This window comes from Leptosomus discolor, chromosome 15, assembly GCF_034619465.1.
Source record: "Leptosomus discolor isolate bLepDis1 chromosome 15, bLepDis1.hap2, whole genome shotgun sequence".
Lineage (NCBI taxonomy): Eukaryota > Metazoa > Chordata > Aves > Leptosomiformes > Leptosomidae > Leptosomus > Leptosomus discolor.
The window spans coordinates 14,005,149-14,144,771 of record NC_141405.1 but is presented as its reverse complement, the minus strand read 5'-3'; the positions used below and the strand labels follow the sequence as shown (position 1 = coordinate 14,144,771).

The 139,623-nt window shown below is 53.7% G+C and overlaps 5 protein-coding genes across 10 annotated transcripts; 2 read left to right on the top strand and 3 right to left on the bottom strand.

The window, feature by feature from the left end:
• The first annotated feature begins 3,231 nt into the window (after positions 1-3,231).
• UBALD2 (UBA like domain containing 2) lies at positions 3,232-7,855 on the top strand. Its single transcript, XM_086473687.1, has 3 exons — positions 3,232-3,354; positions 4,035-4,097; positions 7,532-7,855. Exons 1-3 carry the CDS (start codon positions 3,235-3,237, stop codon positions 7,853-7,855), a joined length of 507 nt encoding a protein of 168 aa, XP_086329813.1. The 5' UTR covers positions 3,232-3,234.
• Positions 7,856-10,951: 3,096 nt separating this feature from the next.
• QRICH2 (glutamine rich 2) lies at positions 10,952-21,414 on the bottom strand. The gene is made up of 22 exons (XM_086473533.1): positions 21,109-21,414; positions 19,971-20,075; positions 19,405-19,473; positions 19,208-19,252; positions 17,875-18,218; positions 17,105-17,748; positions 16,880-16,974; positions 16,652-16,740; positions 16,400-16,514; positions 16,035-16,229; positions 15,639-15,764; positions 15,338-15,412; positions 14,869-15,033; positions 14,587-14,708; positions 13,485-13,550; positions 13,079-13,180; positions 12,379-12,523; positions 12,113-12,200; positions 11,873-11,980; positions 11,632-11,687; positions 11,247-11,487; positions 10,952-11,139 (listed from the first exon to the last, which is right to left on the bottom strand). Exons 1-22 carry the CDS (start codon positions 21,412-21,414, stop codon positions 10,952-10,954), a joined length of 3,489 nt encoding a protein of 1,162 aa, XP_086329659.1.
• Positions 21,415-24,089: 2,675 nt separating this feature from the next.
• Positions 24,090-50,891, bottom strand: PRPSAP1 (phosphoribosyl pyrophosphate synthetase associated protein 1). Of its 5 annotated transcripts, none has more exons than XM_086473483.1 (11): positions 50,829-50,891; positions 49,965-50,076; positions 41,317-41,369; positions 39,583-39,649; positions 35,166-35,338; positions 34,612-34,727; positions 33,736-33,791; positions 33,056-33,201; positions 26,713-26,783; positions 25,859-26,005; positions 24,090-25,200 (listed from the first exon to the last, which is right to left on the bottom strand). In XM_086473483.1, the coding sequence occupies exons 2-11, from the start codon at positions 50,045-50,047 to the stop codon at positions 25,042-25,044; spliced, it is 1,071 nt and encodes a 356-aa protein (XP_086329609.1). In that variant the 5' UTR covers positions 50,048-50,076; positions 50,829-50,891; the 3' UTR covers positions 24,090-25,041. The 5 variants fall into 5 exon arrangements, with proteins under 5 accessions (XP_086329609.1, XP_086329608.1, XP_086329607.1 ...); XM_086473482.1 differs by lacking the exon at positions 50,829-50,891 and adding an exon at positions 50,619-50,691; XM_086473481.1 differs by lacking the exon at positions 50,829-50,891 and having other exon boundaries at positions 49,965-50,128.
• An 8,132-nt stretch (positions 50,892-59,023) lies between these two features.
• SPHK1 (sphingosine kinase 1) lies at positions 59,024-66,983 on the top strand. Its single transcript, XM_086473573.1, has 5 exons — positions 59,024-59,456; positions 64,194-64,343; positions 64,684-64,778; positions 65,042-65,157; positions 65,708-66,983. Exons 1-5 carry the CDS (start codon positions 59,039-59,041, stop codon positions 66,489-66,491), a joined length of 1,563 nt encoding a protein of 520 aa, XP_086329699.1. The 5' UTR covers positions 59,024-59,038; the 3' UTR covers positions 66,492-66,983.
• Positions 66,984-71,638: 4,655 nt separating this feature from the next.
• Positions 71,639-135,619, bottom strand: UBE2O (ubiquitin conjugating enzyme E2 O). Of its 2 annotated transcripts, XM_086473569.1 has the most exons (19): positions 135,254-135,619; positions 100,506-100,565; positions 95,248-95,358; positions 94,205-94,302; positions 92,283-92,346; positions 90,358-90,501; positions 89,611-89,720; positions 88,610-88,760; positions 87,309-87,811; positions 84,341-84,495; positions 82,755-82,867; positions 81,537-81,662; positions 80,253-80,342; positions 77,211-77,868; positions 76,134-76,270; positions 75,390-75,593; positions 74,600-74,657; positions 72,658-72,951; positions 71,639-72,585 (listed from the first exon to the last, which is right to left on the bottom strand). In XM_086473569.1, the coding sequence occupies exons 1-19, from the start codon at positions 135,617-135,619 to the stop codon at positions 72,188-72,190; spliced, it is 3,840 nt and encodes a 1,279-aa protein (XP_086329695.1). In that variant the 3' UTR covers positions 71,639-72,187. The 2 variants fall into 2 exon arrangements, with proteins under 2 accessions (XP_086329695.1, XP_086329694.1); XM_086473568.1 differs by having other exon boundaries at positions 71,639-72,951.
• Positions 135,620-139,623: the final 4,004 nt, after the last annotated feature.

The window sequence follows — 139,623 nt, the reverse complement described above, 5'->3', positions numbered from 1 at the left end:
CCGATGTCCTCGACTGCTCAGCGGTGACAAGCAAAGGCCGTCCAGAGGGCTCCCCCCTTCCTTCTCTCCCTGCAGAGGGACACACGCCTCTCCCTCCGGTTTGCTTTCTGCCCGCGCAGCCCCAAGGGCGGCTGCGAAAAGCCAAACCAAAGGGCAGCCACCACCACGGCAAGCCCAGGGGTGGCTTTGCCCCCCGTTTGTCAGCCTGACGCCATCGCAGCCCCAGCGGTGACACCATGTCCGCACCGCTGGATGTCACAGCCGGGCCGGGTGCCAACGGGAGCATGGGCCGAAGAGGAGCTGAGGGCGACACCAACGCCGGGTGCTCCAGCTCTCGGTGCTGGCACCCAGCTGGGGACCTCAGGGGCTGACCCTCGCTCACCCCAACGCACGTTTTGGGAGCCTGTCTGCACACGGATCATTTAAAAACCTAGCACAGCCCGGCACTGCCGAGCTGCCAGCGCGGCCCCCGCTCCTGCCTCGCTCCAGCCAGCGACGACAAGGAGAAACACGAGCCTGGGAGCGGGAGCCAGCGCATTTCATTACCGGCACACAACAGACTGCAGGGTTTTAGTGCAGACAATAATTCAAAGTTATCCCGTGCAGATCCATAACCCAGCCGTCATTACACGCAGAGCTGCTGCGTGCATGCACGGCTTGTGGGTTTTGGTTGGGTTTTTTTTTTTTTTTTTTTCCCAGTGACTGCTGCAGCAGAGGATTTTGTAGGACAGTGCCGCAGTGGAGCGCGGGGAACGCGGGCAGGAGCTGGGTGGCAATAGGGCTTCGAGGGCAGGTTCCCTCCAAGCCTGCCTGGCCGCATCCGTGCCAAGCCCCAACCTGCGTAAAGTCAGGACAAACCTCAGTGGGGCTGAGCCAGCAGGCCATGGGGAGGAGGAATCCCATGCACACAGAAAAAGCAACGTTTAACCCCAAAATGCACCTGCTACTGGGCAAGGTACAAGTCTGAAGCGCTCATGCTGCCCAGCCATCGGATTTGATGTGTGCGTTTGGCAGGGAAAGGGGATCCTGCCTCTCCCTCCTCGTGCCAAGAGGGAAACTGAGGCACAGGAGGGTGCAGTGGTTTGCTTGAAAGTTAAACGCGCGGCTCTCCCGCAGCAGCAAACATTTGTCATCTACCCAGTATTCCCAGTACACTCCCAGTTCCCCCAGCAGTCACCGGCACACGCTGCAGAGCCAACAATGCACCCCTGGGCTGGCTCTGATCCCAGCTCTGTGCAGCCCCGCAGGGTGGCAATGGCTGAGGAGAGGATGGCCCCTTCGTTAGCGGGTGCTGAGCCCTAACGAGGGCTGCAGCATCGTTAGACCCCGAGGCTGGTTCCCAGAGCAGCTCCTGGTTGGGAAGGTGGAGCAGGGGGCTGGAACCCACACCCTGCCCGGAAGGGTCACCCCCCCACGGGTGCCAGCAGGGTGGCAGGGCAGCACGCCTGCCAGGGAGGATGGGAGAGCATCTCGGGCAGGATCAGGCCAAGGAGGGTCGACAGCAAATCCTGCCCTCGCTGCAAATCCTGCCCCAAAAATGGGCTTTTCCACCAGCTGGTTGGGGAAGAGCCGAGGTGTTTTAAGAGCCTTGCGGCTCCACAGCCAGCCTAGGCACAGAGTTTCACGTTGAAGGACGGAAGGTCCGTCCTGCTCTTCCAAACGTCACCAACGCTGTGTTTGATCGCACCCTCGGAAGCCCGTTGCCTGCGTGAGCCCCGCTGGTTTGCGAGCAAGAGCTCACAAGCGGCATTTCCCCGGGTTTTACAAGCAGGCACTACCCGAGGCCGGTTGCTGGCAGCTTTGCTCAGCTGGAAGCCGCGCCGGGCACACCAGTGGGTGTTTCTGGCAAGCAGGAGGTCCCGAGTCGCTCTCTGGGGCTCCGTGTACAGCAGGCAGGAAGGTTTGCGGTCCTGGCTTCTGGAATTGCTCCTCTCACACCTCCACCCACCTTAGGACCAGTTTTGCCCCGGGAGGATGAAGCTGTCAAAAGCTCGGCTGGGCAGGTGGAACCTTCCGTACCCATCGCTGCGTCCTGGTGAGTGGGATCCCCCTGAACATCCCGGGGGTGACGTCCAGCCCAGGGAAGCCACGCGCTGGCACCGCTTCTCCGTTGGACCGGGTGGAGGAGCTGGCTGGGCTGGGGGAGCACCGTGTGGTGCTGCCGGCTGAACCCCCTCCTCTACGGGACCACGGGGACTTTGCAGAAGTCCACGCGGGCCCTCGCACAGCGGCTGCTGGGGCAACCGGCCACAGACGCTGCTTCAAGCCTCCATCCCTCCACCTCTTCATTCCCTCTCCTTTGGCCAGCTCGCCACCACCGCCACCTCCAAACTTCCAAGGCTCTTTCAGCTGAATCGATTCTCATGCCGTCCATTTGCGAGGTCCCGGTTTATTCGTTTGGGGTTTAAACGCCACTTTTCCCTTTTTAATCAAAACGCTTCCAGGTCCCCACACCCGGCGGGGGCAGCTCACCCTTGCAGGCTGCGGCTGAAGCACGGAGTCATCAGGATTTTAAACGTTATATTACAAAAAAAAAACCACCCCAAAACCCCAAACCGGGGGTTTTGCCTGAGCCCCTTCTGCCGAGGCCTTCCTAAGGAGGGGGGATGGGTGAGCTCAGGCCGGGTGTCCCCCCCCTTTGCCCCCGGCCTCAGGCTGGGGTCCCTGCCTCCGGGGGCAGCGGGGCTCCCAGGAAGGGGCGGGGGGAAGCCAAGGAGGGGGGTAAGGGGGGACCCCCCGCCTGGAGCGGCGCCCCCAGCCCCGCCCCCCGCCGCTCAATGAACCTCCTCAATGAACGCGACGTCACCAACGTCTTGCGGAGGGGGGGGGGGGGGAACCCACACACACCCAATCAGCGGCCTGGCCGCTCCTTCTGCCGGCCGCCCCGCCCTCCCCGTGCTTCTCCGACCAATAGCGGCGCCGCCTACAGCCAAAACACAAGCGTCGCCCAATAGGAAGGCGGCGGGGCGGGGCGCTGCGCCGGGGCAGCTGGAAGATTCGAACCGAACGCCCGTCGGGGCGGGCGGTGCGGCGGCGGCCAATCAGCGCGCGGGGGCGGGGCCTCCCCGTGTGTGCGCGCCCCCCCCCCCCCCGCGCTCCCTGCCGTTCCCCCCACCCCCCCACACCCCCCCCCCCCCCACCCTCCCGCTCCGCCGCCCCCCGGTGTCGGCGCGGCGCGGGGCGGCGGGCGCGCTCCGGGCAGCCAGGGCGGCGCTCGGCGGGGCCGCCCCCGCCATGTCGGTGAACATGGAGGAGCTGCGGCACCAGGTGATGATCAACCAGTTCGTGCTGGCGGCCGGGTGCGCCGCCGACCAGGCCAAGCAGCTGCTGCAGGCGGCCCACTGGCAGTTTGAGGTACGGGACGGGACCCCCACCCCCCACCATCCCAACCGGGACACCCCCCCCCCCCCCCCCCCCCCCCCACACACATACCTTCCTCCCCCCGCGCTAAAACCGGAGCCCCCGCCACCCCGCTGAACTACGGCGGGGGGGGGGGGGGAAGGCCGGCCCAGCCGCGGCCCACCGACACGCGTGGCCGGGCCGCTGGTGTCCCCCCCCCCCCCCCCGCAGCACCCCCGCGGGGTTTGGGGGACACACACCCCGGCTCCCAGCTCCTCCGGGTCTATTTATACCCGGGCCGTAACCCGAGCTGCGGCCCAGCGCCCACCGCCGGCTCCGGGGGGCGCCCCCACCCCCACTGCGAGCTGGGGGCCGGGGGGGGGGGCCCGTGGGTGGACCCCCGTGTAAACAAGGGGGGTGGGCTTTACCCCCCCACGTGGGGAGCCCCTACATAAGGGGGGGGGACACGATCCCGAGTGGATCGAGTGAAGGGCAGCACCAGGCTCCCCCTGCCTGAGGCCTGGCGGGGGTGGGGGGGGGGGCCCACGGCTGCCCCCCCCCCCCCCCCCGGGGTGGTCACACGGGGGTGGGGGCGAGTGGGGGGCTGCGGGGGTGGGTGGAAGGGGGGGGGGAGGGGCGTGTTTTCCTTCCCCCTTTGTCTCGGGTGGGCCGGGGCTGATGGCTTGTCCCCACAGACCGCCCTGAGCGCCTTCTTCCAGGAGACCAACATTCCCAGCAGCCACCACCCCCCCCAGATGGTAAGTGGGACCCTCAGCCCACCCCCCAACACCCCCACACCCCTCCCTCCCCTCCCCAAACCCCCCCCCCCCCCATCCCCAAAGCCATCTTTAAACCCACCCCAGCACCTACCAACCACCCCCAAACCCCCCACCTACCAACACCACCCAGCTCAGGACACCGCCCCCCCCCCCCAAACCCCCCACTGCCCCCCGTGGGGTCCCCAGCCCCCCCCGGGCGGTGGGGCTGTCAGCTCCCCTGCCAGCCATATTGCTCTGCGCCGGGAGGAACACGCAGCCGGCGAATGTAAACACGAGCTAAAATGTCTGCCAGGAAATAGTTTGTCTCTGCGAGCATCGCGCTGGAAGTTGGGCTCCCCAGGCCGGGGGCTGCTCCTTGTGTCGTCCCCCCGCCTTTCCCCAAACACCACTTGACCTTGGCCGAGGGCACGTCCTCTTGGCCAAGGGAAGTTATTCCCCTCCGGGTAGTTTTTGTTGGGTTTTTCTGGGGGTTTTGGGGTTTTTTTCCATCTTTATTTTCTCATTGAGGGAACCCAACGGTGCGGCGCACGGGGGAAGGAGCGGATCGGACTAAGCCGATTTCCCCCCCCCCCCCGCCACCCCCCCCACCCCGTTTTCTCACGCCGCCTGGCCTGGCATCACCCGCTCGCTCGCCTGGAGAAAGTCATTTTGCCGGCTGGCTCCCGCTTAACCCCCTTCTCTTTTCATCCCTCTTCCTCCCCTTGCGCCTTTTCTCGCCCCCTCGGGCACTTTGCGAAGGGTCCTCTGGTGGAAAACCCTCTTTCCCGGTGGGAGCGGGGACGGGAGAGCAGGCGGGAGCTGCCGGCGGACCCAGGCCTCGCCGTGTTTTCACGCCGAAAGCCTCGCCGGGCGGCTGCCGGAAGCGGGATGCAAAGCAGCGCTGATGAAACCCCGTCCCGCTCCCCGTCCCTGCGCTCCCCGGGGCCGAGCGGGACCCACCTCCCACCCCGACAGCCCCCCCATCATCCCCCCACCCAGCGCAGAGGGTCCGGAGCTGGACGGCTTTCCCCCTCCCCACGGTGTTTTCCTGACACCATGTGCTCTACGTGGTGACAAAATACCTTTCGCCCTCTCCCCAAATACTCCCAACCTCACGTTTTTGGCTTTTTTTGTTGGTTTTTTTTTTTTTTTTTGATGCTGTGACCCCCCCCTAAACCGCAGCATCCTGATTTCTGCAGCTGAAAACACCCCGCACGGCTCGGGCAGGGGGTGAGGCGAGGGGGCTCCACGGTTGCAGTTTCTATTTCTTCTTTTCGAGCGGTGGCGGACAAAGCTGGGAGCGCAGCGGTGTTACGGCGTGGGGCAGCACGTCACCTTCGCCCCCGCAGACTGGGGGGGCTCCCTGCACCCAGCGAAACCCCCGCGGGTCCGGGCTGCGGGCAAGGGACTCGCCGGAGCTGTTTGGTGTGTCCGCCCGACCCTCTGACAGCCGAGCGGCTCCTTAACAAACAAAAAAAAAGGCGTTGGAGGGGGAAGGCAATAATTACCTGGCAATTCTTGTTGTTTGGTTTGGGGTTTTTTAAATTAATCTGGCAAACGCCACCCCAGAAGCTCAGAGCTGTGCCCCCCCCTCAAGCATCGTGTCCAGCCTCAGTCCAGGGGGGGTGTGTGGGGCTGTGGTGCTGCTTGTTTTTTTTCAAAACACAGCCACTTGGAAGTTTTTGGCTTTATTTTTTTTTTTTTCTTGCAACAAGTAGCTTTTAGGTACTGCCAAATTTATACAGTCATTTTTTTTTTTAAAAAAAAACCCAAACCAACCCAAAAGCTGACTTACCACCGCTCTGAGGTGAGCTCAGAAATGAGTTCTCCTAAAGCCTGCGTGCAGCGAGGCAGGAACATCCCTGGCTCACCACGAACCCCTTCGGTGCCAGCCCTGGCCTGGGTTGTGTTTTTGGGGTGCAGCAGCTCCGCAGGCTGATGGGAGCTCATCAGTCCCGCTGCCGGCACGGGTCTGCCGGCCGCCGGAGGGACTGGGGGAGCACCCTGCCTTCCAACAGCTCTGGCTGGGACCCCCCCCCCGCCCCGGCTGGGGTTTGGCCGCAGCAGAGGGGAGCGGGGAGCACCTGCGGTGCATCCAGCTGCTCCTCTGATCCCGGCGATCGCTAAGGGGGGCCGGGATGGGGATGAGGAGGAAGCTGTAAGAAGGATTCGGGCGTTGGCTGGGGAGCAGCTGGGGCTGCCGAGCAGCAGCCAGGGGCAAACCCTGGGATAAGCCCCAGAAGGGGGGAGACGCAGCAGCTCCTCCTCCTCGTCAGAAGCGTCTCCCCAATTCCCCGTTGCTAAAGGCAGCAAAACCTGGCGGCAGGAGATGCCGCCCCGGCCCCTCGGCGCTGCTCGGCAGCCCCGCGAGCAGCACAGCGGCGGGATGCGCTGCTCAGCCCCACGAGGGCAACAGGGGGTTGGGATGGATTTAACCCAGAGGGGTGAAGCCCCCTCCCCGTGCACCCACCACCTCCATGTCCATGCATCCCCCCCCCGCCCCATCCACGTACCCCTTGCAACCCCAGGGGAATTTTGCTCTGTGGCTCTGATGGGGTGGGGGGGGGGAGAAGTGCCCCCCAAGACAGTTTTTCCCCCCTCGCCCAGGGACGGGGCTGGACAAAGCGTCGCTATTTCTGACACCCCCCACCCCCGGGTGTGCTCAGAGCAGCCCCCGGCACAGCGCTGCTCCCTGCCAGATAAAAAAGGGGGCAGGGGCCTTAGGGCGGGTGCCCACCCTGTTTTGGGCTAGGTGGTTGTCGTCCCCACTGGGATTTTCCTCTGCTGGTGAGACTGGTTGCAGAAGGGGCCCGATCCGTCTCTGGCCAGGCGGGGGGGGGGGGGGGGGGGGGGGGGGGAGGGTGCTAAATTTAGCTGGGTACCAGGAACCGTGTGGGGCCCCGCTGCCGCCTCGTGTCTCGGAGGGGGGGGCCCTGCCTGCCTTCTGCTCTCTCTGTCCTAACAGGGTGCGAAGGGGAAGGGGGGGGGGGGGGTCCTGTGGGGTCAGGTGGGACCCCAGCACCCTCCCCACCCGTCATGCTGGACCCCATTGCATCAGCCCCGTCCCTGCTGCTCCCCTCCTGGCACCAGAGCAGCGGCCCCCTCCCCAAACCTGCCTCACCCCAGCGCTTTTTGCACCCTGGACGGTCCAAATGTCCTTCCCAGCCTGGGCTGGAGACCCTCCCCGTGCAGCCCCCGCACCTTTGGGGGAGCCACCCAGCCCCTTGGGGGCTGCTGGATACCCCAATACCAGCCAGACCTGGGGCTCCGAGCATCCCCTAGGGCTGAGGGAGGGGGGGTCCCAAGTGTGGGATGCAGGATGCCCCGTGACGGGTCCAGCTCCTGCGGGCAGGTTGGGAACCCCAAAAGCATCCGTGACCGGTCTGACAGCCACCCTCTTCTCTCCCCCCACCCCACCCCCACCCCCCCCGCAGATGTGCACCCCCAGCAACACGCCGGCCACGCCGCCCAACTTCCCGGACGCTCTGGCCATGTTCTCCAAGCTGCGGACCTCCGAGAGCCTGCAGAGCAGCAACAGCCCCATCACCTCCATGGCCTGCTCCCCCCCGGGCAGCTTCAGCCCTTTCTGGGCTTCCTCGCCCCCCAGCCACCAGCCCTCCTGGTTGCCCCCTTCCTCGCCCACCGCCCACGGCCTCCACCATCACCTGCACCACCCGCAGCCCGCCTGGCCCCCCGCCGCCCCCCCGCCTGCTGCCCCCCCACAGAAAGCCGTGGCCACCATGGATGGCCAGAGATAAGACTGGGTTGGTGGAGGGGGGGGGGGCGGGGGGGGGCATGGGGGGGGGTGGAATTGGGAGGGGGGGAGGGGGGGGGGGGGTCCAGGCCAGGGCGTTGGGAGCAGGGGCTCCCTGAGAAACGCACTGGAATAATTTTTTCTAGGTTTTATTGTTATTTTTAGCGGGGGGGGGAGGGGGAACATGGTGCCAGGGAGGGCACCAGCCCACGAGAGCCTCTGCAAGAGTTGCTAGCTGATCTTTTCTCCCCCCGAGGTTTTTTTTTTTTTTTTTAAATATATAACTATAATATATAAATATATGTAATGTATATAAATCCAGAGAGAAGGAGCAGCAGCGTGGAGGAGGCTGCTGTGGGGCAGAGGGGGAAGGTCCCCATGACTTGCCCCCTCCCCAGCATCCCTGCAGCAGGGCAGGAGAGGGAAGGAGGGGGGCGTGGGGTAAAAAAAAATACGGATGGAGGCAGCTGTCGGCACCCCGGATCACGGCCATGGGGGCCCAGAGCTCCTGGGTGCTCCCCCACCCACCCCTGGCTCTGGATTTCGCAGGCGCTTGTTGCAGCACCCAGAGCAAACGCGCCTCTCTGGCTTCCGAAATTCAGCCCGGCTTCTTGCACAGACCACCCACCCCCGCCCCGGGATGCCCCCCCCCCTCCCGAACCCCATCCTCCCTCAGCACCCCCAGGGCCCAGGGGGATTTACGCCCCCCCCCCCGCCCCATCCCTGCAACCGTGGTTCATGGCCCTTCCCCAGGGAGAGGGGAGCTTGGGGGGTTTTTTAGTTTTCAAATCAATCTTGCTTAAAAAAAAACCAAAACAAAACAAAAAAAAAAACAAAAAAAAAACCAAGGAGAAAAAAAAAACAGGTTGAAGGTTTTTTATTAATTTAAAAATAATAAAAAAACAAACAAAAAACCAAACCCAAAAGTCACTTTTTTAACACCAGCTGTCCCTGCCTTTTCTCTTTGCTGGATGTCCCTGGCAGGGCACCAAGAATGGGGGTGAGCCCACCCCGTGCTGCAGCATCCCTAGTGGGGGGTCCAGCCCCCCCGGGAGCTGCCGGCCACCCCGGGAAGCTGCAGCAAGTCCCCCGCGCTGCCTGCACTCGCCACCGCTGCTGTCCCCGCGGGTGGGCAGGGGGGAGACCCCAGAGCTGGGGGGGGGTGCCATGCTGGCACAGCAAGGACCCCCATGTGCTGGGGTGCAGCCAAAACCCCATCCTGCACCCTTGCAAAATTCTGTGCCTTGCAACCCCCCCCACAACAGCCAGTCGTCATTGTCCCCCCTTGGTGCCATCACCCACTCGTGTGATGAGTCCCCCCCAGGCCTCAGCCCTGGAGGGACACCCAGTCCCACCTGCGATACTCGGGGGGGGGCTGCCAGGCTTTTAGGCGAACCCTAAAAGTGGTTTGGTGGGTGGGTGGTGCCTTCTGAGTGCCCCCCACTGCAGATGGGCCACCAGCCCGAGGACGTGGGGGCTCGCCAGCCCCCGACTCCCCCCTCCTGCCCCATGGAGCAGGCAGAGCCTGAGCACTGCTCAACCCTGGGCCCCGACCTCCCAAGCCGCTCGCTGTGCCACCAGCCTTCCAATGACTCCAGACAACACGCCAGTCCCTCGTTTGGTGCTTAAAAGGCCAAACTAAGTTAAAATTGAATAAAGAACACGGCCCCCACTGCCACACTGCTCACACGACACGCAACTGGGGTAAACCTACCTCCCCCTTCCCCAAAATGGGAATGCAGCAGCTCTGGAGCTGCCAGTAAGGGCCAGAGGGCTCAAGGCACAGCAGCAAAGCATCCTCAGAGATGGGAAGCCCCCCCCCCCAAAACCAGCACACCCTCCAAGGAACAAAGGAAGAAAAACCCCCACCCAGCTGGGACTACTCACCCTCTCCAGCAGCGCAGGCAGGACCCAAGGAGGGCTGTGGGACTGGGTGCTCATGTTTATAGGGGCAGGGGGGGGGGTTGTAGGGTGCAGCTGGGTCCCAGCAACAGCAAATGGGGCAGTGGGGGGGAGCCCCAAAGGGGTCAGCCCCAGCTGGGCCATATCCTGCAGATGCAATTAGTCCCCGGGGGGTGTTTGGAAGCCCATCAACACCTGACCACAGCCGTGGGGTGCAGGGTGGTCCTTTGCTGGCTCTATTCTGGTGCCAACTGGTTTGCTCTGAGTGTTCCCAGTTCTCCCACTGGAGGTGGCTTTGCGGGGGGAACACCAGATCCTACTGGATCCACCTGGGCACCCCCAAAGCAGGTTTTTTGCACCCATTTTTTTTTCCTGGAAAACATCGCTGGGGGGTGGCTGCCTGGGGACTGCAGCGGGGTGGGCAGGGATGGGGTCTCCCAGCCGCTACTGGGATGGGGGGGGGGGGAGGTCTGGGGGCTCCCCCTCTGAATTTGGGGAGAAGCTCTACCAGGAGAGCAAGATTTTCACGGGGAAGCCCCCAGGGACACAGCACAGTGGGGTGTGGGTGTGGGTGTGTGTGTCCATGTGAAGGGATGCTCCCCGGACGCCTGGGTCCCCCCAGGCTGCCTCTGGGGTTCCCCACAGGGTTTCTCCCCCTCCTGCTCACCCAAGAAGTGCCACCAGCTTTGTCCCATCCCTGCCCCCGGCCATGTGTCATTGCATGCCTGCCTGGGGGAGCCAGGGCTGTCCCCACGTGCATGGCCACACGTCCCCCCGCTGCTTCCAGGGGGTTTCTTGCCTGGTACCTCTCCACTCGTGACACAACTTGTGCTAGGTCTCAGCACGCAGCGGGGCTTTCTCTCACGGAACGGGTGGCAGAAAGGGGCTGGGGAAAAGCAGCCCCAAGCCATGGGGGTGGCATAAAGGAAAGGAGGGGATGTGTCCCCCCCAAAGGTTGGGGGCAGAGAAGGGGTTACGGTGCTTTGCTCTGGAGGTGGGAAGCACCAGCTGCCCCTGAACTGGGTGGCAGCGGGGTTGGAGCCTTCATTTTCCCATCAATGGCAGCGTTGGAAGAGGGACAAGGGGGTGACAAAGGGGATTTCTCCACTAGGAGATAAGGAAATGAGCTCAGTGATGCTCACCCCTTGGGATAAGCGACAGCAAACTTGCGGGCTTGGGGTGGGATTCGCTTCTGGCATTAAGCCGTGTCCTGCCGCCGCCTTTCCCCCTGAGGTCCCCGTGTCACACCTCCTTCGGCAGCATCATCAACCTCCTGCTCCTCCAGACTCTCTTTGGGGCCACCAGCTCCCCTGGCAGGGGCCGTGGGGGCTCGTGGAGGCCAGGGGGTGTCGGGGGGAGCACGGCAACACGGGGCCAGCACCGACCCTGGGAGGGGGTTGGACGGGGGGTGGTTTCAGCTCCTCCGCTGACACGTGGCCGCAGGACCAGGGATGCTGCTGACCCTTCCTTGTGCATGATGGGAAGATCCCAACCCAGGGCCACCCCATCCAGGCCACGCAGGCGCTTGGCTGCCCATCGCCCTTTATTGCCGCTCGCTGGAGCCGCTCGCCCGCCTGCTCGGTGGCGGGGGGGGTGGGTGTTCGGCCAGGGACCCCCAGTCCCACCGGGCTGCTGGGGCGCTGGATCCATCCAGCTGGGGCTGGAAGAGCTTCGACGCCTGGGAGAGGTGGCCATGGGATGAGGCTGGCCTGGGCTCCAGCGAGGGGGTGGTGCCTGGGGGCGAGGGGCAGGGGTTACCCCCCCTGCAGCCCACGGGGCAGGCACCGGCTGCGGGCAGCTCTGCCAGCCCAGGACGGGGCAGGCAGCAGGGGCACCTGCCCGGCCAGGGACACCCAGAAACGGGGTCCTGGCCCCCACCCTGAAGCAGACACTGGCCAGGACCAAGCCCCCCGTGTCCCCCCACCTCACTCCACCTGCAACGTGGGGACCGCTTGCCCCATCTTCCAGTCCTCCCCCTCCATCCTGCCCCTCCCCATCCTACCCCAGACCCCCATCCCACCCTTCCCGGCCACGGGTGCAGTCCCCTGATAGCCCCCACCCACCAGGAGACAGCAGGGTGCCCTGTCCCCCCCCCTCCGGTGCCCTGAGAGGGCCATACCCATCTGGCTGAGTGAAGACCCAGCGCTCTGGGGCCGTGAGAGCAGGAGGCCAGTGTCCTGGATGTCCCACTGCCTTGGGGACAGCGTGGGCTTGTCCCTCGGGAAGCCTGGCAGGAGAGACCAGAGGGAGCTGGGGTAGGGGGAGCCAGGGGGAACAGGGGTGGGGGAAAACCTGGCACCCCATGGATGCCTTGCCCACCCCGCTGTTCCCTTCACACCCAGCGGATCCCCGGCCGTACCTTCCTTGCCCATGAGCACAGGCAGCTGCCCGTCCCTCCGGCCCCTGTAGATGCGGCCATCCTGACCCAACAGCTCCATCTCGGCATGCTGGGAAGGAGAGAGCAGGCTGGCTGAAACACGGGACCGAATTCAGCATCCCCCCCACAACCCTCCCACACCCAGCTCTCCCCGGGGGGAAACTGAGGCACGGATTCCCTCCGGACGCTCAGCATCACCCTCCCAGCCTCGGCCGCTCCCGCCGTATCCCTACCTTTGTCGTCCCTACCTTGAGGGAGAGCACGGGTGGGGACTGGAGCGGCCGTGGGGTGCTGGGCTGGGTGCGAGGGCCGCGCTGCAGCTGCTCGCCGAGGCCGTGCCGGCCCCCGCAGCACCACGGCACGCTGGGGTACCTGCACTCGGCCGCCCGCTCCCTGTGGGACGGGGCACGGGGATGCTCAGCACCCAGCACTGTGACACCCCGTGCTTCACCCTGCTACACCGAGGAGGGGGCCAGGGGGCTGCTCCTCAGTGAGGTCCCTCCCGGCTCCCCCCACAACCGTGCTGGATCTGCTCTTTCCCCACAGCCCCGGTGAGCTGGTCACGGCCAGGGCAGGTCCCTGCACCCCACACCCAGGACACCAGGAGGCAGGAGCTGGGCTGTCCCAGCTGCAGCGCCCAATTTCAGTGACCTGTTTCACAGGAGGCACCCGACTCCCCATTGAGCCTGAGGGCAGGCTGAGACCGGACACAACTCGTGACATGTGGCACCGGCACCATTGAGACAGAGACCTGGGCTGGACGGGGCAGCGCAGAGGGGGCTGTAAAACCCCACAGACCCGGGGCAAGCACAGCCCCGCAGCACATCTCTGCTCCCCTGGCCAGGCCCCCCTGAACCCCTCCGCCCCCACCCGAAGAAGAGCTCTCCCTCCCCGGGGCAGGGCACCCCTGCACCCCAGGGGCCAGGGATGGGTCCCCACGTCCCCTACCTGTACCCGTGCTGCCGTGTTTGCTCCCGCTCAGGGACGGTGTGGGGGCGCCCAGCATGGCGGGGGGGCAGCGGCCGCACGTACGGGAGGGCCACGAGGCGCCTGGGGAGGGCAGGAGCCGCGGGTGGGTGACAGGGGACAAAGGACCCACCCAGCTCGGGGCAATGCCCCAAACCCCATGGGCTTGTACCCCACAGCATTCCCCCTGCCCGCTGCCCCCCGGGGAGGTGTCCCCGTCCCCCCGCTGATGGGCAGTGCTGCAGAGGGGGCTGGGCAAGGTGAGACCCCCCCCAGGCAGCCACCCCGCCATGCCTGGCACAGCGGGGCACCGCCAGCACCCATCTCCTCCCCATCCCACCCATGCAGCCCCCCCCCTCCCAGTGCACCCGTGCTGGGTGCTACTCACTGGCCAGGCACCAGCATGCTGAGGGGCTGGTCGCAGGACAAGCAGTGGAAATGGGTCGGCAGCTGCCTGGGGTGGGGGGGAGAAAAGGGCAGGGTGAGCTCCTGGGGGGGGACACAGACCTGCCCGCACGCAGGCAGGCGGCTTGCAGGCAGCAGCAAGGTGCCGGGCACTTGGCTGTAGCGAGTTACAGCATTTGCAGGGGGGAACCGTGGGGTTTTGAGCCTGGTTTATCCCCCACCATCCCAGTAAGGTCCCAGCCTGCTGGCTGGTTACAAAATAAAGGGGGTACGATGGGGGAGAGTGGTTGTTTGTGGGCTCCCACCTAGGAGAAACCTCCACCTCGTATTAGGCACCGGAGAATCCGCAGAGGGGAGCACCCAAAACCCACCACTGCCATGGGAACTACTCCCAAGGGCACCCACACCATCCCAGTTCCATGGGAACTGGGGGTGCTGGCAAAGACAAAATGGGGGGTTTCCTGTACCTCTTGCTGGGGTGGGATGCTCCCAGCCTGGGAGCAACTGCCAGGCCTGAGGGATGCAGGATTCCCACGGTTTTTTTGGGACGAGCTTCGTCACAACTGCCCCAAGGACTGCGACACGCTCGCCTCGGCCCCGCTGGCACCTCCAAAACCTGGCAGGTGCCTGTGGCTGCCCAGGGCGGGCGAGGAGGCGAGGTGAAGGGCGCAGGCGCCCAGGCCTGCCGTCCGAACCAGCCCTCGCCTCGCTTTCATCGCTTCGTCAGCGCTAATTACCCCCCTGCGCCTCGCCAGGAGGGCAGGTCACAACCCAGCTCCCCGGCGCTGCTGCGCGTCGCACCCCTGCCCGGGGGGACGAGCCGCTGTTCCCTGCCCTTGCTCCAGGAAGCCTTTGCACCCACACCCCAGTTTCGGTGCAGGAGGGCTCCATCCTGCAGGTGCCCCCTCCTAGGCAGGAACCTGCTGCTGGTGGGAGGAGAAGGCACAGCTGCTTCGCCAGCATCCCCGCGGTTCGCTGGTTACACTGGGCCGATACTGGGGGGCCACGCAGGCACTGGCGGCGATAGCCAGAGGGAACGGGGCGAGTGCTGTCCCCAAAGCCGTCCCCGTCCCCATCGCACTCACTTCTTAATCCCAGCCGCGCTGTCGGCCTCCGGCGGTTTCAGCTTCTCCTTGAGCTGCTCCAGGATCCCCTTCCAGTGCTCCTCCAGCTGCTGCCGGAAAGGCCCCAGCTCCAGGCGGTCCAGCTGCGGACGGACGCACCCCCTCAGCTGACTGCCCCAGGCTGGGACATCATGGTCCCAATGGGACAAAGCCAGGAGGGGGGGATCCTCAGAGGGATGCTGCCTTGGGCTGCCAAGCCCCCAAAGTGCCAACTTCACACCGCTGGGACGAGCCACCCCTCACCTTGGAGTCCATCTCCTCACGGAGCTGCCTCTGGGCCTGCTGCCAACCCTGCTCCTGGCACGTCATCCGGCTCAGCATCTCCTGGATCGCCTCATTCAGCCGCTCCATGCTTGCCTCAAACTGGGCGCGACTGACTTTGCTGGCCAGGGCGGATTTGTCTGCTTTCTAGCAACAGGGCAAGGCGGGAGAGGGGTAAGGAAAGGCCGGAGGTACGACGGGCAGGGCCAGCTCGTGTCGGGAGGAGAGGGAGAAGCGGCTACGTGGCCCGCTCGCCCCATCACCCCTGTCTGGTCCCACCAGCCGAAGGGACCTGGAGGGAGACACAGGGACCTGACAAGGGACCCGCAGCTGGTCTGGAAATCCTCCCTCCCCCTGGCCGGTTCTGCCACCGAGCCCCCAGGGGACAAGGGGTGTTTGTCACCCTGCCTGGGACCCCCTTGGCTGGCGCCGGAGCCCCTCAGGGCCATACCCCATCAATTCCCAGCAGCAGGTCCTCCTTGTCCGCTTTCTCCATCTTCAGCCTCTCCAGGGACTGGAACAGAGCCTTCCAACACAGAAAGCATCCCATGGCACCACAGCAGGGGCGGAGCCTCCCAGGCAGCCGAGCACTCCCTGCTCTGCCACCCGCCGCCCAAAAAAACCTCCCGGAAAGGTACTTTGAACACCCACAGGGCTGCGAGCAGGTTGGCAGGGGGACAAGTCCCTTGTGGTCCCCAGCCTGGGGTCTGCCCGGAGGATGCTCTGACCCTACGGGGGTTTCAGCCACCTGCCTCGATATCTGTCTGCTTCTGGTGGTGGTCATCCAGGAGGTTGCCCGTGACAGAGCTGAGCTTCTCGTAGTCCCCTTGCACCTTCACGAGGGCGGCCTCGATGTGCTGCAGCAGCTCCTTGTCCTGCTTCAGGGAGGAAGATGACAAGGCGGTGCCATGCAAGGAGGGGCTGGCTGCCCAGCGGGACAGACCCAGGGTACTCGGCCGGTGGCCCCAGGCTCTCAGTGCCAGCAGGACATTTGCATCAAGGGTTTAATTTCTTTCCATGCTGCTGACTCGTACAAGCCAATGTGGGGGGCAGCGAGGGGCTGCCCCACATTACAGCGAAGTACGACGAGCCGGGGGGGGGGTCCTGGCAACCCCCATCCCGAGCCCCCCATGCTGGCATCTCCCTACCTGGCTCCTCCCCGGCAGCTGCCTCACCACCTTGCCCACCACCGCCTGCTGCGACATGAAGGAGTCCACCACCTCCTGGAGCTTCTCGTAGCGCTGGAGGAGCTGCCCCACGTGCGTGCTGATGTCCGTGCTGCAGGTGGGGCACGCCGCCTGCTCCTGCCCCACACTCTCCACCATCCCCCTCAGCTTGTCCAGCTGCAGGAAGGGGAGAAGGAATCGGCTCTGAGATGGGATGGATGCAGCCAACCAGCCCTGGTGACGTTGAGGCTCGATGGCCCCATCCAGCCAGGGCATGGGGCCAGGACCTCTGCCAGGACCACCCCACCGAGCCGGCGGGCGGTGGGAGCGCTTCCCCCGGACCTCACCTGCTCCTGCAGCTGGTCGGCCGTCTTGGTCACCAGCTGCTCCAGCGTGGCCTTGGACATCTCCTGCTGTTCTCCCAGATCCTTCAGCTCCTGCTTTATCTCCCGCAGCGTGGACCTGGCCAACGAGGCAGGGACACAGGCAGGCTTAGCCTCCACGAGGCTGCTGGGGGGGTGTCCCTCGCCTCCCAAACCGGGATGTGGGGGGCTCCCTTGCAGCCCCATGGGGTAGGAAACCCTCTCCCATTCTTTTACCCCAGTTGCTGGATGATCTGGCCAATGCCATCCGCTTGGTCGGCTCCAGTTACCCCCAGCTTCCCGAGGGCATCCTCCAGCTGCCTGATCTGGGAACAGCAGTAGTGGCAGAGTCAGGGCACGGCTCCCCCCGTGTCGTCCCAGCACGGGGGCCCCTTCACCTGCCCCGTCCCTGCCCAAACCCCCCTGGCATCCCTGCAGCCCCCTTGGGGTCTGCCACTGGCTCACCTTCACCTTCTCGCCCTGCAGATCGCTGGCCAGGCCCTGCAGGGAGGACACCCAGCCCTGGAGGTCGGCCAGGACACCGGTGATGCTCTTCTGGTCTAGAGAGACATGGTCCAAGGGTCAGCGAGGGGGTCTCACCCTCGGGGCCAGGCTCTGGGGGTGAGGAGCCCCTGACCCAGGGTGTCCCCATGAAAAATATCCCCCTACCAGCCCCGCCAGGGCTCTCACCTCCCTCCAGGAAGAGCAGACGCAGCTTCTCAAGCTCGGCGTGGTCTGGCTTGGTGGCTTCCAGCTGGGCCACCTGCTCCTTCAGGGCAGTGTAGAGGTGGCCAAGCTGCCTGATCTGGTGGAGAACCTCCACCGCCTCCGCATAGCGCTCGGAGGCGCTGCTGGAGCCCGAGGACCCCCAGGGCACCGCCAGCTCTTGAGAAGGGGATGTGGCCCTGGGATTGGCATCCAGGGGGATCTCCCGGGCTGTCGGCGAGAGGGTGCCCGCTCCTGGGTGGCCTGCCAGGGCAAGCTGTGCGCTGGGCAAGGCCTTGCCTCCCTCCTTGGGCCTTGTGGCATCCGTCTGTATCTCCAGAGCACCGTGGGTGGCTTCAGCAGGGACTGTCTCAGCACCAGGACGGCTGGGCTCCAGGCAGGGGGGGCTTGATCGAACCCCTGTTCCTCCTCCTTGGGTCCCTGGACGTACTGGCTGTGTTCCCGGGATGGTGGTCTGGGTGCTGGGGGTCCCTGGCTCCATTCCCGGGACAGCGGTCTGGGTGCTGGGGGTCCCTGGCTGCATCCCTGGGACGGTGGTCTGGGTGCTGGGGGTCCCTGGCTCCATCCCTGGGACGGTGGTCTGGGTGCCAGGGGATCCTGGCTGCATCCCTGGGATGGTGGTCTGGATGCTGGGGGTCCCTGGCTCCATCTCTGGGATGGTGGTCTGGATGCTGGGGGTCCCTGGCTGCAGCTCTGGGATGGTGGTCTGGGTGCCAGGGGACCCTGGCTGCAGCTCTGGGATGGTTGTCTGGGTGCTGGGGGTCCCTGGCTGCATCCCTGGGGTGGTGGTCTTGGTGCCAGGGGACCCCGGCTGTGTTCCTAGGGCGGTGCTGCTGGCATCAGAAGTCTTTGTCTGATCTGAAGGAGCGCCTGCCCACATCTCAGGGGTCTCCGGTGCTTTCTGCATCCCTGCTTGCATCCCGAGGGAGCCAGGCTGTGGGCCTGGAGTCCCCTTGCTGGTCCCTGGTGCAGGCTGTGTCCCAGGTCCCTTTAACGCCGGCATTGATCTTGCCCTACGTGAGGTGCCCGTATCCGAAGTGGGGGGCTCAGCAGGGGCAGACTGGCCCCCACTGCCCTCCTGGGAAGAGGAGGCAAAGGGGAGCAGGTTTACAGACAGAAGTGCAGCAGCAAGGGCAGACCCAGGGCCCACCCACCCTGTCCCCAGCCCCTGTCCCCAGATCCCCCGGCTCACGAAGCCAAACTCAAGTACCCGACAAGAGCCCAAAGGCAAAGCCTGCCCACCCTGTGGAGACCCCCCCGAACTCCTGCAGCCACGGCCTCCTGGGCCCTCCCCAGCCCCCTTAGCCCTTCGGTCGCCTCCGTGCCTGCGGAGTCGTTTCAGCAGCCGACTCAGAGGATCAGCCAACACCCTACTGACCCACCTAACACAACGGCATTTTTTCCTCTAGCGACGGGATTCAGTGCCCCAGACGTGCTGGACCAGACCCACTTCCCAGCCCAACGGGCTGCACCCGAGTTTCAGGAGCAGCAGCCCCAGGCAGGATTTGGAAACCATCTCACGATGCAAAATGCTGGGGTTTGCCCCAAAATGTCCCTCTGCTGTCCCCTGCTCCCACCTACCAGCCTCAGAGAGACCAGCACGGCAGGGAGCTGTGGTCTTGCCCAACTCTGAGCAAGGACACGGGGCTGTGTGGTCACCCCAAGGGTTTCAGGAGGGGCTGTTGTGGGCCGTCAATGGCACAGACAGTGGAGGAGGTCTGGCTGGCTGGCCAGCTGAGGAGCTGGACGTGCAGGGCAGAGAAGTGCTGAGCAAACCTCTGCAGAGGCCCCAGGTTGTGCAGCAGCTGGTGGCACTGGCGGCTGTGGTCCCACTTGGTCCCGCTCCTGCAGCCAGGATGCCCCAGCACTCACCGCTGGCAGACCTTGGCCTCTTTCTCCTTCTCCTCCTCCTCCTTATCCTCCTCCTCCTCCTTCACCTCCTCCTCCTCCTCCTCCTTCACCTCCTCCTCCTCCTCCTCCTTCACCTCCTCCTCCTCCTCCTTCACCTCCTGCTTTGCTGCCCACCAGGCAATCCTCCAGCACCTCCCAGCGCACCATGTTGCTCACCTCCTCTGGGGTCGGGTAGAGGCTCAGCCTTTCCTTCAGCTTTTTCTGGGAAAGGAAGGGATCAAGGGGTCAGCCCTGGCCACGTAGCCAGGCAGGATGGGACCCACGGGAGCGCTGACCCCCCACCACCTCTGCCCAGCACCGCGCCCTGTCCCAGAGGGACTGGGCGCACTGGTCCCCTGGGGACGCAGCTGTACCACATCACTGTCCAACTCAGTCTGGTCACGGAGGCCCAGCAGCCGTCCAGCAGCATCCTGGAGGTTCTCCTGGAGAGGGGTGAGGAGAAGGATGGCAATCGGGACACAGGAGCAGGATTTAAAAGAAGCATCCACAAATTAACTGGGGCACGAGACAGTGGGAGGCTGGGCAGGGCTGTGGCTGTATTGCACAGGTAGATCTTTATCTCCCCTCCTTCCCAGCACCTCTGTTATTTTCTCTACAACTGTAGTTAACAAGTGCCTGAACGTCACTTTGGTTGTCAGATGCAGGTACCTCTACCACCAGCCTGACCTGCAGGCAGCAGTGCCCGTTTCTGCCCTCCCCAGGCAGCCCTGGCAAGCGGAGGACGGGGGGCTTCAGGCGGGGTGGGCTGAGCTCCCCTGCTCCCCCCCTCAGGACACCCTTCCCACTCATCGCTCCTGGTGCCCTTCCCGCCGGGTGACACCCATGACCATGGGGCAGGGGCAGCGGGGTGACCGGGAGAGGGGCAGGGAGGGGGACAACGGGCCCAGCTCTCTCCCGGGGGGCTCCGGCGGCAGCTCACCAAGCCAAGCGCCTCCTGGATCATCCGGATGTCCTCTCCCATGCGGGACTGCGCCGCCTTCATCCCACCGATCTCCTCGAGGAGATCCTGGGAGAGCGCCATGGCCTAGGAGGGGGGGGGGGGGGGAGGCAGCGGGGGTGAGCCCCAGGGGAGGGTCCCTGGGGACCAGAAGCTTCACCCCTGCTGTGGTCTGCACAGAGCAGAGGGGCACCGCAGGGCGCTGCGGGCAGCACTGACCATTCCTCACATCTTCAAGAGCCAAGAAGGGGCAGCGCCTCCCCAGACACCCCCAGGGGTGCCTGTCGCACCACCCCCATCAGCAGGGACAGATCCAGCCCTGCCTGCCTGTGCCAGGCTCCGTGCAAGACCGCTGAAGCCGATCCAAAGAGCAAAGAGCTGCTGCCACCCTCTCCACCACAGCCTGGCCCAGCAGGGCACCAGCAACCGCCGCTAACGAAGCGGGGAGCCATCAAGCAGGGGCCTGCCCTGAGCAGGGTGAGTGCTCTCTGCTCAGCCATCCGGGGAAACCCTCCCTGCTGCCTTCTCCCTGTCCCAGCCCTGGCAGGATCCGGCCCTGCAGCGCTGAGAGTGGCTCTTTCCTTGAGCCTGAGCTTCTTTCTTCCCACTGGGGATGCTCAAGCGAAGCACAGCCACGAGCAGCTCAGTGCTGTGCAGGATGAGGCCCCTCCCCAGTCCCCACCGGTGCTGGGTTTAGCCCTCGGGTGAGCCAAGGGGATTTGCGGTGGGAGATGAGACCCGTGAGGTGCTGATGGAGCCTCTCAGCTGCCTGGGGAGCTGACGCCGTACCCAGCCGTAGGGCAGGAGTGGGGAAGGGAGGGATGGAGAGCGTGGTGGGGACAGACCCCCAGGGGTGCTGAGCCTCTCTGGGCAGCAGAGCCAAGGGCTCCGGGTGCTGTATCAGACCCACCACAACTTGCTGATGGCAACGTGAAGAGCGGCATTTCAGCCTCAGGTCTTCCCAAAACTCCATCCCTTTCCCCGTAGTGAAGCCCCACGTGCTGCCATGAGCTTGGGCTTAAACCAGACCTTGGTCTAAGGGCAGCACAACAGCAGTGCAAACCCCAGAGGAGGGGGCGCCTCACCAGGGAGCACCCAGGGGACTGGGAAGAGCCTCTACCTTGGAGAAGCCGCTCTCATTCGCTTGGATCTTCTCCTTCATCTGCCCCACGTCGGCAGCCATGGAGGTGACCTCCTTGGAAGGACCTCCGCCCTGTCCCCCTTCTTTGGGGTGTGCCTTAGCGGGCTGATCCTCCTCCAGGAGGGGGTCCAGGCTGTGCTCCTGCTCCTGTGCGGGCAGGTCCTGCAGGTCCAGGTGCCAGAGCACGGCCTGCAGCAGGCTGTACAGCGCCGTGAAGTTGACGGCCCCGATCTCGGGCGTCCCGATGGCGACGTCCAGCAGCTGGGACAGGCTGAGCGGGGCCATCGCTGCTGCCCTGCCCGAAAACACGGAGCCCGACCTAGGGAGGCCAGGAGCCTTTTTGCCTGGAGTCCTGGGAGGACAGGAGGGATGGGCAGCCGCCAGCTCTCCTCCTCCTCCTCCTCCTCCGCACAGAAAGCAACCAAACCCCACCCAACCGCTGTCAGGGTGCCCCCCCCCCCCCCCCCGAGGGCAGCGCTTTCTGGGGGATGTAGAGTCCCCCTCCTCGCCGCCCCGGCCACCTCCAGCCCCAAAGCCGGCTCTCCCCGCCCCGGCCCCCCAGCCCCGCTCTCTCGACCCTCCAGCCCCCCCCCCCCCCCCCAGCCCGAACCCCCGATCCCGCACCCTCAGCCCGGCTCCCGGTGGTCCCGCACCCGCATCCAGCGGCCCCGCTCCTCGCCCTGAGCCCGCCCTTGCCCTTTCCTCATTGGCCGCCACCCGCCGCTCCTCGCCGCCCATTGGCCGAGCCAGCTGCCCACGTGCCCGTGTTTACACGTGGGCTAGCGGAGCGTCTCCCGTTGCTAAGCGACGCCACGCCCCCCCCCCCGCGCTCCAGGCGCGGCCGATGCGCCCCCGCCGCTTTCTCCGCTTGAGCACCCAAAACGCGACTGATGACGTCAGCGCTTGGAAGCAGGTTACGGCAAAGGGCCACGTCCCGTGCAGAGGGACGATTCCCGCCGGACACACGGGCTGTACCCAAGAGCCCGGCAGGCTTTCCCCCTCCCGCAGGCGGGAACGGTGGAAGGCGGCCGCTGCCCGCATCCACACACGCATCTCCAGCACCACGCTCCCACGCAAAGAGCGGTGGAAGCAAGGAAAAAAGAAATGGAGGTGAAGGTGCGCCTCCAGCCAACCCGAGGAGGTATTCAAACGGTGGGGGAAATCTTTAAACCGGAGGGATTGCTTACAAAAATAACCAGCTTCTTCCATAATAAACCTCCAGGTCCGACTGTCACGCAGTTGGAGCGCTGATATCTCCTTCAGCGAGGCGCTTGAAGATGATTTCCAAGAAGGGTTGAGGGCGGGCAAGGAGGAAGCTGAACAGACACTTTGCGCTTTTAAAAGAGACGAGACACCCGTTTTCAGGCGTTCAAACCAAAGCACGCAGCTCTGCTCTGTGTATTTTCCTTTTCCAAGCTGGGATGACTGAATTCAAAGAGGGAAGAGGAAGAGATGGGAACAAGATGTGCTGAAGCAGGAAGCTAACCCTCACAGGAGGGATCCGAAGCCCTAACTCCAGTCCCTGGCAGAGCCGCAGGCTCAGGAGCTCTCGAGCTACGCCCAGGGACTGGGGAAGCTTTCCAGACAGCCCTCAGGACGGGCGGGAAGAGAGGCGAGACCTAAAATCACCCAGGGCCACACCAGCACAGCGCTACAATAACAGCAAGGGGAGGATGGTGGGGCAGGAGGGAAAATGCCAAGGTTTGATGCCAGTGGGATGGCAACCTGTCCAGGCTGGGTCAGGTCGGGCAGATGCTGTGTTCTAGCCTACACCGGCCCCAACCCCCCATCTCCCCGTGCCCTCGGGGGCCCAGTGAACACAGGGTGCCAGTTCTCCTAAAGCAGGGAGGGAGTTGGAGACGTGAACGTCTCCTGGCCACAGTTTGACCAACTGCTTTTGGCTTCCGGCCAGGGTAAGGATTGAAGTGAAGCCCAAGGATAACTGGGGCCGTGGTCCCGAGTACGACCAAGGTGACACCAGCACAACCCTCTGCTCGCTGGTGCCGCGGTTCCATCGTTTCTACCCCAACACAGCCCAGTGAAAATGAGCCTGAATGGGGCACCAGCGTTCAACAGCCCCGACCGTGCTCCGGGCAGGTCTGACGAGCGGTTTGAGGGGGAGAGAAGAGCAGTGCTGCTCACACGCTTAACGCTGGCTTCCAGCACCAAGAGCACGGTCTGGTACTGGCTCCGAACAAGGGGGCACAGAGACATCGGCAAAGACTTCACGCACGTCGGTCGGTCCCGTCAGTAACACCTACAGCGCAGGGCTGGCGTAGTCCCACGCTGTGGTCACGGGGCACTTGGCAAACGCAGGGAAACCACCAACAGCCTGAAGGCCTCATCCAGGCCTGTGCAGCCCTCGTGGGATCTGGCCGGACACCGGAGAGGACCCGACGGCTCTGGGCTTTCGTGTACCCTCACCAGCTACGAGGCAGGACGCTATCCCGCAAGGCAAACGCCCCCGTGCCAAGGCGCGCTTGTCTGCCTGGTGTTCAAGGCTCGTCCTGCTCTCCGAGTCACCGCCTGCCCCTCGGCACCGTACCCATTTTAGATGCTGGAGTGGAAGAGAAGGATGGAGGCAGAAGTTGAAGGATAAGCAAAACTAAACAACTGCCTGCTAGAGACAGCCAGTCAGCAGCAGTGCTCCCCCCAAGCAGGATTTGTTCCTCACATCAGCCGGCTAGAGAGTGGTGTAGGTTTTACCAGGGGGTGTTTGTTGGCCTCATCAAGGGGGAAGATGACAGTTTGGGAATTTATTCTTGTATCATCCTGCGGACAAAGCCCTTCGCAAGCACCTTGTATGGCTTTCTCAGGTGTCCCCTCCAGCCAAGGATTAGTGTCACTCAAGAAAGCAGCGAGCAGCGAGCCCCGCTTCCCTGCGGAAGGCGGCTGCAAGCTGCCCGGTTACAGCACCAGCCCCAGCAGCTGTTCAGAGGGTTCACAGGAAGCACCAAAAATGAAAAATCCTATGCTTTTTATTGCAGGTTCAGTGTTAGTGTTTTGGAGAGCACAGCTGCATTAGAGGCAGGTATCGTCCCAACTCCCCTTCCCCACGAGACTGCCACAACTCAGCCCCAGGCAGCTCCAGAAATTGCGCCGGGTTTCGCAGTGCAGACAAGTATTCAAGTGAGGCCTAGACCCTCACGTCACTTGCCACTGAACAACAATAATGATCCAAGGCTCGCAAAATGATGCGAAGGCCAGCGCGTTAACTAGCACCCCTTGCCCTGCTGGGAGGCACACGTGAGCTTGTTCCCAGCGCCCCGGCCCAAGGGTGGGAGCAGCCCCGCGAATGGGTTGCCCTAAGCTGCCCTTTCTGGATGTTCCGCTACCTTAGTTTTGATGAAAGTCCCTGCTACGCTGAGCAAGCGAGGAGAGGCCGCTCAGCTGGCAAGGAGCTGCTCTGCTGATCGGCTCTGCCAGCAGCCGGCAGCCCGGCCCAGCCGCCTGCACCCTCCCTTCCGCGCCCTCAGGCGAGTCGCAGTCAGAAACAGAAACCCAAAGGCTGTCTCCTCATGCTGCCCACACGGCAACGAGCCCTCTCTAGTCCCTTCTCATAAGCTGACTACGTCTTTTTTTTTTTTCCTTTTCTCACCCCCCCCCCTACAGGGCAAGAGATAACACTAAAAAATAAAATAAAAATTCAAGGAACTTAAAAATTCAACACCACCTCCTTTCTCCACCTCTCTCAATTAGGATGTAATCCTCCCCACTGCCAGTGGCCTCTTCTATTCACCTGTAAAGTGCTGGTCAGGATGATTTGTTCTATTAGATCTCATGGCTCAAGACCCTGAAAACCTTCACGCTCCTACAAGAATAAACGGTTGTGTTATGCCTATAATTTATGGTATTGCCTTTTCATGCACATTTCCTTCTCTCGTGGAAGCCAGGACAGGGGCAGCGCCAGGTCTAGTCATCGACAGTGATGTTGCGGAAGAGATAGGCCATGGACTCGCCGTTGTGGATTCGTCGGATGGCTTCAGAGAGAATCAAACTGATATCCACAGTCTTTATCTTGGGGCACTGCAGCTTCTGTACCTCGTGAGGAACCGTGTTGGTTACCACCACCTACGGAGCGCCGGAAAGCAAAGCCTGTTAGTTGGGCCGCTGATAGGCTCCTCTCACTGAACAGCTACCCAAGGGGTGTGCACCTGCTGGGTCACAGTTCAGGGGGAGAAATCCTTGGATGTTAGGAAAAAAAAAATTAAAATAAATGGTCTCCCCCACAGGACAGTAACTCTGTTACGGGACCGGCACAACCAGCACTCTACAACAGCCACCTCCACCCAGGCTGACGGGTCCATTTAGATGGCAGGATCTGACATGTTCGTCACTAAGGGTGAGGTTTGGAATCTCATCCTCTTCATGTACCCAGCAGCCCGTCGTCAGCTGGGGGAGAGGGAAGGTAGGAGGTCTGTACAGCGAGAAAGCAGTCCCACGCACCCAGCCGTGGGAAGGGGAGCGTCCAGGCAGCGATGACTACTCTCTGTGCACCAGGAGAGAACACGCACAGAGAAGCGGATCTGACCTGAACAAGTATTAATCACACAGGCTTTTTCCCCCACCCCAGTGAAGAACCAGCTAACTGAAAGCATCTGATGAAACCAGTCACTTCAGAGATGAGCGACGTGGCAGGGGAAGAACAGCAGTTTGTGGGTTTTGGTGCTTGAAACCAACCCAGGCACCAGAGCCAGCCCTTCCTCCGCGATCCAGACAGCGGACGCACCTCATCGATGGAGGATTCCTCTATGAGCCGGGGGGCGTCTGCTGACAGGAGCCCGTGAGTAGCCATCACAAAAATCTTGTAGGCTCCACGCTCCTTCAGGATCTCTGCAGCAGCCACAAAGCTTTCCACATCATCGATGATGTCATCCTGAGAAGAAACAGAAATAACGTCAAACCCAGAAGTTCACCGTGGCTGCGGGGCAGGAGTGGATCTGCAAGGCCCTGCAGTTTGGCCGTGCATGCCGCTGAACAACAAAAACATCACTCCTGGCTACTTCAGCTGCTGTTGAGATGCAAGGACAGCCACGTGCACAACTGAAACCTGCGAACACCCTTTCCCTAATTTATGGACCCTTTTGCTAGCATGCAGAACAAATAGTGTGTCTTGGAAACAGATTAGTCACTGCACGTGCACACACACACACACACACACACACACACAGAGCTTATCTTCAGCAAGGTATTTTTTTCACGGCGATAGTAGCTGCATGTTGATTATGTACACTGCAGCACGGCACCAGTATGAGAAGCTCAGCAAGCTTTTTTGTTTCATTGGTTGGGTGGTTGGTTTTTATTTAAACACTTCAGGAGAATTCTCTGCATGTCTTGGATTTGTTGAGTACTTGTAGTCATCTGACATTTGTAGATTCAAGGAGATTTCAGGGCTTAAAGCACTGAAGTACAAAGGGTTTTCAACAGAAGCTGAAATAACCAAAGCCACCAGCAAAACCGGAGAAAACAGTGGTAACAATCACGCTCCCACCCCTACACCAGCAATCCCTCCTACCCTCTGGGATAAACCAGCTCAAGAAAAGATGCTGGGAGGAAGCCACAGCCCCCCCATCACTCTCATACCACAATGATGGCAATTCTTCCTCCAACATCTCCAACCACAGTTATTGGCGGTTTCTCCTTGGCCATCATCACTAAAGAAGAAGAAGAAGAAAAAAAAAAAGCCCAGGTTAGTTAGTCCTGAGTCAAACCGCAACAGCTCCACCACACAAGGGGCCCAGCCCTTAACTGCATCTTGTACTGGCACACAGATACAGACACGTGCTTTACGTTATCCTGACACCCACCTACGTGGGTAACCACTGGTTTAACCATCGTTTTCCTCCTTAAATGAGCAGCACCGCCACAGAAAGATGAAACCCTCAGTTTCTGTGGGGACCACACACTGACATCAGAGACCGTAAGCAAATCCAAATATCTAACAGACCCCCGTGCAAGGAGAGCTACAAAGCAGCACCCAGCTTACGGAAAACGGCAGTGACTTCCTCTGTGCTCCAGAACAGGACTTGAAAAAAGAGGTATCATGATTGGGAACAACAAATGGGCTTCTCCCAGTAACACCTCTCAAAGGGCACCTGCTTTATTACAACGGGCTGCTTTTCACCTGCTGGACTCACTAGTTCATCTGAAGGATTTGAGACTCGCACTGCGGCTCGCTCGCTTTCTCTCCTATCACCAAACACACAAGGCTCTTTCAGAGGGCGTAAGGACCTTAATAATACCTGCTCAGGCAAAGAAAGCTTAAGGAAGTTTGCAGAAACAAATTTGCTGGGTTTTTTTTTTTTTTTTAAACTGGATTAATGGAAAGAGCAGGACAAAACCAGTTCAAACGCAGTTCTGCAAGCTCAGTGCAACCAGCAACTGGAAGGAAAAAGATACACTGATGAGCTGTGCTACCTGACGCATGGTGAAGAGATGCCCTGGGAAATAAGGCTCCACTCCCTCCTGACGCTACTTTGGCACTCACATGGTTCATGCAAAAACTACATGTGTAACAGGCTTTAACCTTTACCCAGAAAAACTTCCAGCAGCAGGATAAAAAAAAAATAACAGAGATATGAACTGGGATGCTCTGAGAGCGTCCAGACGTAACAGAGTCTTCAGACTCACACCAAACAGCAATCAGCCTCTGATACTGGCCAGGGACTCACTGTCCATAAGCCAAACCTCTCACTCGCCAGAGGGTGCTGGTTTATGTAGTGAACGCAGCACAAAACCTCCCAGCACAGAAAGGCCGTGGTGGTGGGCATGCACGTGTCACCAGGTGATAATCTCGGCTGATCTAACCACTGAAGCAGAGAGGAACATCCAGCATTTTGTAACCCTTACCTGGCCCACCTGCACCCCCCAGGATTTATACTCTCTACAGGGAGCGCAGCAAAGCGTCCTACCGAGGCACTTGGTACCCCTCCTCTTCGTCAGCTCAGGTCTTGCCAGGATTCTGGCCACAGAGGCTTCTCAAGAGCCGAGGCGTTTTGGACACCCTAGACAGCAAGATTTTTCTCCTTGAAGGTAACCTCCTTCAATCTAATACTTGAGCAGCACGAGAACACAAGCCACTGCCCATCAAAAAGCCTGTCTGAATATTGATTTCAGCCCTCCTGGGTCAAAAAAGTCCTACACAAAACTCCTCATCCGGCACAGCAGGCCGATCCAGTACTATTCCCACAACTCCTCAGTGCCGGGGAATGCCCAGAGTGCAAGCCCAGCTGGGTGAGCGAGTCAGACTGAGGGATGTGACGGAAGCCATTAGAAGGGCCGCAGCTCCAGAGGTTGATGTGCAGAGCTGTCCTTCACACACACGACCTACTCCACGGGCTGGTTTGCTGCAAACCTCCCAGAACTGTATAAAAGGTGTCCAATGGCTCTGTTCCGGCCAAAGTGACATTACTCCTTGGCAGGTTTTGCAGTTAAAGTCACAGCTACCTTGGACTTAAAGAGTTAACTGCTCTTTGGACACAGATTCCCCAGCCTCCCCTGCACTGCTATTTCTGAGTCCTCTTTCAAATGCAAAGTCACGTCTAAATCCTGAAGGAAAAATATTCTTATGAGAAGGAAGAATATTTGTAATAAACTAAGATTAAGCATCAGAAGAGATAAGCAGACCATAAATTTCAATTACAGGCACTACTTACCTGCTTAGATTAGTTATTAATTTATTATCTAGTCTGGACAGTAACAAAACTCCTGGCAGGAGCTGCGAAATACCAAAAGGATTCCCTCTGGCTGCCATCCCACCCTTCGTGTGCATCCACAGATGAGCACCATTCCTGTTTACAACAGCCAGGCTAGCGAAAACGCTTTTTTAAACAAATGGTGCACTGGCCTAGGGAGCTGAAATTCAGCACTATTTTACTCACAAACACACGAATTTTCAGCAAATCAGTATCCTTCTGTTCCACAAAGAAAGCGGACACATTCCGTGCTATGCTTAAAGGCTAACACAGCAGCTAGCAACAGCAGCAGTGCTTCGCATCACTCTGGTTTTAAATGCTGGGTTTAAATGTCTGGTTTTAAATGCAATTTTGCTTTACTTTTAAAGTATGGTAGGCAACATGTAGACCTACCCGGATCCTAAAGAGAAGTTCTCCCTTTTTCTTGTTCAATTTTCTCTGCAAAGAAAAGAAAAAAATTGCAAGCCAAAGATCTACCCACATCAAATCTCAAGAGAACTGCTCCGATGTGGCGAGAGCTTATGCACAGGTTACCACAGCCCGTTTCTTTTTCTTCAGAACCTTTGGACATACCAAGACGTGCATGTCAGAACTGCTATGAGAAGGTGGCTTGAAAAATGATTCAAATAATAAAGAACATTTTTCTCCCAGACACAAAACCTCCATTTGCACGTAGACAAAAGAGGGCAACAGAAGCAAGCCACAGCTGTACTTCTGCCTGGCATAATCCCTTGGATTGCAAGTCTAGGTTAAAAGAGTTGCTGGGGTTTTTTTCTGGAGAGTCAGAAGAGATGCTTGTGGTATCTTAGCTTCTGGGCGGAAAAAGAAAAAAAAAAAAAGAAAGAGAAGAGAAAAAACCCAAACCAACCACCATTTTTATAAAACAAGAATACCAAAGAACACCAAGGGGTGGTGGGGAAATAACCCGCACACTGTAACTTGCGCTTTCATTCTGATGGGAGTGATGAAGCGCCACACGTTCAAGGCAAGATTATCACTGGCACGAAGAAACAGCATTCCCAGGTGCCTAAACCTGTTGCTTTCATTAAGTGGTGAAAAACGGGTTAAGAATGGCTAAAAGAAACTCTGGAGCTAACAGCGTGCATTAAAGTGATAATCCCCAAGAAAAATAGCGCTGCATTTACAACAGAGTCTATGAGCAAAAGGGAAGAACAAGCTGTTTTGTGAAGAGATAGAGCTGGAAGGACAGATAACATCCCTGTGCCCAGGCTAAACCTAGGAAAGAGACGGGGGTGGGGAAGTAGGCACAGACCTACGCTCACTCCAGTTTTTCACCCACACTCTCCTCCTTCATGGCAGTTTGCTGGGCTCTGGGTCTGAAGCAGACCATCAGCTCTCGGTGTAAAGTACTGAAATTCAAAGCCACTGAAATGATTTAACAGATGGTGCTCCGCTCCTTTTCTTGAGGATGAGGAAACACACAAAGAGCGCACACGCAGTTGTGAAAGCGCAGCCCCAAGCCAGCTGCAAGCCCTGAGGCACAAAGAGCACGCAATCCGAGAGCACAACCTCGCAGCGACATCCTGCCTCAAAGGCTCCGATTCCTGCGTTCTGAGTGACGTGACCTGTTGCTGCCGCTTTAGCGCAGCACCTGAAGAAGTGCAATTTTAAGCACTTTTAGCATTTTTCTGTTATGGCTCCATAGGCTACCAAATCTGGGTATCACACCAGGCTACACTCTCAGGACAATCAATCAGCCATTACACTGCAGAACACTCGTTAATTAACAAGGCACATGATTTCTACTAGAACAGGGAGAAAAGGCGCGAGCCAGGACGCAGGAGCCCAGCCAACTCGCTACGAAGCCCACACAGAACGGCACAAAGTACAAGTCACCGCTGTAGGGCTCTGGGGCTGCTCCCAGCCACGGCTTTCGCCTCCCTTCTGGCTGTAACGCCACTGCCAGGGATCCTCAAGTGCAGAGCCTGGAGAGGGGGGACAGGATGCTCCACACCGATCTCTCTGTAGCCCAGAGCAGGCTGCTCCACGGCGAGTCTCAGCCACAGGAGTACCCCCACCTCCTACCTGCCCAGACCCAGCTTTGGGGGAGCTGAGCCAGGCAGACCTGGAGACTGGTTGTGTTTCAACCACCGGAGTTTTTTCTGGCCAGTTTTGGCGGAGGGAAGCACACAGACACAGCTCTGGGCGAGTAGCACACGTCCTACCTTTCACACCCAACAGCACAGGGACAAAGCTGAACCCTGCTTCACTCTGCCATCGGACTTCACACCGCCAGAATTGCTGGTGATGCTACACAGAGCAGGAAGAGCTGCCCAAGGGGTGGGTTTGATGTGCCACTTGAGGTGGGAAGACGCTTTTCAAATCACTCAACTGGACAAGAAAGAACGTGTAGCACAGAGGGTAAGTACAGACACTCCCAGCATGCCCTAACCCTGGCTGCGTTTTCACCTCTGCCTGGCACAGCACAGCTCCGCAGCAGATGCTGCGACACCACCAGGATGCACTAGAAGCTTACAGGCTGCTTTTAGGCAGATATCACCTCAGTATTTTACACCTCCAGTAACAGACTTTTATCTATCTCACTCAAAACCAGGTATCCATCAGGTTAGAAAACTGGAGAGAAAAGCCACTTACTGCTGAGAGTTCTGGACAAGTTCACCCCATAATCTACCCCACATCTCGCCAAAAGACAGCTACCAAGCCACAGCTTGATTGTTTTACACTTGTGCCTAAGGCACGCAGGAATGTAAGGTCATTAATCAAGTGCTTGAGTTTCTGCAGGAGATAAAGTAAGAAAGTGGTGATACACAGCAAATTACTTTGCGTTTGGATAGGTGAGGACTGATAACAGTTTTCCACTGGAATCAAAACTAAACTGGACAAGGGCCCATTTCTGTACGAGCTACCACTTCCAGGGCTCTCCAGCAGCACAAGCTCCCACAGCTGAGCTTCCCTGAAGTGACATGGTTGGAAATCAATATACAGTTGCATCAACGCCCTGGTAGCAGACAAGTATCAGCTTGTGATACTGTGGAGGACAGCATCCTCTTCAGAGTAGGAGGGGAAGGAAAAGGCCAAGAGTAACCACACAAATTCCTGTTTTGTTGGAAAAGGGCATGAATAAATCTCCATGTAAGAAGGGGGACAATCAAGATGAAGTCCCAAACTTCCGTTGCCAAACCCCAGCTGTCCCTCAAGGCCCAAGAGGGGTTTCACCAGCAACACAAGCATTGTTCAACTGACGGTATTACAGCGAGCGATGACTGGGGTAATGTAAAAGGCCTGCAGTCTTACTTGCCTCCCCCTCCACGACCTGCTCACAAACTGGTTGGATGTTCTCCTTAAACTTCAAAAGCTGAGAGGAGACGCTCATCAGTAGCCCCAGCCACCGCCGGTATAATTGAGTTTGGCCGCACGAGGGGTAGCTCCTTACCACACACAGCACCACGCACCCTTTCCCACGGTCACTTCTCAGCCACAGTCACTGCCCTCCATTCTGTCCTACCACCATCTACCTAGAAAGCTAAAATCCTCCCAAGAGGGAGCTGATCTTGATTGTACTGATCTTACTTGACCGCTGCTGTTGCAGGAACACAACCAATCCTAAGAGGACGGCGTTTCCCAGAACACGGGTTTCTTCCTTTTTCTTTTGCTCTGTGCTCCCAGATCAGCAGCTTAATAATCGATGGCAAGAGCACAGCAAGGAGCTCAGCAATGCTCTCGGAGAATCCTATTCACCCTAGCCACATAAACCTCAAAACCTTCTCAAAACAGACCCTGGAACATGATCACCTGGCTGCCAATACGAAGAAAATCTCCAGCAGTAACAATGGCTGCAGCAAGAGGGGAAGACAAAGGCCAGCCCTCCCCTCCACAGCGGGGACAGCAGTCTCGGTGGCTGGTCCCACGTTCGGTACACTTCTGCGTTTCTTTTCCGTTCGTTAGCTCAATGAGTTTTGTGGCTGAGCACTGTAAAAGCACCGCCTTTACCAGAGGTTCGTCAGTCTGACACTGTTGAGTGGGCGCAGCCAAGGACAACACCGATGCTCTGCATGGCCAGAAAGAGTTAAATAAAAACCTTTCCCTGTACCTTCTCCTACAACTCACTGATACCAACCTTCCCATGAGAAAAATTCCACTGATCCAACTACCATTAGGTCGGTTATACCTACACAGCTAAAGCAACAGCAATTTCCCACCAAACTTCTCTCTGTTTTTGCCCAAAGGTAAGCAGAGAAGCTTAATCTTACACGGCAGCTCCAGACCGGGATGCACAGTTGCATTTTTGACCATCGGAGGGGAGTGACGTCCATCGTCCATGTCCTGCTCTGTACACTGAGCCTCTCCATGGATCACTGCTAGTCCCAGCCGTAGTCTCTCAGCGTAGGACTGAGCCCTGCAGGACAACCACAGCATGTCAGGAGGATGTTGGGCTGATGCAACTTCTCAGCCCAGTGCAGCAAGCCTCTCCCAGACCCAACAGGGCAAGCAAAGGCTGCACCTCTGTGGCTGTTCCCCAGCAAGAAACTTCACCACAAGCCACTTTTCATTCCTCCTTAATATCCCAAAGCCCACTCTACCCCTCGGCTCCACCACAGGGGTCTCCTGGCATTCCTCCATACGCTAAATGCTTTCTGAGACGGTCAGCCACTGCTGAAACTCAGGCAGCAAGTCTGATCCCGGCCCCAGGTGAACCACCTAGCCCTGCAGCAGCAGAGCCCTCCAGAGTTTACTCCCACAGGGTTGGGACTCCACAATTCAGCTGCCCATCTGCACCGCTGCAGACTCCCATCCCGTTTCCAGACACGGAGGGCTTACGGACCAGATGGCTGATCCATTTGCGACCCTCCCATATTTTTCCTGGTGTATTTCCCATCAGCCCAGACCTTTTCCAAGTTACTTTTGACCATCTAGTAAAGTATCCATTTACCTTTTAGCTGCATCAGGAGATTTGGCTACAATAACTGCGTTCCTGTAATCTGGAATCTAGATGTGACAAAAAGTTATGTAAGTAAAGACCTACTCGCCAGCAAGCAGCCGATTTGATACATGCCTGAACCATCGTGCCCCGCTCTCCTTCCCCAGACCCAAATCTTCACTCTGTGGCAACACAGCGTGGGGAAGGAAAGGGAAGGTGTGGTGATGGGCTCTGGGGGGCAGAGGTATCAAACTGGTATCACGAAGCCCCAGTGCCAGCGCAGAGAAGGCGCTGGCCTTGCACTCAAAACGGGCAGAGGTGGGAACATTCACTGTATTTAACCTGCCCTACACGGACCAGCGGCAGCTACTGCTGTCTGCAGGGGAAGGTCTGAACCCAGGGCCCACCTCCCCACAGGGGGAAGCCTTGCTCGCCCTGCACATGGTCCCTTGCACATGGAAAATAAAACCGCCGTGCCCTGCCCCCAGCCCTGCTGTGCTCAGCATTCCTACACTCAGCCCAAGACAAAGTCTATCAATAATTCAGAGCAGTCAGACATCCACCCCTGAACAAAGGGCGAGAGGAGACAGTTTAACGGGACTTAAAAGGTGATTACACGCAGGAGCACAAACAGCACCTCTCAAATGGCACTAACTCTACAGAGGGCAAGCTCATCTTCTGCTTACGGTCAAGAGTTCAGTTTCTTTCCAGGCACAATTGTACAATATAATATTTTCCCACAGAAACATGCAATAGGTACCTCCTGAGAAAGAATTAATTCTCAGAACGATTGACCTAGCCTGACAACACAACCTCCACATAAGCAGGGGCCCAATGCCGCTGTCTTGTTAAGACAAGTTGATATATATAGAACTAGAGTAACCTCACTTCTTCCTGTATATACTGAAGCAAGAAAGGGGATGCTCTCAGGTTGTCGACTGGGAAGCTAAAGAAGCCTTGAATTTCCTTTTGATGAAGGTCCATAGTGATAATGTGTGTTAAACCTAGGGGAAAAAAAAAAAAAAAAAAAAAAGAAAAAAGAAAAGAACAAGTCCTTGAGACAACTCCCACATGGCTGGAGTTCCTCAAATATCTCCATTTTCCAGACTATTTTAGCTATTACTCCGACTATTGTGCCACGTGATAAAACAAGCATAAAGAGATTAACCAAAAAAGTTCCACAGACACAATGAGAAACAGGCATGCGACAAGTCACAGCACTAGGCTGACACTGCACTTCAATACGACGCTTCTAGGCCGCTTCCCCAGGTGCAAGTTACAAACAATTTAAATTAAACCGAAGAAAATTAATTCCCCCACGTGGCTCAAGGGCTCAGCAGCAGGTCCCCACATCAAACAGGAGAAGAGCAGAAGGAGAGACGCCCTCTGGGATGCCCAGCAGCGCCCAAGCCTGCCACGCGGCTGCTCCCTGTGACACTCACCTGCCTTGGCGAGCATTGAGGCCAGCAGCTTGCAGACTATAGAGCCCCTCTTCCTCATTTTGCTCTGTTTGCTGTAGGGGAAGTAGGGGATGACCCCAATGATGTTCCTGGCACAGGAAGTCTTCAGTGCATACGCCATTATCAGCAGCTCCATGACAGCGGTGTTCACATCTCTAGGAGATTGGAAAGCCATTCCAAATATCAGTAGGTGTTTTGCCAGTGCAGCTCCTTTTCCTTTTATACCCACGCCTCTCCTCACCAAACTTCCAGGCAAACAGTGCTACGTCTTACACTACTGTATGCAAGACCCAGACTGTCACCGTACAGCTCCTTCCGTCGTGCCACGGCACATTACAATCAACTTGTACGTAGAGGACACGACTCCAGCACCCAAGAGCTGTGGACCGGAATTTTGTATTCTAACATGAGGTGTATGATGATTTCCCTCCATCATCACCACAAAAAAAAAAAAGGCATTTTTTCATTTACGTTGGAACAAATACCACTTCATACAGTGTATTTTGAAATAAAATCTTTTCAGGAAGCAGCACACATGCAGCCAACACAACTTCACCCACACTGGATTTATTAGGGTAGTTTTATTTTTAACAATGTAAGGCAGGTTATTTTTCCTGCCTTAAGAAATACTGCATTTTGGAGCAGTACAAAGTCGAGATGCATCACTTTGGCAGAGGTCAGCACCTCCACGCTATCTAGCCTGCCTAGAGATGGAAGAAGCAACAGCACAGTAAATGCTAAATGACTGTTTCTTGAAAGAAAAAACAAAAAAAGTAACCTAGGCAGAACGTATCTGTAGACCAGCACAGAACACATGTAAAACCCCATTTTCAGTTAGCTTCACCATGATGACTGGTGTGGCCCAGCACGAGTGTAATTAATCTGCATTTTAATTCATTTTGGGAAAGGGGGAAAAAAAGCCAAATCCTTTTAGTTCCTTAAAACCAACACCACGAGACACTGCATCGCCACAAACTGACTCGAGACCGTTTGGGAACTGAAGAACAAGCACTTCAGAGAAGACACAGGGACAGGCAACCCTCCTACAATGCAGACACCCTTGCTTGGGCGTTTTCAGCACGGACAGCCCCAAATAACACACCACTCCCCCAGACGGGTCCCCAGCAGGACAGCACTGGCTGTTGCTCAGCCGTGGAGCCCATGGTGACAGAGCAGGAGCTGAGCGGGCCATCTTTCCACGCAGCAGCAGAGGAATAAACAGCACAGAGCAGCTTAAAGCTCTGCAGAGCTTTTTGGATGTTACCCAGGCACCGCTCGAGGACCCGTTTTCCTCCTGACCACCGGGGATGGCTTCCCCAAGAGCTCAGAGCTACCATTTACCAAGCCACCGTCTGCGTGACCCGTGACAAACCTCTCGCCATTTCCATTTCTCCATCGCTCCCCCCTTCCTTCCGAAATTAACCTCCGTTTGTGCCTCTTCATTTGTGAGCGCCCTGAGTCTCTGCTCTCCTGCTGGCCCCGCCAGCCCTCGCGCACAATGCCGTTCACACACAAGAAAGCTTTGTCAGCTCTGAAGCACCCAGCCAAGAATTACATAAAACATAGCCCCCTGCCACGTAGGACAACGAGCAAACAAAGAACTGTTTCTTCCTTTCGGCGTTTTAGCTGTGCCAGTGGGGCCACGAGAGGAGAAAAAGATGCTACTATCAGTGTTGTATAAAAACAAAGTGGCCAAGTTTAAGCCTATTTAAAGTTCATCACAGAATCTTTAAAAAAATATATATATTCAGACGGAGAGCAGATAGAGAAGACGACTGCTCCTGGGAGAAAGGGTTACCGCTGATTTCAGAAGGCGTCAGCAGTGCTGGTGCTGCTGTGGGACACTGGTAGCCACCTCGGTGAGCAATTACTCAAGGAGGAGCACCTCTCTCCCCACGCTGCACAGAGCTCCTGCAGACCAGCCGGCACAGGCGTAAGGCAGAGGTGGACGTGCCTGTCTCTCCAGTAAGGCCCCGGGTGGGGGGGCTCGTGGAGGCAAGGAGCACCCTCCTGGATGCTTCACGCTGAGCCACGCGCCACGCTGATCTGCTCCTCTGCGACGGGCACTGACCCCAACCAAGGGCCTGGCTCGGGGTGGGGACAAATTGGGGGAAAAGAACAATTGCAGTGGAACCCCAGCCACGGCATCTCCAGGTCAGGTAGCCAGGCGAGCATCCCAGCCTCCCCGCTGCCCTCCCCGTCTCCTGCCTTGAAGCTGCGCTCGCAGTTACTGCTGGAAAGCCTGAGCCAAGACCGCACACGGGGACTGTCAGCTCATTACCAGGACATTTAGAGCCAGCCCTGCTATCCCCCACACCCTACTTACCACCCACCCTTCTGCAGCAGCCTGGAGCCTCCCTCACCGCTCCCCATCCCTGCCCGAGACATCCCTGGAGATCCTTGTTCTCAGGGCTGAGCAAATGGCTTACGTGAAGCTGCCAATCGACTCTGCAACCCTCAGCACCAACACCCAGCACTAAAAGACTCCTTTTGCTTTTAGTGTGTCACTAAACCACCAACTCTTTCATCTTCCTACAGTTTACACACGAGCTATGTGGTTTTCCTTCATATGAATGCTAGTCCACACACCAACAGCCTTGGATGATACCTGCCTTGGTAACTCTTTTAGTTCTGCTATATGCTTTTTGGACAGGGAGCTCGTATCAAATACGCAGGCCTTTCTGTTCTCTCTCTGTGCATTTAAGATGCAGACTGTGAACTCATACTGCAGCATAACAACGTTGTTTCCCTTTCTACGCCTTTCTTACCGAGCCCTAGTATTTTGTTTGCTTTTCAAACCGCTGCCGAGTGCAGAAGTCCTATTCTTGGATTATTCAACACAGTAGTTTTTACTCTCCTGAAAAGCTTCCTGAAATCCACTGAAAGACTGAGATGCCCTTGAACCTGTCCTCTCAAGCAATGCAGCAAGGAACAGCCGCACCTTAAGAATAAAAGATGACTTGGCTGCACAATGGTAGCTCCTCGCCTGGAGGGTCTTAAACATCTTGGATAAAAAGGACCATTTCTTGGCCCACAACGTTGAATTCAGTTTACGGAAAAACAAGGGGATCAACAAGTTAAAAGCAGGGGAGGTTTTCCTCTCTGTTTTGGGAGGGGATTGTTGTCCCTACTGCTCGGAGTTCTCTCTCTCTCTGAACACCTTATCTGTTTCATGTTTACACAGCTCTCAGTTACAAGTTATTTCAGAGAACTCTCTCACGAGGGAGAGGAGAATGGCACTATTCACCCGAAACATAATCCTGCATCACTGGATTTTCATCTTGTGGAGATTTAGTTGCTCCCTGAGGGAGGAAACACTCGGAGCATCTCTCTGGAGAGAGATCAGCTCTAGGAAAATGACTCAGCCTGCAAGAGGAACTCCAGAAGTGAGCAAGCTGCTCTCATTGTCCTACTGACTTCTTTAACAACAGGCCAAGCACTACAAAGAGGAAGTGAACTTGAATTCTCACTGGGCTCTACTTCTTTGGCAAGCAAGGAAAAATTCTGTTTCAAGGGTATTCTGCTACCTACTTGAGCTCTGGTACTTATTAGTTCTTGCGATGTCCAAAATCCGAGCAGAACTTGGTAACTTGGAAAAAAGCATCGGAGCAAGAATACCCTTGTTTTGCTAATCGTGGAAAAGGCAACTTATTAACACCTCATCTCTGAGAACAGCACCTCCCCTACTGATAGTTGGTCATTCTGCAGTTATCATTTGTATGTAGGTTCCCTTCCCACCATACTAGCGCTACCTTGCTACACACTTCCTCAGCCAGCAAGGTTCCCAGGGTTAGCAGATGGTTTTCTAGCCCCCTGACTCCTTGCCACACTTCTTTCTCCTCTTACTCCAAGGCTAGAACAGCCCAAAATAAAACCCAGAAAGGCCCACTTCAGAAAAGGCCCAACATCCTTAAGAACTGTGAGTTGGGCTTCCACCTGAGCTCAGTTTCACATCGCTACAGCAAAAGGGGAAGAGTAATCCAGGCTGTAATGAAAGCAATAGCTGCTGTTTGTTGCTGGCTCTGCTGCTTCGTAATTGGAAAGCAGAGGAAATTACACATCCTGAAACGGAAATGCTAGTCCAAAATCACCGAGCAAGGTGTCCTGCAAGGACACCAACACACAGCCCAGGGATGTTTCACTTGAAGGCATCAGTCATACTTGCTCTTGCCTCAAGTGACACACTTAAGCTATTCGATGGGAAGCGTCTCAGTTTGCTGTGATGCAAGCGATCCTCTGGGAATTTTAACAGCTTAACACTATGTGGTGTCCTAAACGTAAGTCAAAGCAAGAAACTGGTTATCATGCTGGCTAACGGTGAGCAAATCTATCAAACAACCTGCTGAACCAGAAATTCAAAGCATCTCACAGCCATAAAACTCAGCCACAGGTCCCTTACCTGGGGATTGTCTGTATAATGAAGATATCCTGTCCCCGGACAGATTCTTTTATTTCAACTCTTGTTTCTGAAAAGGATTGAAAACAGTCAGTTTTGTTTCCAAACATCAGCTTTACAGTGGTACCAGCCCATGTTTCAGCAGCAGCTTTGCCCACTGGTCAGGGCAGATGAGGACTTGCTTCTTTGCCCTTTGTGCACATACACCCGCTACCCACATACAGAGATGGGCCAAGTGGATTCTCCAAGGGCTGGTCCCGGGAAGTAAAGAGCTGGCACAACATACCAGTGAGTAGTTGTATTTACAAAGCAAAACCAGGCTGAATAGCTGTTCTCTTACCTGTAGAAGACAATTACCTAACTCTCAGAGAGAGATCCTTTTCAATTCTCCCCGCTGCGTGCTGAAAGCTGTCAAAGCCACATTCATTACTGAACAATGAAGCACCCAAAGCAGAACAACCTTCAGGACTTACCAAGAAGGTAACTCGGCTCTTTTGCAGCTTACTATGGGGTCAGCTCCATACAGGCTGGATAGCCCAAGGCAACACCGGCAGCACAAAGTGCAAAGGGAGAACGCCCCAATTTCACCATCAAGGTCAAGACATTTCAACACTGACACGAGCTGGAACCCCGGGTCTCTGAGCAGCATTCCTACAGGCCCGGACTCAAACGCAAAAGCCGAGCCCCGAAGCAGCTCCGCAAAACCAAAGCGATGACACCAGCTTTCCCGAGGTGCCTGTCTCAGCCACTCACGTCCCACACAGTTGTGAACTGGAGGACAGCGATAAGTGAGAGAAATATCCACCCAGCTGCTGAATTCCAAGTCTAATGGCCTGGGCACTGGCAGTGACCTGAAGGGACTCTGCTGAAAGCAGATCGATTTGCTGCGCAGCGATGAAGAACGACTTCAGATCTCGCAGCAAGCGACCTGATTTAAAACGAACCCCAAAGGGCAGCGAGCTCTCACCAGCACGAACTCAACAGCCAACCCAACCCTACCCACGGCAGCTTACATGCCACGTGGCCCATTCTAGCTGCAAGAGCAGCAGCAGCGCTATCACAAATCCTCACGCTGAGCCAGCCCCGTTCCCACCCCTTCCTCTAGCCTGTATCAGCTCCCTGGTTCTGGTCTCTCTTGCAAACAAGGTAACTTGAGGTCTTGAACCAGTAAATGACTCTTAGCCACTGAACCATTAGCCAATATCCTTGTGTTTTAGCCCAGCATCTGAGAAGCAACACTTGCCACATTTAAAGAGATGAAAGCAAGCTCCACGAAGCACGGTCCCCTGCACAGCCCTGACTTTGCACTCTTTAAAGCAAGAGGACCGGTCCTTGCTAGGGCAGCTGTAAACTGCATGTGGCAGGGGAGGGCTGGAACAAGGGGATAATTTAAAAGTCTGCAAGGCAGACACTTAGAAAGCAGGTCATCACTTTTAAACCTGGGAGATGTTTTGCTAAGCACAAGAGCGTGTAAGGTTTTGTAGCAGCTAACACCCCAGGTAGGGCTCTCCTTCATACAAGAGTTAGCTGATGGGCAGACAAATGAAGTAACACGGGAAAACAAGGAGCACATTTAATTGCTTTGTCCGAGGTCAGACATGGAGGTTTAACACTGCCAGGAGCAGCAGTAACATCACGGCTGAATCACCCCCTTATTAGACAGGTTTGGTCGATGGAATTACCCAGTATTTCTAAGACTACCTCAAAACAGTTGCAAATAGTAAAGATTTCTCTTACCTCCATTAGTTTCCTGGTACACCACAGATTTCCCCAGCTCAGCACCAAGACGCCTGGAGAGAGAGAGAAAAACAAAGGAAATTAAAAACCAGAGGAACCCAGAGGTTCGTGATCTAAACCAGAGACTGGACCAAACCCCATACACCAACAAAACACAGCATTGCCTAACAGGGAGCTGAGCGTGCCAGCCAGGCTGCAGAACTACGTGTCCCCCCCTTCCCCAGGGGGCTCCTGCCCTCCGGCGTCCCCGGGACTCGCCGCTCTACGGCAGCCACACTCCTCGAGCCAGGCCTCGTGCGAGTGACCAGAGGCCGTGTCTCCCGATGGCGAAGGACACCTTGCCAGCCCGCACAATGCCACCTCAGGCAGATCTGTTGTGGAACTAAACAGTAACGATTTACTCAGACTTGATTAATGGCAACGAAGTCACTTTTTTTTTTTTTTGACTCCCATGTCTTCCCCCCCCAACCTTCCTTCTGAAATAACTCAGCCGACTGAAGAGATTTTAACTTCAAAAAAAACGGTTTTCTGATTTTTTCAAATTACTCCTTCCTCTTCTTAAATGTCAAACCTACAACATTCATCACAACAGATATTAGTCGCCCCCTCCTTTTCTTTTTTAAAAAAAATTTCTTTCTTATCAAAGAAAGATTCATTTTGAAGAGCATTTTAGAAGTCTCCAAAAGGCCAATTATTCCCTCAGGTGGCACTTCTGTATTTAACCGTACTGACAAGTAATCCACTAGTAAGTATTTAGAGGCACGTGTGCTTTAACCGTGAGCCTCAGCTGAGAGACCCCGCACCGGCGAGCCCCTTGGGATAGCTGTGCTGCTGCAACCCAGCTGGCTGGAGCAGAGGGCAAGTTCCTCCTCTCTTCTAGGGGCTGCCCCGTGGCCGTGCCCACACGCTGGATTAGGAAACAGTTTATGCTTGAAAAATACCTTTGTTCAACGAGCTGATTACAGCAGCAGTTTCCTGCTCACACGTACACTGTATCTACCTGGCCACACACCAAAACTACGTGAATCGGGACTAACCCTAAATAAAGGGCCCACACCCGTCACCGCCTTTCCCCCGGCCTACCGCCCTCAGCAGTCGGTCTCTCTCCACCTCCTTAGCCACAGACTCAGCCTCGTACTTAAATTGCCACAAAGATACGTTTTTTTCAGAAGTCAAGGAGCGAGGCAGCCCGACACCGACACGCTTGCTGGCCCACCAGCAACTGCCAGGCTGGGCCACGAGCCTACAGGCTGGAGGTCTCAGCTCGAAGCTGGCCTGGGAAGCGTGCCTGGGGCAGCAGCGATAACACATACTCGAATGCAAGGCGATATGTTTGCTTAGCTGGCTGCAAAGCACGTGTTTGGCACACAGGCGTTCCCGAGCGTGTGTCTGGCAGCACGTTTTGCCACGGCTGGGGCTGGTGAGTAAACTCCCACATCGAGAATCGTACGTGCGAGACTGGAACCAGTCCGGCTCGGGTACCGGCTGCAGCATCCTCCGGGCGCCGCGCAGTCCAGAGCAGGCAAGCCACCTAAACCTCGAATTCAACCTCTCTCATCAGCCCTGCCAAGCTAAAGCCTGCAGCTGCGATACAAAGGCGTCCCCAGGACCTTCAGTATCTTCAAAAAACAAACCAAAAAACAAAAAAGAGCTGGCAGCTGGTCAAGCAAAGGCATGCCTGGGCACCCCAGGGACAGACGCACAGAGGAGGTGAGTTTTGCAGACGGGATCCATCAAGCACTTGCTGCCACCCATTGGGATCCCGCTGCCTTTCCGATGGCAGTCAGGCATTTGCAACCGCTAAGCTTTGGCCTGATCGCTGCCAAAGCATCCAAGTCGCAACAAGCTCAAGCACCACACACACAAAACAAACCAGTGTGTGGGGGGAAACGTTTCATGACTCACGCTTGTTCCTCCACAACGGCACGGCAAGTCTTGCAAGCTCCCTTTGGAGGCACGTGTGCCCTGACTTCACTGCAGACAGCACGTTCCTACCTCGCTACCAGGAAAAAAAAAAAACCTCCGTGAACGACACCGTGCAAGCGCCCTCGGTCAACCCCACACCTCGTGGCGGGAGGGAAAGCTTCAAAACCAGTCCAGCCAGACACATCTCGGCAAAACACCCCTTGGAAGGTGGAGCTTCCAACGCTAAGAGGTGGCAAACACACACAGTGGAGGTTTGTGACGCTCTGTGAGGATGGAGCTGGCAAGAAGAAGCCAGAGCCCAGTGGTCCCCTCCTCAGATTGTACAGCAGCAATGCAGTTTCTGTGCTGTGAAACAAGAACTGGGAAAGGCAAGTTTTCCCCCCCGATGGAAAGAGGGACACTAAACAGCTCAGCTTGCCAAATCTGGGTGCAGATAGCAGCAGAAGCGACAGTAAGCAGCTGCCAACTCAAAGGAACGAGCAGCAGTAGATCGCTCTGGTCAGACACTAAATCCCATCTCTGCCCTAACCGTTGACTGCAAGTAAACAAGAGGGGAGGCAATGGGAAGGATACGAGATAAAAACGCCCATAAAAGTCAGACATCAACCCCGTCTGCAGCGCTCTGCAGCCCTGCGAGCTGCCGGCACGGCAGATGGACCAAAGCAGTTCAGGTATGTTTACCCGAGGGGCACACCTTCCACTAAATCCATTTCTGAAGGCTCGGTGTAAGCTGAGACTTCAGCCAGCGAAGGAGCCTGATAAACCCTTGATTTAGTCAAGGCTATTAAAGAGTGAAGTTTTCGTGCAGCTCCTGTTGTAAAACACCGAATTCCACAGGACTTGTGTCAAAAGGGAGATTTGCGCCCAAGTCAAGGACAGAGCACGGCCTTAGCCACCACACAGCCCGAGCGCAACCATTTGCCACAAAGCTCAAAGATAAATTCCACCTTCCCGTCACCTCTCCATGTTCCTCCCCCCCCACTCCATCCCCAGCTCTTTTCTCTCTCAATTCTCCCCGTGAAGCAGCTCCCAACTGCTCGTTGCTTTATGCGATAGAGGAATTAAACTGACAGCAAGAATTGGGCTTCAGGACTAACGGCATAACCATATGAACAGAAGCTTTCACAAACACTGGATCCCTTGTCTGCAGACAGGGGCAGATCTACACTAGGAAAGAAAAGGCTGCCACTACAGGTGACCCAGAGCACACAGCCCCACAGAGAGCTACAGCTTCTTCTGGCAAAAATACTACTTTAAGGTCTTGTAGCTAAATCACATCTCCCAGCAAAACGAGCTCCATCGACAAAAGGGCTCCTGTGTGGTGCAGTGTTTGGCTACGGGGCAGCTGGGGGGGCTTTTGCTGATACTGAAGTGTTTAAGACTGGGGAACAGTCAGGCGGATTTGACAGTATTCGCAGAAGTCTCACTTGTTAACCAGCCCTGTGCCGACATCAGAGCAGCAGTTCACTCATGGAAGCTCCCTCCTCCATCCAAGAGAGACAGAAACTCAGTTTGGCATTGGTTTTGTTTTTAAAAGCAGCTTCAGAACTGGGATCTGTTAAAAAAAGCTATGCACAAACGGTCCTGTCAAGCTCAGAGCAGAGGGATCAAGGTGTTGCTACTCCATGATGCTCCCAGATTTTAAGGTTTTTAATGCCATCTCAGTGTAAGCTTCCCCTATGTGACCACTCGCTGCTCCTGATGGGGAAAGCCCCGCTCCTCGCTCCGCTCTGCTGTCCTCGCACCAATTCCGTCACTAAACCACTCCTCTAGGACCCGATAGCATCTAAGAGAAAAACTCCCTTTATGGCTTTAAAAATCCTACTCGGGGTACTTGGCCAGTAAAAATCTATATTGATGTGGAATATCACTCTCTGTAAACATTGCCCAGGAAAGATGATCTAACCTTCCGCAGTCTCAAGACATGCCAAGAGGAAATTAAGCTGCGGATACAAGAGTGTTTCTAAAAATCTGTCTCAAATTCACAGCCTAAATGTGAGCGGCTCAGAAGTCACCTATCCTTTAATAAGGAAGCGACACGCTGCAGTATTTTAGGAAACGCCACAAGGTTGTATTAGACTGTACTTTAAAATGCTCCTCTGAAGACTGTCAAAATCCGCTATGCCAGGCTCTCGAGACAAAGGACAGCCAGGTAAAGGACACTTGGTTACCTCCGAAGGAAGCTTCCAGCCAGCCTGCAGTGCAAACATTCAATTTGAAGAGCAATCTGCATACAGATGAAGCCCTTGTCTACAGTTTGATTTTATTTTGGCATTACCCTCTTCGTTACAAACACTTTCACTGGTCTCAGCTCTGCAATACCTGATTGTCCCCACACCCAGGGACTCCACGAACCGCTGCAGGCTCCCGAAGGAGCTGGAGCTGACAGCAGAGGATCTGCTCCATGCTCGGCCACGGCCAAAGCAAGCCACAGACTGACTTTGACTTGCTTTTCAAACTCAAGCAAACCTTTATTTAAAGATCAGTCAACTGGTCCAGCCAGCACAGTGGCAGGTCCTCGGTCTATTTCCTAATCTCCCACTACAAGAACCACCCAGGAAAGGAAAAGGAACAGCAGCTTCGTGGATACAAGGCCATCTGCTGAGAAATCTGAGCTGCCCTTTACCTCTCTGCATCCACCCAGCACGACTGGACACTTGAAGGACAGTCCCTGCTGCTCGGCTGCCTCTTGTACCCAGAGCCACCCAGCACTCGCACCGCTTGCTGAGCCGCGCCAAAGCCGTGCAGCTGAACCGCCGGCAAACACCACGCAGATCTTCCTCTGCTCCTACCAGTCCGCTCCTTGTGAAGGAACCTCCCCTCACCCCAGCGCTGGCCAGCACAGAAAGCCACCAGGCAAAGCCACCCTGCTCAGCCACACTACGTGCTCCATCTAAGCTGCACAGAAAATCTCAAAGCCCAACTGCTCCACGCTCACCCTACTCCAGCACTGTCCCCCCGCCTGTAATCCCCTCCAACTACACTACTTTGTAGCTGGTTATTCTTCCCCCTTTCCAAAAATCCTCTGATGCAGTTTCGCCCTGTAATCTGTCGGCCTCCTGCCACAGTGCTGCGTCTTCTGAGGTGGAAAAGAGTTGGTGCCACCTCCCCTCCTCCCGTAGCACCACACGAGCTCTCTCCAAAAGGCAAGAATGGGGTTGGGAGACGAGGGGAGAGCAGCATCACGAGGTTACTGTGATCTGACTCAACTCCCCTGTGCTGTCCTCTCACATGCTGGCAAGATGACCTAACGAGGAAGGCTGACATTACTCTTCCTCCGTCCCATCAGAAATTCTCCTTCAGCTGAGAGAGGTTGCTGCAAGGCCTCCCGACGCACTGCCTCTTCCAAAAGCAGGGTCTCGCCTCCCGCTCGCTCACAGAAAACACCACCCTGGTTTTAGCGTTGTGTACCCGGCTCCCTACGACCAGAGATCAGAACGCAAGTCTCCATCTCTTCCTCATTACTCCATGTTGTTCAGGCTCACGACACTGCTTTTATCTTCAGATCACCAGCACTGTCCGTGCTGCAAACCAAATGAATGTCTAGGAAACGCACATCCAGTCTGCGATGGGTTTACGACAGTATCACATCCCACACAAGGCAGACCTGCAGGAGCACTGGGGAGGCATCAGCAACCTTCAATCAGCAATGCCCTCGAACCCAAACACAACAAGCAGGGAGCGGACTGTAATTTTTGTACCCTCTGTGCCAAACACTGCAGTCAGAGGGAGATCTAAATGCATCTGTTGGACTCTGGAGACCTCCAGCAGCACACAAGGCCCGTTAGGGATCAGCACTGGTCACAGAAATTATCTTTCTCCCCTGCAAGTGCAGCTTGTAATCAGAAGCCAAGTGTCCTAATTACAGCAGGAGTTCTCTTTCCATCTGGGAAAGGATTTAAAGAAAAATAATCACCCTTCTCAATTTATAAGATACAAGTAAACATCTGATTTTATTTGTCTTTCAGTGATCCTGAATCTAAGAAGCATCTCTTATTATTTCAAGTTTCACAAGGTATTTGGTTCTCTTAAGTCAGCACCATCTCCTCTCCCTGGCAGCCGCTAACATCCACAAAAGCTCTGAAAACTGCAAGTGAAAGTTAAACCGACCACTTAGTCCCTCATCCCATAACCAGACAAGAATGCATAATGGGAAATGGTCAAGATAGGCAGTGTGCCAGAAGGCCACGCTCAGAGCCTGAATCGAAAGCAACTCTGGAAGTTTTGCATTAAAGGAATGAGCAAGGAGACTGCACTGCTTTCAGATGTCTGCTTTATGTCACACAGGCTTTAAACAAAGGACTCCTCAAGTATCAATTTTAACATCTACAGGCAAACAGCAACAGAGCCTAGATGGACACGTGTCTCAAGGGGCCCTACTCCTAATATTGCGTGTTGTTTTAAAGTTCTTTTACTACTTATACTAAAGGTCATAAAAAAACTTTAAAAAGAACGCACAATATTAGAGGACAGACTCACCCTTCTAAGACTGCTCCAACTCTATTAAAAGGTGCAACTGACCTCCCCAGCAAAGTACGGGCTGGGATGGGACACAGGGGGGAAGGCAGCAGTCACGCAGCTTTTGCAACCTGAAAAAACAAGGGATGGATTACAAACGCGTTGGAACAGCCCCTGAGCTCCTAAGGGAAGTCAGCGCAAATCCACCGCACGGGATGCTGAAAATAACCTTTTGGGGGTTTTTTTGGCGACATTGGACCGTGGATAAATCTGTGCTATTAACGGTTCCAGATTTTGCACACCCCCCTCCAACGAAACCTCATAATGCTTTACTCCTTTCCATTTCAGAGCGGTCACTAAAATCCCATTTTACAGACAGTAAAGCTACGTGTCCTTAAGTCTCCGTTTAAGCAGTAGCTGTGTACCGCACTGGTGGGCTCACCCCGCCACCGGAGCATCCAACGTCCTCACTGACGTCAGAACCAAAGCGAAAAGCCCACATCGCCTCTGTTAAAAGTTTACTTCGTGCAGGACTGCCAGCAGGTCACTCTCTGGAACCTGCTGTCATTCACCCTCAGAGCATCACTGGGAGCCCTGCAGAGCGTTACCGCAGCACGTCACGCAGCCGGCTGCACGCGCCATGGCCTGGGGAAGCCTGCTCCGTGTCTCTTCTCATTACATCTTTTAAAAAAAAAAAAAAAAAGTGAGTTATTTTTAAGGCAAAGAGCAGAGAATAAAGATTGCCTGTTTGCTCTTTCAGTCCTGAGAACTTGAAGCTCGTCCCCAGGGGACTTCTGTTACGTTCTGCGTTGACGCAACAGGACAAGCCTTGTAAACCCATGTCCCATCTGTTGCAGCAAAACTTATTTTTTTATATATACAGGGACTTTATTTTCAGTTGTATCAGTGAAGGGAAAATGATATGGAACTGACCAAATACAGTAAAAATACATGAACCAAAAAAAAAAAAAAAAGCTTTCCACTCCCAAACACCTCCGCCTCACACCCAAAGAAGTCCATCGCTATTATCCAACACGCATCCCATCAACACCAGCAATCCCAGACAAACAGCCAAGTCAGCTTCGTGGAGATAATCTGTGCTAAGGATTGAACACACTGTTTATGAAGCTAGCTGGATGAATAACCAAGCGTTCTGCCAGTTTAAGGTGGCAGCACACCTGTATTTAGTAATGTTTCCAATTTAAGCACACCCTTGGACACAGGAACGGGCTGGCAGCTGCCTAAGGGGTAGCAAGGATGCTATCTGCTGCAGCAGGCCAACAAGCACTGAGCCCCCTCGACTTTGGGAGCAGCTCCCTATGAACTGTAGCTGAGAAGCAGCAGAAAGGAATCCCAAATCCTGCTTTGGGATGACAGCTCCCCAATGCACAGGTGCCTGTCTCAGAAAAGCCCCTTTCACTGGAAGCGCCCTGATTTGAACCAAACTAATGCAAAACAAAAGATCAAGTGTCAGGGTAAACTCAGTGCTCCTCTGTGCCCCATTTTGGAGCCAGCTGTTACATATCTCCTTCAGCAGGACCCAGTGCATCCATCCCTGCCAAGCCAAGGTCACACTCTACCCAAATCAATAGGCTGAAAACAAAAGAAAATTAAAAAAAAAAAAGGGTGGGGGGCACACTTCTACCCCTAAACGAAACGCTCTTTTGTTAGCAAGTGCTGCCCAGCTCTCCTACCCCACCGAAATGCAGGCTCGGTAACCCACTTTGGTTTGTGCCACTCCTGGTCTCGCACCCGAGGTCTGCACAGGCAACGCTCTCCACGCCCCAAACGGGGCAGCTGTTGAGCACACACGGTCGCCAGCCCGTCCCCACGAAAAGCAGCTGAGAAAGTTTTGAGCATCTCCCCAACCAGTTAAAAATGCTTTGTGAGGTTTATTCAGCCAAGTTTCACCTTCTCCCTCCCCAAAAAACGAGCAGCTTTTGCCACAGCCCGGCCTTTCCAGCGTTGAAATGGATGCCAGAGATGCAAGAGGCAGAAAGCAGCGGGTCCATCTTCGGGGCTGGGTCAAAGTGAGTTATCAGGAGTGATGAGACGGCGCCGAGGAGGAAGTCAGAGCTGCTGAACACCCTCAGCGCAAAACCTCTGGAGCAAAGGCGGTCACAGCAGGCACCTTTGGCTTGGGAAGGCGGGAGAATGCCAAAAGCCTCTCCAGCCGCTCTGAAGAAAGCCTGCCTGCTCGGAGGAGCTCTGGGAGGCAGGGAGGGGGGGGGGGGGAAGAGAAACTTGAAAGAGAGGGAACTTACTCCGTGATCCTCTTCGCCAGCTCGGTGCAGGCTGCTGTGGAGTTGGCCGAGAAGACCCGATAGCCACTTCTGGCTGCGTTCATCGCCACAGAGTCATACAACCCCCGTGGAGCTCGAAAGTGAGAAAAAACAGATTTATAAGGCAACAACAGCTTCCGTGGCATCCTTTTCTTCCTCTCTGCCACGATCACCGCCCCTTAAGGGGTGGAGAGAAGGAGGAGAAGGAGGGGAGGGGGGAACCCTTCCGCTACCTATGGTCTTGCTGGTCCACTCCGGTGGCAAAGTATAAAAGGGGGCTGCGCGTGTGGAAAATATGACTGTTAAAATAAAATGGAGCAGCAGCAGGGGCCGCCTTGGGGCTGGGGGAGGGCAGCGCGCTGCCTGCAGAGCGACCCCCGCTCCCCAGGAGCCAGGCCTCGGGTAACCCCAACCCAAACCCGCCCCACGCTCACCCAGAGGCACCTCATGCACCAGGGAAGACCCTCCAAATGGGGGCGGGTGGGGAGCAAGGCAGAGAGGGGCTCCCTTGGCTGGAGAAGGTGGGGGTGAGCTGAGGCGGGGCGCGGGAAGGTTGGAAGGAGGGGCGCTAGGGGGTTTCCCTGTGAGGCAGCAAGGGTGGAGGGGTGTCCCTACGGTGGGATAGGGGGTCCCTACCAGAGAGGGATGTGCGGCGGGGGTCCCTCCCGCTGCCCTCGCCCAGCGAAGCGAGTTCCGCCACCCGCCTAGAGCGCCGCTCCCCTCGGCGGCCATCTTCTCCGCGGAGAGAGACCGCCCCCGCCGCCATCTTAGGTGAGGGCACAGCGGCCGCGCTCTCCCTTCACAGCGGCAGAAGGGTATCAGCTACTGCCCGAACAGCGCCGGTACCTGAGGAAGAGGCGTGCGGACGGCGTGAGAACTCTCCCTCCTCGGTGGTGGTGGGCGACGTGTGCGCCGCCCGCTTTCCCGGCTCCGGTTGAGAACGCGGGCGCCTCCGCCCGGCGGTGCGAGGCACGGCTTCAATGGGGGCGGCTTCACTGCCCGCGCCTAAGATGGCGGGCGGGCCGACGGAAGCGCGGCGGCGGCGCTCTAGCCCCGCTCTATGGCTGGTGGGGCGGGAGGCCTGAGGCCTGCGCCCGGTGGGGCGGGCCCGCCCCACCGGGCGCAGGCCTCAGGCCTCCCGCCCCGTAGAGCTTAAGCGTGAACCCTCCCGGAGCCCCACAAGTGTTCAGGAGGGGTTCTGCCAGCCCAGTCCCCAGCCCCACAGGGCCTGGGGGCTCACCTCAGCACCACGATGGCGGCGCTGCTGGAGCGAAACCTGGTCCCCGCGGCATTTCCCCAAAGGGAACCACTCGCTGTCAGGCTCTCCGAGCTCCTCCGGGCTCCTTGGATGCGAGGACAAAGTCCCTCTCGGGCACAGGCACCAAATGACTTAACGAAGCAGAAAACTTCTGCTCCAGCCCCTCTGGCAGAGCTTTCTGCTGACCTCCCCAGCCCAAGGAACGTTCTTTATGTCGCAGGGAGGGCAAACAGCATTCATTTCATCCCCGGGATGGCCCCACATCGCCATGGGGGGGCCTCACCCTGGAGGGAGAGGTTTTTCCCCGTGGTTTTCTGTGCGAGGTCCTCATCCCCCGGCCTGTTTTCTCCCGGCTACGAGGAGGGAGGTCGCGGTGGGCTCCGTTCAGGACGTGGAAGGCGTTACACCTCTGTTAGCAGCATCTCTCCCCGCTGCCAGGCTGCTCTGGTGCGTGCCAGCCGCTCGGGGTTGGGGACGTGACAGCGGTGGTGCCTCTGGCGACGGCTCCTGTCAGAAACGTTTCGTGTTTAGCTGGGAACTGCAGCGTCACCATCGGTCCCCTTCCACTGAACCCTTCATTAAAGATGGTCTTGCTCCAGCCTTCACGAAGATGCAGCATCCTCCGTGCAAACGACACAAACGCAGCGGTGTCCCCTCCATGTGCCACCGCGGCACTGCCCGAGCACCAGGATGGAAAGCTTTGTCTCCCTTTACCATGCCCGACGACACGTACCTGTCCCTGCGCTGTGGTTCCATCCCTGCATCTCCCTCCGTGACCACCCAAGACCACCCCACAGTTATTTACCTGCTGTACAAGGCAGGAGACACACCCCCACCCCCCCCCCTTTCACCTCACCGGCCTCTGGGTTTGCTCCCGCAGCAGGATCAGGCCGCAGGGCTCAGCACAGACGTGATGGGGGCGTCACAGACGTCGCTCTGTGTCCTGGTTCGGCTGCAACGGGGGCATCACCTCTGCAGGGTGCTCAGCTCCTTCCCAGGCCCCTGGGGAAGGGACTTGCTGCTGCCTTTCTCTTTTAAAGCCCTTGAAAAGGCCAGGACCGGCCACGAGCCCAGCGAACCAGGCTGCAGGGTTAGTGCTGCAGCTGGACGGGGTCGAGATCTACGTCGCTGCCTCCGCGGTGCCTGTGCTGGCCGGGCGAGGGGAGCTGCGGCACGGCAGGGCGCTGTGCTGGCAGGGGAGCTGTGGCGCAGCCATCACTCCCTTCGCTTGCTGCGGGGGGCAGATCCAGCGCAGCACCAGACACCTCTCCCCCAGGCAGCCGGTTTGCTGCCGCCAAAGCTTCGTGCCGGTCCCTGCTGGGTTACTGGTGCCTCTCCAAGTCTCCTGTGTGTCCCCCCCTGCCCAGGTCGTTCACCCGTGCCTTGTCACAGCAGGGGCCGTTCTAGCTTGAGTCCCACGTCCCCGCTTGTTCCCCGCTGGCAGCGTCAGGCGAGGCGAGAGCACCAGCTGCCGGGATTCCCTTCAAGGCGGCGTCGCAGCCGGGCGTGCGATGCTCAGCGGGCCTTCAGGCGGGCCGTAACCCCGCAGCTCGGGGTGAATCGGCAGCACACGCTCGCCAGGCAGCCCAGACACCCCGTCACGGGCACCCGCGACCCCGGGCTGGGCTCTCCCTCGGCACAGACGCACGTTTAGCCACGGGTGCTGCTGCCTGGCAAGGCGCCGTTGTCTGACAGCAGTCACGGTACCCCGTGCGACAGCAGTTCACTCGTCACAAGTTGCTGGCTTTGTCCTTCAAAAGGAAGGAGCTGGGGGGAAAAAAAAGAGGGGGGGAGCAGAATATTTTTGTACTGTAGGAAGTTGGCTGCTTCCCAAGGTCCCTCCTGCACCCACCAGAGAAATGGCAGCTCCCAGGGGGAAGCGGGGACACCCTGGCAGCAGCACCTACAGGGACAAAGCCCAGAGCAGCACCCAGGCAGGGGGAAGCAAGGGGAGACACACCTGGAGGGGGGGGGGGGGACACAGGGGGACCATGGCACAGCACCTCTGCAGGGTGCTCAGCCTCCCACCAGCTCCTTCCCAGGCCCCTGGGGAAGGGACTTGCTGCTGCCTTTCTCTTTTAAAGCCCTTCCCTCCAGTCAGGTGTGCTGGAGAACGAAGGGCTGTTTAACCCCTTCCCACCCGGGGCCAGCTTGGCAGCCTCAACACACCAGGGCTGATGCTGTGGCCTCTTTGAGCGCCTCCAGCCTCTCCTTTGCCCTCTGGGTCCGCCAGCACCATCCTCTCGTCCTCATTCCTGCTGCCTCGTGGGGTGCTCAGAGCCACCCGGGCCACAGGAGAGTTGTCACCTCCCCTTGCTTTCCCAGCTGCTGAGGCTGAGATGCAACGAGTTTGTCCATCCTGCAGCAGGGGCTCAACAGCACATCCCGCCCCAAAACCACCCCGCTCTCCCATTCCCCACCCCCAGCGCCACCAGCTTTACCCTTGCGGGGAGAGGCCCAGCAGCCTCGCAGGGACAGCCCTGGGGGTCCCACCGGGGTGGCTGGTGGAGCTGAGGGGTTGGGATCGGCCCCCGAAGAACCCCGGGGCAGCGATTGCGGCTGTTATCGCCGCACCAACCAACCTTTCTCCTGGAAAAGGGAGCGACTGACTCCGATTCCTCTGCTCTGCGGGCTGGCGGTCACACCTGGTTTTACAGCGGGGCAAAGAAGAAGAAAGAAGCGATTCTGTTTACTTAAGGAGCAATTAATATCCCGGCTCCTGGCATGTACAGAGGCAGCAGAAACCTCCCCCACAGCCCAGGGAGAGCAAGGCTTTGCAGCCCTTTATTATTTCATTATCAACCGGGCAGGATTAGGAGGGCGGGTCAGGGAACAGCACCGGCTTTAAGCAGGTTTAGCTCCTTTGAAAAGGCTTATCCGGGCTCAGTCTCACTCACTGGCTACGATGCAGTTATTTGCTGAGCAGAGGGGTTTGAGTAATGCTGGAGAGGGGAGGGGGGCAGGGGGTCATACATTTTTAATAGCAAAAAATGGTAAAACCCAGAAGGGAAAACCTGGGAGGTTCCTTTTCCAGGAACCGGCTTTCTATGTTGAATTTCAACGGCCGGGGGGGGGCAGTTTCTCAGCTCTTCCAAGTCCTGCATTGCTCCCCGGAGAAAACCAGGGCCTCGGTGCTGCCATGTGCACACCGGGGTGTTTTGGGGTGGTTTCGTGCACAAGGCTGATACGACCCCAAGGCAGGACAGCCATTGCAGGCAGCTTCCAGCAGAGCTGGACGAGGTTTTGCCCTTTCTCCTCTACCAAGTTTCTCCCTGGAGCCCGGCTGGGGTGGCCGGAGCGTGCCGATCCCAGCCTGCCAAGGAAAGAGGAGCCGTGGGAGCTGTGGCAGCAAATAAATCCCTCTTCTGCTTACCCAGGCCAGAAATGGGGGGCTGTGGTGGGACGCTGCGTCCCCCGTAAGCAATTCTGCCCCAGGGATGCTGCCCACAGGCGCCGAGCATGGTGGTGGGGATCACCCCGGGATGGAGCCTCCCAGCCCGGCCAGGTGGTTCTCATTGCAGCCTCTGACTCACCGCCCAAAAATGCCTGCGCTCGCATCATGGCAGGAAACCGCTACCGGGAAGTGGTGAAAACCCTGCAACGGCCCTGAAATTTGGCTTCCCCCAGCAAAGGGGGAGATCAAACGGCAGCATTTTGGCCTCAATCCCTCTGACGCCGGGGCTAGTAATCGGGGTGACTTTTCGGCTGAGCGAGATGGGCGGGGGGTTACTCTAGACTCAGCAGCTTCTCGTGGGGCGTTTGGGAGTGTTTCCCCACGAGGAGGCCTGACCTCAGAAATATTTTTGTGTAAATCGTCAGCGGGGAGGAATGAGCTCAGCTTGTCGGCCTTGCCCAGGGCTTCCCAGTGAGCCCTGTGGTCCTGGGCTGGGCCGGCAGAGGGTGAGGGCTGGGCAGCATCCCCCAGCAGGTTGCCGAGCTCTGGCTGTGACTTAGGAGCTGCTGTAAACCCCAGCTCCTTGGAGGCTGAGAAACCTCCTGGGTCAAGCCCTGGGCCCCGTGTGAAGCTGTGTTTGGGGGCGATACCTGCTGCCCACGGGGCAGAGACCGAGGGTGCAGCCGCTTTGCCAGAGTTCTGCAGCAAACCGGTGGCAGAGCCAAACCCTGCGTCCCGGCTCGTGCGTCTCAGGTTGGGATGCGATCCCAATCGCTCTCCTCCAGGAGATGCCTCTGGTGTTTCTGTCCCCTCCTGCTCCGTGCTGGTCCCCTGCATCCAGCATCTCTCTGGGAAGCCGCGGGGTGACCGCTCCCTGCGAGACCCCACGGCTGAGGGGGACGAGCTGCAGTCCCCGGGCTGGGTCTGCCCCGAAACGGCTTCGTCTCTGCACCGGCCGCTCCCGCAGGCGCTGGCTGGAAAGTTCCCACTGCTGCAGTCGGTGCCTGTCCCCCTGCCAAACCCTGCAGCCCTGCCAGCCCCGATGCAGCCGGAGCCGCGCTATTTCTGGCTCCACCTTGAGACATGTACCTTCAGCAGTGGGAACGACGCTAGAAGAGATGGATCCAGGATAAGTGCATCCCCCTCCCGTCCCCGTCCCCGTCCCCGGTGGCTGCCGGCAGCCGCGGCAGAGCGGGCAGGGATCTGGAAACGCTGCAGTTCATCTTGCAGCAGAGCCATGTCCTCTGCACGCCTCCTCCGGGGCTGCCTGCCGCTGCTGTGGAGGCGGCGAGAGCCCGAAATCCGGGCACAGAGAGCCTCGGGTCTGCGCTGCAGCTGGTCTGCATCAGCCAGGGGGGCAAAGGGTTATGGCCCCCAGCCTCTCCGCTTTCTTCCCTCAGGACAAGCTCCCTGGGGTGGACCAGCTCCTCTAGCAGCTGGGGGCAGGAGGGAGCTGAGGGGGTGCTCAAGGCAAAACCTTGTCTGCTGCTTCTGCCTCGGTTTCCCCAAACACAGCGCATCCATCACCTTCTCCAGCAAGCCCAGGGCACAGCGCTCCAGACGTACGAACCTTCTCCTCCAAACGGCATCTGTGGGGCCTGGGATACTTCCCAGACCCTCCCAGGATGGGAGTTTGAGGGGTGTTTGCTCTCAAAGGGAGGCTGGCGGCCTCCACGGTCATGGCTGGGACCGGACACCCCGCACCGTGGGCAAGCCCCCTTTGCAAGGAGAAAGGAGGTGGGGGGAATTCATCACCAGCTGTCCCCACCGGCTCGCCGGCTCCGTGCCACATCCTCACGCCACCTCCCCGCGCTGCCCTGCCACGCACGTGGCCTCCGCAGCACCGCGCGGGCAGGAATGGAGCCGGTCAGGCCAAACCCGACGGGCAGACGCCTGCCCACGGCGCGGGAGCCCCGGCTGCCGAGCACTCTTCGGGCTGCTGGTTGGGTCAAGGGAGCTCGTTAAGGCTCTCGTAATTAAGATAGCCTCAAACGACTGTTTATCAGCACCGAGCAATGACGGAAGCAATCCCGCTTCCGCGTTAGGCATCGCGTCTGCAGGCAAACAAGCGGTGTTCGTGCGTGGGCCACCGCTGCGGAGGGCAGAGGGACCCACGCGGGGCTGGTGGTGGGCACCGGGCTGGCCGTGGCACAAAGCGGGCACCCACCGGGGGTGGCACGGCCTCGGGACGGGCTCACGGGAAGTCCCCACAGAGCAGCACCAGCGCGGAGAAGCTCTGCCCGCGTGCGACGGGCCGTCGCGGAGGCTGAGATTGCGCCGGTCCCGTTCCTCATCCAAGAATAACCGGGCTGCAGCCCCCCATCATCTCCCTGCCCCGGGCATCCCCCCCCGCCATGGGCGCTAACCCTGCCCGTGCCCGGGGGCTGTGGCATTGCCGGCTTCGACAGCTGGCGATGGAGCCGCTCTCAGCCCCTTTCCCCAGCCCCCAGCGGAGCCCGGCCGGGCGTTCGACTCCTATTTAAAGCACAGGCAGGCAGGGCGAGGGGGATCCCTGTGGCACGGGGCCACGGATGGAGGTAGCGCGGTGAGGCCAGAGCCCAAAGAGCCCCGTCACGCCGTGGCACCTGCCGGGGAGCCGTGTGACAGCTGCTCTCACATCCTCCCACCGCGTCTCCTGCTTTCCTGAGCGGAAATCGGCAGCGGGTTAGTCACCGAGAAGGGTGAGGGGAGGTCAGGACGCTACACTCCCCAGCATCCAGCTATTTCCTCCCATGACACCTCACCCAGCACCTCGGGGCTGTTTACAAACACTGGACCGTGGCACGGCAGCAGCCGGGGAAGCGGCCGTGCCCGAATCTCACCCAGAATCAGCTGTGGGTGCTGCAGTTCCCCAGCCGAAAGCATCAGCCAGCAAATGGCTGGGAGTGGGTTTTGCCCCACCTCCCCCTCTAAGCATCTCTGTAAACCCACAGCGCCCGGGGAAGTCTTTCTGGAAAGCGCCACGCTCCAAATCATGGCACCTCGGCTCTCATTTTAGGTCACTCTGGGAAAGCAAGACCTAACCACGTTATCCACCCAGCTGGTCAGCCCGTGCCCTCCCTGCAATTTTTGGCCAGTTCCCGTGGGTTTAAGCGGGGACAGAGGGCTGAGGGCTCACCGCTAATTAAACTGCTGGGAGCGTGAAGAGTTACGCCTCCCCGAGGTGCGAGCTCAAGGTTCCGGGGTCCCAGGCCGCTGCCAGCCCAGCAGCACGCGGCGTGCGAAACCCGCAGGAACGTTGCCACAAAGGGTGGTCTGAGGGATGAGGAAGGGGCGAGGAAGGCCCAGGGGAGGAGGAGGAGGGAGGGACTGGGGCACCTCTCCTCCCGCCTCACCATTCCCACAGCGCTTCTCCGAGTGCTTATCGGCCGCTTCCCGGTGCAGAGGCCCAGCTCTGCTTTGGTGAGAGCCTCAGGAGAGCCAAGGGGCAGCTGGAGCAGGGCTGCATCCACGGGGAACTGGTTGGCATTAAAAAAAAAAACAACAAACCATTGTTGGGCTGAGCCAGACCCCCCTGGAGCCCAGCAGCCCCTGGGGAGGGTGAGGTCAGTCCTGTTGCCACCAAAAGCCGCTGTCAGTGACTTTTGCTGCAGGCATGGGGTGGCTCCTAGCCCCGCTGGCACCCTCCAGGCAGGTCCCCAGTGCTCTGTGCCCCGAGGTGGGGTTCGCAGCACAGCTCACCTCCCTCCGCAGGGCTCCGTGCCCATGGCACCCTCCAACCCTCACTGACACCTGACGGCCACCCACCAGTGCCGGACAGGCCATGGTCCCCCCTCCATCCTCCCTCCTGGAGGTGTTCCCCGCCGGCTGCCCACCCTCCTCCTCAGCCCTCGCTGTGCCTTGATTTCCCCAGGACCCCTCTCGCCCTGTCCGGGCTGGAGAGATGCAGCAAAGGTGTGAAAAACGCCGTTGGGCCCGGGTGGGGCTGGAGGGGTCGGAGCAACCGGTGGACACGACCCGCAGGAGCCGGGGCTGGCGCAGCTTTGCCGCTGCTCTCCCGGTGCCACCGGGGGTCGGTGCCGTGACGGCCCCAGGGCGGTGGCAGCGCCCATGCCGGACACCCACCCCGGCAGGGCAGGGTCCCCCCCAAGGCTGGAGTGTCTGCAGACCCTCGCTTCAGTCGGGCAGACCCCCCCCCAGGACCCCCCCCCACCCCCCCCCGGGGAAAGGCAGCGCGGAGCTGCCGGCGCGGAGCGCGGGGCGGCGCTTAGGGAAACTGAGGCAGGCTGCGGGGCGGGGAACGGCGGGGAGGGGGCTCCGGGAAGCCCCGAGGTGGGGGGGGGTGGGTTAAATTTTTATGAATGGGGCCGCCCCGCCTGCCATTGCCGGGCGGCGCGGCGGGTGTCAGCAGCGAGCAGCGGCGGGCGGCGCTCCCCGGTGCGTCCCGCTCCCGTTCCGCCGCCGATGGCCGCCGGCCGCCGCGCTCCCCCGGAGCCCGGTGGGGGCCCGGTATTACTTCAAGGGATCTTCGGGGCGGGAGCGACCCCCGGGGCTGCCGCTTGCTCTTTGGTTCTGACTGCCCGGGAGCTGCAGGTGCGGCGTCCCGGGGGCTCTTGCGGGGCTTCGGCCGGACCCGACGCCGCTCTCCGCTTGGCCGACTGCGTGGGCTCCGCCGCCTTCCCCGCCGCCGCCGCCGCCGCCTGCTTCTCCCTCGTCTGCTACCCGTTCCGCGGGCCGCGCTGGGGCTCGCCCGCCCGGCAGCGCCTGGAGCGGACCTTCCGCGTCTGCCTGGGACCCGACGCCGAGGGCAACCTGCGCATCGCCCAGGCCTGGAGCCGCACGATCCGGGAGCTCTCGGTGCCCGCCGTGTCCACGCAGGACGGTGAGTCCCGAGCCGCCCCCCCCCCCCCCCCCCCCCAGCGCTCACCGCCCCCCGCACCGCGACCCATCCCCGCGCTCCGCCGCGCGTTCCCGACGGAGCGAGTCCCGGGACCGGGCCGGGGGGTGGGGGTGGGGGGAGGGGGTGGGGTGGGGGGGTGGGGGGTATGGGGGCAGCAGCCGCCCGAGGGTATGGGGTGCGGGGCGTGGGGTGCGGGGCTCGCCGCTGCCCGGCCCCAACGGGACGGCGGTCCCCGAGGGGCGGCGTAGGGGGCCGGGAGCGCTGCGCGGGGGTCGGGCCCCGAAGGGACAGGTCGGGGACGGACGGGTGGACGGACAGACGGCGATTCGCATACCCCGCAGGGTCACCTGCACCCCCCACCCCCGCACCCCGAGCCTAGGGGAGGGGGACGGGGACATCCCTGTGCACAGCCCCCGGGGCCGGGGGTGGCTTCCCCCCCGATTTCGCCCTTAAATCGAAGGGGCAGCAGGGACGTGGGCGCACCACGGGGGCCCTTTTTACACCCCCCCCCACACCCCCCCACCCCCCCCGGTTCAATAACTAGCAAAGCTCCAAAGGGCAGCATTAACCAAGGGAAAAAAAAAAAAAAAAAAGTCATCATTGCTGACGCAGGCAGGACGGGATCCAGGCACCGTCCCCGGCAGGTCCCATCCATCACTTGGGAGCAAGCGAATCCCCCCGGGACACCGGGACACCCCCACCCCCCCCACCCCCCCTGCCCGGGGTGCCAGGGCATCACGGAGGGATCGGGGTTTCAGTTCCCTCTCCCCCCGGGAGCTGCCAGCAGCTCGAAGAGGAGCGGCTGGCTCGGGGGCCAAGTCCCCCAGCTCCTGCAGTCGGGGCAGGGCAGGCTGGCATATATTTGAACATCAGAGCAGAGATTCAATTATATGCACTACTTCATTTATTTAGCTGTCCAGTCGCACTGATCAGACTTGGAAATTAAGAGGCATGCGGTTAGAGGGATCCTGTCAAATCACATTTAGCCCAGCTTGGATTTTAAAATGCAGCTTTTTTACATGACCCGCAGCTACAAAACAACTTTCTGCTACTCTTCCGAAAGAATAAAAAGAAAATCCAGTGGAAAGGGGCGAGGGCAAAACCAGTTCCTCAGCTCTATTTCCAGCCTGAGCTCTGCAGCTGTGAGCCTCCAAGCATTTTAAAACCCTCGCCCTCTTGGCAGGAGGGTGCGAGGGTGCTGGGGCAGGAGCAGCTCGTTGCACGGCAGGGGCCTCGGGGGAGCCCGAGGAAGGAGGACGGGAGAAGGCGGTGTGGGATTTTTTTTTGCAGTTATTTTTCTAGCTGAGGGCCAGCAGGATTTGCAAACCTCCTCCCCCAGTTTGGGACAGAGCTAAAAATGCGTCTCACCACGCCCTGCGCTGGCTCGCACCCTCACGTGTCGGCATCGCGGCGTGTGCGGGACAGATAAGGCCCTGCCGGGAAGCTGCGTGTGAGTCCGTGTCGAGCAATCCTGCCACCCCGGCCCCGGGGAGAGAGGACCTGGGGAGCCACTGGTCACCCCCTCCCGGTGTTGCTTCAGCTCCAGCATCCCCTGGGATCAAAGCCCTGTGAGGAGCTGCAGCAGGGAGGAAGCTCTCCCCTCCTTATTTCACCCCAAAGGGAAAACAAGTCCCTCAGCAGGGAATAACCCCAAAGCCGGGGCTGCCCGCCGCGTGCAGGGAAGCGTCCCACCCTGCGGCCAGCCAGGAGGGAGCAAACCACCGCGGGTTTGTGTCCTGGCGGGAAAATCCAGCCCCCGGCCGCGCCAGGAAGCTGCCGTCGAGCTGCCGGCAACGGCCGTGGCGTCGCGGTGGCGAGCGGGACCTGGCCCTGACGCCAGCCCTCGTTTTGGGTGAGCCCCTTGCCGTCCTCCTCACCGTGCGGAGGTGAGACCCTGCGGAGAGGGGATGTGGTGGGCACGTCCCAGCTGGGTCACCGAGCAGGACAGCCTTGTCCTCTTGCCAGCCTGGCACGCTTGTTCCTCGTGCCCAGAGAGTTTCCAGAAGGATGCAGGGACACAACGGAGCAGCTGGGGTTGCTGATGGCGGAGCCGTGGCAGCGTGGTGACGGCCGGGACGCGTGTCCCCACGGGGGGACGTGGGCGGAGGGGGGGGAGGGCAGCGTTTGCGGGCTGGCAGCAGCTGGAGCCCCTTCCTCCTGCTGACTCAGTGTCTGCTCAGCAGCGTTGGAGGTTGAAAGCGACCGCGCTGTGCCGGGAAGCGGCTGAGCCTCGCCGAGATGCCAGGGGCCGGCTGGTGTTGCGCAAGGGAAAGGGGATGCTGCTGAAATCTGTCCCTCCCCTGCCTGACCATCGCCGCTGCTGGGCTCTGGCTCTGAACCAGCGCCTTCTGCTCCTGCCGCGGGGACCTGGGCTGAGCCCAGCGCTGCTGGTGTCACCAGGATCACGCCCCCGTCCCTATTCGCACCCGGGTACCCGCAATCTGTCCCTTGTGATGGAGTCACGGCATCCCTCGGTGCCCTGAGCAGGGTTGGCCTTCCTATCCCCTCCAGCCAAGGAGCAGGTCCTCGGGGTCCCAGCCGTCCCCCCACTGCCCAGGGGAGGCTGTGGGGCAGCAGCCACGGGTCCAGGCGGGATTTTCAAGGCGAGACCCGGCTGCAGCTCTGCGCGCGTGTCGGAAACGATGTGGCTGATAAGAAACATTGTGGGCTTAAAAACTGTGTTTAGGCTCCTGGAGTGCCTCGTGCTCTCGCTCTGCATCCTCCAGGGTTGGGGGGGGGGGGGGGGAAAGAGAGAGAGAAAAGCCCCCCATCACCTGCCTCCGGCAGCTGGGGCTTGTGATGGACCCCCTGGCCTGGGGGCTCGGCTGCGTTTGTCAGTAGGGGATTTTAGTGCCGCTAGTGACCAGGGCAGGCTCTGGAGGGGAGGGAGCGGGGCCAGCCCAGCCCTGCGGTTGCTGCCCCTTATCCTTGACCCGAGCTGAGGGCAGCTTGTCCCCTCGCGTCTGGTGCCCACTGATAAGGGACCGGGGAGGGCGGGGGGCAGCCAGCGGCTTCCCCCAGCCCTGGGTGGCAGTGGCAGAGCCAACGCAGAGCCAGCGCCCGGAGCCGGGTTCAGCCCTGGCTGACGGGGCTCTCGTGGGTGAACATTTGCTGTGGACTCGGTGGCAGGTCCTAAGCAGCCAGCGTGGGGACAGGGAGGTGGCCCGGAGGGTGACAGCCTCACCGGGTCCTTCCCAGGGGCAGAAAATCAACCCGATGGTGCCAAAATCGGCAGAGGTCTGTGTGCTCCCCAGGGCTGGGCTGGGCACGGGGATGGGATGCTCCGGGCACGTCTGCCCACAGGGCAGCTCAAGGAGCTCTGCCAACTGGCGGGGACGCCCTGGCGTCACCGTGACGGGTGTCATCCGAGGGAGGTGACATGCGTGGGGACCTCCATCACCCCAGGCTCCCCTCTCCCCGCCTCCATCCCCGGTGTGGGCGGCAGGAGGGGTTTTAGCTGTAAAAACGCTGCCTGAACACACTCAAATCAAAGTGTGCAGGCAGGGCAGGGGCAGGCAGCCGGCCCCAGCCCCCCTGCGCCGAATTGGAGGGGGGTTCCCAGCCTGGGACAGTGCCGGGGAATGTCATCTGCTTTGGTGACTCAGCTCCTGATCGAGCAGCTCTTTCTGCTGAGTCAGCAATCGCAGCCTCCGCACTGTCCCACAGAGCCCACGCTCCCGGGTGGGCACCCGCTACCCCCCTGGGGACCAGATCGTGGCTTAGGGGGGCCCAGAGTTGGTGGGGACACCCTCCCACCCCCCCAAAACTGGCTTCACCCTGCAGGGCCGGGGATTTCCAGAGGCGCTGCGGGAGCTCGAGGCACGCTGCCCTGCTCACGTCAGGACTCAGGAGACCCGAGCAGCACCCAAGGGTCCTGCCCCCGCACGCTGCTGCCAGCTCCCCCGGGGTGCCATCGCATCGCTTCTCCTCCCTGCGCCTCCCTCACAGGGCAGCTGCAGCCTGGGCTCAGCCCGTGCCCCCCCCCCCCCCCGCACGGGGACCACTGGGCTTGGGGGGGTGGGACTGGAAGCGGGCAGGGGGCCAGAGGGATGCAGACCCCTGCCAGGCTTGTAATTACAGCCCAACCTGGGCCCTCACGCATGAAACCTGAGCGCCGTGGGGAGCAGGGGAAGCAGAAGCATCCGTCTGCCGGTGCAGGTGTCTGTCCTGGCCCCGTTCCATCTGGGGTGGATGCGGGGAATCGGGACCTCGAGTCCTCCTGGCCCTCCTCCCCCCTGTGTTTGGCTCCCTCTGCATTGTGCGAATGAGCCCAATGGAAGTCTTTCCAAGGAAAACTCACAGCTGGGTGCCCCTGGGGAGGTTGGGTTTCAAACCTCCCCTTGGCTTCCACCTTTCTTCCCCTGGCCTGTCCAAAAGCGCAGTCGGCAGCACCCCGCCGCCCTGGGGTGCACAGGGGTGCTCGGTGCTGCAGAGCCCCGGCTCCGCTGCGGCATCGCTGGGTGTAAAACCCCTCTGCTGATGGTGGGGGAGCTCAGGATGAGTCCCTGCGTCCCCACCTCTGCTTTCCCAGCAGGGACCCTCCATCCCTGCTCACCTCCCGCTGCCCCTGGGCAGGGATGCAGCCCGGGGAGCTGGTGGGGCTCGGCGGGCAGCTCCCCTTCCTGCGGGGCTGTGGCAAACGCTGCCCCGGCTCGCAAAGCCCTCCCTGGGCAGTGCCGCGGCCCCACCACCTTGAGCCCCCCCTCTCCCCCCGCCCAGGTGACAGCTATGGGGTGCTGCCCCGGCCCTGCCGTGCGCTGGTGCTGCTGAACCCGCAGAGCGGCGCCGGCCGCGCGCTCGAGGACTTCCAGGCGGTGGTGCAGCCCATGCTGGCCGAGGCCGACATCGCCGCCACCGTCTTCATCACCGGTGAGTCCGCCAGCGGCTCCCTCACCACCACCTCCTCTTCCTCCTCCTCCTCCCTTCTTGGGATCCTAGCTGGGTGCCGCTGCCGGACAGGCTCCTCCAAGGGCCTCGTACCCCCGGCATCGCCACGGCTCCAGCTGCTGCGGGGCTGGCTTGGACAACACAACGGGTGGGCTGTGACAGGCGGTGGTGGCAAAGGGTGCGAGGGGACACGATTGCACTCAGTGGGAGTGACTGCCTCACCTCCTGCACCCCTGGCTGGGACGCTGGGGCTGGGGTCACTGCCTGGGGGGTGGCAGCAGGATGGAGGGTGATGCTCGTCTCTCTCTGCTTTCCCCTGCAGAAAGACCCAACCACGCGCACGAGAAGGTGCGGGATGAGGACCTGTCGCAGTGGGACACGTTGGTGGTCATGGCGGGGGACGGGCTGCTGTATGAGGTGAGGGGCACCGCGGGGCATCCCCCCGGCCGGGAGGGGCACAGAGCTGGGAGAAGAGGGGTGCCTGGGGCAGGAGCCAAGCTTCAAGACACGAAGGCAGGCAAGGAGTGGTAAAGGAGAGATGGCATCTAGCTTGGAGCAAAGCAGGGCAGCCATGGCTGTAGTCCTGCTCTGGCCAGGGGCATCGTGGGCTCCGCTCCCCTGGGCTGTGGAAGGGCTGCTTGCCCAGGCCTGGGTGCCACCAGCTCCCTCCATCCCCACAGGTGGTGAACGGGATCATGGAGCGGCCAGACTGGGAGGACACCATGAAGAAGCCGCTGTGCATCCTGCCGGGGGGCTCTGGGAACGCCCTGGCCGCCTCCATCAACCACTACGCAGGGTGAGCCCCGACCCCGCGGAGGCACCCGCCGCTGGCACCGAGGTGGGGGGGGGATGAGGGAAGCCAAAGGCTGCGCATGGCTCCGGCCCAGGGGGATGGGTGCTGGGGTGCCCAGCCCAGGGGTGCCCACCTGGGTCCCCACCTCCCCTCAGGCTGGTGCTGCCCAGCCCCAGCCAGTCCACGTGACCATTGGATTGTGTCCCCTCGTCCCTGTCTCCTCCCACGGGCTTTCCCCTCTCTGGGCTGTAAGTTTGGCACAGCTTTACTCCAAAGGAGCCACCCTGGGGCACAGCCGATCCCGCTGCAGGGCAGGGGGACCGGGATTGCCCTGGCCCAGCAGCCCCAGCTCAGTTCCCGTTTTCAGGAGCCGGTTTATCCTTCCCACCCCCAGCAAACCCTCTCCCAGCAGCTGTCCCTGAGGGTCACTGTCTCCCAGCTGGGATACGTCTCAGCCACGACACAGGGGCAAGGGTTGCACGTGGATGTCGGGACAGCAGGAGAGGCCTCGAGCTGGGTGCAGCCCAAACTCACCCTTCTCCATCCCTCGCAGCAATGATCACGTCGCCAAGAAGAAGCTGCTGACGAACTGCACCTTCATCCTGTGCAAGGGGCTGCACACGCAGATGGACCTGGTCTCGCTGAGCACGGCCTCGGGCAAGCGCCTCTTCTCCTTCCTTGGCTTCGGCTGGGGCTTCATCTCGGACGTGGACATCGACAGCGAGAAGTACCGCCGGCTGGGCAACGCCCGCTTCACCCTGGGCACCCTCCAGTGCCTGGCCAAGCTGCGGGTGTACCAGGGCCGCCTCTCCTACCTGCCCGCTGTCCCCGAGCAGGGCACCCCCCCGGCGCCCAGGGACGCCCAAGCGCCCGTCACCAACGGCCAGGCTGGCCGCATCCTGCCGCCCACGGGGACGGGAGCGCCCGGGTCTCTGCCCACCGACTCGCTGCTGGTGCCGTTGTGCCAGCCGGTGCCGGCGCACTGGACGGTGGTCCCTGAGGAGGAGTTCGTTACCGTCTACGCCATCTACCAGTCCCACCTTGGCACGAACCTGCTGATGGCACCGGCGGCCCGGCTGCACGACGGCTGCATCCACCTCTTCTACCTGAAGGCCGGCATCAGCCGCCTGGCGCTGCTGAAGATCTTCCTGGCCATGGCCAGGGGGACCCACCTGGACTTGAACTGTCCCCACCTGTGCTACGTCCCCGTCCGGGCTTTCCGCCTGGAGCCGCGGGCGGCTGCGGGCATCATGACGGTGGACGGCGAGGCGCTGGCCTGCGAGCCCGTGCAGGGCCAGATCCACGGCCGCCTCTGCCGCGTCCTCAGCGGCTCCTGAGCGGCCAAGTTCGCCCCCGCGGTGCTGAGCTGCCGGCACAGCCCAGCACGAGAGCGGCAGAGCCTTCCTCCCACTCAGGAACCTCCTCCTCCTCCCATAGCAATAGCTCTTGGGGGCCGTGGGTGCTCGTCCCCTCGCTTGCCCCCACGCTTAGCTTTACCCCCTTGGGACAGCTGCGAGTGCTGTCCCAAAACCGAGCCACCAGCCCCATCAGGTACTTGGTGCCGGCGAGACGCCAGCGTGTTTTATCCCGGTACAAGGTCCCAGCCCTGCACCGGCACAGCCCCGTCCCCTCCCCGGCTTGGACGCACACAGTGGCATCGCTCGTGTCCCCGCCGCAGAGCCAGTGCCACCCCCCAGGGCTGGTCAGGACCAATCTATCTAATACAAGAAATGGACTTTTTTAAAGAATGTTTCTACCCAAAGCTTCCTGTAGAAGCAGAGTTTATTCTTGTGAGAAATGGCAATAAATATCTAGCATTTGCAAAAATTCCCCCCTGGGTTTTAAATCCGAGCTCAGGGCTGCTGTCAGGGGTAGGGCCGCAGCGCTGTCCCCCCGGGCTGGGCTCACACGCAGCCCGGCCGCACGGCCGTCAGGACGGGTTTAGCTCAGCACCGCGGCCCTTCGCTCCCCGGCGTCCTGCCGGCGCTGCCAGACCACCGTCATCTTGGGGTCAGGACCGGCACAGAGCGATGGCCCCGGGAGATGCCTCAGAGGTGGGACATGGGGCATTGCTGCCACCGACCCTGATTTTTGGGGTGAGCTGGTGCCTCCCTGCTCAGCCTCGCGCTGGGGCTGATTGAACCCAGGGAGCTCAGCGCTGCGGCGATGCTTTGGGGCATCTTGGGGAAGGGTCAGTGCCTGCGAGCGAGGGCAGGGAAGGGGTCACGGAAGAGGTTCAAGGAGGGGGTCCTTGGAGCCAGGGGGGTTTAGCTTTCCTGCCTGGAGTGGGGACCCTATGGGGAGCTCACTCACCCCTTTCCTGGGCAGCCCGGGGCCAGCTGGAGCCCTGCAACATGTCCCTGCCCCAGGGCTTGCCTGGGGGGGGGATATTACTCAGCCTTTTTGGAATAAAATTGCAGTAATTAAACCTCAGTTACAGTGCTCAAGTACAAAATAGAAGAGTAAACAGCGGTGGCTGTTTGCATTTATTCATCTGCAAACTATGCAATTAGGATCGCCGAACTGGGAAAGAAGAGCACGATTGTTCCCACCACCACGGCCCCTGCGCCCGTGGGGAGCCGAGCTCTGTTCCCAGGGCCGCAAGGCAGGCAGCAACTGGGAACCACCTCCCAAAATAAAGTTATTTCCCCCATGGCATTAGGCCAGGTATAAAAACGGACTCAGCGACGCTTCGCTGAACTCTGACCATGTGGAACAGCCGCCGCTGGCAGAGCAGGGAGAGCCCAGGGCAGGGCATGCGCTCGGAGCTCTTGGCTGCCTCCGTCAAGCGAGACGGTTCAGCAGAGCAGAGCCACGGGGGTTTGCAGCACCTGAAGGGTCCCTGGACTCTGCTCTGAGCCTCTCGCAGGGACCATCGTAGTGTTCGGGGTCTCCCTCGCTCAGGTTTTGCTGCACCGATCTCTTCCTTGACCCAAGTGCTTCCAAGCCTTGTCAGCCAGCAGCCAGGGGCTGTACCCCGAAGGCTCCCGCTCCTGACACCCCAGGGGGGTGGCACCAGCTGCCACACACCCCTCAAGAGGCTGGTTTTGAACAGCTCCAGCAAAGCCACACGTCTGAAAACACGGACGGGGCTGCCCATCTCCTCTGCCTGCACCAGCACCCTTCGAGCCTCTCCTTGCAGGGAGGGCAGCCACGGGGGCCAACGTCAGTGAGGGTTAAACACCCCACCAGCACCCAGGTGGGTGTCCCTGGGCCCCCAGCAGCCCACCCACGGCTGCGGCTGCGTCTCGTCACCCGCTTTCCCGTGGGCCGAGGCGAGGGCTGGGCGGGCAGGACCAGGGCAGAGGTGCCAGGGCCCCCGAGCCATCCCGCTGCCAGGCTGGGGGGGGGTGGGGTGGGGTGGGGGGTCTGCACAGGGTTTGGTGTCACCCCGAGGTCTGGCCCCGTCTGCCAGGGCAGCCCCCAGCCGTGCTGCAGCGCACGCCGAGCCGCCGGGCAGCAGCCTGGGTGCACCAGCGGAGCCCAGAAAACAAAACCCACCCCGACAAGATGCTGTGACTCAGGGTTTTGGGGAGCTACAGGGGCAGCCCCTCGGTGCCAGACCTGCCTGGCTCCCTCCAGACTCGCTGCCCTCTCCCCGCCGGCGGCTTCAGCCAGCGGGACCCCGTCCAGCCCTGACCCTGGCGCACACCAGAGATGGGGCAAGCGCCAAAAGCGCGGCAGGGAGGGGGAAAAGAAAGAGACAAGAGTCAGAAGTACTCACAGAGGCAAAATTTAATGGCAAGTCATCTTCCCTCCTTTATTACACCTTGGTTAGCCAAACAAAAAAAAAATTCTGCAGGTAAAAAAAGTTTTAATGGTCACACAGCACTTTATACATATATCGTAAGCAACCAAGCATCCACATCTGCACGTGAACGACACACCTCTAAGCATGGCCTCAATAGTCAGGTCTTTTTTTTTTTATCATTAAATACTGTACAGAATCAAGGCTACAAACTGGTTTTGTAATGCTTCTTCCCCAACCCCAGCACTTAAAACAGTTACAGGCTGCTCTCATTTGTACATCACACAGTCGTGTAGCCAGTTTTAAGGCTAACAATATGCATCATGCTTTGGCTTTTTTTGTGTGTTTTTCTTTTTTTTTTTTTTAAGGTTTTAGCCTTTTAAATTTGTTACCCTTAAATATTACATACATACACAAAAAATTACATAGCTGCAGTGTGCTCACCACCATCCTTATCACCCAGGAGCTTCACATTATCAAAAGCTTTAGAAAACCTGTAAACCTCTGTGCACGCCATGGTTTGGGACAGCCAGCTGCAGAGAGCGAGCGATGCCAGGGGAGCGGCAGCTGGGGAGCAGCAGCGTCCCCTTCCAGAAGGCCAATACGCACCTCCTCGGTAGGAAGCCCCAGGAACCTGTGCAAAAGCTATTACGATCAGAGGAAACAAAGAGATTTCTTGGGCGAAGGGGAGGACTCGAGCACCGGCAGCGCCGGCTGCCTGCCCTCCTTCCCGGGGGAGGTGGGCAGCCCGAGAGCTGCAGGGAGCAAAGGGTGGGCAAAGCAGGGAACCCTAGAGCTCCTCCGTCCCTAGCCACAGCTCGGCCCTGAAGGGTTTTCTCCCTCCCTCCCTGGCCAGCGGGGCTAAGGACGGCCGCAGCCCGGCACAGGGGACCAAGCTGGTACCTGCAGATCACCAACCGCCGCTTTGTCTGGCAAGGAAGAGCTTTAATGGTTCGTGGAACAAGGCTCCCTGCCTGCCCTTCCCCTGCCCTGAAGCAACAGCCTCACCCCTCTGCCCCAGTCGGCCCTTTCTATTTTGGAGATGCCCCCAGCTCCCGACTCAAAGGGTTCATTAGCACCAGCCCCAGCCAGAAAGCGGCCGTGAGTTACGCCCGCAGCTCGCACCGCCCTGCCTGGGGCTCAACGCATCTCTCTGCACCCTGGACGGGGGTCTGCCACGCTGCCAGAACCCCCCGCCCGCCGGGCAGGGAGGGCTCCCGGTGCCCGAGCAGGGCCAGAGCTGCTGGGCAGGCGATCCACCCACAGACCAGTGCTTAGAGAGCTCTGCAGGCCCAGGTCTTCATTCCCAGCCAAGCTCCGCTTCCCCCAGAGCACGGGGAGCCTTCCAAAAATCCCGACAGCGGATGGCGACACGAGAAGGGCTTTGCACAGCCAGCCCCCCAGCTCCAGAGCGTCACGGGGGGCAGCTGGAAACAGCAGGGGCAGGGTGGGGGCGATTTGGGCCCGCGGGTGCAGGCCCCTGGCGTTGCAAGGAGCCGAAAGCACCGCGCGAACGCGCCGAGGTTCTCCTGCTGTTCTCCGTTTCAAACCGAGGCGGCCACATGCTGGCGCGGGTGGCGGCAGGGCAGGGGGATGGGACACAGCCGTACCGAGCAAGTGCAAAGGAGAGTTTTGTTTCCATCCTTACTTCTGGCAGAGCCGTCTGCTCAGCCCCACTCCTCCCCGGGACGCCTGGCACCACCGGCTCCCGGCGCCAGCTGGAAGGACCAACGGACTCTCCCCGACAGACTGTGCTCCGCACGGATGCCGAGCGGCTGCTTCTCCAATGCCTCAACACCGGCTAAATGCAGCAACGCGGGAGCGCGATCTCCCAGCTCCAGAAGTGAAAGTAAGTGCGTGCACACAGGGGGAAGAAAAAAAAAAAAAAGAGGCTTCAGGAAGGTGTCTTGACCAGGAGACTCTGGCAAGTCACTGCTTCAAAGTGCTCACGTCACCAGCTCAGGCAGCTCTCGCTGCTGAAACAGGGGCTGATCTCGCCAGCCGTTTCCCAGAGCGGCACGGCAGCGCTGCGGTGGAGATGAGGGATAGTACGTGCTGTGCCCACAGCGCTGCCGGCCACAGCGGACCCAGGCCACCATGGGAAACGGCTGGCAAGGGAAGAAATTGATAACACTCCACACCAGTGGCTGATGGGCTCCAGTTGCTGGCTGAGTAACAGCACAGGAACAGTCACAAACTGCTGCTGCTACAACAGGACCTCGTCACGACACGACAGCTCCTTCCCCTTAGGTAACCCCGGCTCCAAACCAGCTCCGAAATACCCATCTACAGCCAAACGACGGAGAAGCAGCAGCCATGCCAGGTTCACCATCCAGACTAGCTGCTAGATCTGCAATAGACCCCAAGATCACTCGCTGCCACCTGCCCAGGCAAGGACGAGATCCGGGGGTAGGTGTAGTGCTGTGTGACAGCCAGGATGGCTGGGAACGAAAGATGCAGATAGTTAATAAGGGCAGAACCCTGAACCCCATGTATTTCTAGAAGACAGGCATGCATGGTGGGGAAAGGGAAGTTTGCCTTACTCTGGAGAAAAAGAAGTGGGGATGGCTAGAATTGCTTCCAGAAGACCGACCAGAAGTTGCAGAACTGGATGGAAACCCTGCAGCACTCCCAGGGCAGCCCAAGTGCTAGCGCAGAGCTCTGGTTCTGCCTGCCAAGTCCTGATCAGAAGAACCTCGTAGCTATCAGTGAACAACTAAGACTAGAGCAACTCCATATGGTGTAGACAACTTCAATGCAAAACACAATCCAATGTCTAAGTACATATAAGCTGGGGTAGACTTCATAAAACCCATGGTAACGCAGAGAAAAATGAAAGACTGGGAGGGCATTGCCCTTCACTTCCAGATACTACAGCAATCACTTCTCCTGGCTTGAACCCCACCAGAACAAACTGCTGGGTGTAGCGCTGGGTGGGAAGAGTCCTTGTGTGGAAAGGTGCCCCAAGATGAAAGTGCAGAGGGAACGTTGGCTGCAAGACTGCTTCTGTGCAGGTCTCAAATCTTGCCATTGCAGGGTCAAACTCGCAAGAGGAGCACGTACATGGGACAGGGGAAAGGAAGAAGGGCTGGGGGCAAAGAGTTATTCATGCTTAGACAACCTTTCCTCGGAGGAGCAATCAGGCCTACCACCTTCTTTGGAACAAACCAAGCTGAGGAAGAAAAGCTGGAAGGAGAAGCCAGTTTACTGGTAACAGCGTTTGCCAACTTCCTTTCTGCTGCTTTCCCTTCTCCCCTGCACCTGCCTGTCCCTAACCTGACAGTTTTATTTGTCCTCGGTCCACTCTGGGATATTGGCCCCTGCTAAGGCAGCCCGGTACTGCTGCAAGACACCGCGGATGCTTTTAATGAACCCCTTGGACAAAGGGAAGAGGGGGAACCCAATATCGGGGTAACCGCTCTTCTCTGGAAGGAAACTCCTGTAGCTCTTTCTCCTTTTCTTTGGTTTCACACTAGGCTGCAAGGCAGAGTCCTGGGCAGCCTTCCCCTCGTCCGTTCGGTCTCTGGCCAGGTCTACCCCCCTGGCTTGGCCTGTGCTCTCCGAGTCTGAGTACTGTTGGAGATCGCCAGCGCTGGGCATCGAGGTTGTGAACTCCGACTCGTCCAGCTCCTCCTTCCCGTCGAGCGCCGAGTCGGAAAGTTCAGCGGCCGCCCCCTGCTCCGAGCTGCTGCCGTACTCGCCCGGCGATCCCGCGCGGTCCCCGGGGCTCTCGGCCAGGGTGCCGCAGGCGGAGAGGAGGGAGGCGGAATCCGCCCCGTTGGCCTGTTCGTGGCTTCGCTCCACCAGCTCGTTCGTCTCCAGCCAGGACTCGATGCGGGATACCAGGCGCCAGCCGTTGCAGCGAAAATGCTCACGGATTTCGTGCTCAAAGACCTCCACCGGCCTGCGCAGCAGCTGCATCATGGACTGCACCACCCGGATCAGGGTCATCTCGTTGTAGCAGCGGCTGTTCTCGTAGCCCTCCTGGAGACCCCGGTCGCTGTCAAAGCCCGCCTCGTTGTAGTAGGGCTCATTCACCAGGATGAGACCTGCCAAGAGAAGGGGAGGCCAAGGGTTAAGGGAGGAACTTTACTGCGAATCGCCATCAGACGCTGCTGGGCACGGATTTCTGCCAAGGCGGTCGAGGTTCAAGGGTCACAGCACGGCTTTGCTGAGGCACGATGCCAGCGTCACCCACAGCCACACCGACGCGGGCAGCCCAGGGAAGGGACTGCAGAAGGCAGGGCAGGGAAGCCATGCTTTGACTTCAGGCAGGTAGCAGAGGCCAAACTGGACAACCAGGAACCCGCAAGATGCCATGGACTGGTATCACAAGGCGAGCACTCGTGTGAATGGGTCTGCGGCCCTCTGCTAGGGCGGTGGGGATCTCGGACACTACCGAGAGCGGCATTCAAGATCCTTGGCTGGCAAGGACAGTCTTCCACCAGTGCGATGCAGAGGGCACGCCACAGCGGAGGAGGTCAAAAGGGCAGAAAGGGAAAGGTTTCGCAGCTCCTTTCCCTGTCCTCCCAGCAAAAACCCCCACAAACACACCCAAAGCTTTTTCTCCTTAAATATTTTTTTTTCCTCCTTCTCTTAATCAGAACAAAGGCCAATCTTCAATAACGGGCTTTGAGCTGGCCAGGTCCTATCTGATCCAGCATAGTCCCACCAGACAGTGCAGTTCTGAGACAGTGAATACTGTGACAAGTTCACCCACACCAAGCTTTCTCCTGCTTCCTTCTGGTCTAACGTAACTGCATGTCTGTAGCAATGGCACCAATACTGCCAGGCTGCTGGCAGCCTGCCACAAACTGCATTAGAGCTGGTGGAGGAGAGATCATGAGTCTCTCAAAGCCCAGGCAACAGGAGGGGAAGAAGCGATTTTTCACTAGCACCAAGTTGCTCCAGTAAAACATTTAGTATTTCTTTTTCTAAATTTGGATCCTCAGCGTGGAGAATGAGAAAAGGCTTTTCTCATGGTGTCGTTCCCCCACAGGAAGACAGAGGTGGACGACGAGGCTTCTGAGGAGGAGTTGCCTGCTGACTCGAGGCAGGAGCCCTTGCTCTGTGTCAAAGGTTTCTCAAGTCACGTGCCTGAGCTCCCTGCACAGAAAGTTGGCCTTGAGGAAGGGATTTGATTTAGTCTGTCTGCTCTCAAACTAGATACGGCAGGACAAAGCCCTATGGCAGGAAGCCCCTGGGGCTGGTCTAGACACACCCCTGATTATTCTCTGCTTCGGAAGGAGCATAAACACCATCATAGTGTGCAAAAACATGCCCAGTGTAGGACGGGCGGGTGACTCAGTGGGGATAAAAACCAAACAGTCCTGCAAATGAAGTCCAGTTTAGCAACTTCAACTAACTTTGGTAACTGGCTGAGGACACAGTGGTTCACCTTAGTCAGCTCAGAATAACAAGCAAAACAGCTCTCTGCTTAGCTGCCGCAGCGAGAAGGGAAAGCATTGTGTCCAAGACCTGGGATGCAGCCAAAAAATCAAGGCATGAGAAAAGCTTGCACCTGCTTCGACTGCTGAACTGGAGAGATAAGGACACAGCTTTGTCCAGCAAGGTGAGAGCAAAAAGCAGCACTCACCCAACTGAGGTGGCAGATCCCAATTGCGTGCTCCCCCATAAGCCCGCATCCCCTCCTCCCTCTGCCTTTTCCTGTCCCACAGGCTCTGCAGGAGCATTTACCTTGGATGGAGATGAGCACTTGAAGGAGGCTGGATTTACTGGTCCACCTTTCTGTCCCCTGAAATGCACAATCAAATGTGTTAAAGGGCTGAAGCACCACCAGTTTGCTGTGGTAACTGTTAGATGTTAGAGGCCCCTGCATTCCTATTGCTAAGGTCCTGCAGCTCAGTCCTAAGGGACTGATTTGACGAGCACGGGATGTGCTAGCGTCCCATTGCACCGCCCCATCTCTCTGCTGTTTTTTGCCAGCACTGAACCCCATCAGGCCAGCTCTGCCTGGAACAGAGTAACCCTACACACCAGACACCAGTTCCAAACCCTCCCCAGCTGCCTGCCCCGTCGATCTACCTGCCCCAACCACAGCATTTCCCTGGCTCGGTTTATTCCAAGTCTCCAGCTGGACTTTACACCACATTACATGGTTTGTCTGCAGTGTGGGAGACAGGGAACCACACCGCAGGAGAACACCCCATGCTGACGTTGGCATCTCTGCTCTGTCCGTGACACAGCCTGGCTGGTCTGACCACAGGGACAGAAGAGAACAGCTCACGGGACGATGACATCAAGGAAGGACACATCAGAGCCAAATACAGTCCCAGAAGCAGCCCACCTACACCAGTTACCTGCTCCAGACGTCTAAAACAGAGCCCAAAGCCCAAGCCACCCCCAGCTCAAGCACCACATGAGACCAGAAGTCACGCAGGACTCTCGGCCTGGTAGGAAGGGGCTTGTTCCAAAAGCAGCCTGGCACAACTACTGCTCCCCACAGACGGGCAGAGGAAAGCATTACCTTGCCTATCCACGTCCCCAGAAGGCTGACACACACTTTGCCGTTGTCGTACAGGTTGGGATTCAGTCTCCCACTGCACTGGGAGAGGTAGCGGAAGAGCGGCGGGACAGCAGGGTAGATGTTGGGGAGCTGGATGTCAAAGAGGAAGAGGCCATCTTCATAGGGCGTGCGCGTGGGCCCTTTTATAAGTGCTGAGAAGAGATCCTGTGGAGAAAGGCAACGTAAGCCAGGCCCTGCCAAACGTCCTCCTACCTTGGCGGGGCTGTAGGTACAGAGAGGGAGAGAGGGGATGTGATCAACTTGGCCCTTGCACAAGTCAGCTCAAAGCAACACATCTCGGGGCACCTTCCCCCTAGAAGTAGCGCTTCTACTACAGCCTGACAGCAGAGCGAGCCTTCGGATCTGAAGCAGGGCTTCGAGGACGGCCAGCAAACCCCGAGCTGCTCAGGGGTTCCGCCAGCCCCTTGCTGGCTGCCTGCCTTTCCTGCTCAGCGGGACAGGCAGCCCAGGAGGGAAAGCACCCGAAAACAGGCTTCCTGCAACGAAGAGCTCCCCGTTGTTTGCCACCCTGACTCGGGCAACGCAAAAGCAGCCGGTTACGGTCATTACAGCCGTATTTCACATGCTGCACACATTCCTGGAGCTCTAATGCTAAGGATTAAGGCTAAGGAGGGAATTCCAAAGAAAGCAATCCGGATGCTGAGCCCAGCACTAACACACAGGCATTTGAGAGCGGGCACTTGCCATTCGATCCTCGAAGGTTTTAACCATGATGCCGTCAGGCAGGGAGGTGGCCAGGAGAGCCATCTCTTTCCGCACGGTGCTAAAGAACTTCTTTGCTTCTGGGGGCTGGAACTCCATTTTCTTGAAGGCATGGGTATCTGTGGGGGCAAGGAGGAGAGTGGGATTAAAGTCTGCCTTTGGAAACAGCCACAGGTTCCTTGTGAAGGCAAATCTACCCACGTGCTAAACCTCTAATTTGGAAGAGAAGAGTTGATTTGCTTTCGTGCTGAGCCAGGAGGCAGCCTAGAGATTATTTGGTTTTTCCCACACTGTACAGCAGCCACAGCCTGCACCTCCTGTTCTCACGGTCCCACAACAACGCTGTCCCTGGGCTCCACAAGGAGACCTGTCCCACAACCAGGACAACGACGCATCGCACAAAGCGATGACCCTTTCTCTGCAAAACCCGAGCATAGCTCCCCGTCTTTATTTATAGACACCTGCAGGCTCAGAACGGTTTGGCCACCTTTTCTTCTCAGGTCTGGCCCGGCCGGCTGGCTCGCTGAGCACCTTGAGCTCTGCTGTCACCAATGCTCCACAGAACCAGATGCTCTTTTTTATTTTTGGCTGATTAACATTGGCACAAGTGAACAAGGACGCTCACCCACCGAGGACACCCAGCACAAGAACACCAGCTGTTCCTGCTCCGCTTCTCAACCAATCCATCCCTGCAAAAAAGCCTGAACAAACCCTCTAGAGCTTTCAAAAAAAAAGTATCTGCAACACAAAGTGACTGATCTCCACAGCTCTCCAAAGTTAGTTACCAACATGGACAAAGGGGAAGGCCACTTCTGTGGCTTGAGAAGTTACAGTAGTGCCTGCAGAGGCCATCTAAAAGCCAGGTTTAAGTCCCAGAACAGGTTGTGCTACAGAAGTTGTCTTAGTTTCTCCTCCCCAATTAATGAGCTGTGAGAAGGACTAGGAAGAAGAGAGGATCCCCAATCCAAAAGGCCTAGAAGCAAAGGTTTTGGAGAAAGAAACACTGCAGGATGGCAGTGAAGGACAGAGTATCCCGCTGGCCTGACCTGACACACTCACCTGGAGCATACTCCAACACGGAGAAGACTTCTCCCTTGGCACTGGTGAAGGTGACTCCAGGCTTGCCTCCACTTTGCTGGCAGAGCACTGGTGTCTCACTGGGCCACTCCGACCTCACTGGTGTCTGTGCCTCTGCTTTTTCTTCTTTCTTCTCTGTCTCCACCATGGCTTCCATCTTTTCCTCCTCTGCAATAGCCACATTATCCAAGGTCTTCTTCAGATTTTCCTGCAGCTTTTTAATATCGTCCAAGAATTTCTTTTCCCGAGTGGGTTTTTCCAGCTCCACAGTTGGGGAGGTGGGAGAGCCAGTCAGCAGCTGCTCCACAGTCATATTTTTCAGGCTTTCCAAGATCTTGATGGCCTCCTTTAGTTCCCGGAAGCTCTTTGGGGCTCCGTCCTTGCCAGTTTTCTCTGTAGCAAGATCTGCAACTGCCATAGCCACAGCTCCCTGGACTTGTTCCTCTACTTTTTTCACCTCCTCTGCTGCCGGCTCCTCAGGCTCTAACTCCTCAATTTTTGGGTGGTCGTCTTCCATGAGGCCATTGTCTGTCTCCCAGCTGTCGCTTTCATCCTCCCACTCAGAGGATGCCCCGCTGGTGCTGCCGTCAACAGAATCATAGTCTGACTCCTCAATTTCTGATTCAATATTGTATAAGTGCTAAAGGAGAGCAGAGTTACAAAACACACCAGAGCAGTTAGGTTGAAGCACGGAGTTTGAGTTGTTTTTTCAACGCAGACAAGTCAGTTCTCCCCACGGAAAGGGAACTCCCAGCCAGAATCTGTTGGGCTACTTCAACTCTTTCCATCTATCCAGGGTGGACTGTGTTTGATCAACACAACGTGCTCACCAATGACCAGCACAGATTATGAGTGAGCACAGCCCCATCCTCCACCTTTCAAAGCAGGGCACTGGGGGAAAACTAGGGCAAGTTCTAAGTGGGCTGCAGCCATCCCAGTGGCTGGGATCCAGCCACCAAGGAGAGCACGCAGGCGCCAAACAGCTACCTGATGCCCCCGGGTTTCTGAACGTAGAGCTAGTTCAGAAGGTATTGGGTAGTGTGTGCGTGTGGAGTTCGTATTTCTGGTCCTGCTTCTGCACCAGCAACTGTGTTGGCAGAGAGCCCTGGTTTGGCTGCCTCCACACTCTGTCTTTCTGCAGAGACAATGCTGGAACCAGCAAAACATTCCCATACCAGCTTTCTTCTCCTGCAGCACACACTACTTGCCATCAGAGCCTTGCTACGCTGCTTTAGCTGTTGTATGTCACTACTGCTTAAAATTCAGCTGGGACAATGAAGCCTAACCCAAGTTGCTGAACAAGCTCTTCCATAAAACCTTCTCTCCCCCTTCACTACTGGAAGCTGGATCCATCCACACTCTGTCTAGCCTCACCTCTTATCATTACGCTTTTGCACATGCTACATCTCTCACAAGGTCCCCCTGCAGAGGCTCACAGACACGCTCCAACTACGAGCACCTACACTTAAGCAGGGGAGCAAGAACAGCTTTACAGGGCTGTGGTGATAGTTACAAAATAGAGCGTTTTATCCACAGGCTTCCGACACTTGAATGACAGCCCAAGAATCCCCTTAATCTTGCAAGATATGGCCCCAGAGGCTAAAGCTCATGGACGCTCAGTCGTCTTGTCAAAGCCTTGAACTGAACCAGCACTGTTTAGCCAGTCCTGTGCCACCCGGAGACAGGCAGCCAGCAGAGGTTAGTTGGGATCAACACAAGTGACTGCAGGCAGGAAAAGCCATCAAAACTCACTGCCCTCAAAGCTAATCCAAATCTGAGTCGGAAAGTTAATTAGCCAGTTATGCCATCTTTATTTTTAGAGCTGAGAAAAAGCACCCAGACAGCTTGTCTCTGGGCACATGGACAGGCATTGATAAATCATGGTTTTACCAACTGATAATTCATGCTCCTGACATTTCCCCAACTCCCATAATTACACAGACGAGCAGAATCGAAGGGACTGGCGTGACACAGCAGGAGCTGCTGCAGAGCCCCGGCACCGCAGTGTGAGAACAGCCCTTTGTGGAACGCACATCAGACCTCTGATTGTGCCTGTGATCCAAGCACATGTGACAACAGGGGGAAGGGAGACAGCAGCCTGCTTTGTAACGCTCTAGTCCACTGCCATAGTGCAGGCATTGACTATTCTACTGTAATTAATGCAGAGCTGCTCGGTTTAAAAAGAAATCTTGATCAAGTACTTTTCACTCGCAAATGCATCTCTGCAGCAGAGGCAGTGGTGTTCTTTGTCACAGTGATGGAGATGGGACCCTACAGAAGCAGGTCTTCTCTTATCTTTAGGCTGTCTGCCTTAATTTGAGGCAACAAGGAGAAGAGACATGGGATTAAACTGTACGTGGAGTAGTGAATAAGATTACAAGACAGTACAACAAAAACCTTAGAACAATGCAGAAGACAAATCAATGGGGTTAAGTGGATTAGCAGTATGACTGTACCTATATTTTTAAACTCACACTCAACCCTTCCCTCCCTGTCCTGGGAAGAGATTTGGGTATGATCCCTGGGTTAGCTAAGGTGACAACTTGTGGCACCAGTCCAGCTACTAGAGGAGCTTCTTCAGCAAAAAACCACCCCACTGTGGTGCCATTCCACAAGCAAGACAGAGCAAGCAATCGTCTTTCAGCAGTGCCTTGGGCAACGCAGTGAACCTGGGCTCAAGTCAGAACTGACGATCCCTGCGCTCTGCAACCCCCTCAGCAAAGCAGAAGGTGCTGCAGGCCAGGAGCAGGGCTGTGAACACGCAGTGCAAAGGCAGCAGTCCGCCCATACTTTCCTGTTCTCTATATTCAAGAGCAGTGATGACCAATTAGTTGCCCAGTGCTCCTGACAACGGAAGGACTTACTTGTGCTACCAGAAGTGGGAAGCCACCCTATCATATGGGAAGGCAGCAATAGAGCAAGATTCTCTTACAGAGTGAATCTCTCCACATCCAGGATTTAAAACCAAGACTTGTCACTCAGCTAAGGATTACAGGGATATCACGAGCTGGAACAGGACCTCACCTGAGGCAGAATGATAGTCTTGGAGTTATCAGCCCACACCACTTCCACTTTACTGCTGACATCCACGCGAGCCACCTGTCCGACTGAAGGCTATGGAAACAAGAGCAGTTTGTCAGGCCCTTTTCTTTCCCAGACATTTCAGTGCAGAGAAGCTTTTGAGAAACAGATATTCCCCAGGACGGAGATCCACCTAAAGCAATGATTGCAGCCTGCCGCAGAAGTGGCAGAAGTCCTGGGGTCCCATGCTAAGGGGGTGAAGAATCCTACAGATAATGTTTCCATGAAAAACCCCACAACACTGCCATGGAGATGGGGAAAATCTCTCCCCCTCCAAGGAGGAGAGGACCAGGAGGGCTGGTCTGGCGGTAGATCCTGACTTCTGATCAGGACCAGGGCCATGGCAGGGCTGTGGCCTTTCCACAGGCAGCACTGCTGGGGCTGTGCCAGCAAGGGGACAGGACCTTCCCCTGAATGGGGCTGCCCTCTAGTGGGGTGCCAGTGGCCAGCCCTACGCTCCCACACCCAGCATCAGGGGCTCACAGCAGCTTCCTCCAGCAGGGAGTGTGCAGGCATGAACAGACAAGTCACAGTTGGCACAGGGCGTGCACAGTAAGTAGCATCTTGCACTAGAAGAAGGTTATGTAGGTCAGCTGAGCAGGCTCAGATGGGTTTTGTGCTGCTGAAACTAGAACTGCAGTAAGAGCCACGCTATACCTTTTAACCCTTTTTTAGGGCAGCAGTCTCAAAAGCTGGAGGTCTTCCCCGGACAGTGAGGAAGGCTGTTTCCTAGCAAAGAGTGTATCCTCTATAATACAAATCCTTCCCTCTTCCTCCCCAGTAGATTAATCAGCTCAACAAAATTAACACGTACATAACTCAGATGAAAACCAGAACACCAGTCTTCTGTTGCCAAGTGAAACTGGTTTCATGACAAATCCACCTTCACTCTCGCTCAGGAGCCCAAAGAAAATCTTCGTAATAGAAGTTACTCTGAAATCCTAAGCAAGTTATTAAAACCCTCCAGGCGTATGTTTGATTCTTGTCTTGACTTTGCTATTGCTCTGCTATAGACTCTGTCACCAAGGTCAAAGGATTTCAAGGTTTCATCTCCAGACTAAGAGATCTGATGTGTTACTCATGACAGCAGCGGACACCGACACAGAAGTAGCAAGCAAGGCAGTTTAGGATGCCCCTGTGGGGCTTAAGGCCCTCCTACTGCCTCTTTCAAGCGTTTCCACTAATACCTGGTGACAACACGGTCACATAACTCTGCCCAGAACCCACCTCGTCCTCCTTAGCTGTGGCTCCGTCCGAGTTGCCAATGCGAATCACAATGTCAGTAGTGCGGAAGCGAAAGTCTGGATGATCAGCAATATCATACACGCTCACGTCCTCCTCCTCCCCGATCAGCTGCGTTGGGAGACAGAACGCAAACACGTCAGCCCCAGGATGCTGCACTGACCTTCAGAGCAGGCCTTCAACACTTGAAAGTACTTGAAAGTGTTGTATTTTGCCAATTTTCAGTTGCTCCAACAGCCTGCAAGGAGCTGCTAGTGTCCCTTCTTGTCACCTCATCCCGTAGCACATCAATCAAGGAACAATAATGAAAGGAAGCAGATATGCCGTCTGGTCTGCTCATCCTCACCTTTATTTCAGGCTCCAGGTCACTATGATCATGAGACATGCAAGAACTTTCATTCCCTTCTGAACACCCAGATTTCTCAGAGCAGTTCATCGGGGCCCAAAGGGTTAGAGTTTACTTTTGAAACGATCCAAGGCAACAGGAAGTGTCTGACAAAAAAACTTGTCAATTAATGGGAAACATCTTTCCTCTGATTTCTCCTGGAGGAAGAGAGCCAGGAGCTGAGAAATAATGAGAAATGGGTAAAGCGGAGCACAACCCCAGGCCAGACTGATGTTCTGCTTCTGGATGCAAAGGGCCCTGGCTAAGTTACAACAATGTGATCTCCCATCCTGAGGCAGAGAGCAGAACACCAGATTTGTTGGTTCCAGTCCCCCTCTCGTCTCCAACCAGACCACAGTCTATCGAGACTGCAAAACAGCGTTCCTACAAGCCCGAGAAGGAGCTGTTTAGGCTGACCATAGGCAACAGTGCCTGGCAGAGCACTAGACAACCTGCAACAGACAGGTTCTTTTACCATGAACTAGAGCAAAGACATGGGAAGGAAAAATTCTTACAGTGAACTCAAGAAATCAACTGTCTGTGACAACTTCAGCAAAAACCTTCATCCATACCAGAGTCTGACGTTGACTATGGGATGTAAACCCTCTGCTTGGTCTTCACTGCCTTGCAGGCATCTACAAATACAAAGCCACACCACCTCCGGCTAAGCCTCCCAGGCCCAAAAGCACATTGCTGTTCCCATCCTCAAGGGCAAACTCCACCGCAGAGCTGACTCTCAGGCTTATCTGTGAGGCCTGTACTGTTTTGTGGTTGCCTTTTCTTAGCCGATTCCAAGAGGCACTGGCTCCTGCACTTACCTCCACATCATCACCGCTGGATTTCAACTTGAACCACTTCACCACACAGGTACGGCCAATATGGTCACCAGACTGCACGACTCCATATAACCCTGGGTCCTGGGAGCTCTGAGCTTTTGGTCGTGATGGCAGGAAAGAAAAAAAGACAAGTTAAGTGAAGGAGCACAGCAACTGAGGCTGTCAGCTCCCAAGCTCTCATGGCTGAAACCTTCCATTTATGAATGGCAAGAGGAAAAACAGCTCTTCCTACACATCAAAACTGTACTCAGCTAACGAGTCGCATTTTAAGGGGGCATTGAGCGATGGTCAAGTAAGACTACGTTGCATTGGACTGGGTGAACACATTCACTTTGGGATCACTTGTGAGCTCTATCACTAAGAGAAAACACACGGTCACCTTAGTGCTCCGCTCTCCAAATTAGCTCCACATCCAGACTGTCAGAGTTTCTGGACAGGCCGGCCAAGAGCTCCCCGAGAGCAGCCCCGGCTGCCAAGCTCTTCATCTAGAAATGTGTCACCCACAAGAGTTTTGCTCCTCTGGAAAAACGGACGGGACAACAAAGGTGGAAGGCAGGCAGGTATACATGTGCACATGCATGCATCGGGGATCCAACAGCATTAAAGCTGGGCCTGGACCACCTCTCTAGGCCTGGGCTGTCATCCAGCACACTGGTATCCAGACATCTTTCAGATTTATCTGGCTGAAAAGGATCCACCTCTCAGCATCCTTCACAGGGGGACATAAGGAATTGTGGGAATCCCAGCCCACTTAAAGAGTATGTTTCACAGACAGGGGAATACAGATTCCCAGAAGCCAAACTAGAATGGCAGAGCTGGAGCTGATGGATAACTTTAGTTTCCACAAACTATGTCTCAACCACAAGACCAGTCAGACTGTTACTCAGAAATGGACACACAAAACAGCGTCTTTTTTCGCTAAGTCAGCTTTCCCTCTTCCCAACCTGACAATACCTTGTGCTCCCCGCTGTTGAGGGTCTACCCCTGGTAGAAAAGAAAGAGGAGCTGAGAGCCAGATGCTGTGCCATCAATATTTCATAACCAAAAGCTGTAAGTCTCCTTGAATTAGTACTGTGACCCTCACTAGCATCACCAATTGGTTTGGTGAAGAAAAGGGATGTAAGGTGCCTCTGGATGCCAAAACCCTCCAAGAAAAGAAATGGAGGGTCATGACAGACAAGCCATACAAAGCAAGCAGCCCGAGGGGAGCTGTTCATTTCTCCCCTCATTCTGCGAGAGAGCTCAGAGCCATTTGCGCTTCCAAGGAGAAGGTGGGACACCTCTACCTTACAGAAACACTGAGAATCCTAGCTTTGCTCCTTGGCATTTATTCCTTCCACATCTTGCCTGTTGTCATAGTTCAGCTTTGGTATTTAAATAACATTCACGTTAAGTCAGCTGAATACTGCCTGCCCCTCGTTAGGCTCCTGTGCCTACCTCAAGTGAGTACTACTAACGGCTACCGTAAAAACGGCTTCAATGTACATTAGGAGATCCAGACTGAAGAATCCTTCGCCATTAAGAGCATGTTTGTTCCCTGAGGACAGCATTGTTTTGACACCCAATACCTCTTTTGTCCACCACAAAATCCCCAGGGCAGAACTCGTTGTTGTCCAGATGATGGACTGGAATCAGCTCGTTGGAGCGAATGTTTGTCTCCACAGTGCCATCCTGCCACATCACGTCAGCTGAAGTCATCGTGGTCACCACTTCGACAGCAACCCTGGGAACACAGAAAGCCAACACGTTACCAGAGGGAACGTGGATGAGCGCAACCAGAACGTGACGCTGCCAACATCAGGCATCAAGATGGATCTCAGCAACACAAAGGTCCATGTATCAGCAGGCTGGGAAGCAAGTCAGGAAACCCCTCTGGTCCCAGTGGAAGCAACTACACAGCAGGTTTTGTTTTGACGAGTTCCCAATCACTGCACTTGTTATGTTGCTGCCAGTCTATACTGCAGGAGCACTTACTTTCCAGGGAGCTGATGCTGACCTCACTTTTACTCCTAGCGGAGCAAATTAACATTTACTGGCACCCACTTTCTACCCCTGGCAGAGGCACGACACGAGCTTCAAATGCTTTGAAACTTAAGATCTTCTCCACCGAAGCACCTTCTAGCCTGGCAGCTCTGAGGAGTCTCTGAAGCTAGGAGCAGGGAACTGGAAAGGGAAGGTAAAGCAGCATCCATCTCAGCCCTTCCAGAACTTAAAAAAAAAAGGCAACCCACTGAATGCAGGTAAAGCAAAACGGTTTTGTTTAAGAGAGACAAGCGTCCTTCCCAGCTGTTCAAACACATCCATGTGCATCTCTGCAGCTCAGAAACGAAACCCAGACATGCAACAATGGACCTCATGCTGGTACTCTGCTGTGGAGCTTGACAGAGTAGCTTGCAGAGACAAGTTGCTTGGGGGCAGGAGGAACAGAGCTGCAGTCTAGCTGGACAGGCTCTAACAAGCCCTCCACGATTTTCATGCCTCCTACAGCACAGAACAAATTGAATCCCATGCTGATTTTAAATTTTGTCTTTATTTTGCTGGCCAGACCTTCCAGACATAACACAACTGCTCATTCCTGTTGGTTTCAAGTCAAACCATAAAGAAGACACAATAGGCAAATACAACTGTTTTCCTCCAGCACTGTTTTTATGAATGTCAGAGAAATATTTTTAAATAGAAATAATACGGTTTCTAGTAGGGCCAGCAGAAATGATCAGAGAAAAACAAAACTGTAACAGGTCAAGTGTGGTGGGTGACATGCCAACAGATGGTTCCCTGGGGGAAGCGAGGGCATGTGCAGCTGAGGATGGGAGAGTGGGAAGGCAGACCACCCAAGGAAATGATACGGTCCTGTCTGCAGCGCAGTTTATGCTCCTTCACAAACAAAAATCATGACTTGGCATTAGTAAAAATCCCTGTATATCCTCACTGAAAAATAACCAGAGGTCTGTGTGCTACCTGGAGAGCTGCAGCAGGTCACTAAATGATGGGAATGCCACATGCTGAGTTGGCCCCCTGCAGCCAGAGATGCCCATGAGCTGACACATCAGGTCTGGTGACTAACTGCAGCGTGCCCATCCACTCGGCATTTCTCAGCAGTGCCTGGCAGTACACCTACTGACGGCCTCACCAGCTTTGTCTGAATATTCAAACAGTGAAGACCCCTCACACAGAGCTGTGACCAGCTGTCACATATGCCCTTCAAAGTATCAGCTGGGGTTTCACACTCTGTGCTGAAAAAGCCTCTATTTCTTATTCTCTGTGACACGGTCGTCTCTGCAAAGTGTCCCCATATCTGATCTCTGTATTTCCTTGCACAGAGCTGCCCAGATGCAGCACAGGCATCTGTGTTGTCACAGGGATTTCTCCCCACTGCCTGTATGGTGCAGAAAGCTACCAGGTTTACTAGCTAAGCCCTCCTTCACAAAACCATTAGTGAAGTAGAGGCATTCAGCAGGGGGTGAGAAGTGAAACGTGAACTGAGAATCAGCTCCCAGGAACTCTATCACACACTCCCATTTTCCCTTTCACTCGAATGCTGCTCTGCTGAGGTCTGTGACCTTCAAATCCAATTTCTCCAAAACCCCCAAGGACTAAAGGAACAGCTCTCCTTGCACACAGGCAAAGCTAAAATACCCAAACAAAATGTGAATGAAGTTCATGGCATTCTCAAACTACCGGGTCCCCTGAATCCTGATAATGCCACTTTTCTGGGAGGATTCTCACATATTATCTTGCACTAGTTCATTTCTGATGCAGGTTCTGCACACAACTAAGTAGGCCCAGGGAAGCCAGCAAGACAGGCTAGCCAATTGTCAGACATCTTTGCATCCCCTGAAAACAGTTCAAACATTCTCAAATTAGGTAAAAGGCAAAAGCTGCCAAGATCCAGTTTTATCTAGAAACAGGCAGATACATGCAATGCTCCCTCCCCCAAGCTACTGAATTCCTCCAAGGCTCTCAAGGAGTGCATTTTGCTCATTAAAAAACCCAATAAAAAGTATACTGCTGGCAAAAGTTGCCAGTCTCTCTCCAGAGCAGGGTGAGGCTAACAGAGACCACTGCAGCACAAACCCCTGCCAGCACAGACCTCCGAGCTGATCTGGAGACAGCTCTCTACGGATAAGCTGTCCGTCCCCGCTAGCATGGTCTACCCTCAGCCTCTCAGCAGAAGCTGCCAATGAGGTAACCAATTAGTGTCATGCTGAAGCTGTACGATCTTTATTCACCTGTCTCTTTCTCCACACACACCCTAGCGCAGCACAGACACGCTGCCGATGCCTTGAGGCACAGCTGAAATAGAACAGCATCGGTGTCACGTCACGTGGCCCCAGTTTCATCAAAAGCTGGACCGAGACCAAGCTCATTTCACACAGGCCACTGCACAGTCATCACAAGATAATCACTGCCGGTTACTACCAAGCAGTGACCTAACACGAGGCATCCTCCACCCAAGCTGAGGTGGTGGTTTACATACGAGAACTTCGATAAGGGAGATTTTTGGCAAGTATAACTGGGTTTGGAAATGAAACTCACCTGTCTCCTGGTTTAAACTCTCGTGAAATCTTTGTCTTCTTCTTCTTGTGCTTCCGCTTCAAGTTTTTGATGGAAAGAGGGATGCTTTTCTTGCGGCCCGTGCCGCTGCCGCTCTGGGATGAGGCAGTGGAGCTAGCAGAAGAGGTGACAGAGCTAGTGTCGTCAGTGTCATCAGCTGCCTCATCATCAGCATCTTGCTCCATGGACTGAAGCCGGTAGTCAGATGATCCTTCATCTTTCAGCAGAAAGGGAGGCTGCTGCTGTCGTGCTGCTGCTCCCCCTTTCTCCTTCCCCATTTCTTCAGGCTGCTCCTCCTTCCTCTCCCCAGGACTCGGTGCACTGTTGGAAGAGTCATCCAGCTCACATTTTGATCCAGGCTTAAGTTCTTCTGATTTTTGGTCAGCAGCTGCAGCAGACTCTTTGTCAGGGGCTTCACTGGTACCCTGAGACTCCGGGGAGCATGACATGATCTTCACTATCTGCTTCTTCAGCAGCCGCCTCACCTAGAGGAAAGCAGACCTGGGTCAGACAATATGCTGCACACTCAAGCAAGCTGCCAGCCAACCTGGGGAATGGTTAGCTTTGCACACAGAAGACGACAGCCCCCCACAGGCCTCTGCACGTTTCACGGGCACCAGAGTATTCTGCAAACCAGCATCTCACCACTGTTCTACTCAGGAGCAGCACTGGACTAGTCCAAGGAAGGTGAGCTTTGTTCCTTAAGGCTATTTTAAGCATGTTCTGAACTTTTTGTTATGGATGGTGACAAGAGGCTGCACAAGTTAATCTATGTAACAGACACAGCTACGCAGGGCGGTCACCATCCACACTGACGATATCCTGTTATTCCAGGAACACCGCTGCTCTACAGCCAACAGTAGAAACCATAGCACGATGCCTTTGGCCTAGGAATAAAAGATTGCTTCCTTGTCTCACTGCAGCAAGGATTTAACTGAACAGTTCAGCTCCAGGAGAAACCTCAGGTCTGCTAATGAAAATGCTGCATGTCTTACGGTCCTGGCTGTCAGAGCACACCAGCTCTGACACAGCTTGACTCCTGCAAGGTGACACCTCTGTGTTCAAGGTCCTGCTCATGTTCTCTCATGGCATTAGCTGCATGCTTCACCCAGGGCAGACTGCTGTACAAGGTGACTTCGCTGCTGGCAACAACAAGGCATCACTCTTTACAACCACCACTTCAGGAGTCACATTTCAGACCACATGACTACGAGGAAGATTTCTGCTTTAAAAGCCACAGTAACCAGAAATACTTAGAAAAGTCAATGCCTCCCTCAACTCACCTTTTTGGCAACCGACCCTTCACCCAGGACACAGTTCCTCTCAGGGCATTCACAGGTGATTTTTGCAGGTTCCACTTTATCTGGGAATACATAGAGGCACCTTTCCCCAAGCTGCCTTTGGGCATGGTCAAAGCACCCCAGACGCTTCACCCTGGTCGAAGAGGAAGACAGCCATGAGCAAAGTGCAAAAGCAGTAACAGAACCTAGCAGTGACCCGGGCCTTCACAAGGCTCGCATGACCTCATGCCAACGGCACTTCTTCTGGGGTGGCAGAAGCTAAAACCACACCAAATCTTTTCCAGGCACGCAATTCTAAAGGAGGAGTGGGAATCTCACCAGGGGCTGGGTGGGGATACAAAGGGTTTGGGTGGGACACCAGTCACTCCTCTCCTTCTAGCTGCCCCTCCCAGAGACAGCTGCCAAGAGACATTTGAAGTTGTCATTGTTTTTCTTCTTTTTGCTGTCATCTGAGAGCTGCTCCGCTCCAGCTTATGAACTCCAGGCAGGAGCCACGCTGCACTGTGCTTTTACTCATCTGACTTTCCTTTCCGAGTTTTGTCCAGCCCATTGTTGCCGCTGCAGCCTGCAGAGGGCACCAGATGCTCCCTCAGCACCAGCCTGGCTCCAGAGCAGGACACCTTAGCTGCCTACCGCACACACACAGTTAAGAGGTGCAGCCTGCTCCAGACACAAGTGGAAGGACACGGGAAGAAGCGAGCTGTTGCCAGACACCGCTTTCCTCTATGCACTTGTCAGCTGGAGAGTACTTGGAGAGGACCGGTGGGATGCTAGCCCCTGTGCTGGTAACTCAACTGTCTGCTCAACTAGTTTGGAAGCTATTCTCTCACATTTTTGAAACTCTAGGATATACAGGCATACCACAAGGAGAAAAACCCACTGGAAACGGCAGCATTGTATCTAATCCGTTGGTAGGCATGTCACCCATAGTCTGTGCAGGCCCTGGGTGCTGGGAGTGAGAAGGGGTTTTCAACTGATCTCACCTGGACAGGTTCTCCTGGCTGATTACTGAGGGAGGAGGGCTCACACTGTCAGTACCTCCAGGACAGAAGCTTTTAGTGATCCAAGTAACCTTTAGTTCTACCACCTGTACCTGCAAGACAGAGAAAGCAATTCAATTTTTCAGAGGCTTTCCTAGACCAGTGTCTAGCATCTGAGCATTTACGCAAAGGAAAGTGGCAAACCTGCTTTTATCATTTAAGATGGCCAAGTGCAGTCTCACCACATCCAGGACCACTACAGTGCTCTCACAGCGTGGCTCTCGCCTACACCGAGAGCTTCTACAGTTTTTAACTTCAAGACAGATGACATCTGGCTTGGGAAGGAAGCTATAGTACATACAAATCAGTCCGAAGTCAGAGACATACTAATGGACTTAGAGCTGCTCCCTTTTTCAGCAGTCAGCAACATTTCTCTCTTTTTGGATAGCATGCAATATGAAGTTTCAACAGAAGAGGTGCTTCTACTACCCTAATGATCAGCAGTACTGGCCTCGAAGTGTATTGGCATGTGATCACCTTATATGGTGCCAGCAGGGACCCTTGGGAGCAAAAGCCAAATCACACTCAAGTCCTGCCAGTCCACAATGAGAAATTTGTCACCTCAGAATAACGCAGCCACAACGCATTTGCTCTTGGAAGGTTACCGTGGCAAGCTGATTCTGCTCCAAAACACCAGCCAGGGACCATCCTGTGCAGAAGGCGGCCGTGTGTCAGCTCATCAGTCCTTACCTCTTCCACCACCACTCTGAACTTGCTCTTTGTGCTCAGAACAGGCTTCACACCCGAGAGCCACTGCACACTGGAGAAGACTTTAGAAGGCCCGATGAGGACTTGCCCAGGATAAAAGCCATATGAATCATCAAAGAAGAGACCCTGTGGGGGAAAGGCATGGGGAAAAAACAGCATAAAGGACTCAAGATTTAAGATTTCAACATTTCTCTTCTCTCATTTGTGATCAGTAAGATTAACTATGAAGTCTGCAAGTTGCCCATCTCCTAAAGCTCGTTCCTCTCCTGAAGCCAGCCCAGCAGTTCCTATAGCAACCCGGTCTGTAACACATCCGAACACGACTGCCTCAGTGGGGGAGAAGCAAAGGTACTTACAAGAGACAAAAGATGCGTGTTTCCACACGTGTTCTCAGTAACAAGGTGGCCAAGGTGGGCTGAGTCCTGGGCAAGGACCCCCATCTCTTTTCCATGCTCTAATTCAAGCACCTACAGCTTTCAGAGCCAGAGGATGCCTGCTTTCATTCCTCTGCTTGTCAAATTAAGTTTGTAAGTATTATTCCTGTCTTAGGTGGATTAGTTAATATGACAGTTCTTTGAAAACAAAACAAGGCCAGCAAACACAACAACTGCTCTCCTACAGCTCTTTCCCACTCATATGAGTGACTTGATGAGCTGAAGACTCAGAACGTGGGGGCGGACAGAGCAGTTTAGGTTAGACAAAATACTGAGCACAAAACTGTATCAAGTCTTTTAATTTGTCAGAAAGGCTAAGAGCTGTGCAACAAGATCTAAGTCAGGTAAGTAGCTAACGCACAGCAATTCTGAGTACGGGATCAAGAGGAACACTGGAGACAACTCATGTTTCAGACCAAACAGCAAGTCTCCAGAGGACTATGTACACTTTAAAGGCAGCCTGACTCAAAACAACGTATCTCAAAATCAGGTAACCAGAAGCTGGATGCTGCTGCAACATCCAGTTAGCAAGCGGAAAACATACTGCACAACCCAAAGTAGCAGAGACTAAGATGCTGGAGAATATCTAGCAACAGATCACTCCTTTTCTGTACAGAACAAGAAAACCACAGCAGCATATCCCACTAAACTGATATTCCATTTACTCTTCAAGAAACAGGCATCACATTTTAACAGAAGCGCAGTTTTAGATCAAAGGGACCTTTGCTTTGAAGGCTGGGAAGGACAAGAGCTGACTGCATTGCTAGCTCCTAAGAATTACACGCCAGTTTCAGTTAACTCCCAGCACTGCTGCCAGGAGTGCAGCGAGGCCCTACTGATGCCGTTTGGAAGAACAAGCAGGCTGCTGTCAGCCTTCGAAGGTGGGAGAGGTTAGATCCCATCATCACACAGGGAACTGCGTTTTTCCCAAAATCTAGCAAAACCTGCCCCACCATGTGATTCGGAAAACGCCAGTATGGTGGCAGGTCTCCATTCAGAGACTACGATGGACTCCAATAACAAGAGAGACGGTATTTTACGTGGTCTGGAAACGTGCTTCTAGCAGAACACCTTTTAAACAATATGCCCTTTTCCAGAATGGGAACAGTTTTGAAAGCATTAAATGGAGTAAGAGCCTTTTCAAGCACGCAGAGATATAATGAGCAGACAGTGAACTGTCTTGACATCAGCCATCTGACTGCATGTTTTATGCAAGTTGTGCGCAAAGAAAGCAGTTGGATAGACTAATTGTAATACCTCCTAAAACCTGCTCATTACTAACATTACCTTCAAGCTACATCCTGTTACACTTACTTCAAGTGAAGATCTAGTGAAGTGTTTTTCATCTCTGATGCATCCTTTAATTTTTAGGATTAATAAACGCCTACAGTTTTGCTTTCTCCCTCCTTCCTGCACAAAAAGCTTACAAGATGAAGTTGATCAAAGAGAGTCTTAGGAGAATCAGAAGCTCACCGAGTCACTGACGTGAGGACAAACGTCATACAGCTTGGCTCCATCTTCTGTGCTCATAGAACACCTGGAAAACCGACAAGAGATAGGGTCACATTTCCAGAGGCACCCACCTCAAAAGCAAACAGCACCAAACCAACTGACACTGCCAGAGCAGGTCTGTCCAGATGCCCACCAGTATATCACTGAGCCTTTATGGTCCAGAGCAAAACTGGTTATAGACAAGCTATAAAAGCACTGCCTGGTATCTAAAGGTTCCATTCAGCATTTAAAAAAAATAATTAGGTAATATGCAGGGTGCTGGACAAGACTTGTCTGCTGCAAAGGCACCATTTGTTATTCACACTGATGCTGGAGTCTGAAGGCAATTTGGGTATACTTGCTTCAGTAATAGCTTAATTTCCGAAGTGAGTTCTGGTGGGATTTCAAATGATTCATTAGGAAGAGATTTTGAAAACAGTTACCTCATTTTACAGAGCTATGCATGAGCTGGTTACAGACACCAAGCAAGGTTTTAAATCGCACCAGTAACTGCAGGCAATACAGACAGAGAAGTGTAGCTATTTTTCACTCCCAGTTTAACATATGCGTAAGAGCCTTCCAGCCCGGGCTGGCCGAACGCTAAAACAATCAAAATCACAGACGCATCCACCAATCATCTGTTACAGCGCTCTCATTACTCGCTTCTCTTAGAAAGACTCAGAGCCGGCTGCAGGATTGTGGGTTTGGTTTTTTTTTTTCCTTAAACATCAATGTCAACACTCAATTTACAAGACAGATGGGTTATTCCCCAGCTGCCAGGCCCATAAGCCTCTTGGCCCTCCACTAGTTCCTTCCTTCCCTTGCATCAATAAAAAAGTTTGTTGGACAAGACAGGCCTCAGTAACAGAGTGAATGTAGTGAATTCACAGGGGTTTAGCTCAAAAGTAACTGTCTAACATGCACAAGGAATAGAATTCACAGACTGGTTTGGGTCAGAAGGGACCTTAAAGACCATCTAGTTCCAACCCCCCTGCCATGGGCAGGGACACCTCTCACCAGACCGGGTTGCTCCCAGTCCCATCCAGCCTGGCCTTGAGCACTGCCAGGGAGGGGGCAGCCACGGCTGCTCTGGGCAACCTGTGCCTGTGTCTCACCACCCTTGTAGCGAAGAACTTCTAACATCCACTGTAAATCTCCCCTCTTTCAGTTTGCAACCATTACCCCTCATCCTACCACCACTCTCCCTGATCAGGAGTCTCTCCCCACCTTTCCTGCAGCCCCCTTTCAGTACTGGAAGGCTGCTAGAAGGTCTCCCTGCAGCCTTCCCTACTCCAGGCTGAAAAACCCCAACTCTCTCAGCCTGTCCTCAGGTTTTGCAGAACTAAGTTAACCAGATATTTCTTTCAATACCTCTGGTTAAATCTCTCTCTAGAAATACGACTTTGGATTATGTCTTCATTGAAAAAACATTCCTAATACAGTTGCAAATAACAGCAAAAAAGCAAAGCTGTTCAATCTTGGGCTGCTTTTTAATCTTTGATAAAAACACTAGCCTGCAAGTTTCTACACTTTCACAGACCTTCTTTCAAGGTCAGAATCCTCCCTGCATTTCAGAGGAATTACGCTCTCCTACCGAGAAAAAGGTCCGGATCAGTCTTAAACAGGGAGAAACACAGTTTAAAGACCAACGTGCTCAAGCTCTGGAGCAGTGATCTGCTGGGATTGAAAAAAAATTGTCACCTTTCAGACAGCAGCTTTTCCAGAGGGTGATCAACAAATCCTAATGTTTTCTGAGAAAGATGTCCTTACTCTACATCTGAAAACAACGCAAGCTGGTAACTTATCAGTATGTGAACAAAGCCCAGCCTGCTTCTAGTTCTCCTAAAATAGATCAGGATTGTCAAAGCCAAGGGGACAGTCTTCAACAGAAAGAAGGGAAGTACCTGGCTCCATTGGAAAGCTTGAGGATGACCTGGTTCTTCAAGTCATAGACCTTGCCCAGCCAGCAGTCATAGGCTATATAGTCACCATACATGAAAGGCTATGCAGAAAACGGGAAACAAAACCTTGTAAGTACCAACCCTTGCACTTTGTCCTTACACAATGCAGACCAGATAGCAATCTCAAAGGGACTCATGACAGTAACTGCAGTTCTCGCTGTAAACTGGAACTAAGATACATCGAAGAGTTTGCTTGACACTCAGCACATAGCCTGGATTCTCCAGTCAAACAGCTCAGGTTTTCTCTGGGATTGTTCTCCTTGGATCTTAAGCTTAAGTCAAGTGTTTTGTTCTGTTCAAGAGGTGCTCTGCGACGTACAAGTACTTGCACTTGCCTCCAGTTAATATTAGCAAATAATTTTTAGCACTGAGACTAGTTTTCCATGCCAGAGAAGCTTGTATCCCACTGCCTTTCCACAGGCCGCTTCTCGAGAAGTGAGCTTGACAGTCAAGCTCTTCACTCCCAAATTATCTTTTTGTCAGAGGAAAAGGAATGATGAAATCCTATCCTACCTGGTCTCTGGAAATCACCCACCCACTCGAGAGGGAGAACCAGATATATTTCAGACTGTTCCAGCTCAACAGAAAGATGCTTGACACATCTCAGCATTTTTATAGCCCATTTAAATAGTAACGATATTGCAGCTCAAAAGCTCTGTGCCACTGCCATGGGGCTGCCCCAATCAGGTTGTCACACCAGCCCATCTCGATGCGGACGTTCTCGCACAATTTAACGTCAGCCCAGCCCTTCAAGTCAATTCAGTCTCAGCAATGTGATCAGAAACATAGAACAGATGGGGAGATGAGGTGATGCTGCATCATCTTCTTCCAGAGAGGATGCTTGCACTAAGTTTAAAATAAAACCAAACCGCAGATGCATCTTGCACAATATGGATTCTTCCCTTGCATGTGTTACTTGAGATACAGCAGCGTCCCTCCAAACCCCCAAGCCCTGGCTACCATGTGTATTTTGGCTGTGTTCTCACCCAGATATGTTGCAGGTCTTTGCTGTTGACAGGGTAGAGGATGCAGTTGGTTCCTACCAGCTTCACAGCACACTCTATGTTGACATCAATTACAGTTCCACACTGGCTGTCCTGAAAACACAAAAGAGAAAACGGGTTTATCAGCTAGGGAACGCCCTACATACACAGGTACGTGCTCTGTGTACAAATCTGAAGTGCAGAGACAAGTAAACTTTCAAGACTAAATCCCATCTTACCCTTCAGGCCCTCATTCTGAAGGGGCATTTCATATCACCCTAAGACAACTCAGAAGGAGAGATCACTATTAAAGACCTGTAGTGTTTTCTTCCCAGTTAAAACTTGCAACGGCTGCAAAAGCAGCAGCCCAGAGACTCCCTGCATCTGGTCAAATAAGACCATATTATGTCAGGCAATTAGTATTTACTTGCTTTAAAATCTGCCTGTTTCTTTGGTCTATTCAACTGAGCAGGCATCTCTGCAACCCCATAGGGCCATCCTGCAGGTACTGTCCTGAGTCAGCAAAGGCAGCGGTAGACCATCAACCCCAGAACAAAAGGGAAATTCTTTAAAGCTATCTGTGACTTATGTAAAGCTTGATTTTGCAGGACATTACAAATAGTCTTCACTTGCTGTCATACTAAAAAAATCTGACACCTTTAGTCAGATTTCAAGGTTTCAAGCCAGATAACTTACAGTTGGTCCAATTATGAGAAGACTGTCATTATCTCGCTCACTTTTTAGCAAAGTTTTAATCTTTTTTGTCCCCAAGAAAATAATGCATGCTGTCAAGAGCCTTCTGGGGATAGTTTGGCAGGGAGCACACAATATGCACGTTGCTCACACATATGGTGGAGGCCTGCAAGGAAGGGCTGCTAACCCAAACACTGTCAAATGTGGCAGCTGCCCTGGCCTCCTGACAGCTGGGACAATCGATACCCTTATTTATTGAAGGCCACAAGTCCATTATAAAAGCTGACTGAGGGCCAGCATGACAAATGTCCTGGTATCAGCAACTTCTGAAGCTGTCCTTATCTCAAGCATCAAGGTCTCTGCTCCAACAGGACTTGAGCATAACACTCCAAGGGCTTATATCCCGCAAGAAGTGCATTTGTTTGCTCAGTCCACTTACAAACATGCTGTTCTTTCGACCACATTAAATATTTATTCAAGGCTTTCACTCAGAGCCCTGGGCAGCCCTTTTGGGAGAGGTCAGGAGTTTGCTGGTCCTCAACTCATCCAGTCTCATCTTGGGGACTGGTAAAGCAAAGACACCCTACAGATATCTGCAGTCCAGGATAATTCCTGGACAGATTGCTCAGCCCATGTGGCTGGCTTGCTTCCCACGTGCCTGCTGCAAGTCCTCTTCCTCACGCCACACAAACCCTGTGCCCCGCAGGCCCTCAGCTCCCGAGGCAGCAGCAATGAGGAGAGTGGGTCCTGGCCCACACATTGCCCATGAATAGCTGTGCCAGCACAGCCAGGAGGGCTGGGAGAGCCAGGCTGGCAGAGCCCAAAGCAGAAGGGGCTCATTCCCTCCAGCTGCTCCACATAGCACTCCCAGTTCTTTCTAGAAATGCTGGGAAGCAAAGGGAGCCTTTCCTAGCTATAGCTCCATCATGACAGATAGTTTAAGCCTAACGTAGCTTGCAGACTGCACAGGCTGCCAGGGAAGAGCCCAGCAGAGCTCTACTGTAACTCTCACCTGAAAAGGTTTGCCAGAACTATGCTGGATTCACAACAGCTGCTACCAGCATGATTCAAGCCACAGGATGAGTAAGACCTGCTCAGAAGTGGCACATGCTCAACAAACCCACAGCTTCTGCAGGCTAGAGCACAGCCACCCAACCCTGCTTTTCCTCCAGATTATGCTAAATTAAGTATGACCAGTCCAGCCTCTGCCCATGCTTTGCAGTTCATGCCCTATGTTTTAGATTACTTAGAACAAAAAAAAAACCTCAAGAGACAAATTCCTTGCCCTACACCGAGCATTTCAGAATTAATTTTTCCTTTATCAGTAACCAACTTGACAGCAGCTCTGAGACATGATACAATCCAACACCTGCAGTTACTGCGGATCATCTTGTCTCTGGGCCTGAATGCCCTCTTTTATCGATGGTGAAAGAATAACGAGTAATAAAACCAAGTCTGGAGCAACTGATGTACACAGCAATATCCTCTGCATTCTCTAAGTGACAGTTTCCCCATGAAGAAGGTGCCTGAATCACCCTAAAAGCCTGTCTCCCATCTAACACAGTTGGGTGCTGTTAGTCATGGACAAGTGACCATGCTTAGTTCAGCTTGCTTCTCCCTCCAGTTGCAAAACGCTTGAGTGAACACAGACCACCGTCTGCGGTTCAGAAAGCAGAGATCAACGTTGTGAACAGCCCCAGAAGCTACAGGGCTGTTGAGTCACAGCTTTCCTCCCTCACCTGCCACTGAACCTTTGTTTATTATGAGTTTATTTACTTCACTGTCACATGAAACATTAGCCTGTGACAGGGGAGGCAGATTTGCAGGCTGAAGGGTTCTGCTGAATCACTCCGTGAGATTATAGCAGTGCTCAGCAACGCAGTCCTGGAGCAAGAAGTTGCCAACTTGTCTCTTGTCTTTCAGGGCAGGTCTGCAGCTGGAGCAGGGCTCCCCACCAGCCTGCTCGAACACAACTGTCCTGTCCTGTTCATTAGATGCTCCCATTAAAGGGGTGCTGACATTTCACAGTTCTGTTACAAAAAAACCCACCTCCATCTCCATCAACCCCAACAGCAGCACTGGAAAAGGGAGGTGACTGATCTTCGTTAGAAGAGCTAATGGGGTCACTTGCACCAGAATGAAGGGCACTCCCTAGACTTTCTTCCAGCTTCTTCTGGCACCCTGACAGCACGCACCACACTGGAGATACTGAATATTTAAGCAGTGAATGGATGGAGAGGTGACTCCCTCCCCCATCAGAGACAAGGCTTTAAGGCAGACCAGCAAACTCCCATCACTCCCATCTGAGAGAACGGCAGGGACAGGCTTCAATCCCATAGCTTCTGCCTCCCAACCTTCTACTCTTTCCCTCAACACTCTTTCCTAAGAAGGGGATCTTTGCACCACCCTTTTATTCCTTAATTTAAAAGGGACAGCACAGCCTAACACCCTTTGAAGCAACAAAATCCAGGTGTCTGACAGATTGCAGACCTACTTCTAATCTTTCCCTCAAATTAGCATACCACCCAGAAAAATGAACTCTGCCACTTTCACGACTTCTCATCCAGCTGGATTAGACTTAGAGGCCCAACTGCATTCAGAGAAAATGATCTCATTTCATGCATTACCCCCCGAAGCAGTCCTTCCCCACACTCCGTGCTCAATGAGAAGCACATGAATTTGAGTTAGCTCTTTTCTCTTGAGGAACAGAGGATTTTGAGTCCTTCCCGCTCAAGGTTAAAAACAAGCCCTAAGAGAGTGTGGCGAATACAAAATAAGTTCCACATTGTGCGTTTGCCAGGCCAACTGGTGCAGGGCAACCATCCCACACCCTGAATTTGGCAGGCTGACACTTGCAGATTTTCTATTTTAAATGCTTGTGTAATTTTTGGAATATATCTAATTAACAAGTGAAGGTTTTCTTTGGGATAGAAGGGGTTTATTGTTTCATTTCCTACTGACATTTAAAACACACTTGAGGGTAAGGTGAGGTATAAGTCATCTTCAGATTTGCTATGCTTTTGAATAAAGAAACTGGGTCATACCCTCACCATTCCATCAATTAAAAAAATGAAGTTATCAGCCACTAGTACAAATGGTCAAGCAAAAACCAGTGTTCGAACATGCAAACAGACAAATGAGCAGGCAAACCAACTGCTGGGTAACGTATCTACCGATACACGTGCAAGAAGCCAGAGAAGCCAATTTCTGCTCAGATGAGCGTGGAAACTGCAAACAAAAGCAGCACATCCACGTTTGCCAAGAGAACAACTTGCTGTCCTGAAAGCTTAAAATGACTTCAAGAAGCATTGGAGAACAGTTGAGAGGCAGGACTCAAAGCATCCCTCTGAGCAAGAACGATATACTACAGAGTCCAGCTGTGCCAGGTACAACAGCGTGAACAGCTGATACTTCAATTTGCTAGCTGTTCATTGGTTTTGGATTGAAACACTTTTGTAAAGCCGCAGTTTTAGTAAGATATGTTGACTCCAAATTTCCATTTCAAATAATTTCTTACTGAAATATTTTGTTTTGGAATTTTAACTCTAAGTTTTTCCTCCCTTTTCTTCTCTTTGAAACATTCTGTGAAAGAGGAGTGGGGTTTACTTTAATTGACAAAAAGGCTGTATTTAAAAAAAAACCAACTAAACAACACCCAGGTCAGAGAATGGCCTTCCCCATCCCTGCACCAGGCTGCACACCATGCGGTGCAACCACAGCAGTTAGTGGCCAGCTACCTGCTTCATCCCAGCCTTGGTAGCCACACTGCCGGAAGCACATCAAGAGAAGATACAGGCACACACATGGCAGGCCATATGGCTCGGGGTTATAGGTTAGGTGTCAGCAATAGCAAGGAATTGCCAACCTAGCTAAGCTCCTAAAGAGACCACATCTCATCTGATAATGAAAACTGAACAACATTCCCAAGGTTTCCTACACAAAACACAAATCCACACGTCTCTGGATAAGCAGAAGTGCTGTACAACTAGAACAAAGTGACTAGGACTTAAAATAGTATCCAGAAAGACTACAGATTAAGAACCAGCTTGCTTTCTGTCAACCTAGCTGTGTCAGATGCTTCAGCAGTGTTGGGATTTGCTGTATTTCTGGGAGAAACTGGAGAAGATGGTGCTCATTGTAGACCGAGGGGTCTCCCCAAAAACATTTCCTCCAAGTTCTCTACCACAGAGCATCAAAAGGCATGCAGCAGTAGTGTGACCTGACTCCACTCCAGCCTTCCTGTTAGGTCTGGGAGAACAGGTCCACACTCCCCACATCTCAGAACGGACCGATTTCAAACTTAAAGGATGGCAGAACAGACAAGCTTCTTGTCTCATTACCTGACGTTATCAGGCTCACTTGCTCAGAGGACCTTTGCAGATATGCAAGTCGAGAAGCAGCCTTATCAGCATTTCATTTTCAGAGGATGCTGCTAGATCTATCAAACACACTAAAAATAGAATATGCTCAAAGCATTACCGTTCAGTTCCACTCAGGCAATTTGGCAAGCCTTAGAAATCCATGCAGCAGTATCACAATCAAAAAGGGACAAAGAAAAAAGCACTTACGCTGGAGCTCATGTGTCTGACCACATCTCGAGGGACCACAGAGCGATCTTCAAGCTTCAGCTAAGAGGAAGAGAGAGACACACTGAATTTAGTGACCCCAGATGATACTTAGTCAGAAATAACATGACAAATACAAATACACAGTATCCCAATCCTCCAGACTGAGGAGGTTTTCAGCAGAGGATGCCGAGGCACTTCCATACACAGAGGTAACCCCCTGGCACGCTCACAAAATCCGCCTGACAGATCTGAAACACAGTGACCAGACGATCTGTCCCTCAACCGAGCTCTAAGTCAGCAGACACATCAAAAAGGGTGCAGACACAGACTTGTTCACCACTTTAAGTCTCCCTCTCCTGCTCCTCCATCTGCATCATGCATTATTTCCTACCCACATCCAGTCTATGTACTGGAGAAGACAGAAGACACAGGAAGAAGCACATCTCACCGCAGTTCTCATCCTGCATGCTTTTCACCCAAGATACCCCCAAAACATCTGTGGAAATCCTGTTTGGCTTTGAACATTTTAAGCAAGGTTCTGTACAGTGAGAAGTCTTAGCTGGCAGGGGAATTGGCAGGGGAATTGGTGCCAAATTCACTGCAGCAAGCACTTGCCTTCAAAAAAAAAAGCTGTTGCTGCACTTAGTAGCACCCAGGTCCACGCAGGTAACAAAACATCGACAAGAGCACGGATAAAGTCAAAGCACTGCTCATATTCCAGCTCCTGCTAAAGCACTTGCTGGCAAAGAGCTAGTGCTGGCAACAGAAGATGCGGCTGGACCTTCGTTACACATTGTACATTAGTTCACGCAGAGCTGTGGGCACTAGGAGTCATTACTGGTAAGGGGAGGATTCACTAGATGAATCTCCAGTGATTACTGGTCAGTTAACCAAGTGATGTCCTTCCAAAAGTGGTCCTTCATCAAGCTGTTTCAGTGATCTCAAGACTACTTCCAGGCTACTCCATTAAGTGTCATCAAGCTCAAAACTACAAAAGGCAGTTGCCAGCAAATTCACCAACAGTAAAATGCTACACGAGGGATAATGTCCTAAGCATATTAACAGGGAGGCCACAAGACTGAACTCCAATGTCAGGCTTGCTCAGCCTCACAGTAACTCAGTTACGATTTCCTTCTGCTGAACAGGGAGAAGTCTCATCTGCATTTCAGTGGTTAAGAACATATTTGCATTGGTACATCATTTTGAGCCATGCAGATACACTAATCACACACCATGTTTTTGAGGAAGCACCATGTGAACGCAGTATCAGGGACAGAGCATCTTTCACACCTCACTTTCAGAATCCACCTCCCCACTACTGCTGCATTTGTTGCTTTTCCTTGCTGATCCCCAGCCTGAAATCCACCGCGCTTTGTCAGCATTTCATCCTAACCCACGACCTGGCTTACAGCCTGCTTTACTAAATTAGACATAAATCTATAATCCAAGGACAGGATCCGGAATCAAACCAAAGTACCTGAGTATTTATTGCCTTCTTGATTGTGTGTTTCAGTAAGAGGAAGCCAGCCAGCCAGCTAGGCTTTTAGACCCAATTTCTGGAGTCAGAACTCCACCAGAGTGGGAAACCTGTAGCCTCCCACAGCCCATTTCCAGATTGTGGAAGTGTTTTCATAGCCTCCCACATCCCACCGGGGTATATACAGACAGATATCAATTTTTATACAGCTTTCTAAAATTACTTGTTAAAGCAAGCACTGTATAGATAGCCTCCTAACATCCAGAACCAGGCAGCAACATTCACATTCCAGTAAATACTCAAGCACGAGCAGCAGTTTGGCTATTTTAACTGGAGTTCTCTTGCTGCAGAGCTCCAAGTATACAACGATACTTTCATTTCACCATGTGTTAGGGCAATTTAATCTCTGACACATGGTGTTTAAATTGATGCATTATATTTCAACATATCATTAAGCCATACTGCTCCGTTCTGTATTAAATGGTATCTGAAAAACCCAGACCGACAAGATGATCCGATGCTACCTGGCAGTGGCAATATTTGTGTGTTGGTCAATTCTGGAAAATTCTGAAAGTTGTAAATTTTGTGATCCTTCCTGAAGGATATCATCACACAAACTCTCTTCCCAAAGCAAGGCACAAAACTTTCTCTGCAGGAGGACTACATTTAACCTATTTTCAGATCTCTTGATTTTTAAAGGCAGCACAACTATTTTCAGCCTCATGTGCCAGACCCACCTGCCTCGGTTGCTAGGATAAGTAACCCAAGTAGTAGGCAGAATGCCAGCATCAACAATAAATATTTAGCAGGCCTGTCACCACACAAAAGACTGTCAAAACCCAGAAGAAACCCATCCAGAGGAAGCCAGAATGGCTGTTGGTGAACACATGACAGTTCAGTCATTCCTCCTCTCGTCTGTTACACCCAGAGCAATGTGATCCTCAGCCAAAGGTCAGCCCCCTCACTCGGCAGTGAGGGAACTCAATATTGGAGAAGCACTTTTAAGACAGGGACTTACAGCTCAGTTGCTATATTTACCTCTACGAAAGTCAGTATTAGCGTAACTAGTTTTGCATTCTAGCCATGCACCTCGATAACAGCCCCAAGAATGAGAAAGATCAGTTTTCCCAGAGATGCTCTCAGCTAGTCCTGCACTCCTGTGGGCCAAGCTGGGTTCGACACCCTCCAAACACCTCAAACGCAAGGCATATTTTGTGTTGTCCTTTTGAAAAATAAACTCACATTTATGTATGTTAAATAAGGCAAATCAAAGACACTTATCACTGCATAAACAGGCAAAAAGGGACAAACACCCATCCACCCACCAGAGTCAGCTACATCAGCGTACCGACCGCCAACAGAAGGGGCAGAACAGCTCTGGCACCCATTTATTTCCTTTGCTATTCAGATGCTGTCCTGGTGCTCAGCACTGAATGAATGCCTGAGCTCCCCAGCAGACCTACTGGTCAAAAGGCACCAGCTGCAAACTGGAGAACATCTGATACTTCACCAGGTCTGAGGATGCTCTCATACCACACACAGCAGGAGGGGTACAGAAAATGTGATTTTTGCATGGAAAACAAGCACCAACAGGAGCATGTCCCCCCTCTCAGCTGAGTCACCTCACCTCAAATGACATAAGGTAGCCACCACAGCTCTCACCTGAAACTGGGTAGACCAGGACAGAAGGACAAGACATCTCTGCCTAGCTGCTGAGCACTGGCTGATTAAGCCTCGGGAGCGTATTGCTTCAAAGCATTTGTCTAATTTCTTATCACAAACAAACTTGTCATTTGAAGCAAAAATCTTTGTGGTTTGTTTTTAGTTTTTTTAAAGTAACTGCAGAGGTTGGGAGGCACGTCTGTGTCAGTAAACCGGATCCTTGCTTTAGCACACAATTCAGCAGCTAGGTGTAAGCATCCTTGGGCAGGGGTGTGCTAAACTCACATTGTATCTCTCCGGGTTTAACCTCTCAACTCCATACAGCAAATGGGAGACATGGGGCCAATTTTCCTCTCCACCAGCTACCTTCTGACAAGAGATCAAAACCAAAGCAATTCATTTTGATGATCGGGACTAGCCACCAGTGCCCAGTATTGTAGCAGGTAAGTAAGCAGCAATCATTTCTGAAGTTTAGTGACAAATACAGGAGTTGCTGAGACTGATCATAGGGAGAACTAGCCCTGGTTGGTGGGTATCCAAACAAAACCAGTACTGGAAGTACTCAGTAGCAGCATAAATCCCAGGTCACTACCTGCCTATTTAAAAGCACAGCTTAAATTCACTAATTAGCTGCTCAGGTTTGCTTGTAACATCTTTGGTACCCAACAGCAGACAAAACCACCCCTCCACAGGCTCCAGCTACCAGTCATTCCCCCGCAAACGTTTTACCCAGCAAAGGGGAAAAGTCAACACATACACACTGCCATCACATCTCTTCCTTTCCTATTCTCATACGGTCCCTTTTCTGCACAGGTCAGGGGTCCTGATATTTTAATTTAGGAGAAATAAAAGAAGGTAACTCTGCTTGCAAATAGAAGCATTTGGTTTTGCTACTGCCACACTCCAAGCGGGCAGCGTTGTCACAGGAGATAACTACGAACAAACTGTCCCCTGCTCTGAACAACCCAAGAACAGAAGCTGGGGGACAAGTTCAAATGCAGAAGGGAACCATAGTTTTAAAGGCTGAATGCATCTACATGCAGTCACTGGTTGTTCAGTCTCAAACATACCAGCACGCACCCTTCGCACAGGGTCCCTTACCAGCTTTCGGAGGAGGCGACTGCTCAGTGGACCTTGCAGGTTCAACCCACGCTTGGACGCCAGGAAGGACAGGAGACCTTGTCACTATGACTCATCACTGCCCAAGGCTGAACTTCAGATCACAGCTCCTTGATCTTCAACACCCAGTGACACATGGATGTGACAGCACACCTCGCACTTGGATCCACCACGGTTTTACAGCTGCCTTTCTGCTCAGCTACCCAGCAAGGCAGAGGGCACCCTGGCTATGGGAGATGGCACCTGATCCAGTATAAAACTTGCCAATACCAACTTGAAGTTCACGCTTGGTCAGTGCTGTTTCATGTAACTGCAATGCCTGACCAATAAAGAATAAAGTTTGCCCGAGGGTGCTAGTGTGATCCCACAGCCTCTACCTCCGACGCAACCACTGTGGGGGAGAGAACATCAGCTGCATTCGAGTTTTTATCCTCCAAAACAAGCACCCTGGGAACAAGCACATAAGGATGGAGGAGAAAAAGCAGCACACACCCACCCTCCCTTGCTAACTGCTTATGAAAACGGGAATACAAGGCACTGCAAAAAAATATGGAAGAAAACACAACGCTGGAGATGAAACCCTACACATTTACCTGAACTGCTATGTGATGGTTGATAACGTTTATCCAACTAAGAGTCAGAAATAAACTATCTATTATGGAAATGACTTCTGCCATGCGAGTTAAGCAGCAGTGGTCACCACCACGAGGGCAGGGAAGCCAGACTTTGACCTGCACAGACCTGCTACTGCTATTCATTCTGGGCTATTTCTCCATCTCCTATGTCCCAGCACTTTCCTCATACATCTTGTGTAACTGATCTCATTTAAACCACTGTTCCCAGGTTCTCCTCTTACATTTGCAAACAACAAGATAAAAAAAGAAAAAATTACTTGCAATTTTAAAAAGCTTGTCTTGTAACAGGGATGATGAGTGTTCTCAGTGGGGCTAAGAAAGAAAGCATGAAGGGAAAAATAATAAATAATGCCTTTTGGATGTATTACCATTCTATGGTGTCCTTTTTAGTCAAGACAAGGTATTCTACACAGAAAACACATCACACTTGTTTTTTATTTTTCTGTGCCAATGAATAAATGTCGTGATGGAGGAGAGATGAACTAGATACGTGATTTCTGTCCAACTTTGACAGGATTTTGGTGTCACATGTATTGAGGTTTTTTCAAACTGCACTGGAGAGTGCTTCTGGCAAATGAACTGGCTGAATCTGTTCTGGAGTTAAAAAATAATCCCCTCCCTGGGATATCCCTCCAGGTCACCAACTCCGACTGTCAGTGTCCTACAATCCTCACATCAGCATTTTTGTTTTGAAGGGACAGCATCTACATCTTAGTTTGGAAGTTGTCATGGAAGCTGGTAGCATCAATGGTCAGAGGAAAAAGAAAAACCACAGGTTAAGAGCAAACCACAGGGAAAGAAGTTTGCTGCAGCAACAGGTAACAAGGTGTTGCAGAAGTCTCCAAACCCCAGTACACACTCAGAGGATGCTCCATAGTCAGTTAAAGCTAAATCAAAGTGCCTGATGCTGTGAAAAGATACAACCTTGCTTCATTCAGCTGACAGACAGGCTCCTCACAGATCTTTTGAATGACCTGGCCTCTCTGCACCTGGAAGTCCATGTGAAGCAGGACATGGTGGACCATATTTCCATGCCTCGTTTCTAAACCTGAAAGTTATTAAGTCTTTCCCTCCAACAGTGAAGCTGTGATTTGGAAACCTACACCAAATAGCACTGGTTTGTGACTGGGACCACTGCAGGGCTCCTACTGGAGGTTAAGGGGAAACATCCTTACTACACGAAGCAGCTCCTGGCCACCAGCAGCTCCAGCCTCAGGCACCAAGAGAAAACCAAATGGTGCCAGCTGACCCTACGGCCCGCTGCAGCCTGGAACAGCTCAACAGCTGCCTCGGTGCCAGGGTGGCTGTGGGCCAGGTGTTTACGGAGGTGGGACAGGAGGGAGCACAGCTGGCAGCAGCCAACTCAAACCACATCCCCCCCCTTTTTTTTTTTTTAACTCTAACTTTAAACTCTGAGGTCTGATTATACACCCAAATTCCCAGCTACACTACTGCTGTAGCTGAAATCATCTCAACACAAGCTGTTTTTATTTAAATCCAAATAAGGTGTCTAAAATATAGAGTCGGCTGTCAAATATAGCACAGATACAGAGTTAGATGACAAAGGTTCAGAAATTCAAAGACCCAGAAGATCTGAAGCCAAGATATTTTTAATATCACTTCAGTATCAACACATTACTAGTGGCATCACACACTCCCCTCGGGAAAATATGTTCCACGTACAAAGTTCACTTCCCGTGAAAGACTTCTGTTACATTGATCATATTGCATTGCACACAAGCTGTCTAAAAAAGCAGGAGAAGAGAGGATAAAGCAGCAAGAGCAGAGAATCCCATGGAAGCTCAGATTTGGTTCACACTGTGACATTTGAAGTGGCACGCATTGCTTTACTTTTAACAACTGAAGGTTCCACACTGGGTTTTATGAGGAAGGAAGATGGGAGAATGGGGCAGAAGAAAGATATTAGAAACTTAAAACTCCTGAGAACTGAAATTCTACTGCCCAGAAGAGCTGAACAATGAGCTAGACAATACAGAGGGTTTTAGAAACAACCCTTGAGGGATGCAGCTGCAAAGCTACAAGAATAAGTCTTCTGCACTGACCGGCACAGAAGTTCTGCCCATTACAGCTCCTGGCTACTCCTACATGGAAAGCACATGTAGTCTGTGGCTCTTCCAGACAAAAAGTTCAAAATCTGTTTGAGATAGGAGGTTGTGGAGATTCTCACACTACTTACAGAAGAACTATGCCCTTCTGGGACAAGGTCTAGGCTTCTGCCTGACCTAGTAGATGTTAGAGGGGTATGTGGCTCCCAACACCCTACTGTAGAACAGAGTCGGTCACCACTCTGCCACATAACTAATGCCTTTAGATGCATTTAGGGTTTTAGCCATTATGCTTTTTAACATCATTTGCATTTTCATAATATCATGATATCACTTGTCATCTCAAAGCACTCAGAATTATAAAAGGAAAAAATATTTAGAGTTACTTACGAATTGCACCAGCAGATTAAAAAAAACCCCAACTGTTCAACATGGCCTGTATTAAACTAACTCTCAAAAACCTTGAGTGATTCAGGAACACTCAGTTCCCCATTTGGATTGGTCAATGTAGGGGAAGGACAGCGAGCAGGGTCTTTGTTTCCTATATTCAGTGCAAAGAGAGTCCAAAAAATTTGTTCACAAGGCTGTTCTGGGCAGTGCAAAACACCGTTCCACAAAAGGTCAGGTTGACCATTAACTTCAGCTGCAGGAAGAACAGAACAGGGGTAGGCAAAGAGGAGCTAAAATGCTCCCCAAAACTGAAATAACTACTTTAAAGCACTTCACAGAACCTAAGATGAAATCGAGGCAGCTTTGCATCACGTGCAGCACTACCTGCAGGCAGTCGACTGACAACGTATTACAATTCTTTTGTTCATGCAACTAGCAGATCTGAATCTGCCAATCATCCCACATCCAGCACATTCACAACTAGCAGCACAAACCAAGATTCACCACTAAGCTACCCCAAGTAGTGCCTGTCACCAGCACACTACTGTGGATTTAGTTGTACAATGTGGACATCACACTTTTTCAGAAAACAAAAGGCATGACCTAAAGTAGGATTTCCTAATTTAGCTCACTACGATCCCATTGCTGGTAGGGATGAACACAGTAGCTACCAGCCCCAGGCCATCAAACACTGCTCTAAAATAAACTTGCCTTCACTAGCTGAACATCTACAACAGTCTTAAAGCCCATGTATTAAGGGAACATGAATTTTTATCAAATTACACACTAATTATTCACTGGACTGCCAGAGACAGGCAGCACCTGTTGAAAGCTCTCTTCTAGTCATTCCTGTGACACTCTGTCTCCTGTGTTTACTAATAACCTAGGTGGAACAAATGCGATATAAAGACTCCCGCATTAAACAACTCTTCTAGAGCCATTTAGGAATCAGCCAGCAGGTGAGTGCATGGAAGGCTGCAGAGGAGGGAAGCCTTTGAAACATCCACAGCAGATCAGGCAATCTGAAAAACAAGAATCAAATCATTGGCTCCGCATCACTGTTTCCTTTCAACACTGCTAGCAGTGCAGGAAGGCTTGTTACACAGGCAGCTTCAAAATCCAGCTGTGTCATTAGCTCTTATAATCTCCCAACACAGCAAGCCTCCCCAGGGACCCGCAGCTCTCGTAAGACAAGCTGACAGCTCTTTAATTTGTCTTTATGACATATTATGGAGAGACAGAAACCTCAAGTTGTGCCACTCAGTTCCTTCCAACTTCAGGCTGAAGCTCCCTCCGCTATCTACGCACCTACATTCAAGGCCAGGTTGGACGGGGCTTTGAGCAACCTGGTCTAGTGGAAGGTGTGCCTGCCCACAGCTGGGGGGGTTGCAATGAGACAGCCTTTAAGGTCCCTTCCAACCCAAACCGTTCTGTTATTCTACCTGCAAGGGACTTGTAGCTACTTCTGCCCCTGTCTAATTTCTAATCAGCCTACTTGTCTTTTTCCCCTCCCTCCCCATTATTCTTGGGTAGTAAAATTCATTGGTGGCAGAATGTCTTTCAGTCCCCTATAGGCACAAAACTCCTTCCACAGCACAGTTCTGGTCCTTCACTCACAGCCATATGCTGCAGCATCTTCCTCCCCTCCCAGTAAGTATCACCTTTGAGCCTTCTGGCAGAAAAGACACCGAAAGGCTCTACTTTCCTTTTCCAAGAAGTGGAATTTGGCTAAAAAGTCTGAACAAATCGTTAGATGCAACAAAAGTTCAGTTTAATTACAATGTGGCTAAATGCTGTACTTTGGAGCAGAGGAGCCTGACTTTAACATCAATCTTTTGCTTAGCAAAAGTAAATCTTTTACTTGGATTTCCCTTGTCTGAGACTGTCAAGCATTATTTATTGTACAGTCAACAAATCACTTCTGTAGCCCTGCAAATTTACATGATATTTTTGAAAACACTGCAAGACAGATTCCCTGGCCTGGCAAATCCACCAATTTAAAATCAAAGGCAAAGTACAAGGCAGCAATTCAAGGGAAGGAAGACAAGGTGACAGGAAGGTTACTGGGTTATTATTGGAAGCAAAAGAAGCCGGTTTGGGAGCATTTTCCAGCAGAAGCAGCAACACAGTTGGGAGAGAGGAGGATCCTGGAAGTAGAACAAGGAGAGCTGCACCAGTCTGCTTTGCTTGGAAGGTGAATCCCACCTATAACCAGCAACAGCAACTCTCAGCTTTTCAGCCTCCTTAGTCTCACATTTTTATCTCACGTGTCTAAAAGTTGAGCACCACCACTTATCACAAAAGGGATGCAGCAACAGGGAACCCACTCACACACGAGCCTGGATTAGATGCCCGAAGAAGGGGTAAAGCAGCAAAGACAACCTGGTACCTAAAAAGTGCCAGTTCTGGCTTGAAGGAAGAGGACCTCAACAGCCTACTGAGCTTTCTACACTCAACTGGCAAGAATGATCTTCAGTCCAATTGGGAAAAAAAGAGTTACAGAAAAATTTGACTTTGTCCAACCTTGTCATCAAGTGCTGTTGAATTATTTGTTCAAACAGGCTTACATGCCACATACTCACTCACCAACAACCAAGTCTTTCCATCTGGGAATGCAAAGAGAACCCTGTGTTGCAAAAAGGTTTACAAAACCTCAGAGGAGACCTGAAAAATAATTCGGAAAGAATGAAAATGATAATGAAGCTCAGCACAAAGACATGGAAAGCTGAAGTTTAAAAATACATGTCTATGACTACAGAATATGGAAAGATCTTGTAAGGGAAGATTTACAGACTAGTAAGGCTAGCAGTAAGCCACTTGAGATTCCTATGGGGAATCTTCCAAAGACATCCCCAATTACAGGATTTAATCTAAATATGGGATTTTTCCTTGCAGCAGCAGTTTATAGCAAGATACAATCCCCCTTCTCAGTGTTCGTACTTCTTGCTTCATGTAGCCAGTCTTCTGGGTATAGCAGTTCTGGGACTCAGTTGCTTAATAGAAAAGACAAAACAGGCCTAAAGGTGCAATGTCCCAACTTCTGCAGCTTCGCTTTCTTCTGACTCCTCCAGGTTCAATGTGCCAACGGCACAGATTATAACAGGACACTCCTCCTCCCATTTTCTTATAGTAAGATGGCTGATTAAAAGTAATACTGTCCTACTACCTCTGCCTAAGAATTTGAGAAAAGCTTGATGAAGAGCAGTGCTCTAGCACCAGATGGCACTGTTACCTGAAAAAACCCACATGAGACGACAGTTAAAGACACAGGAGAGGCTGGTTGGAAGCAGCAAGCAGGAAAGTAGACAACATTCTGCCTATGCATCAGCCAACACTTCTCACAGACAGGCTGCCTCAACACTCCCTCAGCAAAGCCTCATCTCAAACACAGGTCAGAGGTAGCAGTCCCCACCAAGCAGAAAACAGCGCTGAGGAGCACAGCACCTCTACAGACACCCAAGCCCAGCCTGTTGAGAGATGCCCAGTTCAAATAGGACCTACCCACCCAGGGGAAAGCAAGGGTTGTGCTGAGCTTTTTGGGAGCATCTAACAAGGTTCAAGCAAGATGCACTTGGCTGCTAGAAGAGACTCCCCTAAGGAGACGCTCACCTGGATGCTAACACCAACTAGGATGACAGGGAGAGAGCAGGAGCCCATTTCAGCCACCAGTTTCAACTCCTGAGATTCCAAACAGCCCGCTATTTTGGCTTGCCAATTAAGCTGTGTTCCTTCTTCCATGTGAAAGGAGTCTGTCCGTGTCCGGTAGCTCTTTCATTTACCCAAAGCAAAAGGATTCCTTGAATTGTTGCCTTGGGAGAGAGATGGCAGTTATTGTGCAACAGGTTTTCCACCTTCTTGCTGGACTGGGCTGGGGTTGCCATCTGGACAGCATCAGCGCTGTAGAAATTAGCCACTCGCCACTCCGAGCGGCATTTGGGGCACACTGCCAGGCCTGGAGGAAAGAGTGGGGCTGCTCAAACCTCCATCTGCCTTTCCAGAGGATAAAAAGGATGTTGTGAGGAAATCTGTGTGACTATTGCTGGCCAATCCACCCCTGAGGCACAATAAGCGCATCGCACCTTTCTACATCTTTGGGAGTGGGAACAAAGGGTGTATCTATGAAAAACACTCCTTTGCTCCATTCCTGGAACAAACCAGGGAGGGTTCTTCTGTTGAGCCAAAACAGGACTCTGCTAGGTTGGTGGTAACTGCGCTAGGGAACAAAGCATCCCCTTTTCCCTTGCCATCGGGTCAGTGCTGTGCAGGAGGAACCCCCATTATCCCACAGCAAAAATCCACCTTGCAAAAACTGCCAGGGAAGAACAAGAGGGAGACATATCAACAGAAAATCACCGTGTCTGCTTTCCAGCTGGTTAGCTCATATGTTGCTGCTATGAATACAAACCAGCCATTTAAATTAGCTTCTAATTGTTCACAATTATTCAGAGACAGCATAACCTGCAAGCAGCTTTAAGAAAGCAGGCAAGTAGGAGAGAAAGAAAGGTTTAAGATGCTTTAAAAAGATTCATATATTCGTGCTTTGTGAGTCTCACAGCCTGCAATCTCCAGCAACGTTGCCTCTGACAGACACCCGCCCCCCAGATGTGTACTTTGCATTGCAGAGGAAGATAACCCATGGCTGTTTCTACACTTCAGGTTTCTACTCTTTCTTGCTCCAGTTTTTGGACTGGTTCAAAAATTAAATCAATAATATTTTGGTCTACCCCAGTTGTTCACAGTCTCTGCACACACAGGCAGTTTGAGCAACGCTATTTATAAAGCTGCTTAAAATTCTGGACACAGCCAGAGCTCTTTGATAGGATGTCAGCCATGCAACACCCGAATGTAGGAGGTTGACACAGGATGGTTAGTGTAATACAGCCCACTCCTCTTTCCCTTTCTTTCACCCAGAGCCTCCACTACCACCCTCACAGGAGTCCCTTCCCCCAAACACAGACAGTAATGTTTCACAATTGCTGCAATTTTCTCTCCTAGGAGAGGGGGAAGATATTAGCCTATTATCCTTAAATCCCTAGTGTGTCAGTTTTGGTTCACACCCGATGCAAGTCTAGTCTGCAGGTCAAATCGCTTTAGGGGACTGAGGTACCTTAATGATGAAATTCCCTCACATCCAGCCATGTTTGGACCCAGAGGTACAGCGCTGCCACAGAGCCAAAATACTCATTTAGGTCTAGGAACTGTAGCAAATTTAATAAACTTAAGTAGGATTATTTTATCAAGTACAGAATCTCCTAGAGGAGACAAAGTAACGCCGAAAAGCAACGTATAAATAGCTGTGGCTGAAAGCACAGCAAATGCTGTGTCATGCTACACTCTCAAGTCAGTCCTGGGCAGCGAGTGCACGGAGCTGACCGGTCTCTCTTCTGGCTTCTCCGAGTTTCATGCCTGCTCTGAAAGGAGAGCATCCCCCTGGAGAAATATTCTTGGTTGATCTCATATGCAGAACACACTCTCCAAACACACTGCAGCACCTTACCGCTCTGCTACATAAGAGGAAAGCTGCACAGACAGACGGGCTGCCTCAAGCCCAGGGAGAAGAGGCAGAGCAGGGAATTCAATGAAGCTGATCAGGACCTGGGTACATTTGCTAGCTTAGCTGGGAAATAGGGGATGCTCAGGCTGGAGATGGGGACAGTTTCCACAGCTAGTGACAAAGAGCGCTTGGGGGAACTCTGAAGTTCAGCTCACAAGGAAACCTGTGTCACTGTCTCCTTGTCAGGACACAGCCAGGATGGAGGTCTTGGTCATCTCTCCAGTCCCTCCTTGCTCAGAGAGAAGGCAAGCGCTGTTAAGAGGTACACTGGCTAACACTAGCTCCAAGACATAGCCAGCGTTCTGCAAAGGTTTTCTGTTAAATAACACGCCTTCCGAACCAGCTGCATCCACAGTTAAGTCAGACATTGTTTAAAAAAAAAAATCAAAGCCTTTACAAGCAGTTCAAGCAACCTCTGGAACGCTACAGAGACTCCACCACAGTGACAGTGTGGGTACCCCATGCATGCGTTTATTTCTGACAAACAGCAAAGCCACTCCCCCAGCTCACACTGCAGAAGAGTGTGTGTGAATGCTACCGGGACAATGCAGCACAATTGCATCATTGCCCAAAAAACCTCAGCTGCATTTTCTATTCACTGAAAGAGTTTCAGTTATCCCCCCCATACACAAATGCTGTATTGGCCATTACAAAAAGAAGGAGCAGCCCCTACTGAGTCCACGCACCAGGCTATGGAAGCCCAGTTATTGAAAGACTGAATTTCTGCAACCCCTGCACTGTTACACGCCTTTTTATTCAAGGGTTGAACCCACCACTTGCGGAATGGCTGGGGAAGATGAAAACATCTCCCAGCCAGAGTGGGGTTTATTTGTTGCCTCCCATTTGTGCATCCTATAACACAAAAGCAGCCAACCTTCAATTCCCTTCAATAACTCTGAGAAAAATCTCACCAGGGCTGGTGACAGCAATGATGCAATAGGGACAGAAGTGTAAAAGCCCTTCAGAGCCCGACTTAACACTCCTGGAGCAAAGCATTGCTTTACCCCTGCCCCCCCCCCCCTTGCACAGGTAACTCTAGTGGACTGTCTTTCTTCCTTACCATCTCAGCCAGAGCAAAAAGCTTTCAACATCGTATTTAAAACCCATCAATGCAATCATACAGCACTACTATATAATTTTACCTTCAGGTGTTTTCTAGGCTGACTTCTAAGCCACTTATCATAAGCTTTGTGCCAGCAACCTAAGACAACACAGCATTTGCCCAGCAGAATATCCAACACCTGCATGGAAACACCGCTCTGCTTTCCATGTTACTCCGCAGGTATCCATTCAGTTATTCAGCAGCACATTTTATGTGACAATAATTCAAGATTATAGCTCAGAGAATTATCTTTTCTCCCCCTGTCCCTTCCTCGGCAACTGAGCAACCATAAAGCACATATATAGATGGCTCACAGAAGTCACTGAGCCACTAGTATAAATAAACACTTATAGCAACGGCATAGAAACCAGAGGAGCAATAAAGCCAGATGTTCCCTGGTTTTGTATGAAGTACACACAGTTCCCACTCTAAACCTGAAGTTAAGATTATCACGTACCTCCCTGTACACAGGTTTTAAGGGCAAAACTCTTTATACCTGCATTAATCCTTGCCAGCCTGGTTTTCCTCTGGACATAGCATACAGGCAACAGCAAACTTCTTGCAGAAGTGCATCTTTACGCTCCTCAACTCCACATAGGCTCTACAGCACAACACAGCCCAACAGCTGTACAGTAACCACAAATTACTGGGAAAACATATTTCCCAAGATGTTCAAATCCAGTTTTCTAGAATGGCTTAGGCATTTAGGAAACGCACCATCAGAAGAGTCTCCAGGGGAGTAACACATTTCTAGGCCAAGCAGGAAACTGTGAAGTCTTTAATTTTTAACAAGAGGAGTGTCCCCCAGAAACCTGGAACTGCCTCTTCACTAAAACCATTTCTAAAAGGTCACCTCTTATAGGCAAGCAAGGGGAGATGGACTGGTAACAGAACTCACCTCAGAACTGACAATCTTCCCATAAATGTCAAAGACTGAAGTTGCAGAATTTTCCTAACTGGGGTTTAAAATTGTTTTAAGGATGCTTTGCTGCATCCCTCACCTCTGCATATAGATCAACAGGCTGCTCCTAGCAGGTTTTTGAAAAAGCCTTCTCTGAATTCGTACGCCTTCAGCAGGAACACAGGAACATGTCTCTATTCTCTTCCTTGCCTAATACGACAAACATCAGATAGTTATATCACCTGGGAGATATTTCAATGCAGATCTGGTTAGAAAAGACAGTAAAATGGCATTGGGGGATGTCACATTTGACTCTGCAGCTGTGTCCAATATTGCACACTTACTGACCTGCTAGCTCAGCCTAAAGTTTAAGATGAGCTGAGGTCTTTCACCTCAAACATCTTCACTGCCTCTGTGGACTCAGGTGTAGCCTGACTGGATGTAAGTAGCTCTGCAGAGGATGCCCTTAGAGGAATAAGTGCTCACTCCAGACAGCATGAGTAAAAAACAGTAAAAGCCTGTTTGCCTGAAGTCAGCAGTTCTGCCTCCAAACAGACACAGCTAGTCAGTGAGAGGCTTTTTTTTTGTCCCTTTAAAAAAAGCATTTGCCTTTCAGAGCAGAAAAACACTAGATTCCTAGCACAGATATGACACAGAGTCTTGCATTGTACCTGTGCTAACAGCCTCTTGGGAACATCTTAACCAAGGAGAAAAAAATACTAAGGACAAATGATGCAGCTAAATCTATTACAAAGCCACTGATCCCTGTCTCTAGAGTGGCATGCCTCCAAATGTATGCTTTGTACATCTGGATGCCTTTGCATTTACACACCAAAGAATAAAAACAGTCTGGTGAACAACTAATCAATAGCTCCGTCTGCAAAATACATTTTACCTTCTTAAACAAAGTCAGTTATCCTTGACAGGGAGCCCCGTATTTCCTGGAACTGTAATTCACTTGATGCCTACTTCCTAAAATGACCTTTTTTGAGGATATATTGCTATGCACATACACAGTAGGAAAGTGCATATTTTCCTTTAACACCAGACTCTTATGCGCCATATACAAAACACGTTCTTAGCTTTAATGACTTCAGGTATAATAGAGGGATTTCAGCCCATCACAACCCCAGTGAAACATGGAGCCATAAACCCAGTTAGAGTAGGTCTGCAAACACTATAAAAATACCCTCACAAGATGATTTAGAGAGCTCTGCTCCCCTGACAGCTAAAGCATGCTCTGCCTCCTCCTTCTCCTCCCAGCTTCCAGCAAGATGGTGGTTAACTGAACTCTGCCTCTAACGAGCACTGCCAAAAAGCCACGGTGAGGACCGTCCTGCAAACCCTTAAAGGGGGGACAAAGCTGCAGGCTTGTGACCACAGAAAGTAATGACTGGACAGCAATTTTCAGAGTCACTGAAAAGCCACGGGGCATGAACTGAACAGCCTCAGCACGACCGTATGCAGAACTGCTCCGAGGTGCTGAGCCCCAGCCATGTTCTGGGAAGGGTCCATGGGTTGATAAGCCTTCAGCCGCACTACACTGCCTGTCATTCCTAAACAAACTAGGTTCTTCCTTAAAACTGCCCCTACTCATTAATTGCCACTGTACAGTTCTCAAATTTGGCAGGCTCCTGAATAGGATGTGTAACTTCCAGCAGCAACTCAAACCAAGTCAGACCAGCCACTACCAGTACGCTCCTATGCTTCCAACAGTGATCTTTACTTGAAAGAGCCCTCAGCTTTGCAGGCTATGCGTATGCAAAGGTACTGTGCCATCAGCCACTGAAATGCAGCTAGCGCTGGGGTTGAACACAGTAGCTACGAAAAATCAGGTGCATGGTCAAATAGCAGGCAGTAATAATCCAAAAATACGGCACTTCTCCATTTGAAGGCGTACAGTCTGCACATACTCAAGTATATACTCTCACACTAAAGTAACTCAAGATACTGTCAAGATTAGAAAGTATGTTGAGCATACAGAAAAAGCAGCAAAAGGGATATTTTTGCCATGAATATAAAATGACACACCGTGTTCTTACCACAAACAAAAAAAATCCAGGAAGCACCTGATGCAGCAGAATCCTGTAGTGAAAGGTCCTCAACCGTGAACATCAGCATAATACAACCACCAGCCTCCGACTCGCTGCCAACAGGCATTTGTTGTCTTTCTGTCAGATTTCTATTTCACATGCACCCCTTATCAGGTGTGCGTCAGGACAGCTGCATGTCATGACACAGGCCTTTGCAAAAGATTCACACAGTGAACACAGAGCATCCCCCTTCTCCGCACAGCCAGCTTCCATCCCACTTAATTCATCCGTCCGGATTCATTTCTTATTACCCTGGAGCTACGTGCCTGGCTCAGATGGCCATGTATGCAACATTACCTTTATCCTATCAGGTACTTAACGGCGCCTCACACCTCACTGCTTTCCTCCTTTACCCTTGCCTTGAGCACTGAAGGCTGAGAATAACAATTTGGATAGAGAAAACATGGCAGACAGGAGGATGCACTGGTCAGGATGCCAGCCCTAAAGCCTTAAGAATCACATGTGCCATGGCATTTAGCAGGGCTGAAGCTGCCACTTAATTAGGTTTGCTTAATGAGTCACATTAAATAGTGTATGTGTAAGAACAGGTTTTCTATTAGTGCAAGGACCTCACTGGATTATCTAGGTGAAATGCTGCCATTACAATGGAGTCTTTTTTCATTTTACATACTTAACCATGACCTACATTCCTTTGCTCGAAGGAGGCCCATCTCCAGAGGGAATGTGCCTCTTTAATCAGCTCCAGCATTTTTTCAGGATTCAGCAGGGATGGATGGAGCAGCGTCATGTCTCTTCAGATAACACACAGCTTACAGAAGCTCCGAGAGAGTGGTAAAAAAGCCATCCAGTTCAAATAAGGGCAGGCAGTATCTGAAGCCTGATGTGACCAGCACCCTCTGCTCCGGAGACTTCTGGGATCAGTGAACACCAAAGCCTCCATATGTCCCCAGTGAGCCCGGCCAGCTGCTTTACCTCGTTGTGCAAGGAGTTGTCTCCTGATGAAACTGCAGTCACCATCGGTTTGAGGAGGAAGACAAAAATCAGAAGTTGCCTTTGGGGCAGGCAGCAACCTTAACTTGTCTCCACAGGAAAGGAGCATATGAGCCATTAGTAAAGGGAACATACAGACAAGGAGACTCAGCAGCTGCACTAAAATATAGAAAGGGAGCAACAACTCCCATGTAAGGATTACAGCTCACCCTTGTTTCCAAAAACTTTTGGGAAATTCAAACTGTTTCCAAGATACAGCCTCTCCTCTCTACTGATGCAGAGGCAGCAAAAAAACCAAACCCAAACCACACACACCCCCCCAACACCACCCTAAGAAAACACAAAAACGCAGAAAGGAACCACCGAAGGCTCAAAAGAGAAGGAATTTGTGCAAAACTGCTCTGGGACAGTGTGTCCAGGGAGCCAGGCCTACCCCTCAGGGCTCCGCCTGAGCAGCTCAGGGCTTCCCCCAGGCTCACCCTGGACATGGACACAGCCTGTCTTGCAGGGCATCAGGCTACAGGGACAACAAAGGGCATCAGGGCTGCAACAGGAACAGAGAAGGGCTAGAAAAAGCAGCGACAGAATAACACACCTCGCTGCCACAGCCTTTGGAAAACACTAATTTGATCAAAGCATTCTCCCCATCAGGACATGTTTAAGATTTACACTTTTACAAGCCTGTGTAAGTTTTAGATATTTAAAAACCAACAACTTTTACAATCTAAACCACACTGTTTTTCTGCCCTCTTCATCACCACCAGCAATAAAGACGCCTGATACCCCCAAAGGCTGTTATAGCTTTGTTGAAGCATGATGCAGATGAGAATATACCCAGCACTGCAAAGCTCAACAATACTGACAGCAGTAAAAACTCCTGCTTTGGTACACTAAGCAGTTAAGATCAGGAGGTGCACAGAGAATGTGCATACAACAGGCTGTCACAAAACAACGAGAAATAGGTCTGAGATTTAAACAGGTAGTAGCTCACCAGGGGTGTGGCAAGAAAGCCACAGACGGAAAAAATCCACAATTTCCCCTTTTGTTCACATCAACCCAAACAGAGCAAACTAAGGAGAGATCGGGCTTAGAGTTCCCTCCAACTGGAAGGAAACAAGCCCGCCCTCTCCTTTGTTACAGTATAAACTCCTTCCCTTCACAAGCACAGCTCTACTGAGACACGGGCTGCTGGATGTTAGTGAAAAGGACCTTGCCTGGCAGCCAGACCCAGGCTACCTACCACAGGACAGACCCGAGCCTGGCACTGCAGCACGACCCACCACCGCAGGCATCATTCCTACCACATCCTACTCCCACGCTGCAGCACCAGCACCTCTCCAGTTCCTGGTGCCGTTCAGCATCACTTCTTCTCTCAAACTTTTCCATCCTGTGTGCCAGACTTGGGGAAACAAAACAAAGATCCCAAACTCAGCTGTGTGCAAGTACGCACTCTCACGCTGTCCTCTACCAGAGCACAACAGTGTCGGCAAGGGATGAAGAGCTGAAGGCTGCTCATCTTCCTCCCTCTCCTCACACACCCCTTTGCAGAACTGTCATTTCCCTTGCCATTTTAGTGTTTTGTTTCCAAACTCAGCCAGAGAAGCACAATCAGGAGTACAAAGCCACTAACTACTTCTGGCCTGGAGTCCAAGCAACTGGAGGAGGTAGGACAAGCAGATTTTTCCAAAGGCTTCAACCCATGAGGTCTGCCTGCCCACAGAGCTACTATTCTCTACACAACAAGAAATAACCAATCTCACTGAAAATCCATACAGAAGGGTTTATGGAGCCACTGAATATCCTAAGCACACTATAAACTGATCTCATCTCTTTCCTTTTGCCAATTCGGACCTTAGAACAAGATGAGGTTACTTTTCACAATTACCTAAAAATATGAAGTGCCCACAGTGGAACATTTATTTGTTTTAGAAGTAAAGTTTAACCCCAGATTTTTAGGGAAACTTAAGCCAACTTTTATATTCAAGCTGCAACGTAACAAGAAGGGTGTCCCCTTCTGTGTACCTGATCAGCAGTAATACAAATTGTTTGTGGCAGAGTCCCAGCAGAAACGCAAGCCACCTCTGAAACCAACCCCTGCCTGAAAAGGTTGCACTGATAGATGGTTTGTATTGAAGTACCGCAATAATTAGTAAATTATTAATTAAATAGCAGACCACCATACAGTTCTATCAGAAACCTGCATTTTCAACCCAAGAGAAGAGGCAAATGTCACCTTTCTGGGTGAAATGATTTTAAGGAAACTCCAGCTCTTACTACTTTGATTTCTGCACCCCTCCAGGATGGAGCCTCCAACTATATTCTTATCATGCTTTTGTCTTCCACGGAAAAATCACACATGTTGTTTCAGCCCCAAATTCAGAGTTCTTCCTAGCTTTCAGTCTGGACAGCAACCTAAGCTGAGATGGTAACACAAAATGGGAGGCACTAAGTCTCCTTGACAGTCACGAGCAGGGCAACACTGAGATGACTTCCACAGGCATTGGGTGTCAGATTTTTACCAATACCTTACTAGCTCAATAAAGCAATAAAGGTAACCGCAAAAAGGCACCATCCAGCCACCTGAAGCCTCTAAGCACCTCAGTGGTAAAGCATTTAGGGGTTATGAACCTTTTGAACAAGAACAGCCCAATGATCAGAAGTTGGCGTAAAAGTCAAAGCCTATGATTTAAAAGTCACAGATCTATTTCATCTACCAAAGATGATTTTGGTACAGTAGCTTTAAAAAAAGATGGCAATGAAGTTTAAAAAGAAGCTGCTGCTCTCATCTCAAGTGGAACTGATGATCGGTAGAGTTCGTCATCTCATAGTGTGATAAAGGCAAGTAAAATTTTCCGATCCTACTTTTCTTCTACCATATTCACCAGTCACAGACCTCTCCACAAAGTTCAAGTAACATGTCAGGGTTGAATGGATCAAGACAAACTGCAGTTTTCCTCTTGCAGAAAACATCAGCATCAGAAGCCTAGTCCCACAGCAATATTGCAGAGACAGCATGTGATGGATAAATGTTTCAATGGGGAAGCCACCACAGTCTACTCTTTCAGAGGACAATTATAAAAAGAGAATTGTGAAGATACTTGAACACTGCAGCAAAAAGCATATTGCTAGATGTTACTAACAGTCTGGGCACTCAAACAACACTTCTTTTCATAATAATGGGAAAAAACCCGACACCCTTGTGATGTGCATAAAAGTGGGGAACCGAAAAAGTGTAGAGTTTCCTAAAAAAAAAAAAAATCACTTACAGTGGGGGAGTAGGGTGGGATAAAAACAATACATATCTATCAGTGTGACATTTTAACAGCAGCAGCTTTTGTGAATGGAGCACTGAGACGATTCAAGAAAATATTAGTTTCAAAACACTTCAAAGAGCAGCTCTGATAAAATAGCTATCTCACCATTACAACATCTCTTGGCAGAGATGCGCAGCTTTCGATACATCCGATGATGCAAGACAATGCCTCTCTCTGCTCAGACACAGGCATTCAACACATCACTCAGATTTCACCCAAGTGACATTTCAGTAGCACCTGCCCCCAGTTAAAATAGCTACTTACAGCAAGGCGGGTGTCAAGAAGGGTAATTTCACCCATCACTTGAGTCCCGGGTGCAAATCACAGATTTGTCATTTATGATTAAAAGCTCTTCCTCTTCCTGGGCTCTTACGGAGATTTGCCACTTTGCTAAATCACAGGTGCCTTCCTTCGCCTGAAAGCACCAGATAAACTCCAAGGCAATGTTTGATGAGGCTAAGCTGGAAGTAGCAGTACTAGCTAGGCACACAGCATGTACTAACCTTGCAATGTTCCCACCAGAGCCTCATTTCCACATGGGAACATAATACCCTTTGTTTTACTCTTCTTCAGAACACAAATAATCCTGCTTCTTTTCAAATACTCTAAAGCAATTTAGTGGGAAAAAATGCCCTTTTAGCTCATATACCAGCATCATTCATTCGAAGGAGAAGCTAAAAACCCAGCTCAACATCACTCCTCCATTCAGATGCAACACTCCCAGGCTAGAAGGTCCTACTTAACCAATTAAGCATTTTGAGAACATAAGGATTTTTTTTCTGATGAAACTAGAAAAATGAGAGGGCAAACAGATGCCATGCCAGCTGGGTAGGCAAAGCATTGGACAGGTCTGCCACCATCCAGAGCAGGGTGTGGACCATGCTCTTGAGAGACAAACATGCTATTGCCCTGAATAAGTTAACTCCCAGAGAAAAATGAAAATAGCAAAGATATGAGGATAACTGGGTGGAAAGAAAGTGTCTCTGAGGCACTAGAGATCCTGGTGCAGGGAGAAAACTAAGCCTAATCAAAGGGCCAGAACACTTAAGGCCCTCTGAAGCAGCAAAATGGTATGAAAATGAAAGAGCTGTGAAAAAAGACCTGCTACCACAACAAACTTTTGTCTACAGTAGCAGTAACACACCTGATTCTCTTACAGCCCAGCAGCAGCCAGCTGAGCTAAGAGCCAAGCTAGCAAATACTCAAGAACTGCAATTTGTGTCTTTTCTACCATGCACAGTAGTACATACAGGTTGGACAATGATGCTATGAATGTCATTCTGCGTCTAATCCTTGATCTTTTGTTTTAAGCCTTCATTCAAACATTGCCAGCACTGTAGATCAGAGGCAGGCAGTCTGAGCTGTAGCTGAGTTAGCAGCGCTAACGAGAACAAACGGCATTTCATAAAGATTTCTTAGGCTGCTTTCCAGAACAACTATCACGGACTCTCCAGCCCCTGGGGTGTTCAGTTCACTGCCACCATCACAGCAAATGATTCTTCCAGCACCAAGGAGATGCAGATAGGAGCTGCGCAGCAGACTTCTAAGATTGCTCATAAATGCTTCTACAAAATGGCTTGCCAGCCCAAATGGTACTAAGCGGTTGTAAAGACACAAGTTCTGGAAAGCAAGGGCTTTCCACGCTGGGTTTGTCGCCCCCTCCATGCACTCACCCTGAGCAGCATTAGAGCACAACACTCATTTAGAAAAGCAGGTACAGGAGGACGGAGACAGGAATCTGCCCTACAAACCCCACCTTTAAAAGCTGATCTTTTCAATCCCTTCATTTCTCATCACAGCTCTCCTGACAGCAAACACTTATCAATGCCAGATTAGAGAGATTAATTAAGTTACCACAAGAGAAAGCTAAGGTTCACGTCGGTCACCATGGGCCTTACAGCACGCTCAATAGTAACTATCAGAGGTAGGGTGGGCGATTAGACTGACTACAGCCAAGAAGGTCAAAGGCAGCTTGTCAAACCCAACGTGTAGGGCTCACCAGTTTCCAGCCATCTCCACAACCACTAAAGAGAAAAAGAAAAAAGCAAGCTTTTGCAGTGAGCGCTGGCTTTACAGCAAGTATGCCAGCTATGGGAATTCTCAGATAAGAGTATTTTGTCTACAAAACTGCCTTGCCTGCATGGTTGTACACATGCTAATGATAAAGGCTGCTGTAATCTGAGGAGAAAGCAACTTCGTGGGGCAGAAACAAAAGAAGCCAAAGCATCACCGTGAGAGAGACAACATTAGGTGTGAATACACATTGGGTGTTTGCATGGGAATGCCAGTTAAAAAGCAGAATGCGCAGAACTAGTGCAACACACACTCAGGTCACATTCACTACACTAACATAAGACATGATTCAACTCACAATTATTGTGTAAGAGCAGATAGATTCCAAGTGATAACCTGTACCTATAGATGACAATCTGGTACCAAACTATGTTACTGAGAATAGAAAAAAAACCAAAACAAGCCAGACAATATGATTTAAAGGAAGCCAGGAACTCAGCCTGGATTTCTTCCAAAGCTCAAAGTGTCAACACTGGGGGAAAAAAAAACCAAACAACAAAAAACCTCCCCCAATTAAAGATTTTTACATATGCATTACAGTGACCACATCAATTACCATATTTGTGATATTTATTTCCTATAAATTATTAATCTTTCTCTAATATCTCCAACAAAACAAGAAATACGAGAGCCGATCACATAATATTCCCATGAAATACAAAGAGTGCTCGATACGGGAAGTGTTAAGTTTTCATCTAACACTTGGGCTCGGATAAAAGCAGCCTCAGGAAAGAAACATTAATACCATTCAACAAAGTACTCAAGGCTGATCAGGGCAGCCAGAGTCAATCCTGATCAAGAAAGCATGGTGAGAGCTGGAGTAGGTGCAGACAAGGGCTGCAAGATGAGCAGGAAAGAGCCCGTCTGGCAAGGAAGTTGGTGATACACAGTCTGGGGGTGAAAAGGGAGAAAATGATTGTGCTTCATCATATAATAGCACATTTATAAAGACAACAAGTTATTTAGGAGCCAGGTTTGCTTTTTACAAGAAGAGATGGGTGTAAACTGCTTGCACGTTTATGCTAGAAATTACAAATTTTCTCATCATGATTGGAACAGCTTCCTCATTCCAGAAATCAAAGCAAACAGTTAACTTTTTATGACAGACCTTCCCTGTTGGACACACCAAGCAGGCAGCTGCCACAGTGACAGCAGGGACTGGCTCAGGATGCCCTTGGCTAGTACTAGCCTGGAGTGCTCCTGAGCACTCACAGGGAGTTCTTGCCCAGAACACAGTTTATAATAGTAAAGTCACCCCGTACCTAGCACTTTGCTTTATCATTGCAGGGCAGATATTGTCTGTGAACCAAACGAGACATTTCTCTGTCATGTACCAGCACCATCCCCCCCACCACCCAAAACTAAATAGAGGATGTTTCTAGCCCCAGAGTCAAAAGGGCAAATAAGCCAATTCAGCTACACAGGTCAGATGTTCTGGGTGGAAAGGTAGTTACAGAGCCAATAACACACTCTGAATCTGATTGTCTTATTTTTACACAAAGTAAGATCTCAAAACATTGACAGCTGCCACATTAGGATGATACAAATATCAATTAACATGTTAAAAAAAATCCTGAAGTTTCTTCCCAATCTAAGCAGCCAGGAATGCTGGTATTTTCTGTGCCGTGTCACCTTCCCTGCTGTGTAATTCTGCAAGGTGCTCTCTTCTTTCCTGTATTTCAGGAATATATAGAGGTAAACAGTCTCAGAAGCAACTTGCTTCATCCTGTGAAGTTTGCTCCAGTTCAGAAAAATTCCACAGTCAAGATAATTCAGGTCTATGTTCATCAATCACAAGCTGCATTAAACACATCCCAAGGAGGAAACACTATATACTACCACACCTCCTTAGGAAGAGCTTCCCAAGCTCTCTGGAATACACCCGAAGTGTTGGCCAGCCCATCCCTTACAGGAAGCAAATGAATCATCCACATCTGCAGACTTAAAAAAAACCCCAAACAAACCCAGAAGTTTTCCAGGAAGGATGGAGATTCCTCCCTCTCCCCAGCTCCCATTTTCTGCTTTAAACTGAAGCCCACTGGCGACTCACTAAGACAAGACTGTACTTCAGCATGGGCAACCAGAGCAACTTTTACAACCTGTGGCACACGGACAGAGAAACGGCTTCTGACAGAAGCTGCATGTGTTAAGGGTGAAACAAATATGAAGAGGCAGTTCATTATGTACCATTTCCAGCCAGTTACACAACTGCGTAGTAACTCTAAATTTAGAAAATGTGGCTATTTTGTCTCAAGTCTAATGCTGTTCCAAGGAACTTGGACTCAGACGCTCAACAGAAGCATGAATATTTCTTGCAATAGTCATGAGAATTATTCACTTGGGTTAGACACATAACTCACCTTCCAAGGGAAAAACCCAACTTTCATCTTCAAAAGCAGACAGAAGGGCAAAGCCAAAGGACAAGTAGGGCCTTGCTGGAAATCTGATCAATCCTGAACAAAAATATTAAACAGTGCTCCACGCACACTCACTTCAAATACTGAAAATCAAAGGTGTGAGGGCAGAGGCCAGCAGCAGCACCGCCACTGGGGCCGGGCAGCTGCCGGGAAGGGCAGCTGAGCCCCACGCTGCAGGACCTGAGCCCTCTGACTCCTCTCTGGCAGCAGGTAAGGCAGAAGTGGCCATTTCAGTGCCATGTGGAGTAAAGCCGGATGAAGGAAAACACAAAGGCTCCTTGGAGATCAGAGTGCTACTCCAGCTCCAGCTGTGTTGCAGCATAGCTGCTGCCAACAATTTCACTGAGGACTGAGATCTAGGACCAGTTATTTCACAATGTAGCTTGAGCCAAGAGGCCTGAAACACCCCTTTGATTCAAGAAACACTACTATGAATGAAGTTACCAGCCTACATCTAGGCTGCTCTTCACTGACCACATTTCTAACCCAGCCCTGCAAAACTCACAGCTCACTAGATTTCTACCTAAACTAACTTTTAAAAATGCTAGGTTACTCAGTTTAGCTACTCACATGAGTAAAATCAAATCCAACTCGAGTTCCTCAATACCAAGAGATACAGTATGCTGTCTAGTATCCAAGCATCCCATTTTACATGTATGCCGAATAACCAACGGATTACGGTTCGGAGTGAGAGTAACTTGCCCAGAGAGAAGTCTCTAGCTATAACTGCACTGAGCAATGTCAAAAGTTCTTTGCACCAAGCAGACAGCTCATGCTCTCTGGAGCATGATCGGGCAGGGTCAAATAGAGAAGGCACCGAGCACACACAGGAAAACACCAGCAGGGCCCGGCAGCACTGATGCCGGCTGTCTTACCCAGAGTCACCTGAGAGAGAAGTTTTTGTCACCTTTCCAACAGGCCCAGCCAAAGAGGCACTGCCACATCAGAGCCCGGAAAACGCTTTGAAGATGAAAAGTGCTACTTACTTGCTAAGTATCCTTATCAGCAGAGAAGCAGCACCGTTTCTTACAACCAAAATGATTCATACACAAAACACTTTTATTCTCAAAGAAGTTATATCCTTTCAAAAGTACGTAAAAAATAAATCAGTCATGATGGAACTAATTCCAGCTCTCTCAGTATTAGTGTATTTCACTAAGCAGAAGGTTCATCACCCACTGACGAACGAAAACCGTACCCAGTCACTTCAACAGGAATGATGCACCAGGAACTCCCAGCTTTGGGCTAAGAGACACAGTTAAAAGCCTTAAGCTCCTGATCTTTTCAGCTGGTGATTAAATAGCCCTCTTCACTTGTCAGTCTCCAAACCCCTCCCTCACAAGCAGAAAAGCTAATAGCTTTACAGGCAGCAGTAAGAACAAACAACTGAGGCTGTGTTTGATGTGTGCTGAACACATGGTACCACTGTTGCAATTTTATTGTACAAAACCAATGCTGCTTAATGGACCAAGGGCATAGCTACCCAGTTTCTCTTCAACTCAAGAGACTGTAACCAGAGGCTGTGAAGTGATACCACTACAAATGCAAGCTGAGCAGGCTTTCCTTGTTTCAAATTTACTCCTGTGAATTCAATTTTTTCCTGGCCTGGAAGCTACAGTAAGATACCAAGTGTTCCTCTTCCCTCCTAGCCTGCTTTGCTGCAAGTCCTTGGATTAACCTCCTACAACAGCCTTCATGCTGCCCATTCGTTTCAAAGAGTTACAGCACCAGCTGACGAGGAAAGAAGCAGTGGTCACGATTTTAAAGACAATGGCAAAAGCAGGGGAAAAAAAAAAAAATCTGCTTTGCAATCACAAAGAACCTACCTACCTAGAGCATCCAACATACATCCATAGCAGGGAGCTGGTTGTTTCAAATCCCTTGAAAAACCAGGCAAATTATTTAAGATGTACCTTGATGCGTCCCACTTTCAAGATCTTGGCATATGTGCACAAAAAGTATTTTGTATCTTCGCTTCCACCTGCCCCCCTTACATATCTCAACAACCTTCTACCCCATGCCAGAAGCCAACAGAGCAAGTCCAATGCATGCCCCCCTCCAAACTAGAGTCTCATTGATTAACTGCTCTAGACACCACTTCCACACATCTCTAATTATTCATTTTTTAAAGTTTAGACCAGTAGGTTAGTAGATAGATACGCTCCAAGCTCACAGCATACAGGCATCAATGCTATTTAGCTGAAGTCTTCCCCATACTCTGAACTGAACTGCAACCTCCTCCATAGTCACAGAGCTTCTCCGGTGCAACAGGCACCTGACCAATGGAGAAGGATGAACAAAGCATAAAGATGATGTCATTTCTTTAAAAATCAACCCAAAAAGCAGCCTAGTGTACAGAGGTACAGATTTCTCAGTCTTAAATCTGACCACTCTCAACCCATGTACTTGGCCTCGATCTACATGCCATATTCTGCCAGCGGGAGGAATTCCACCTGCAGGTGCTTATTGGATTTATCTCGCCATTAAGTTGCTTTAAATCCTACACAAGGGCAGAAGACAAACATAACATCACCTGTACTTCCCCACACCTCTCCCGCACAAGCACATATCCAACCTAGAGTTATGAAGTCCACATCCACCATTAATATGTTTATTTCCAACTACATCACACTCAAGATTTCAGCCCAGTAAACATCCAGTTTCCACTTGGGCCACTTCTATTGCCTGGCCAAAGCACGAGGTAGGTAAGAATAATCCCAAAATGCACAGTAAGAGATGCTTTCTATCAAGAAATGCAGCCGAGCCAAAGCACACCTAACCGCACAAAGCTGGGCTGCGAGTGCCCTGGCTTACCACCGCAGGTGTCGGACCCGCCGTGCAACTCGTTCAGCACAGACCAAAAAGAGCAGTAAAACTAAAATGACACCTGTCAACTTGAAACTCAGGCACGTCAGAAAGCACTGCAGCCATTACAGTTATCAGTGATCCTCACCACCTCTACTGCCAAACCCACATGTTTTTCATAGTATTTCATGTTTCTAATCACCCCTTACCATTATTACTCTATCCCCCACTTAGTCTCCCGCTCCCTTCACAGAAACATTAAGGAAAAAAACCTTACCCAGATCTGTCAAAGGTAAATCCCCCACTCAGTCCCAGGACCTTGTCATTAAGGGAAACTGGCTTTTGCTGAAGTTAACTTTGCAAATTCAAGTTCGCAGAATATGTTGGTTTCAGACACACACACACAATCTATTTAGCAGCCTAACAGACAACAGCAAATGCAAAAAAAGCCCAAACATTACCATGGAGTCTCCCTGCGGGTTGGTTTGTGTTCCAGACAGAAGACAGACTTAACATTCTCCTGTCTTGCCACAGGTCTAAAGGTCTCAAGAGCGGGACACACCAGCTACACAAGGTAGAGCCTGAACTGCGTTACAGTTCAAGTGCTCTGGAGCACTACATAAAAAGAAGCCCAGCCATCATCTCACATCTCAGTTCCAGGAAAACTCAGGACTGACAACCTCAAAAGCAAGTGCAAAGATTTCAGATTAAAAGTATCAGCTCCTGTGCTCACAACCACCCGTCCGGGCAAAAACACAGCACATGGTGGGAGGTAACAGTAGAGTGGAAACAACGAGGCAGGTTTTTCCTAAGGAGCATTTAGGAAGGTGTCATCACCTTCTGAGCCTTTGAAATCCCCCAAGTAATTAAACAGTCAAACGAGAAGAGGCTTTTAGCTTTGCAAACACCAATTATTTCCCAGCACCAACACAGATGCCGAACATTAAAAGTAGCGTCTTTCCTCTGAAGAGAGGAGCTGAGGACAGCTGCCATGAGCAAGCAAGACCATGCCCCAAAAAGCATCTGCCAACACTTCTACCATTTAACTTCAGTGAAGAACCTTCAGCCAAAAAAGTACCTTTGTAAAATTGCTTGAAGCTGCTTCTTTGCAGAAGTCTGCATTGGAGCTGCATCACATCAGCCAAGGAAGAACTTGTATGAGAAAGTTGGAGCAAAATGCCTCACTCACACAGGTACTTCAAAGCCTGTCAGGCCTTTGATTGATTCCTTCTAAAGCTTTTAGTGCACATCAGTTTGTTTACTAGTCCTAAGAGCATTACTGATTTAGCTTTGTTTTTTAAGCTACACCGGCATATTGAAACTCGGTGCACCTTGAAAGACAGCACATCACAAAACCTGCTTGCTCGGGGAGCAGTTTCGGCCATTTTAAAAATAACACTCCTGTCTAGATTTGGAATAGTTATAATTAATTGCTTAGCCCAGGTGGCCACTTGTGACTCCTGAATTATCAATTCACTCCGCACACTGTACACAAAACAACTCTCCATACAGTAATAGTGTACACTATTGAATACTCCTGAGACTTCGACACTGCGAGTCGTGCAGGATTCCACTTTTGCAGTAAAATATTAACAATGAACCCCAAGTCTATATTGCAAGAGCCAAACAAATCAAAGTAAAACAGGGAATCGACTCAACGGTATGTAACATTGCAATGGATACTCATAGGATGGAAAGGTCACCCATTAAACTGATTCTTTTACACAGAACCACAAAAATTCCAGTAAGCCTTTTCTCTAACAGCTACAAACATCAGGTGGTTTCAAAGAACCCCCCTGGGAGACTAACTGAAATGTCAGATGCAAGAAAAGGGTTAGATATAGCTTCCTCATGCAATAAAACCCAGTATAAATAGTTTATGGGCATGGAATCTGTGTGCTGCAATAAAACTAGAGTTCTGCACTGTGACCAGCATTTCCTCACGGCTCCCAAAAAGGACCGTGCCCACGCAAGGCAGAGCTATCCCTCTTCACCCGCTGCAACGTACCCACGCTGCATCGCCACACTTCCAGACAGCGAACGTCTTGCCAGGTTTGAAGATGGAAGATTTTTAAGGCGCTCTGTTTTCATCCTTCAACTGCAAATAGGTTCCACAGAGTCACTAGCTAGGATTAACATCTGAAGAGCGTGTGCTGCTGGGCTGGGATCCCCAGCAGCGAGGGCTGAGAGTGGCTGTAAAGGGACAGAGAGGGAACACACAGGCCTTCAGTAAAAGAAAGTATTTCCTTCTCCTGTAGTATAAGCACAGAAAGATTGCAACTTAAAAGTTTAGGTCACAGCAGTAACTATATGGCAGAATTCAGACAAGAAATATTCATTAAAATCTTGAAATGACCTGAGTATAATGTCTTCAGAAATGTCTCCTGCAACCTTATACTCATGACTCAATATTTGAGGTCAAGAACTTATAGCAGGGAAGAGTGGAAAGGAACAGAAGGGCTGTGTGGGATGAAGCAGAGCAGAATTCATAGAGAGGCTTGTGGAGATAACATCAGATAATTTCCAGCTAACAAGCTGATCGTGGATTATGTCTGAGGAGCCCTGATAGTTTGAATCCGTTTCCAAAGCAAAGCTGAATGCAGTCAGCCAGCCACCCAAACCAAGTTGTATTCTGTACCTTACAAAACAAAAGGCTGCTAAAAACTTCCAAAAAAACCCCAAAACACTTCTTGACTCTTGCCACAGTCCTGGGGCCCTGCAAGGTCTTTTACAGGTAAATCAACCGGCACTGCACGTGTACCACAGCACCCCACCAAGCCGCTAGCGCAAGCATTCTCCGAGGCAGGCAGAACAGGAGGCAGGGAACTCGCAGCCTGGCCAGCTGAAGGCCTTTAGATAAGGTGCCGAAACACAACACCTGCACTTTCCACTTTCCCCAGCTGCAGCAGAGGCCTATCTGCCTTGCACAGGCTTTGTGGAAACAAAAGGTGGCAGAGAGCTCTGAGGTTTTCAGCTGAGAGGCAGGAGGAAGGGCAGCAGCATTTTAGAGCGCCCTGTGAACCTTACGAATACCTAATATCTTCAAGCATTTTTGTAAAGTTCCCAAAGGCGGCTCAAGTGTGCAGCCGGAATGCAAACCTACAGCTGAGAAATCCTGAAATTAAAAGGCAGCTGGGTCTCAAGTGCTCCTGCTAATTTGTTAGAAAAAGCATCAAGTGCTCACACCCGTTCATGGTACTTTCACAACTCGAGTTGCAAATTACTTCTAGCATTCAAACATTACCATGAAGAGAAGAGATACGGCTTTAGAAAGCCGGAAGAACTGCTCTTCAGGTTTGCTGGGTCAGGCAAGGCATGGATGGATCTTTGGAAAGGGAAGCTTTCTCCTTCCAGGACCGCTTGGGTTTTATAATATCCAGCAACGATGATTTCCTAGTGTTTTAAATGGGGAAAGCGGTCACGGAAGGCAGAAAAGGAGCACATAGATCCAGAGCGTAAGAAATTCTGGCTTTTCTTTTATTCACAGCATTGTCATGATATTGCTAGTGACTATCAACATGGGAATCAAAGGCAGGAACGCACTCAGATATACCACTTATTATTGGAGGAGCTAGCAGGGCTTTGTACCAGCTGCTAGCTCATTTCAAGAGAAAGTTTCTATTACTTATTAACATCAGTAACCATGTGCTTGGGTTGAAGTGGCAGTCTACCTACCATTTCGAGCAGGAGAGTGCAAGAGCAAGCACTGAACTTCCAGAAGCAACAGTAAAAGTTACTAGCCTATCTATTCCCTAGCTGAAAAAAAAAATTATTTAACTGTCCATAGTTTAAAGACAGGAAAACTCCAGGATTATAACTGAGTACAGGAAGCTGCTCTTGACCTTTGCACTGAGCACCGAAGGTGCTGTTTCACTATCCTCAAAATTTGCAACAATTTTATTTCTCCCTCAGTTACAACACTCACTCTATCCACTGCATGTGCCAGAGTTCATAGATCTCAAAGTGCCTGACAAACAGGAGGACAGTCAGGCACCCAGCCTTCTGCACGAAAGCAGGATCTAACGTACAGAACGGGCACACGATGGCACAAGATGGGGCTAGTGAAAGCCCTGGCTCCAAGAGCACCTTTACCCTCCATCCACTGCAGAACTAAAAGCTCAGGGAAATAAAAGGGTGCAACAGGCCCCCCCTCTTGAATCCATGGTTCAGCTGCAATCAGGACAAGTTCACATTTTTAAGGACATCGAGCAAGAATCTCACAGCCAAAGATGCTAGAGTCAGAGTCGCAGCCAAAAGATCTATCTGCAGATAACAAACAGCAGGCAACAGCACCCGAAAGCCAACAAACTTTAGGCCCAGCACAACAATGTGGTGCCTACGGTTTGTACCCCTCCCAGTGTGGACAATGACAAGCACGTCAGGCTTACCTGGCTGGTTCTCACACATTGGTGTCACCCAAAAAGGGCTGGGTCAGTGCACAGCTAAAACACCTGATTATAACCACAAAATGGTAAGTCCCAGACCGTGTCTCCAATCACATCGGATTTGTTTTCAGCAAACCTGAGCTGCAGCACAGATCGTACGCAATGTCTCTCAATTCTGTTAGTGGGCAGCTTTTCAAACGGAAAAATCAATACAAGTACACCTAAATTCTTCAAGCACTTAGGAAACTTCTCCCCAGGGTCTATTACCCGAGTGGTAAAGATGCCTACACCAAAGGAGAAGGACCACAAAAAAGAAAGATGGACAGACCATTTATTTACATAACTGTCTTTGATTTCTGATCCTTCCCAGTCTAGCTTTTTCTAGCATTGCAAAGGGTACAGGTACCAAGTGACTGAAGTCAGAGCTAACGCTTCTGGGTTTGGGAACCCAGTAACAACTCCTAAGTCTGCGTTTACTCACCCAAATTGAGGCAGCTTTGTTTAGGTGCTGAAAACAACACTCAGCTTAGGACAAATTTTTGCTGCAACAGCACATGAAGACTTTATTGGAAGGCTGCAGTGACTGAATTGTGATTCTTTAGAGAAAGAAGGCTTTTTTTAAGGTAGAAGTACATCATATGGCAGTATCTTTTCTGAATACCTGTTTTCATTTTCCTTATCTCCAACTGGTCACGTGTCTAATGACACTACCACCTAAATTTAGCTCATTCTGTTAGCACTTGCAATCCTACCGATGCCTGTAGGACTGCAACACACCTTTCTTCCTCTCAGTCTCTCCTTCGCCACACGGGGCCATTTCTGAAACAGCAAAGCAGGCAGCACACCAGAAGCCTCTCGCTTTCGCCCGCCACCCCACAGGAGCGCCGGGACCTGCTCCGCTGCAAGGACAGCGCAGGCCGCCTGTTTTGTTCGGTGCAACGCCCATTCCTCGCAGGCCCCTTTGTGCTCTATTACAGTGCCCCCTCGCTCGCTTTTGTCTCTGTACTGTCAGTCAGGCTGGGCGAGACCCCACGCCAGAAGAACTTTGGGAAGTGGGAATATTCTAACAGAGACCTGCACCCTGTGGCTCTTCAAGTAGCATTAAGAGGTCACAGATTTATGTGTGCCTCATCAGCGTGGGGGTAAACGCTCACGTAAACAAGGGCAGATCCAAACCACGGTTACTCGCCCGTGAAATCTTTATCTCGTCGAGGTTTCCCTATTCGGCTGTTGACTCCCCTAGAACAGGCGATGACGACACTGTCCAATACAGGCAGATACTGGCCCACATCCCCAGCAAGTAAGAGGGATCTGGAAGCTCGCTCAAATTACCTTCACAGGCAGGTCTCTCCTTATGCCACTAAACCCCAGCGCCCCAGCAGCATCCATGCCGGCCTTCCAGAAGGAGCGCGATGAAGGAAGGGAAAGGGATTTCAACCTCTGGAGGACACCGTCCACCTTCCCCACGCTCAGACTGCTGCACGCCGCCACCGGCGAGCAAGGACGGGGAGGGGGGGGGGGGGGGGGGAGTAACACGAGAAAAGGCGCAATAACTCCCCTCCCGGGTGCCTCCAGAGCGGCCAGACACCACCAAGCCGGCCGGCAGCCCCGCAAACCGGCAGGCCGCGCAGGCCCCTGCCCCGGGAGGCCTCCAAGGCGGAGCCCCGGCCTTGCAGCCGGAGCCAGGCCCCCCGCCCCGGCGTGGTGGACACACACACACACACACAGAGACGCAGAGGCCGAGCCAGGCCGCGGGCCGCCCCCCTCGGCGGGGGCCGGCGGAGCCCGAGGCCGCCCCCGTTACCTTGGTCTCCTTGACGTGCTGCTTGATGCCCTCCGGGTACCACTGCACCCGCACGTAGCCCCGCCGCAGCGGGCTGGCGCGGCCCTCCTCCGCGCCGCCGGTCCCGGGGCCTCCCGACTCGGAACCTCCCGAGCTGGCGGCTCCACCGCCGGTCCCGCGTCCGCCCTCCTCCTCTTCCGAATCCGAGTCCTCGCCGTGGATGAGGCGCACCAGGCCGAACCGCACCGAGCCGCGGTAACGGCCCGACACCAGGTCGTGGGAGAAGAGGAGGCGCTGCGAGCCGCCCGGCGGGGCCGGCAAGGGCAGGGCGGCGGGGGGGGCCGGGGCGGCGGGAGCCGGGGCCGCCTCAGCGGGCTGGTCCGCCATGGCGCCGGGCAGAACGGGAGAGCGCGCGGCCGCCGGCGCAGGCTCGGGGGAGGGGAGGGGTGGGGCGGGCCGCGCGCAAGTAACGGCCCGGGGGCGTGGCCCGGCGGGGACACGCCCATCGCCGCGCGACGCCCACCGCGTGGGACGGGCGGGAGGTGCCGGGTCCGGACCCGGCCTCCGGGGGGGCCGCGGTGCATCAGCCCCGGGGCCCCGGTCATGGGGGGCCTCGGTGCATCAGCCCCGGGGCCCCGGTCATGGGGGGCCGCGGTGCATCAGCGCCGGGGCCCCGGTCATGAGGGGCTGCGCTGCATCAGCCCCGGGACCCCGGTCATGGGGGGCCGCGGTGCATCAGCGCCGGGGCCCCAGTCATGGGGGGCCGCGCTGCATCAGCCCCAGGACCCCGGTCATGGGGGGCCGCGCTGCATCATCACCGGGACCCCGGTCATGGGGGGCCGCAGTGCATCAGCCCCGGGGCCCCAGTCATGGGGGGCTGCGCTCCATCAGCCCCGGGATCCCGATCATGGGGGCCCGCGCTGCATCGTCACTGGGACCCCGGTCATGGGGGGCTGCGCTGCATCAGCCCCGGGACCCCGGTCATGGGGGACCCCGGTCATGGGGGGCCGACCTGCATCAGCACCGGGACCCCAGTCATAGGGGGCTGCGCTGCATCAGCCGCGGGACCCTGGTCATGGGGGGCCGTGCTGCATCGTCACCAGGACCCCAGTCATGGGGGGCCGCAGTGCATCAGCCCCAGGGCCCCGGTCATGGGGGGCTGCGCTGCATCAGCCCCGGGACCCCGGTCATGGGGGGCCGACCTGCATCAGCACCGGGACCCCAGTCATGGGGGGCTGCGGTGCATCAGCCCCAGGACCCCGGTCATGGGGGGCTGCGCTGCATCAGCCCCGGGACCCCGGTCATGGGGGCTGCGCTGCATCAGCCCCGGGACCCCGGTCATGGGGGCTGCGTGGCATCATCTTTTGCTGGGAGGTGCTCTCCGGCCAACAGCAAAGCCTGATGTTGTTTTTTATGGCTCCTAGAAGCCCTCTTTAGGGTGTGCAAATGAGGCAAATATTTGGCTTCATTGCCTCGAGGGTTTTTTTTGTCCCCCCTCTGTCTGCAGGGATTTTTGAAATAGAAATGTTTTCCTGAGCGGGTCCCGCTGCTCTGGCAGGCGAAGGGCCAAAGGAATCCAAAATAACCTTTGTTGCCAGTTCTTCACCCAGAGATATCTCGCCTCTTTGCTTTCTAGATCTCCCCGCCTTGTGCAGTGCTGGCTGGAATGTCAGGAAAATGCATGAACCCCGCAGCCTGACTTGTTTTGGTGCAGGAAAGTCCCCAGGAGCAGCAGAGCAGTGTTTTCCCTCTTGCCCCCTCTTGCCCACAGACGCGAGGCTGCTCTGCCCCACTTGGATCAACCAGCTGGCTACCAGGTCTCCTTCCAAGGTTTCTGCTTTTAGCAAAAGCAACCAGGATAAAGGGATGCCTGCTCTCACCTCTGAGATTTACCGCCCCACAAGGGAGCAGGGACCCTCTCCTCAGGCCTGCTGGGATTTTCCAAACTTGCCAATGGCCCTAAACTCCTGGGAAGCAGCTGGGAAGAGGCTGGGGCAGATGGGTGGTGCGTGGGTGAGGGATGTGCTGGGAGCCAGCCGGCGTCTCAGCTCTGCCCGGCTCCTTGGCAGGGCAGCAGGATGCTCTAAGTGACGCCGAAGTATGAACTATTCCCATCCTGCCTCCAAATCGGGGAGCTGCAGGCAGTGAAGCACCCTCAGTGCTTGCCTTCCCTTGGGCCAGTTCAACCTCCACACCAGCGTTTGGTCACCCGCTGCACCATCTTTTTGATCAGAGGGGTATCGTGTTGATGTGGTAACCTGCTGGAGCATTTCTCAGCATCAACCCCAGGGAAGAAGGACAGAATAGAGCTAAAAGGGACCATTGGGTGGGAAAACAGCAGCATAGCCTTGGGGAAAGAAAGTTTAAAGATCCATTGAGTGCCAGGTGGTTATCCAGCTGCTTACAGGGATGTGCTTCTGGGAGTCTGCAAGCCACGACCGCTGTAAAGCAGAGGAGGTGGGGAGTGGAAAGGCAGCACATGAATGCCACCAGCACGAGGATTTCACCCTCCAACCATCGCTGTGCTGGAGAGGGGAGCATGGCACATCTCCCCAGGGCATACAGCGAGCCCAGCTGGAACTGGGGGTGAGGTGCTGGCCTGCCTCCCTCTGAAGCCAGGGAGAATCGTGCCTTCGTGGGAACAGGATCAGGCCTTTGGGGTGGGGACATGGTGCTCTCTGGCTCCATCGGAACTGACGGCGTGTTATTCTCACGGTTTCAAAGCCCAGCTTTATCCATCGTGGTGATGCTTCTCATCATCTCCTTAATGTATATCGTAACAGCTGCTAATAAAATATAGATACACCTACCAGGCTTAATCACATGTGTAGATGGAAACTATCCCTCTTCAGGGCAATTACATGCTGAAAAGCAGCAGTGGGGCTTCAGGTAGCCACAAATAGCCGTGCAAACAGTCACATTATACAACCAGCCAGGCTGACGGCAGGGGGATTTTAATGGGGACAAGTCAGGGCTGTTTGCTCGTTAGCAGGACTTGAGCCGGGTGTGTTTTTGCGCTGTGATCCCAGCTGGGGCTCTGACATGCTTCCATCGGGAAGTGGCACCGAGGGAGAACTCACTTTTTCAGGACACAGCAGCCCGGGGCCTGGACTGCCACAACACTGCTGTGTTTTGTGCACATTACGGTCCCTGGGTGTCGAAAGGAGCATCTCTCATTCAACATGCCAGGCTGTTCAGATCTCCACTGAGGGAACTCAGCAAGTCAGACCACCCTGCAAAATACTAAGACAAATACAAGAAGCATTTTGCATGCATGGGTTTTTGTTTGTTTGTTTGTTTTTTTGAGAATGAGGCTAATTCAGCAGGAGACCTTGAACACGCAGGACTTCTGCAAAATGACACACATCAAGCAGCTTCCCCCTCTGTTTAGAGACAATTCCTGGTGTTAGGCTGTTTCAAGAAGTGTTGGCCTTTACTGTCTTTGCAGGAGAACATCCTCCCTACAAGCAAGATGCTCGTCTGATCCAACCACCTCGCCTGCCCCTGTGCCAAGGTACTGGTGAAAAGCAAGACCTGTCCTTCCTCCCTGGGACCCAGCTGGCACTGGGTGCACCTCTTATGGGACATGTCTGCACGTGGGCATTAAGGGGCAGATGCCAGGACGCCTGCAGGGTGCCAGGGTGCCCACTGGGTGCTGGGATGCCTGCTGGGTACTGGGAATAACCGCAGGGTGAGCAGGTGCCCATAGGGCGATGCAGATGTCCGCAGGGTACTGGGATGCCTGGGGGGGCGGTGCCGGGGATGTCTGGAGGGTGCCAGGATGCCTGCAGGGCACCAGGGATACTCGGGGGATGCCAGGATCCCTGCAGAGTGCCAGGGATGCCCTGAGGGTACCAGGGATGCCCTCAGGGTGCCATGGATGCCCACACGGGTGCCGGGGATGCCTGGAGGGTGCCAGAGATGCCCGCAGGGTGCCAGGATGCCCACAGGGTGCTGGGGATGCCCGCAGGGTGCCGGGGATGCCCGCAGGGTGCCAGGGATGCCCACAGGGTGCCAGGGATGCCCACAGGGTACTAGGGATGCCCGCAGGGTGCCGGGGATGCCCGCAGGGTGCCAGGGATTCCCGGAGGGTACCAGGGATGCCCGTAGGGTGCCAGGGATGCTCTGAGGGTGCCGGGATGCCCGCAGGGTGCCGGGATGCCGGCAGGGTGCCAGGGATGCCCACAGGGTGCCAGGGATTCCCGGAGGGTACTAGGGATGCTCTGAGGGTGCCGGGATGCCCGCAGGGTGCCGGGATGCCGGCAGGGTGCCGGGGATGCCCACAGGGTGCCAGGGATTCCTGCAGGGTGCCAGGGATGCTCTGAGGGTGCCGGGATGCCCGGGCTGCGGCGGGGCTCTGGTGCCACCTCGTGGGCTGGCGCCTCCCGCCG

Coding starts and splice junctions, on each gene's coding strand:
- QRICH2 (XM_086473533.1), bottom strand. CDS start 21,414: ATGGCCCCGCTCAGCCTGTCCCAGCTGCTGGACGTCGCCATCGGGACG. Junction 19,253..19,404: donor CTGAGTTGGACAGTGATGTG/GTACAGCTGCGT, acceptor TTCCTTTCCCAG/AAAAAGCTGAAGGAAAGGCT. Junction 15,765..16,034: donor AGCTGCCGGGGAGGAGCCAG/GTAGGGAGATGC, acceptor TCCTCCCTGAAG/CAGGACAAGGAGCTGCTGCA.
- PRPSAP1 (XM_086473481.1), bottom strand. CDS start 50,128: ATGCCACGGAAGCTGTTGTTGCCTTATAAATCTGTTTTTTCTCACTTT. Junction 35,339..39,582: donor ATTATACAGACAATCCCCAG/GTAAGGGACCTG, acceptor CCAATCTCCTAG/AGATGTGAACACCGCTGTCA. Junction 33,202..33,735: donor TCTCCTGATGCAGCTAAAAG/GTAAATGGATAC, acceptor GTTGTCCTGCAG/GGCTCAGTCCTACGCTGAGA.
- UBE2O (XM_086473568.1), bottom strand. CDS start 135,619: ATGGCGGACCAGCCCGCTGAGGCGGCCCCGGCTCCCGCCGCCCCGGCC. Junction 88,761..89,610: donor AGCCAGGAGAACCTGTCCAG/GTGAGATCAGTT, acceptor CTCTTCGACCAG/GGTGAAGCGTCTGGGGTGCT. Junction 77,869..80,252: donor AGACTATCATTCTGCCTCAG/GTGAGGTCCTGT, acceptor GCTCTCCTTTAG/CACTTATACAATATTGAATC.
- SPHK1 (XM_086473573.1), top strand. CDS start 59,039: ATGGCCGCCGGCCGCCGCGCTCCCCCGGAGCCCGGTGGGGGCCCGGTA. Junction 59,457..64,193: donor CGCCGTGTCCACGCAGGACG/GTGAGTCCCGAG, acceptor CCCCCCGCCCAG/GTGACAGCTATGGGGTGCTG. Junction 64,344..64,683: donor CGCCACCGTCTTCATCACCG/GTGAGTCCGCCA, acceptor TTTCCCCTGCAG/AAAGACCCAACCACGCGCAC.
- UBALD2 (XM_086473687.1), top strand. CDS start 3,235: ATGTCGGTGAACATGGAGGAGCTGCGGCACCAGGTGATGATCAACCAG. Junction 3,355..4,034: donor CGGCCCACTGGCAGTTTGAG/GTACGGGACGGG, acceptor TTGTCCCCACAG/ACCGCCCTGAGCGCCTTCTT. Junction 4,098..7,531: donor GCCACCACCCCCCCCAGATG/GTAAGTGGGACC, acceptor CCCCCCCCGCAG/ATGTGCACCCCCAGCAACAC.